Below are 144,179 nucleotides of genomic sequence, written 5' to 3'. Positions count from 1 at the left end.
GCTGAATGCTCGCAGGCCCTCTAGGCACCCCCTGCACTCTTCTCCTCTCCTCCAGCCATGACCAATCCCAGGATGCCCAGGACAAGGGGCACACTGGGAAATGGGAGACAGGAGGGGAAGAAGCACTGGTTGTGTGAGGTGGATGAGGGAGGGAGGCTGTACAGAATGGGGAATTGTTCTGCAGGCACTCAGGACTCTCCACTGGCTGAGTATCAGCCAAGCAGCTGACCTGCTTCTGCAGCCCTGCCCCCCCAGCCAATTTCTGTCTACTCAGAAGTAAGTCCCATTGTGTTCAATGAGTCTTACTCCCAGGTAACTACATAGAGCTGAGGTATTCAATCTGTGTGTGGGAGACGTGACATCTGAGGGAGAGAGGTGGCCGTAGCTGCTCAGCTGCACCTGCTGCCTCCCTACTTGCTGCTTTTCTGTGGCTGTGAATGAGGTGGGTGGGGCAGTGTGAGGTGGGGAGGTGGGAGAGAAGGCTGGCTGGGCTGGCAGCAGCAGCAGCATAGGTGCTGCATCTCATCAGCCCAGGGGTGCTCCTGGCAGGCTTCAAACTGGGAAGGAAGAGTAAGTACAGGCAGCACAGTGCTTTCCTCCACTTGGGAAGGAGGGAGCCCAGCCTGCTCTTGGGGATGGGGTGTCCAAATGCCCCAACCTGCATTCCTCCATCTTGCCTGGGGGAATAGGGGTGGCAGCTGCATGTTGGGGTGTATGTGTGTGAGCAGCCCCCATCTACTTTGGGGGTGAGTTGTAATCTTGCTGGGTGTGGCTGCACTCCTATCCACACTTTCCTGGGAGTAAGCACCATTGACTCAAATGGAACTTACTTCTGAGTAGACCTACATAGGCATGGGGTCTGTGTCAGCTTAACTAAGGATCCTCACCTTTCCCTTTTTCCTCCCCCTTCAAAAAGAAAAAAAAGCCACTCTTGATGGCTTTGCCTCCAAAAATTGATTAAAAAAATAAAATACCCATTCCTCTTCACCCACCCCCCTTATTCCTCCTGCCTCCTGGGGGGGGGAACTAGCTGCTACCGTAGGACAAAAGGTACAATCCTAGCCAGATCTACTCAGAAGTAAGTCATATTGTGTTCAGTAGGACTTACTCCCAGGAAAGTGAGGTTAGGATTGCAGCCAGACTCTGAGTCTCAGTTTGCAATTAGCAGATACACCCAAAACAAAGTCTTCCCCTTCCCCAGCAAATTCATCACTTCCCCCCCCTTCCAAAACCCTCCAGGTGTGCTGCTAACAAACTCAGGTCTACTAACCAGGTCTACTCCTAACCAGGTCTACTCAGAAGTAAGTCCTATTTTGTTAAATGGGTCTTACTCTCAGGTAAGTGTAGTTAGGATTGCAGCCTCAGAGTGCTGGCAGCTTTTTTTTTCTTTGTAGTGTATAATGACTTCATTATACATTATACACTACACCTTCATCCCCATTTTGGGGGTAACTGAGGTGTTGTTTCCAAATAAATGTGCTCAGGATTATGATTTATGGGCAACTTCTTACATGGCATTTTAAAGATCCAGAACACTTTAGGATGCAGTTGTCTCTGAGAGAATGCTTTTGATCAGATATTTTCAGAGTTCATAATGCTACTTAAGACAGAACTGTATGCGTGGGAGATGTGCCAAGATTGTAAAATATTTACAACCCTGTGACAACTTAGGGCCCAATCCTATCCAATTTTCCAGTGCAGTGCAGCTATGCCAGTGGGGCATGCACTTCATCCTGTGGTGAGGAGGCAGACATGGAAGCCACCTCAAGGTATGGGAACATTTGTTCCCTTACTTTGGGACTGCAGCTGCAGCTGCACTGGTGCTGGAAAGTTGGATAGGATTGGGCCCTAAGGCTGCAATCCTAACCTCACTTTCCTGGGAGTAGGACCAATTGAACACAATAGGACTTACTTTTGAGTAGATGTGCTTAGGTGCCCTAACAAAGTAATGTGGCACAAGTTTTTGTAAGCTAAAGTTATTTCAACTACCATTTTTACATTGCTATCTTCTATAATACAGTAATAATAATAAATTTAATTAATTCATTCATGGGGGGCGCCAAAATGTTAGTTTGCCCCTGGTGACAGATGGGGTAGGTACACCACTGCAGCAGATCATCTTCAGATGAGCAGCTTCTCTAACAAGCCACTACCCCACAGAAGCTGTAGGTCAAGTTCAACAATTACCCCCACTTCTATGCCACTATCAGCTTCTCATAGCCCCTGATAGTGCTGAAGCCCAGATGTACTCCCCCCTTCCACCGTGATCAAAGGAGATCATCTTTTTTTTTTTTCTGAGACCTCGCAGACCATTTCTCAGGGTCTTCTCTGGACACTAGAGGTTGGGAACCACTGAACTCGACCCATAGGAGTCTATGGTGTGGCAGAATAGTTCAGTGAAAAATCTTTTTATTTACTTTTTACTAATTTTTTATTTATTGTGTCATGGTCCTCAGTTAGCTGGCAGGGTGCAGTGGAGCCCAAGCTGACACCAAAACACCCTGTAGGCCAACTGAAGATAAAACTGGGGTGTTGAAATATTTTGTTTCAGAAAAATGAGTTCTTAGTGTGATTTCTTTTTAATGAGTTCTTCATGCTTCATTTGTCTGAAAAATATTATTTCATTTTCTTCAGTGGCCCCCCTAAGATACTATGCAAATTGTATTATAGAGATAAAAATTCACACACACCCCATTCTGCAGAAATCAACACAAACGGCATTTTTCTGAAATCACTGATTATTTATGCATGCTCCATGTCAAAAAAGAGGAAGTTAAAATATAATGAAACTTCAGTTTAAGAAGACATTTAGGGTGCTTTCAATTTTCAGTTGTGCTTCAAATAGCACAGAAATTGGAATTTAAAGTGATGAAATTCTGCATCATGGAAGCAAAGTAATGACTTCGTACAATCTCATATGTGATTCCTGCTTCACATGCACTGATACTTGTTCTTGATTTTTCTACTGACAACGGGCTGTGAGGCAGAGATGCAATAGATGAACTTCCCCAACCTAGTTAGGTCCCGGATGACTTCTTTAGCAAATAATTGTTATCTTACACCTAAATTTTAGTTTTTAATGTTACTCAAACTACTATGGCTATGAGCTCGGCAGGGTATTTAAAGAGAGAGAAGAGCAATAACTCAAGGTAGTTCTTGTTTGTTCAAGGAAGGTACTCATTATAAACAGGTGACAACCTCTGGGCTTAAAATAACTATTGTAATTCAACTTGAATGAGTTTCATAGATACCGAAATAAACAGACGTATTAGCACTGGGCAAGGAACAGAAATTTCTGTTCATTTTAAGTAAATCACTAATTTTTCATTCATTTTTCTCTCCCAGAAAGAACAGTCAAAAACAGCCCTGCGAACCCTCAACTTGCTTCTGCCTTCCTTACCTGTACATTCCACATTCTATGTCATGACGAATATAAACACTATTTTTCTTCATACCCGCTTGTTTGCTGACACGTACTATCTTAGAATGTGATCCCGCGAAAATTCTTTTTGCAGAGAGTAGGTTGGGAATTCCTATACCTAATCCTCTTGTCCAATTGACCGCAATTTGATTTTCTTCCTGTGAAGCCACAGAGATGACTGATTTGTGTGATGTTGCAATTGTGGTCCCGGAGCAGTCATGAATACGATGCCAGCTTGCAACATTCAATGGAATGATCTGGAGTGGCTTACCAGTTACAAAGTCATTATAGCACAAATTGCAGGTCCCATCTGGGTTTTTATTCTCACTCATATTCAATACACGTTGCCCGGTTTTCTTCATAGTAGTTACATCAAAGCCCACACCCATCATATCATAACCTGGCACTCTGTGAGCTACCTTGCATTCATCAGCACTTCTCAATTCACATTGTGGAGATACAGGGGTGAAAATTAGAAATAAGAAAAACATGTGGGAGGCAGAGTTAGTGTTGCCCTTGTGCATGGCTGGTCCAATAAGAAAGCACCCTTTAAAAAAAAGAGAGAGAGAGAATGGTTATTTATTAGCTAACCCTCAAATATGTTGAAACCTATTTCAGAAAAGGAGCGAGTGTTACAATGCTGCATGAAGCAGCACACAATATGTAATTAACTTATGGAACTCACAGAAACTATATGTTTAAGGCAAGTGCTTTCTTAAATATTCAATCATTGTACAGCCTCAAAATTTTGTTCCTTGCAAAATTAAGGTAGTTTCCCTTGTCACTATAAATCTAGATCTGCATGATCTACTTTGAGGGAGCAGATGCTGATGAAAGTTGAGAAAACTCTGTGACCCATCTTGCCTTGGACACTTGCTTGGTCAGCTCCTTGCTGCCATCTCCCCTGCAATACCATACTTTCATGCTATGCAGAAAAACAAAGGTAACATTGGTCCACTGTGCAGCCCATTGCCAAGAACCCACCAAGACTCCTCCAACTTTCCGTGTCTTGTTTGATGCAGACACATTAGCTGTATGCTTAGTGAGTGTCTTTGTTTTCTTTCCTATATTTTTGAGTTCTCTCTCTCTCCCCCCCCCCATTGGTTCTCAAATGTTTTGGTCTCCAGAGAAATTTACACCCCTTAAAGAACTCTCAGGAAGCCCTGCTGGAGAATGTGTAGCATCTTGGGAAGCCCCAGAATGTTAGCACATTCGTGGAGTGGTACAGTGCCAAACCCAATGCAGAATACTGACAAAGAGCCAGAATAAGAAATGAGGAAAGTGAGCCAAGAACAGGTTTTGTGAAAGGGACAGATAAACTGGGCAGGGAGCAAATGACAGCCACTTATGTTGTCTTCAAGGAGCCCCAGAGCTCCTAGGAGCACACTTAGAGAAAACCTACTCTAGTGTGATGTGAGGTAATGGACAAGAGAGTTTTTCCAGTGAGAGAGACTAGCTTTCTCACCTCAAGCAGGTGAAATACAGGTGGCCCCCCCATATCCACAAATCCACTATCCATAGATTCAGTTATCTGAGGATCTGGATCCACCACCACCTGTATCCCCATGCACCCATCTCAGTTACCTTTAATTTTTATAGTCCTGTCATTAGATACACTGCAGGAATAGTAGGCTGGATACAGACCGAGCTAGAGACATTAGACCATAAGACCAGGAAAAAATGCTCTGCACCCTTGTAGTGATGTGGACAGATTGTATCTCCCTCGCAGCTCAGGTGGAAGAGGAATGCTGCAAGTCCATCAAACAGTAGAGGATGAAAAAGAGGCCTTGTGTATAAAGGACAGCCAAGAAGATGCACTTAAAATGGCTAACAACGAGAAATTATTAACTACCAACAAAAGAAAGCAGGCTTATAAAAAAGAACAAATAAGGAACCAAGTGGAAAAGTGGGGAAATAAGCCACTGTGTGGGCAATATTTCCAAGATATTACTAGAAAAACAAACATCACCAAGACTTGGCAGTGGCTCAAAAAAAGGCAACTTGAAGAAGGGAGGTCCTGGAGGCCAAATTTAGGCTGCAAGGTAGGAAGCTTACAGCCATGACCCAAAAGGCAGGGTTCTCAGAAGAGCTGCCTGTTCCATGCACAGGGTCCGTTAGGCAGGCCGAGATCAGGGGTCTTAATGTGTGAATGAGATAGTGGTGTCATGAGGAGGGGTTTAGATTTATTAGGCACTGGGGAACATTTTGGGACAATCGAGGCCTGTACAAGAGAGACCGGTTTCACTTGAACCAAAATGGAACCAGACTACTGGCACATTATATTAAAAAGGTGGCAAAGCAGCTTTTAAACTGATCCTTGGGGGAAAGCCGACAGGAGCAGAGGGGCATCTGGTTTGGAACTCCTTAGCCCTATAGAATGAGGATGGGGAGGTTAAAAAACAACAAGGCAGGGGCAGAGTAGAAATAGGAATTGGGAATGGAAGCATGATGGGATGTGACAGCCCATGCTAGCAAAACAAGAGACTGCAAGGATAAAGGAGTAAATCAGCAGCCCATCTTGGGGGACTTCAAATACAAGTGCTTTTATGCTAATGCCCAAAATCTCCAAGCAAAGATAGGAGATCTGGAGTGTTTGGTGACTAGGGAAAACATTGATATTGTGGGCATAACAGAAACATGGTGGAATGAGGAGAACCAGTGGGATACCAAAATCTCAGGCTGTAGACTCTATAGGAGGGACAGAGAGGGATGTGCTGGTCATGGGGTGGCTATATTAAAGAAGTGGTGGAATCCAGCAAAGTAGAGATTGAAGGCAGCTCCAACTTCATCATAGAATCTCTGTGGGTTAAATTACCAGGTTCGAGGAGTGATGTAATACTGGGGACATGCTATCATCATCTAGACCAGAAACCTGAAAGGGACCTTGAAATGAGTGATGCCGTGAGCCAAGAGCTCTCACTAAACTTTGGCCAAAGTAACGCCATTTTAACATCAGTTCTGACTCTGGTCGTAAAATGATTGTTAGCAAGAAGCTGTGAACCACCCCTGACCCAGTGCTTGGTTCCTAGTGACCTAGTCCTTGGAGACCAGATGGAGCCGGTTGGTGTAAAACCCCATTATCTAGAAAATGCAGCACAAGCTCACTGTGACAAAGTGTGGAGTGAAGGCCAGAGGGTGGAGGTACTGAGCAGAGGAGAGTGGAATGTTACTGGATCCTTTGTCTATGCTTGTCTATGTTTGAAATGAGTATAAAAAGCTAGCTGCTTCTAGCTACGCTTGTGCATGATCTCAGGCAACTGGCCTCCTTGCTGCCTTGCTTTGGTACCAGCAATAAATAAGGTTTTCTGCTATACCTTCCCTCAGGGTGTTAAATTGGGATGTAGCACTCCAGGTGACAAAACTCACACTGCCTTTGTAGCTTCAAGAACAACATGAGGAAACAGGAGGTGTTGAGAAGGGACAGGGTTGTAATCATGGGGGACTTCAATTATCCTCATATTGACTGGGTCAATTTGTGTTCTGGACATGAAAGAGAGACCGGATTTCTTGACATGCTAAATGACTGTACCTTAGAGCAGCTAGTCATGGACCCCACCAGAGGACAGGTGACTCTGGATTTAATATCGTGTGGCATTCAGGACCTGGTTAGAGATGTAAATGTTACTGAGCCATTGAGGAACAGTGACCATGCTGCAATTAGCTTCACCATGTGTGTTGGGGGAAGAGTGCCAAACAAATCTGACACAAAACCCTTGACTTCCAAAGGGCGAACTTCCCTCAAATGAGGAGGCTAGTTAGGAAGAAATTGAAAGGGAAGGTAAAGAGGGTCCAGTCTCTCCAGAGTGTGTGGAAGCTGTTTAAATCAACAGTAATAGAGGCCCAGCAGAAGTGTATACCACAAAGGAAGAAGGACTCAACTAAGTTCAGGAGGTAACTAAGCCCCACATGGCTAACGAGCCAAGTTAGAGAAGCCGTAAATGGCAAGGAAGCTTCCTTCCATAAATGAAAGTCTTGCCCTAATGAGGAGAATAAAAGGGAACATAAACTGTGGCAAAAGAAATGTAAGAAGGTGATATGGGAGACCAAGAGAGACTATGAGGAACATATGGCTAGCAACATTAAGGGAAATAATAAAAGCTTCTTCAAATATGTTAGAAGCAGGAAACACACCAGAGAAGCAGATGGCCCTCTGGATGATGGAGGGAAAGGGGAGATAAAAGAAGACTTAGAGACTGCAGAGAAATTAAATGAGTTATTTGCATCTATCTTCATGGCAGAAGATGTTGGGCAGATACCACTGCCCAAACAGCCTCTCTCGACCAAGTCAAATAGAAGTTAAAAGAGAAGGTGTTACAGACCTAACTGACAAATTAAAAATCAATAAATCATCGGACCCTGATAGCATCCACCCAAGACTTATTGAAGAACTGAATAATGAAGTTGCTGATATCTTGACTAAAGTATGCAACTCATCCCTTAAAACGGCCATGGTGCCAGAGGATTGGAGGATAGCAAGTATCACACCAATCTTTAAAAAGGGAAGGAGAGGGGACCCAGGAAACTAAATTATGAGATTTCCAACTAGAGACAGTCAAACACCTATCGCACCAGGTCCTCTATGGAGAACTCGTGCAAGGAAAGCGCCCTACAGGTAGACCACAGCTGCGATACAAGGACATCTGCAAAAGGGATCTGAAGGCCTTAGGAGTGGACCTCAACAGGTGGGAAACCCTGGCCCCTGAGCGGCCCGCTTGGAGGCAGGCTGTGCAGCATGGCCTTTCCCAGTTTAAAGAGACACTTGGCCAACCGTCTGAGGCAAAGAGGCAAAGAAGGAAGGCCCATAGCCAGGGAGACAGACCAGGGACAGACTGCACTTGCTCCCGGTGTGGAAGGGATTGTCACTCCCGAATCAGCCTTTTCAGCCACACTAGACGCTGTTCCAGAACCACCATTCAGAGCGCAATACCATAGTCTTTCGAGACTGAAGGTTGCCAACATTCTCCAGGGAACATCCCTCACCCAGCTAACTGCTAATCAATGAAAAAAGACATAAGAACATAAGAACAGCCCCACTGAATCAGACCATAGGCCCATCTAGTCCAGCTTCCAGTATCTCACAGCACCCCACCAAATGCCCCAGGGACCACACCAGATAACAAGAGACCTGCATCTTGGTGCCCTCCCTTGCATTGGCATTCTGACATAGCCCATTTCTCAAATCAGGAGGTTGAACTTACACATCATGGCTTGTAACCCATAACGGATTTTTCCTCCAGAAACTTGTCCAATCCCCTTTTAAAGGCATCCAGGCCAGATGCCGTCACCACATCCTGCGGCAAGGAGTTCCACAGACCAACCACACGCTGAGTAAAGAAATATTTTCTTTTGTCTGTCCTAACCCTCCCAACACTCAATTTTAGTGGATGTCCCCTGGTTCTGGTGTTACGTGAGAGTGTAAAGAGCATCTCTCTATCCACTTTATCCTTCCCATGCATAATTTTGTATGTCTCAATCATTTCCCCCCTCAGGCAAAGAGGCAATGGCTTGTTATAGTTGCAAAAAAAAGTTATTTACTTACAGTTCCACTGAGTGTATATTTACAGCATCTGATTAGGATCAGAGATTCAGCTAACACTTAGAGATAGAAAGGCCCTACAGCTGCCTCGCCCTGCATGCCTTGTGCTCAACATGGCCTGGGCATCAGAGCCCTGATGTGCACATCTGAACAGGTCGGTGGCCAGAGGACAAGAGAAAGTACTCAGAGGAGAAGGGAAGAATAAAGGGTTAGGGCCACACCCCACAAAGATCACAGAGAGAACAGGCAGAAAGGTCAGAGTCACTGGGCCATAGCTTGACCCCTTCTGGACAGCATCCTGCCCCCTCTGGACAGCAGACGGAGTTGCTTCAACTCCAACACCCCTTCTCAACTCCAGATGCACGAATCTAGCAGAGTCTTTCTCGTAGACTCTGGAATTTATCTCTGGCTAGTGGCTTAGTCAGGATGTCTGCTATCATTTCTTGGGTTGGACCGTAGTCCATCCTGACAAGTCTTTTCTTGATCATATCATGCACAAAGTGATTTCTGATATCCATGTGCTTAGTGCGTGCATTTTGGCTTTCTGACTGTGCCAATCTGATACAACTCTGGTTGTCTTCCAACACTTGGATTGGCTTTTGTTCTATGCCCAAATCACTTAACAATTGACAAAGCCACATTACTTCTTTGCATGTTTCTGATGCAGATATGTACTTGGCCTCTGTGGAAGAAAGATCAACAGAGGTTTGTTTCCTGCTTGCCCAGCTGATTGCTCCACCCCCATACAGAGCCACATGTCCACTGGTTGACTTTCGTTCAGCTCTGTCTTCTCCCCAGTCTGTGTCAGTGTAGACTACTAATTTAGGCTTTTCACTGTCTGGCAACTTCAGTCTGAAGTCTAGGGTGCCTTTTAGGTATCTTGCAGCCCTTTTAACTCCAAGCCAGTCCCATTTTGTGGGAGAATTAGTTTTCCTACTCAGAATTCCTATAGCAGTAGCAATGTCTGGCCTGGTTGTGTTGGACAGGTAAATCAACCGGCCTACTGCTTCTCTGTATTGTGTATTGTTTGGAAGAGGTTCACTTTCATCTTTTTGTTTAAGAAAGTTGGTCTCTTAATGGTGTCTATTTTCCGTCCTTTTGTTTTGTGTACAGACACAAAGGGTTAGGGCCACACCCCACAAGGATCACAGAGAGAACAAGTAGAAAGGTCAGAGTCACTGGGCCATAGCTTGACCCCTTCTGGACAGCATCCTGCCCCCTCTGGACAGCAGATGGACCTGCAACTCCAACAAACTGGACCAACTGGCTGTATGACTATCCTGTCTATGTGATGGTTCTATTACAAATGAAGTCCTCCAAGACAGGTGAGCTCATAAAATACTTTTATTTGTAGGGCATTCCAGGACTATTATTCTGGCCCTGCTTAGATGACCTATGATGAGCATTTCAGGATCAAGGCAGTGCATGACCCCATCTTAGACTGACGTGTCTCACGGAAGGAATTATGGGTCCAGAATGTGTTCCCCTCTAGAATTGTTTGGGTGATTGGTCCCCATCCAGTGGTTACCTCATCAGATCCGGGCACAACCTGGTGCCCAGTGGGCTCAATCTCCACATTCTTGCTATGAATTCAGTTGCCCCTGTAAAATGTAGCAAGGTGAAATGTCTGATTGCCCATGACTGCAGCCTCTGTGGAACAAAGCATTCAGTGTCAATCTGTCCATAGCTGGTTTGGTTCAGACAGGGCAACAGACCTCATTGTGGTCCAGCGGAAAAGGAGGAGGATCCCAATCTTCCTCCATCTGGAAACAGATCCAACACTGATTAAAACTGACCCTTTTTTGAAGCTCCTCAAAGTATACCCCTCCAGGAGTGCCTCTAAGTATATAGCTCAGGGTTTTCAGTTAGGCTTCAGGATACCAGCACCTACCCTCACCCACCCTATGCAGATAGTTTTTACTCAGTTCAGGTTTTCCTGAGGCAGTTATGTAATGCTATGGCAGGCCTTTGCTGTGCTTTTCATTGCATTAGGGTATCTTTGTCTATGAGGGAGTTTATGTGCATGTGGCTGGAATTTTTTTGGAGCAGTTTAATCATATCAGTCCGAACGATGTTTGTTTGAGGCTGTCCTGCAGATCCATTTGGATGCCTCAGGTGGCTTTGGGCTACATTTTAGGGGCTGATGATGCTCCATACCTTAGTCCAGGACTTGGGTGGACAATGGCACACAGTGGACCTGATTTTTTGGAGTTTTTCCTTTTAGTAGTGATAGTGCACATTTGGGCACAGGCATTTCTGGTGTGACAACCAAGCATTAGTTTTTACTGTCAACATACAAACATCAAAGTCAACTGCAGTCAACAGACAAACATCAAAGTCACCGCAAGTCATGAGATTAGTTTGGGAATTTATTCTCCAGCACCTCATTAATTAATGTCCTGTTTTCAACTAGGCAAGTGCTGGGCCTCCAGAACTGCATTACCATTGCTGTTTCTTGTTTTGAGCAGCTGGCCGGGTGTGAGCCAGGACCACTCTGCTTCTGTGACTCTAGAACAGGGGTCTCCAAAACCCGGCCCAGGGGCCAAATACAGCCCACAGAGAGCCTCTATCTGCCCCCTGGCCAGTCTCTGATCTCCTGAGAGCCTCTGGCCCAGTTGACTGAACACAACCAGAGTTGTGCTTCTGGGTTGGGGGAATGGGGGTCCATTTAAGTGTGTGTGCTTTTAAGGCAAGGTGACCTTTGAACCCGAACCTAAATGGCCCAATAGAGTATAAACAGAGTATTAAAATTAATTTGATAATTAACAGTAAATGCATGAAGGAAAGTTTGATCTTTAGAAACAAATGTTTAATAGTTCAAAGCCACACAAAATATGAGTAAATTTTGACTGCCTAGTCCAAAAAACATTCCCAGCTAAAATTCAAGCAAAACAAGTTATTTTGGTCACACACAGAGAGTATTGTGAACTATAGTCAGTTTCAAAAGTGATACATTATAAGAGTCAGACCACAAAGAACAGACAATTTTAGCAGTTTCTATGCCAACAATAAGAAGCTCAAAAGATAACATTCTTGTCTTAGCAGCAGAAAGTGGTACTAGATGCTGCTTTGCAACATTACAAGGTCAACCATGCAAATACCAGCAGAAACCAGCTACTCTGTCTGGGCTGGAACTGACAGAAAGAGCTGAAAATAGGTTGAAGGTATTTCTTATTAGGAGCCCCTTCTATAATAAAGTTTAATTTGTTTTGAATTAAAATATAAAACTATACATTCATTAAAAGGTGTACAAAGGTGACACGTCACAAACAAGATTAAAACATGAAGAAGCAAGTCCCATAGTGTTTAATAAGAACAGAAAAAAGAGTTGAATAAGCAAGTACAGAGAGCAGTTTAGTGTTATAAAGGAAGAAACAGTTAGTATGATGTAAATTAGTAGGTTTATGAAAGGTTAACAGAACAAGAAGTAGCCAAGAAAATGTGCAGATATATAAAAGGATGTTATATATAAAAGAGAGAAGTTTAAAAAGATTGGTTCACACAAGTTAGTAAAAAGACCCTTAAAGAACATGCTGAACCCAAGAAAGAGGAGCAAAACCATTTAATTAAAAAGAATTTAAAAACATAAGTTAAGAGTTCTACCAAACCAAGGCCTATACACTCATATTTAAGTGTTTGTATATACTCTTCAATAAAGATGGTATAAAACTTGTTTTCTCTAAAAGTTTATAATTAAATTAATAAATGTGAAAACAGTGAACCCTACTGGTTTTAAGAATTGTTGAAAATTGTATAATTTTAGCAAAGTTTGAAGATGAGACTTCACCTGTATGTAAATGAAAGCCAATCAATAGTTGTGCTCACTTGTTGCCCACTTCTCTTCCATCTTGTATGTAAATGTATTATACAGTATCTCTGTCCTATTAAAGTTGTGCCACCATTTATGATGTCACACCTTCAGCAAATGAAAAGTCTAAATGTTCAAACAAAGAGACTGTAAAAGGTATAAAGGTTAAAACACAAGGTCAATCGGGGCCCAATGCTCTGGACATGAGTCCCGTGGGTCAGTTGTATACAATTCAATAAAACCTGTGAACCTTCACCCTGTATACTGAGTTGCTATTTGGGTGGCCTTCTGGCCTTGCAACACTTTATTTCTTGGGCTGTATTGGTGCTTGGAGAAATCCTAGACATTTGAGCCCATTCATTCATTCATTCATTCATTCATTCATCTAAGTTCCATCTTGAATGTATTTATTTAAATTTTATATTAAATTTTTTTTCCAGCCCTTAACACCGTGCCAGATATTTGATGTGGCCCTTCGGCCAAAATGTTGAGAGACTCCTGCTCTAGAACCTTGGCTTGCCAGGGTCCAGGGAGGCATTTGGGATGCATTAGCACCTTCAACATGGATCAGTTACTGCAGCAAAGTATGTGAGTTTTTTGTTTGTTTTTGTTTTTGTATTTAGGCAAAACAATGTCCTTCTGAATATATGGTCCATCCCACCTGAGTACTTGATGAAGTTTCTACTGAAGTGATTGGGGCCTTTTGGGGCCCTGGTCCACGACCATTTATGTGGCAGGATAATGACCTGAGATAAGTGGGGCATTAGAGAAGCCTGCTTTCCTGTAATGGCTTAGAGCCCAATCCTGAGCTCTTACCACAGTCTCTTTGCTGCAGCTGAGTGTCAGAAATGTGCAGTAAAGCATATTTGCAAGTCCTCAGTGCTGGCCCAGTGCCAGAGCTAGCCCAGCACCAGCCTGTACTGGGTTAGGGCGAGTGGAAAACTGGTGCTCAGACACTTGGCGGTCATGCAAATTGCTGGGCAGTGGAGAGGTAGGTGGGGGCATGGGGGCAGGTGGAAAGGAGGTGTTCCTGGGCAGGGGGAGGTGGGAGGATGGTGGGGAGGAGGCATGCCAGGGAAGGGAGCATGTGGGAAGAGAGCCGGACCAGTGGAGCTGAGCTCCACTGGATCCTGAGCTCTTTGTTGGGCCTCACAGCCCGACATGGAAGCTCATAACATAGGAAGAGCCCCACTGGATCAGTCCAAAGGCTCATCTAGTCCAGCTTCCTGTATCTCACAGTGACCCACCAAATGCCCCACGGAGCACACAAGACAACAGCACAACCTGCAGCCTGCATCTAGCAATCAGAGGCTCCCTGCCTCCAAAGCCAAGAGCTTTCACATACCTATTATGACTTGTAACCCATAAATCTGGGCAGCCCAATCAAGTAGGGTTGCTGCAGAATCAAGTAGTTCCATTGTGGGGCTACGTTCCTTACCCAGGGGAAGGGGATGAACATCCCCTTCTTCCAAGGAGCCACCTGCGACTGTCTGGCGCACTTAGGATACCACTGCAGCCATTTTCAGCAACACAGCAGCCCAGCATGCCAGGCAGTTTAGGACTGGGCTGCCCATGAGCTGTGAATTGCCAGTGATCAGAGTAAACAAAAGGAAAGCTTATTTTTTATAAACCAGCCAGTAAGTGCATCCCCAACAATTCAATCATAGCTGATGGTCATGTGAGGCTCTTGGGGCAGGGCCTCCATTCAGCCTGACTGACCCTTTAAGGGAGCTCTGGGAAGGCCTCAGACTGGCTCAGGGAGAGGGGGTCCTCTTTCCTTACATGATGACATGGATGGACAGTCACAAAACTGGCAGCTCTGAAAAGGCCTATCCTTACACTGTTCACAGTGCAAATTTCAGGGCTTTTGGTGGAGTCATTATTAAAAAATTTTTGTATTAAGAACTGTTGTGCTAGCTTATCCAGGGTAGTATTTGGGTACCTTTCTCCAGCTTCAGCAATCAGTCTTGAAAGATTCAAGCAAGCATGGTAGCTATGAATGGGATTATTTTCCTTTAGTTAGTGATAATGGCTTATTTGGTTAACAACCCAATCCTAAATCAATTTCCCACTGATGCAGTCGAGCCAATGGAGCATGCTCTGTATTCTGCATGTGGGGGAGGGGGTACTGTTTTGGAGGCCTCCTGGAAGTAAGGGGATGTCCATTTCTTTACCCTAATAGGTCTACTCAGACCTGTCCTAGCTCCTGTCCTAGCCAAACCCGAATGGACCCAAAGAGGTGCACCCAAAGGAAGGGAGATAGGACATTGCTAGAGCTGCTGCCCCCAATAGCTACCCCCTTCCCATGCTCAACAGACTTCCTTTCCACCATGGTCTTCTCCCTCCCTGCCCTGTTCCACCCACCTCCTCTCATTCCCCATCCCAAGGTACCAGCACAGCAGCATCTGAGATCACTACTGCTATGCAGGTGCTGCCACACACTGTTTCCAGCAGCGGCCCAGTGGAACACTTCAGCATGACATATTTTGTAACAAATTTTGGAAATTCTTATGGTGGAGTGGCCTGTTAGGATTGGGCCCCAAGTTACAGAATTTCTAATGTAATCCAGTACAAGGCTGCTCAGTGAGTAATCTCACTGTATTCAGTGGTTATGTGTGTTATATGTTTTTTTTTTTGGGGGGGGGGATTCGATTGCAGCTTGAAACTAATCTATGAAACTTTGGGCTTTATTTATATGGCTGAATGAATTAAGTTTGCATTTTGCAAAATAGTATTATTTGGTAATATTGTACTGCAATGCTCCTGAACATATGGTGTCTCAAATAGGGTGTCTCAAATAATGTACACACATTTTAATGAGCTCTAATTCATACATATTTCATTGTAGAAAACCTGCAACACTCAAACTTTTAAGGGAAGCAATTAAAGAGATATGTGGAACCATCCTAGCACACACGTTGGTGGTTGTCTGCAGATCCCTTAATGCCCAATCCTATCCTACTTTCCAGTGCTGATGCAGCTGTGCCAGTGGGGCATGCACTGCATCATGTGATGGGGGCAGTCACATAGGCCTCTTCCAGGGAATGTTTATTCCATTACCTCAAGGCTGCATTGTGGTTGTATCTGCACGGGACAATTGGAAAGGATTAGGCTCCTAGTCAACTATGACAGCTTTGTGTAGATCCCAGTGGGGAACACTTCAAACACTTGATCTGATTCATTAACTCAGCGTTTCTCAAACTTCAAGGGAGCTCTACTCCCTCAGTAAGTCCTTGCTGAGGAGGGGCTAGGGCAGTGAAGTGATTCCCAGGGTCCCTTCACTGGGGGGGGGCAAGGGGTGCTTTGTATTTACTTTTAACTAGGTAGGACTGCTGGAGTCTGCAGGAGGTGTGGGGAGCCCTGCGCAGCCCTCCGCAGTTCTCCCTGAGGCTTGGAACGTTCAGTAAAAGCGGGTAAAAAGCATCTCTTGCAAAATGGAAGAGACTGGAGAAGTGTTACATGAATTGGTGGGTTTGTGACCCACCAGTTTGAGAACCACTGCATTAACTACATATAAAGTCTTTCTCCAATGATGTTGACTACATGATATGGCTGAAGTAGCTAAGTTTTATTATTTTGCCTTCCAGTGACATGTCTGTTTTTATTCACTGCAGCACTTCTTTATTTGTTATCTTTGCAGTCCATGGGATACACAAGAGCCTTCTCTAACACCATAGCTCAAATGAATGAATCTTCCTTCTGTCAAACTTTTTCTTTGTCCAACTTTTACAGCCATATGTAGTTATGGGGAACACGATAGAATGGACTAATCTACACTTGGTTGTTAAGCTGACATCCTTACTTTTCCATATTTGATTCATGCTCATCATTGCTGTGTGACCCAGCATAATTTGGTGTTTAATTTCTTGATTGCAGCTGCCATTTTGATTGATCAATAACCCTAAATAGATTAATTCTTCCACATGTTCAACCTCCTCTCCACCAATTACTATTTTAATATTTCTATTCTTTGCACAAAGTTTGGTCTTTGTGTCAAACTTCTTGCTTTGAATTTCATGAAGTGCTTCAGGTTTTGAGAGGAGGACTGTATCATCCACATATCGATTATTGATGTTTTTCCCACCAATTTTTATCCCAATATTAGATTCCTCTAACTCCAGCTTCCTGATCACTTCAGTATACAAGTTAAATAAGAAAAGTGACAAAAATGCAACCCTGTCACATACCTTTCTTGATCTTGAACCTGTCAGTGTCTCCATATTGAGTTTGTACAGTGGCTTTCTGATTAACATACAATGATTTCGTTGTTGAGGTGGAAGCATGTAGTCACCGTTTTGCTGATACTGGGTATTAACCTCCAGTCAGCAAAATATTTTCCCAGGATCTTAAGGTCTTCTAAGAGGAGGCCATCCAACACCTTCATGTTTTTTTCCTGCACTGCTGTAGCCAAGTCATCCAAATTTACATCCCCTTGTTACTGGCAAGTCTGAGTTGTACAGGTTAAATAGTGTGGGTGCCATTACAGAGCCTTGTGGGAGGCCGTTGTTTAGACTTCTTACCTTGCTTGCATTGTCCCCCATTATGATCTGGAAAGATCTGTCACTTAGCATATTCTTGACTAAACTGTTTTTTAGGGGTGATGTGACACAATTTATATAGCAGACCCTCCCTTCACACAGTGTCATATGCCGCAGTTAGGTCAATAAATACAACTGTGGTTTTGAAACCTCGTTGAAAGCCAACCCCAATATAGCTTCTCAAGTTCAACACCTGGTCAACACAGCTACGATTTTGTCGAAAGCCCGCTTGTTCTACAGGCAGATGTTCATCTGTTATTGGGCCAATTCTGTTTATGATTAGTTTCTCCAAAAGTTTGTAACATGAGCTCAGATGGGCAATTGGGCAATAGCTGTCTACTCTGTCTTGCGGTTTACTGGGTTTCAGAAGTGATATTACTTGAGCTTTTTAAAATTCTGGTGGAAGATGTCCACTAGAAAGTATGTCCAAGAAGAATTTGTCAAGCCACTTCCTTGTGTAACTCCAAGAATGTATTAAAAACTCAGGATGGATGCCAGGGGCTTTGCCACACTTCCGATTGCTGATAGCTACATTGATTTCGTCCATTGAAAATGGGTGGGAAAGTTCAGGATGCATTTGGGACGACCGCCAAAAAGCTGTAAGGGCTCTCTTGATAGTAGTAGAGTGCTCTTTCCTTGGGGCTTTAGAAAGGGATACAACTCGGGAGGCTACTTGATCAGGGGTTACACTGAGTATTTGTCGTGCAGATTGACTAGCACCACCCAGTTTCCTTAAAAGGTTCCAAGCTTTCCTGCTTGATTTGCTGAAATTTAATGATGAAGTTGTTCCCATTTCTTACGTCGGGCTGTGTCCAGACTATGTAGAAGGTTGTCAGCAATCTCTGGGTCGCTGCTATGTAGGAAGGTCTGATAAAGTTCTTTGGTCTCTTCATTCCATCCTGGAATGCATTCTTGTCTAAATCCTATTAGACATATTGTTCTTAGCTGCAGCAATTATTGCCCTCATGAATCTTTGATAATGTTGGCTTGTAGGTGGAATCCATTGTACATTCCTGTCAAGATTTTTGGTGAATTTAGGCCAATTGGCTTTGTGGAAGTTCCATCTGGGTCTGGGAGTAGAGCGAATTAAAGGAATCTGAATTCAAATTTCAAGCGAAACAGGACGATGCTGGCTGTGTGGAAATTTGTCCAGTACTTTCCTGCTTTTAGGGACTGGCTACAAATTTAGGTCTTCTGAGGCAAAACATAGATCTGGGTTAGTTTCACATTTCCAAACTGCAGATTAAAATGTGCCCTCGTCTTTGGCATCAAAAATCAGTTGGACTTTGTTTGCAGCAGCCCAGTTAAGTAACAATTCCTCATTGTTGTCCAAAGAGTGACATTTCCAGTTGACGTGGTGGCTGTTAAAATCACCTGCATAAATTGGCTGAGAGGTGAGGCTAAGCAGTGCAGGAACAGCAGGATTCCAGGGCTCCTGGAATCAGCCTTTTATTCTCCTGAAACTGTGGATTCAAGGAAATCTGATGACAAAGTCTTTGTCATCCTGATGGTGTGAAGTGTCCAAGAAGGTCAGAGCCCAGCCAGGGGGCTTTCTTCTCAGGACACAGCCATCAAGGCAGTTAAGGAGAAATGGCAGAGATTTCTGCAACTAAGCTGTGAAAACGCCTGTGGTGATACCATCTTCGAAAGAAGGAAATTGGGAGATCAAAGTAAGTGCTGACTGTATTATGCAAATCTTAGCTTCAAACGATTGATCTGGGTTAACGTTTTGGAGGAAACGGAGAAAGGGGGGGAAATTTCCCCGATTTATTGGTGATTTTTTTTTTAAACCTGAGATAATATGGTGCGATTTTGATATTGCATGAACAATGTCTTGATCGATATAACTCTACAAATTTTGTAAACTAGTATTGGATACAAATTTTACTAGATTTTATTTTGGACTATTTGAATGTGCGGAAGGAATCTGAGCGGTGAATTGACTCTTTGTTTAGCCTGAAGGTTTCACATTTCGCACTCCACAGTAAAAAAGAGCTGCTTCTGGAAAGTCAGAGGAGACCCATAGGGGCAAGAGCGCCTTGCCCAGAGGTAAGGGAAAAAGTTTCCCCTTGCCTCTGGCTGAACCGCTTTGGGCCCCTATCCTGTGCTGGATACAGCGCAAGTCTCGTGGCTTGCCTTTTCTAGTGCAGGGTAGGATTGCACCCTCTGATGATCTTGATTTTGATCTTGTTAGAGTTATAGAGTAGATACAGGGATTGCAAGATTGAGAAACACTTCCAGGGATGCACTAGTGTATTTTGTAAGGAAAAAAAAACAAATAGGGTTTTACAGCAACATGCAAAAACAAGATTTACAGTAGATGAAGTACAGATCATTGTGCTGAAGAAGGTCCTACTTAGAATCCTAAGGAAAAGGAAAGATTATGGCTTTTTGGTGGATAACTTAAAACAGAAGATAAATTTATATAAAAGTCAAAAGATGCATCAAGTAAAAGTATGACATTACTTGGATATACAGAACTTACCAAAGGTATCCAAAGAACCAAGACAAATTTTAAACGACAGAATAACTCCCTAAAGCATGTTTGCACCCCCTCAGGAGCAAACCACGCCAGTGCATGGAGTTGCACTGGAGCACAGAGGCTGCATCCAGTGCTGGTTTGCCCCAGGTAGGTTGTGTCAGCTGAGTTCTGGCCTGCCTGTTCCAGCACAAGATAGGCTTGTACTGTAAGACTCCAGGACTAGATGGCCTAAGGGGCAGATTCTATAAATGTTTAGAAGAAGTAAGCCTACCTTTGCTAAACATGATGAATGATATTTTACAGACTAGAAAAATGCCAGAGTCGTGGAAAGCAGCAAATATAACTCTGATACCTAAAGAAGGGCAAGACTTAGAGCCCAATCCTGGGCTCGGTGCGCTGGCTTCTCGCCGGTGCGCACTGTCACAAATGTTTGCACATTTGTCACATTTGTGCACATTTGGTCACAGCTGGCCAGTGCTGGGCTAGCGCCGGGCTTGTGCTCAGTGGGTGCCCAGCCTCTGCCACTCAGCGCCAAGCTGTGACACGGTAAGTGGGGGCAGGGAGGTGGTGTGGAGGAGGCATGATGGGGAGGCAGGGACAGGGTGAGTGGGAGGCATGCTGGGGGGAGGTAGTGGGGGCAGAGAGAGGCAGGTCCGGTGGAGCTCCAACGGATCCTGTCTGCCTGTGTAGGGCTCTGCACCCTACACAAACGCCTATACTGTAGCGCCGACCTTTTGGTCGGTGATAGAGTAGCCCTATTGCGGGGCTACTTCACTTACCGATGTGCTGCCTACGGCTGCCTGAGGTGCACAGGATGCAGCAGTAGCTGTTTTCAGTGCCACCGAAGCTGCGCATCCTGGGCAGCTCAGGATTGAGCTGCCCATTTATATTAAAAATTATAGACATATTTCATTGCTGAATAATGATTACAAAATTTGTACATCAATTTTAGCAAGTAGAATGAAGAAGACATTACAAAATCTTATACATGAAGATCAATGTGGTTTTCTTCTAAAAAGGCATCTGAGTGAAAATGTTAGAATAGTACTAGACTTGCTGGAGTACTATGATAAAAGGATAAACAACTAGTATTGTTATTTTTAGGCACTGAGAAAACATTTGACAATTTGAGTTGGACTTCTATGATTAAGGTGAAGAGATTAATTTTGAGAGAACTTCATTCAATGGATAAAATCAAGTTATACGCCACAAACTATGCAGGTAGTGGTGAATGATATGGTTGATTTTAAAAAGAAATGTTCAATTGACACCTAAAGTATTTTTGTTGGGCATGATAGATGACTATGTGGAAAAAAGAAGTGGAATTGTGTTCTTATATATGATAAGTGTTGCTAGAATACTCTAAGCACAATATTGGAAAACCACAGATATATAATTGATAGGAGAATGGTGGACAAAAGTCAAGGACTTTTCAGAAATGGATAAACCTTATGACTTAAGGAGAAATCAGCAAAAACCTTTATGAACAACTGTAAACCATTCATTGACTTTTAGAGAGAGAGAGAGAGAGAGAGAAATGATTTAATGAGTTCTAGATTTGAAGATTAGTCATTAGAGGGACTGCTGGAGATACAGCTTTGCATCAAGCACCCTTGTGGAATTATGAAGCTAGTCTTTACGACCACTGAACAAGTTTCACTCCATATGGCTATAATGGAGTACTGTGAACAACCATAAAACAAGTCTCCCCCAAATCTGCATGTTATGTGTAGTCCCTGTCCCTAACAGAGATATTTTAAGGATGCTCCCCACCCCTTGGCAATCTTGCCCCAGATGACCTTCTCCAAGCCCCACACCAAATGCAGGCTCTGGGCCCCAAATTGTGTGGCAGAGGGAGGGTTCAGGGTTTAGAATTCATAGAAAAACCATTTATGGAAAACCATCTCACAATTGGCTGGCTGGTGGATCAACTGAGGTCCAGCTCCCAGGTTGACCTTAACAACTCACATGTAAGATCATTCTCAGTAATGCTGGATCCCAACCCCCATTCCTGGGGAGATTGGAGCTACTCGAAGCCACTCTGCTCTCCTCAAACTTGTGCCACCTCAGGGGGTGGCGCAAGTCTAAGGAGACCCATTGGGGCCAGGGCGCCTTACCTGGCATAAGGGGAAATGTCTCCCCTTGCCTCTGGCTGAACTGCTTTGGGCCCCAATCCTGTGTGGAATGCAGCATAAGCCTCTTGACTTTCCTGTTACAGCTCAGGGTAGGACTGTACCCTTGGGAATATGTTTGGTTTTCTGTATCTAGCTACCAACACTAGCCAGGTAGGTAGACCTGAGCTCTGTGTTGGGAAGACTGGTAGACCTGGGCTCCAAAGACTATTCTGTTTGTTGCCACTTTCCCCTGTCTTTTTTGCTCCCATTCTGCCCACCCCCATTGCCACCCTCCACTCTGTTTCACCCCCTCCGTCTTTGAGAAGGGGCCCAAAAGTAACTTTGTACCTCCTGATAAAATTCCTCTTGGAGGCCTACACACAGATTCCCTCTGTCCCACCAGGATTCCTTTATGCCCACAACATCTGTATTCTCATTTGGAACCAAGCATTCCAACCAAGCATTCCAAGCATTTCATTGACTCCTCCACCTTGATTTAGAGGTTCTGTAATTTGCATAAATTGTGTATATTCAAATGAAGACCCGAATAATGAAGACTTGGACAAACTTATGAATTTGACTCAACACTTACGAAAAACATAGATAACTGGACTCATGGCACACATTTGATTACTAACTGGCTCATTAATACAGAGACTAGGAGCCATACTACTTCTGTTTCTCCAAAATGTCCAGCAAGTTGTGAACTGCCACAAAAAGATCCTCCAAAGAAGTCGACAGGAGGTGGAACAATAAACAAAATTGATTTTAGAGACCCTGACTTGGACTGTCCTGATGGATCTGCTGCTAAAGATCCCATAGAAGCTCTTTTGCTAAATCTTGACCCAGAGGAGGAGGATATTATTAACGGAGCAGTGACAGCTACAAAAAAACTCCCTTACCCTGAACAAAAGAGGGTTGTAAGTGTATTGGAGAAAGTTAAAGAAGAATTGCTGAAGAATATTGATGTGATGAGGTTGGAAGAGGAAAGACAGACCAAAGTACCAGCTAATTTGCAAGATCCTTCAATAAATGCCCAAACGCCTCGGATGGACTCTACAGTCTTTATGGGCTTCCTTCAAACAAGCAAGTATATTTTGGAAGATTCATCAAAACACCAACTTCTACACCCCGGTCCTGCTGTCTGTCTGGAAGATGATGCTGAGGTAACAATCACTGCAATATGTGGCAATGCACCCGGCAAAGAACCAGTAAAGGAAGTATCACACATCAGCTCACTACTGGACCAACTAGAGTCTGATGGGCTCGTGAGTAACCGGAGGGTTGTGCATACCATCAGGGACCTACCTTCAGAAGGACAGCAAAAATTATTTACTGCTTAGCTGACATTAAAGCAGACCTCCTTGAACATTCTGTCCCATCAGATGACAGCCAACAGGCATCTACACTTTTGGAGACAGAAACTTCCCTTCTAGACATTGAGTCAAATTGACACCTAATTTCAACCAAGCCAACACACACCAAAAGGCTAGTCAAGTTACTTTCATGGAATGTAGCAGTTTGGAGGTCAAAGCTGAAGGATGGTGACTTCCTTAAAGTGCTTAGGGAAAACAATATAATCTGTGTGCAGGAGACGTGGATGTCCTCTCCAATTACGTTTGAGGGTTATTCAGTGCATGAGCTCCCAGCATCTAAATCTCACACCAAAGGAAGGCAGATGGGTGGCCTTGTTATTCTAATTCGACCTGCTTTCCATGCCCAACAAGTATTTTTGACCAATGGCCCTTGCAATGTATTAGCTGTCAAGTTAGTCTTTAAGGAACAAGACATTATATTCATCATTGTTTATATCCCACCTACCCAATCTAAGTCAGCGAGGGAAGAGTGGTGGCATTTTTTGAACTAAGTTATTGAAATATTAATACAATATTAAGCTTGCTTTCTGGTGCTAGGCGATATGAATGCAAGAATTGGCCAGGACCTTCAGTGCACATCTCATGTTTCTGATTGCACCACAGATTCTGATTTCCCTTATCTCAATTTAAGTAACAGGTGCTCTAGGGACATGATATGTAATGAGTCTGGTCACCTTCTGGTTAAATTTTGTATGCACTGGGGATTGACATGAAATGGGCTGCCAGACTATAAAGCTTCTGGGGACTTTACTTTCATTTCACCTCGTGGATGCAGTGTGATTGACTATATATTAGTTCCTGGGCCATTACTAACATTGGTCAAAAAAATTCAATGTAGGCCTACCAGGTCTTAGTGATCATTTACCTTTATTCTGTCACCTGCTTTGTTCCACTCCTGACCAGCAGAGTTTGTCTCAAGGCTATACTCAGAACTCCAAAGCTCATCAACTATTGTTAATCCATAATGAGGGTACCATTGGCAAACTAATGTCCCTCATTAGATCAGTTCATTTCCTTTCTAGGCAATCAGATTCACAGTTTTCTGCATTGGCAAGCAATTAGCTATGCAACTATGAACTGTTAATAGACGAACTATTAACTTCCTTAAGGCGCATAAAGAGCAAGGACACTAATTCAAACCGAGCTGGTCCAAAATCTTTAAATAACACGATATACCCTTTGAAAATGGAGGTGCGTAGAGCTTATCGGGAATTCAGGGAAACAGGAGATAAGGATTTATTAGCCAAGTATTTTGAGCTGCAGCATCAGCTACGCATAATGGTTGTCCAAGTCCAGCAAAAATTAAATTTTACTAGGTGGGATGCCATGCATAGAGCTATTGCTAGTCATAACAATAAAAATTTTTGGGAAGTAGTAGAAGGCTTTTTCCATCAATTTGCCCCAAGCTCATCTCCCATTCCACTGTCAATATGGGTCAATCATTATAGGTCATTATATTTTGAAGAGCAACAAGTCTCACGGTACAAAATTCAGAATACTCTAACTAATATGCTGAACTGGCCCTCGGTTTTTTCTACTGAAATTCTCAAATTAATAGCCTGACTCAAGCCCAAGAAGGTAGTGGGCCCTGACTCTATCGCACCTGAATTTATAAGGGCTGACCCAGATTGGTGGGTTCCAGCTCTTTCTAATCTTTTTACTACAGTTGACAGCTCTGGTAAAATACCTGATGCCTGGAAAAAATAAATAATAGTCCCTATTTCAAAAGATGGTGATAAAAATACGACAAATAGTTACCGGCCGATCAGTTTACTATCACTTACAGGGAAACTGTATGCCATGCATCTGCATCAAAAATTGCTTTCCTGGCTGCATGAGAATGATGTACTGCGGCTTAAACAATCAGGTTTTAGTTCTGGGCAGTCTACATTGGAAATCTGTACTGTTCTCTCACACTTGATAGTGAAATACACAGCTAATTGTAAGTCTGCACTATACTCTGCCTTTTTGGATCTAAAGGAGGCATTTGATTCGATCAGCAGGGATCTTCTGTGGTCCAAATTGGTAGCCTTGGGTATGGATACAAGATTACTCTTCTTAATTAGGAAACTTTATACTGACACTTCCTGTCAAATTAGGTTATCCCCCAATGGGGCCTTGACAGATATAGTGATGACAAATAAAGGTGTTAAACAAGGTTGTGTGTTGGCCCCCACCCTTTTAAATCTGTTTTTAAGTGATCTAACTCCCTTATTATGTACAATAGATGCCCATCCACCCAAAATTGGTCAATTAGCTCTGCCTCTATTACTATATGCAAATGATATGCTTTTATTAGCATGTACAAAAATTGGTTTAAAACAACTAATAAGGACGTGTTTAAAATATTTTAAACAAAACAAGCTGATACTTAATTTCAACAAATTGAAAATAGTAGTTTTTGGTCGCTCTTGGAAACCGACAACATGAATCTTTGAAGGTCATGCTATCCAACAAGTAAAAACATTTAAATATCTAGAAATCTTTTTTTCATTACAGGCATTCATGGACGATACACCGGCAATTAGCAATTCAAAAAAGTAATATTACAGCCCAAGCTATCAATCGATTCTTTTATGCTTGGGGAAATTCCTTCATTCCTGCAGCACTCCAGACATTCAACACCAAGGTATTGGCACAGCTTTTTTATTGAATCCCCATTTGAATTTCTGCCTTTTGCATTATGGTTGAGAGGATTCAGTCTCTCTTCTGCTATAAAATCTTTGCAGTATCACGATGTGTACAGTGTGCTGTTTTATGCCTGGAAGCCGGGCAACATAAAGTGAAACCTTTAGCATGCCTGCACCTTTTCAAACATTGGCTTAGAATTGGCTCTGCTTCTGCAAAGGACACTTTATTGAAAAACATTTTAGAAGACTCCTTTTATTCCCCAGGACTGATCTTACTCAGTAAGAAAGTCCAATCTTTGGGGCTTTCCTTGGATTTGCTGGGCATGATGCCATGGACAATAGCATTTAAGACCCTTCGTACCCGGATATGGAACATTGAAAAAAAGAGCTCCTAGCTGATGCCCAAAAAACCTGTTCCCCACTTCACTTTGGATTACCCTTGTACGGCTGATTTCAGCAGTAATTATTTAACTTTCTTAACAAATCCGTGTGAACACAGAGTATTCTCCCTAGCTAGATTTAATGCCCTTCCCTCAAATGAGATGAAAGCTAGGTTTAATGCTAAACAATCCAAAGCATGCTGTTGTGGCACAGGTTCCTTGGAGACAGTCCCCCATAGCCTATTGTTGTATCCAATATTCAGATCTAAGGAGCCGTTATTTACTCCCTCTGATAATGCAGCTTAATGGATCTGAAATGGACATCGTCAGACAATTACTAATTGGCAGGAATGAGGCAGTATCAATTAACATGGCTAAATTTCTTTACCATGTTTATATAAGAATTGTTTCTGGAAACTGAGCTTAATCAATGTATGATGTGGATAATTTTTTTGGACCATTACTTGAGTTTCTGTGTGCATATGCCAATAAAGCTTTTGAAATTGACTATTTTCTCATCCATGCATTGAGTCCATTAGCTAGCTGACCCTTTGCATGGAATGGATTCTGGGGCTTCTGGCTTTCTACATCCTACTTTGACTTCTGGGATTTCTCAACTATACTTCTTAGGCAGCAATCCTATAAACACTTTCCTAGAAGTAAGACCTATTGCACACAATGGGACTTACTTTTGAGTAGACATGCACACGATTGTACTGTCAATGTTGTTGTTGCTGGCATACAATACGATACTGACTCATCCTCAGCACTATCTACCAGCCTATCTAGACAACATGTAACTTCTGCAACTATCCTAGCAGAATGGCAGTCAGTGTGCGCTGTCACACTCTATCACAAACGCATCATTCTTTGTTCCTAGAGATCAAATCATTCATGACTAGGAGAGCCCTCAGCAACCATGGAATATTCTTGACATGAAAGTATATGGGTTTTCTTCTTCAAAATTACAGATACATTTCCCCAAACTCCCATTCTCTATATCAGCAAGGGAACTGGTTGTCTGGAAGTGGCATTCCTCTATCACATCCCTGAGAGTCTCATCCACATACCTCTCTGATTCTTAGTTTCTTCAGATACTCTATCTTGGCATCAAAGGAATCAACTTTCTCTCTGAGAGCAAGGAGCTTATTATATCAAGCAAACGCCCACAACTTATATCTAGTAGACAGATTGTCATACATGTGACACTGTATGCAAATACTGGATAGCACCCACTCCTCTGCTGGCTTTTCACTTTCATAATTTGTTTTAGTTTGAAAGGGCTTATTTCCTTGAATAGCTAAGTCTTTTTGAGATTAAGAGCATAATCCTAACCTTGTGTTAGGCTGGCGCAAGTCCCTTCTGCTAGCCTAGGAGGGTCGCAAACATGCTGTAAAGCATGTTTGCACCTCCTTGGGAGCAGGCCATGCCAGCGCACAGAGGCTGCATCCAGCCTCCATGACAGCATACTCCAGGTAGATTGTGTCAGCCAAGTATGGACAATGCAGGGATCTGGGAAGGGTGGGGAGGAGGTGGGAGGGATACTTTCCAGGGTGGGCGGAGAGCATTCCTGGGGGCGGGTGGGTAGGGAGTGGGAGGTGGGGCTGGGACCCGGCAGTTATGCCAGATCCCATTCCCATTCCCCCAGCAGTGCAGAGCAGCTCCAAGCCGTTCCATTCTCCTTGGACTTGCACCACCTCCTGAGGTGGTGCGAGTCCAAGGAGACCCACTGGGGCTGTGGTGGCTTACCTAGGGGTAAGGGGAAGAGTTTCCCCTCCGGCTGAGCCAATTCTGGCCCCAACCTCTCACTGGATACAGTGCATGCGTTGCCTGACTGCTTCTTATTTATCTTGATTTTACTGAAGCTGCATTGCTTTGCCAGTGAGACTCGCTCATGCTCATATATCTTCTGTCATCAGGTCTGATTTGCAGTTCTATCACAGTCCTTCTATTTCCTTTCTCCTTCATTCTTCAACTTTGGGCACAATCCTATCTTGCGCTGGAACAGGCAAGCCAAGAGGCTTGCGCTGTATGCAGCGCATGATAGTGACCATAAGCGGTTCAACCGGAGGCAAGAGGAAACATCTCCCCTTACCTCCAGGTAAGGGCCACTGGCCCATATAGGGTCTCCTCAAACTTACCTCACCTCTTGAGGTTGCAAAAGTCTGAGGAGAGCAGAGCAGCTTCAAGCCGCTCTGTTCCCCCAGGGAACAGGGGTTGGGATCAGGCATAACTGCGAGATCCCAGCCCTGCCTCCCGCTCCCCACCTGCCCACCTACCCCCAAGGCCACCATCCGCCCTCCCACCCAGGAATGCCTCCCTCCACCTCCTCCTTGCCTCCCCCCTGCCCACCTTTACTGCTTGCGTCGACCCAGCCAGGCAGATGCAAGCCTCAGTGAGGAAGCCGCCACAGAGGCTAGATTCAGTCTCCAAGTGTCAGGCTAGATTCATGTCTCCATGCGCATCTCTGTGCACCGACGCAGCTTCCTCCTCAGGGGTCGCAAACATGCCTTACAGCACGTTTGTGACCCTCCCGGGCTGGTGCAGGGGACTTGCATCAGCCCAAGGACGCTTTTGGATTGTGCCCTTAGTATCCCCACAACCCATTATTCCTGCTGTTCAGTCTGCTGCCCACTTCATTGGAATCTCTCATGCTCTCTCCATCCCTCTACCATTTGTCCTCTCCTCAATTTAAGAATTGTCAGGTTTCTTCAGGCCCTTCCCTCTGAGAGCTCCTTCTTGTTCTACTTCCAAGATTTCCTCTGACCTTCTTCTCAAGCCTACTTCTTCACCTGTTGTTCTTTGGAGGTCTTTTTCAGTCCATAGTGTCTTTCACTTTCACCTTCCTTACCTCTGCTTATCCTGTACCTTACTTTCTCTACATCTTATATTTGGGCCCAAGGGTTTATGGAACGGAACCCCGATGGCTACCAGGGTACTCCTGTATACATAAAGTATAATCCCATCATAACATGATAAATGGAATCCAAAGCATTCAAGCAAGTAAAACACTGAGGGTGCAATCCTAACTTGTGCTGGAAGTCAGGCCACAGTGGCCTGCACTGTATCTAGTTAGGTGTTGGCTGGTGGTCACCTTGGGTAAATGGATATTTTCCCACTCACTGCGTGTCAAACCCCAGTTACCCCATGGTGCTACTTGGATCTGCACTAGCTATTTTCCTGGTGCAGATAGCAGCCTGTGTAGGGCTTCAAGACCCAGGGGTGGGTGGTAGGATTTGGCACACACATCCACTGCCATTCCCACCCCTCCTGGGTCCTCCTCCCATTCCACCCTCCCTTAGCCAAAAACACCTCCTTCTCCATTCTGCCTTCCTGTCATCCTCTCCCAGCACATATGCAGTGAACCCCATGTTCCTGGAATTCCAAGGGTTACATGAGAAGAACGTTCTAAATTAGTGTTTCTCAGATGCTATCTAAAAACAGAAACATCTTAAAGCAGAAAAGCTTTTGATGTTTGAATAATGGCGAATGCAGTGTTCTTTTCAGGATGACTTAAGTAAGCTTAGTACTGAACATTCCCATCCTGCCCAACTTTGTTGTGGGCATGCACACAGCTAGCACCCAATTGGCCAATGGAGTGGGGTCAGGGAGGCACATTGAGTGTGCAGCCTCTGTCCCTGCTATTTTGCAGCTGGGAAAGATTGTGATACAGCCCGCCCACCCACTGGGACAAACTGAGATTAGCTGAGCACCTTCAGGGGTCGAGTTGGAGTCTTTTATCCCACTCCTGATTGGCCCTTGGAATGAAGTTTTTCTCAGCTACCAAAGACTCTCTTTAAGGTGGGTTCAGCCAGGGTGGCCAAGACTGGCAATAGTATGAAACAGGGAATAGGAGAAGGAATTTGGTGTCTGTCTTTAGCTAAGTGACAGTCAGAGGGAGAACCAGAGGAAGAACTGTCAAGCAGTTTCATGCCTCAGTGATTTATTTCATTTCATTTACCTTTATTGGCATGTGATACATACAAACAACAACAACAACAACAACAAAAAGTAGCAATAAATAATAGAATAAGCATTATGCCCATTTTAACATAGATTGGAGGTCAGAAGGGCAAAAGGACAGAATTTTTACACTTGACAGAGGTATTGTCGTGAGTTAGTATTATCTATTATATTAATAATTCTTACATCTCCTGACCGACATTAGTTTATGCCGACTGATTAAATGGAGGGAGAGCTCTGCTGCATTGTATTGCCAGTTTTATAAAAATTGCTAATTGGGTAGTATGCAATTCGTTAGTTCCATTCAGCAAATGTTGTAGGACAAACTTATCAGGACGTCCTGGAAATATTGAGGGAATCGTGTCTTGGTGGAGTAAATGAATATCATTATATAAATTGTAGCAGGACCTCTGAGTAGAATTTTATCAGGGGGTACAAAGTTCTTTGGGGCCCCTTTGCAAAGGCGCAGGGGTGAAACAGAGCGGGGGAAGATGGTGATGGGCAAGCAGAATGGGGGCAGGGAGGGGCAAAACAGGATGGGGGAAGGGTAGAGACAGCTGGAAAAGTCTTCTGAGCCCTGGTCAACCCACCATGTGAAATCGGCAGATAAAAACAGTAATACGGAAAACCAAACAAACTCCTAAGCATATATGGCTTACCAGTAGCTGCAGCTTGCAGCAGAATGCTTGTGGTAGTGTCCCCAGCATCCCATGCAGGCAACAAGTCTGAATAGATAGGAAAATGTAAGATCCCAGGAAATTTCTGGGCCCCCTCCTTTGGCTCCTGGGCCCCCCTTTTTGCCCTGGGCTCGGGTACAAATTACCCCCTTTACCCCCCTCTCCTAGGCCCTGAATTGCAGTATAATAGTATATGCGTCAGGCACTCTACTGTCTTGCTGTTGCATGGGCAAAGCCATGCTTCATACAGGACTGCACTGAACCTTCCTATTAAAACGCTAGAGGGGATCGTATTGCACCTCACTAGAGTGAGGGCATGTCATTCCTGGGGATTCTTCAGGAAAGGGCACAATCCTATCCTGTGCTGGAACAGGCAAGCAGACAACAAAACCATAAGAAAGCGATCATCGTTTGATATGTAACAGATCCAAATCCAAAACCTAAAAGAATGAAGCCATGCAACTGTCTCTAGTCTAATAGTTCCTGCTTCTAAACATAGGGTTGCATAAGGTACACATTGTGGTATGGCAAATACACTGTAAATCAGTGGTTTATCAAGGTTTGTAAATCAAACTGTAAATCGGTTTGTAAATCAGTGGATTTCAAACTCTCTGGAAATTAGAAAACTGCTGTAAGTCCTTGCAGGGGGAGGCAGCAGGGGCGGGGGGAAGGCAGCGGTGCGATCCCCAGGATCACACTGCTTAGGGGGCTTGGCTGCACATACCTGAGCCTCCTGCAGCCTCCCAGGGTCGCGGGGAGCCCTGAGCAACCCTCTGCAGTGCTCCCCGAAACTGAAGAAGTGAAAGTGGAGCGATCAGCTCCACCTCTGCAAAACCGTAAGTGGAGTGTGATCACTCCACTTTCACTTCTGATGGGGCTGCAGGGACTGGGGTGCACGTACCTGAGCCTCTTATAGCCTCCCAAGGATGAGGGGGGCCCTGTGCAACCTTCTGCAGGGCTCCCCATGTCTTCAAATGTGAAAGCGGAGCAATCAGCTCCACCTCAGCAAAACTAGAAGTGCATCCCAGTCCCTGCAGCCTGTCAGAAGTGAAAGTGGAACAATCATGCTCCACTTTCAGTTTTGTAAAGGTGTTGCTGATTCCTCCACTTTCACTTTTGATGACCTGCGGAGCCCTGCAGAAGGTTGCGCAGAGCTCCCTGTACCCCCGGGAGGCTGCAGGAGGCTCAAGTACATGCAGCCAAGCCGCTGAAGCCCACTGCCTCCTCCCTGCCTTCTGGCTGCCCCCGCCCCTTAAGGGGAAGGAGGCCAGAGCCTCTTGAAAACCCCTGCTGTAAATAAAAGTTGTCCAAATTCTTTCAACAGAGCTATTAACAGCAGATATTCAAATAGGTGAGGCAAATAGCAATTGGGACACAGCTTTAGCTTGAAAAATCTTTACAGCAGCTGGGATAAAAGAATTGCACCATGTATTTAAAAAATGGTAAATTGCCTGAGATTTCAGGCTTGCTCAATTAATCATGGCTTTATGGTGGGTTGCTCAAGACAGCTGATAATGAAAGTAGACTCTTAAATACTTAAGGGTGCAATCCTATCCTGTGCTGGAACAGGCAAGCCAAGAGGCTTGCGCTGTATCCAGCGCAGGATAGGGGACAGAATCGTCTCTGCCAGAGGCAAGGGGAAACTTTTTCCTTACCCCTGGGTAAGGCGCCCTGACCACTAAGGGTCTCCTGAGTTGGCACAAGTTCAAGGAGAGCAGAGCGGCTTCAAGTCACTCCAACCCCCCTGGGAATAGGAGCTGGCATCTGGCATAATTGCTGGATCCCAGCCCCGCCTCCCACTCCCTGCCTGCCCGCCCCCAGATGTGCCCACTGCCTGCCCTTTCCCCACCCCAGAATGCCTCCTCCCTGCCCACCCCAGAGTCTTGAGTTGGCTGACCTCGGCTGACGCAAGACTCACTCCCTCTGTCAGCGTGGAGGCTTGCTCCAGCCTCCGCAGGCCAGCACATCTCTGTGCACCAGCCTTGCTGACTCCCAAGGAGGTGCAAACATGCCTTACAGCATGTTTGTGACCCTCCTGGTCCAGTGCAAGGGACTTCCACTGGCCCATGTGCAGCTTAGGATTGCGCTGTAAAATGTTTAACTTGCTGGATACTTTCACCACTAAAAATCCAAGAAAAAGTTTTCCACCTTTTGCCAAACACTACTATTTTAGATTTATCATAGTTGATAGACAACTTATTGCAGGAGCAATTATGGATACAGGTTTTTATTCAGCGTTTCAGTCCTACATTGGTATGAGAGAGTAATACCATATCATCAGCAAAAATCAAAATTGGTATGGAAAGAGTAGTTGAGGGCTATGGTTGTCTATATTTTGCAGGAATGGGGCAAGCCAGAGTGGTGTAGTGGTTTGGGAGGTGGACTTAGACTTGAAAGATCCAGATTCAAAACCCCCCTCAGCCATGAAGCTTCCTTGGGTGACCTTGGGCCAGTCAATTTCTCTCAGCCTCAACTACCTCACAGGGTTGTTGTGAGGACAAGACGAGGGGAACTGCCGTGTACACCATGCTGAGCTCTCTGGAGGAAGGGTGGTATAAAAATGTGAAAAATAAATAAATAAATAAATAAGATAATTGATGAACAAATTAAATTAGATTGGTGCAAAGGTGCATCCCTGTTTCACACCTTTGTTCATGATAATTTGTTCTGATAGATTACCATGCTGAGTTAATCTAATCCTGCAAGAGGTGTTGAGGTAGAGACTTCGTATAAAAAAATTAGTCTAGCGTCAAGGTCAGCATTTGTTAGTTTTGCCCATAATAAATCTCTGTCAATAGTATCAAATGCAGTTTTCAAATCTAGGAAAGCAGCGTAAAGGCAGGATTTAGCTTGTTTTACATGCTTGGATGTTAAGTGAGGTAGTAACAGACAATGATTCAAAGTATGAATTATGTTTCATAATAAGGAAGCTTCCTCATAGAGGCCCCATGTTTGTCTATAAACCTCTGGGCCAGACCCCACTTTCGCATTTAGGTCTCCTGCTATAAGGTGTTTAGCTAGAGAGAATCTGGAGTCCAACATATCTAACATCTGTATGAAATATTTCCATCAAGATTCTGTTGCCTCTTTATTTTGTGATGACAGTATGCAGACATTTGTTATTAGTAAATCTCCTTTCTCTGTTTTCACTTTCATAACTTGTAGGTTACAATAAATAAATAAATACAAAAAATAGTCTACCATAAATATTAAATTGCCATATTAAATCTGCCATAAATATTAAATTGAATGGGAGGCGAGATGTCACCAGAGTGGCAAGCCCTCCCAGTGGATGGTCAATAGCTTTTGATCTTACTGCTGGTAAAAAAAAAAAAGGTATTGAACCAACCTATATCGTCACTGGATAAAGCCCAAATTTCTTGTAGCAGTATGATATCATGGTCACTAATAAGGTTTATAAATTCTGGATCACAAATTTTCTTGGCCAGCCCCACAATGTTCCATGACAGTACTTTAAGAGAGTATGCTGGACCTGAGGGAACTGGGCTCATTAAATGTCAGGCTGTCTGAGAAGTGGAGCCTGCATCTAAATCAGTTTGATTTTGTGGGTCTGGCTGACATGATGTTATTAGATCAGGTGAATCTGGTTGTCTATGGGTTTCTATTATCGTTGTGATTACATTGGATATTAGTGGGGAAGTGCTGGCAACATCAGATTGAGGTTTCTTTTCTTGCTTATCTGTTGCCAATGAAATTTATCGTTATTCAAGGTGTATGCAGTATTTTTTTATTTGTTCTCCTATAAGAGGAGATTTGATAGCTTCTGTTATATCCTGGATGAACAACTCATCTGGTGTATCCAGTCATGATAAAGAGTCATACTCTATGAGATCAATCGAATGGAATTTAATTGTTACCAAAATCTCAGGGATTTTTTTTTATCAACTAGGGCAGCAGTTTTCAACCGCTATGCCGCAGCACACTGGTGTGCCATGAGGCTGCCTCAGGTGTGCCACGGGGCCAAGGAGTCAGCAGCAGCAGCAGCGCGCGTGGAAGAAGCAGCTGTTTGGAGCCTCGTGTGGCAGCAGAAGAAAATGGTCAGCCACGCAAGAGCTTGGACGCTCTTGCTGTTGCTGGTGCCTGCCACATGATTGAGCAGGCAGCCAGAAGAACCTAAAAGAGCTCCTGGTGAGTGGGAATGTGGAGGGAGTGAGGGTGAGTGGCGAGAGTGAGGAGGGAGTGACAGCGAGCTGGAAGGTGGAAGCAGGTAGGAGCCAGAAGCAACTGGCTGGAAAGGATACTGGAGAGACACTTTTTCTTGCCAGCAATGCCCCAAACTGACCCTGCCTGCGTTGCCTCCCCTGGCAAGGCTTTGGCTTTAAGGGTATAGGCCACAATCCTATCCACACTTACCTAGGAGTAAGCCCCATTGACTATAATGGGGCTTACTTCTGAGTAGACGTACAGAGGCTTGTTCGCACTCTTTCTTGAATAAATGAGCAGGCAAGTGATGCTTTTCTCCCCCCCACCTCCTCCCGTCCTGCACACAAATCCCTCATCATAATTGCAGTTAACCCCTCTTACTGCCCCTCCTCAGCCCTCCCTCTTCCCCACCTTCCAAAGTCCAAAGTCAGTTGCCTCCCATTCTCTTTCTCTCTCTTTCTCTTCCCCCACCCCAATGAATCCTGCACTTGTTTAAGCCACATCTCCTCACTGCCCCCCTGTTTCTCCAGTATGCTCAGTCTCATCTCTCTTTCCCAACACTCCAATTGATAACAGTTTGAACAGACCTGTTTCAAAACATTGTTCCTCCTTTCCAGAAACCACATACACCTCCTTCTCCAAGCTTCTTGGGAATTGCTTTCATTGTCATGTAATGATCTAAGGCTGCAATTCTAGCAACACTTTCCTGAGAGTAAGCCCCATTGAACAAAATTCTATTTACTTCTGAGTAGACCTGGTTAGGCTTGTGCCCTTAGTTATATCAATTAAATTAATTGCAACATAATAATGTAATTAAAAACTAGTAGTGTGCCTTGACAACTTTACTGCCTTGTCAGTGTGCCATGAGCTGAAAAAGGTTGAAAATGGCTGAATTAGGGTATTGGTTACAGGTGGCATTGAGATGGGGATTAGGTCAGCAAAAACCATTAAATCATTATCTTCAGAACACATTCTCTGTACATCAGTCGTACCTTGTTTGTAAGATTGTAGATTCTTTTCCAGAGTAAGAGATTGGGCTTTTAATTGTATAAGTTCATCTTGGTTAAAGTTACTTGATGAAGGGAGAGACAACGCAGTACCTGAATTTAAATTGCCAGTTGCCCTGAAAATCCTATCCTGGAATATCTCTGGCTGGTCTGCAAAGTCATGGGAGAAAGTGCTAGATGAAATCTTAAGGGATAGAGATGTTATACTGCTGCAGGAAACATGGGCTACCATACCCATTGAGTTTGAAGGGTTCTCCGCAACATCACTCCCAGCACGGAAGAGCGCAGCAAAAGGTCGTCCTGCTGGCGGTCTCGCCATATTAGTGAAATCAGTCGTTAAGCATGAGTTGCTGTTTATGGCTGATAGCTATTGTAAAATCCAGGCAATTAAGCTGAGGTTGCCACATCAAAGCCTTATGGTCATAAATGTGTACATGCCACCCGTTAACGATAAAGCGGCAACCGAAAAGCAATGGGCATATTCCAGTGGCATTTTTAATGAATTGATTGGTAAATTTCCTTCTCTCATACCAATAATTTCTGCGGATTTTAATTCCAGGGTGGGTCACAATAACGACATCTTTCATCAAATCTTAGATCTGCCTTATCAGATCTAAGATTGCCTTATCAGATCTGCCTTACCAGATTTGCCTTATCAGAGCTCTGTCTTTTTGAAAGGCAGTCAAAAGATAGAACAATTAATGTAGCTGGGCTTCTTTTGGCTAAATTTTGTATTACCAATGGCCTCACTTGGTTAAATGGCCTAGATTATCTGGGGGATAAAGGAGAATATACCCATATTTCAACTAGAGGTATGAATGTTATTGATTACATTCTGGTTCCCTTTTATTTCCTGCCACAGATAGTGAATTTTAGAGTTGGATACCCACAGTCTAGTGATCATTTACCTTTAACATGTGATTTGGCCTACTTCTCAGATTGCCATCACAATTCCCACACTCAGGTGGAAGACGGTCACCCTGACATAATAAAAAGAATTAAATGGGATGCAGACACTAAAGAGTCCTTTTGTGCATTGCTACAAACTGAGGACATGTTCCAGTTGTCTACTCTGGATCCAGATAACCAATTAGGGATTGTGACCTTTTTCGAGGTTTTAATATCAACTCTCCAGAACAAATTGGGACGGATACCTCCGCCTCAAAGAATAGAGGGCGGGAGAAAGAATTTTACCAAGTTAGAGCAGATTTGCTTGACACTGAAGATCACTGTATGCAGTGCATATAAGAAATTTCGAGAAACTAATAGTAGATCAAATTTACAACACTATTTTAAGCTGTCTGCCCAACTCAAGGAAGCTATTAAAACTTCATTACACCACAATGCAACAGCGAGATGGTCACGTTTAATTAAATCTGTGAGATCTAAAAATGTCAAGAATTTTTGGCAAATTATATCAGGCTGTTTCTATAAAAACTCATTTCGTTTCACAGCAATTCCAGCTAAAATGTGGGAAGCACATTTTAAATTAATCTTCTTTGATGAATCTAAACCTATCTCCATCATTAATGTGCCACTCAGATCTCCCAGATTGGCCTGCAGTCTCAGTGGATGAAGCTTTTTCACTCATTAATCAGTTAAAGCTGGGCAAAGCAGCGGGACCAGATTCAATTCCTCCTGATATTTATAAAGAAGCACAAGAGTGGTGGGCCCCAATAATCGCAGAACTATTCACTAGAATTGATAAATTTGGGGTACTTCCGGACACTTGGACTAGATCTATCTTGGTTCCCATCTTCAAGAAAGGGGATAAAAAACTTCCCCCCAGTTACAGGCCAATCAGCCTTTTAGACCTAGCAGGGAAAATGCATGCCTCCCATCTACTGAAGAAACTTTCGGCCTGATTTCTGACCATAACATCATAGGCCCAGAGCAAGCGGCTTTTAGGCCAAATAAGTCCGCAATTGATCAGTGTGCGGTATTATCACATCTAATCTCCAAACAAAGGACTCAAAATAAATCCTGACTTTATGTGGACTTTTTAGTTTTAAAGTCAGCCTTTGACTCCATAGATAGAGATAGACTCTGGGATAAACTTGTGAAGATGGTAGTGGACAAAAGGCTATTAATATTAATTCGTGCCCTTCATTTAAACACTTCATACCAAGTGAAATTATCTCCAAGGGGCAGCCTCTCGGCCCCAATTCCAATCAACAAGGGGGTCAAGCAGGGGTGCGTTCTTGCTCCCATCCTGTTTAATCTCTTCATCAATGATCCGGCTCCCTATCTAGCAAACTTTGATACGCATCCCCCCAAATTAGGTTCAGTGAATATCCCTCTACTTTTTTACGCTGATGACATGGCCCTGATATCTTGAACTAAAATAGGATTAAGGGGACTGGTTAACGCCTGCATAGAATATCTTACCAACAATGCCCTGCAGCCAAACTATGAAAAGTCCATGATTGTGGTGTTTGGGCACTCTTGGAAACCACAGTCTTGGTTTTTCAATGATCCGGCTCCCTATCTAGCAAACTTTGATACGCATCCCCCCAAATTAGGTTCAGTGAATATCCCTCTACTTTTTTACGCTGATGACATGGCCCTGATATCTTGAACTAAAATAGGATTAAGGGGACTGGTTAACGCCTGCATAGAATATCTTACCAACAATGCCCTGCAGCCAAACTATGAAAAGTCCATGATTGTGGTGTTTGGGCACTCTTGGAAACCACAGTCTTGGTTTTTCAATACAATAAGTCAAGGAATTCCAGTATCTTGGTCTCCGGTTTCATTACCGGCATTTCTGGTCTTCCCATCGTCTTACAGTAATTAATTCATCCAAACTAGCTGTTCAGGCTATAACTCGTTTTTTCTTCTCTTGGGGTAATTCATTTATTCCAGCTGCTCTCCAGGTTTTTAATGCCAAAGTTACACCTCAAATTTTGTATGGCATTCCTGTTTGGATACCAGCATTAAATGACTTGATTGAAAAGATCCATTCAAATTTTCTATACAAAATCTTAGGTGTACCACATTGCGTGCCTTATGCGGCACTTTGTCTGGAGACAGGCCAATATAGGCTGGAGTTTCTAGCATGGTCCAGTTTCTTAAAATACTGGGCCAAAGTGTGCTTCAGGGCTGACCAAAACCCATTGTTAAAGGGGTTACTGACTGACTCGCTGTTATCTCCCTGCTTAGTTCTTTTCTATAAGAAAATCTGTCACGGGTTCATCCCCGGGACTGCTAGGTAATTTACTGGCTGAATAGTAGCAGGCCTGAAGCCTTGGCCTGACCAAGCCAGCACAGCATGAAGATCCACCCCTTACTAGGGTGGACGGGATCATAAACTGACATGAAGAGCCTCCCCTTACTAGGGTGAACGGGATCATAAAGGGACATGAAGATCCCCCCCTTAAGACAAACCAGGACAATAAAAAAAAAATTCGTTATGCGAAGCATAAGTCATAACAATTCGTTACGCGAGTTACCAAACTTCGCACACCGCTTTCGTTCTGCGGGTTTTTCACTGCGTGGAGCATTCGTTATGCGAGGTATCACTGTACTCCTGACCTAAAGATGCCCCAACTTACTTAGACAACATTTCAAGGAGCTAGTTTAAAATGTTGCAGCCTAGGCACCGTTATCCTGTCAAGAGGGAACAGACACTCCTATTGGCCCTTCCTCAAGTAACTGACCATATGCCCCTCTTTTTCATGTAAAGGGATTTATTGCCATCAGAAGACTTATTCCAGCAGCTTAATTCCCTAATAGGATTTGACCATACGTATATAGAACAAGTTAACTTGGAAAGAGGCAGAGAAGGCTGCTGCTACTTGGAAAAGGGAATGAAAATAAACCCTCTAGTAGTGACTGAAATTAGAAGACAGAATGCTCAGGACCTGAATTATTTTCCTGGAACATTGGAAGATGTGACTAAAATGGATACAAGCTACTTCAGTCTTAAGGGGGTGGGGAGCATCTCTCTGTGTTTGTTTTTCTGATTTTCCCCAGACGTCCACTTTGAATTTGATGCCACAAATGGGATTAGAGGAGCAAAGTGCTGTGTTGGGGAGCCTACTGTCCCTCTCCCTCCCCAGTGCTGTTTGTGTTTGCCCATGCCAAGGGACCCCAGAGGGCTTTGCCTTCTGGGTCCATTTTTGTTTCATTTTGATCACCTCCAAGTAAAATGCAGCAAGCAAGCTCCAGCCACAATCCATTAATATTCGCATTACTGCACTGACAGCCCAATCTTATCCTGGGCTGGTCCACAATATGTAGTATTGCTGGCACTACCTCTGCTGCATGCTGTGGGTTGGCTGGCTGGAGACCTTCCCACAATGGGGCAGTAAGTAAAGAAATTTTTACTTTACTGACACACATCTCTGTCCTAATTATCTTTCAGGATACTCTGGAACATCCCTTGACAAGTGTACCTTCTGGGTGATCCATTGGTATGTGCCTGGGGCTGCCAGCAATCCATGCTGGTGGCCCTGTCCTACATGCCATCACTATGGCTACCACATAAGCAACCCAGGTCTTCCCATAGTTGGAACATGGGTTCTGTCAGCAAAAGACTGATGTAAGATTGGGATGTTATAAACTCCCCCCCCCCGAGTCCTGGTTCCTTGACTTTGGTTCCTAAGAATCTGTATTGGAACCACGGAAGATCAGGTGAGGAGGTAGAATGTGGTGTCTGCAGTGGCTCCTTTAAGAGTTAAGGCCTGGCCTTTCAGCAAAGGGTGTGCTGCACAGCTGCAGCCACTAGAGGCAATGAGATCCCTAAGGATATAAGGAGCACCTGAGGCAGGAAGTGGTGTGGGTAGCAGAAGGAGAAAAGCTTGAGGAAGGACAGACTGGAGAAATGGATTGAGGAATTGATGGCTAATGAACTGCTAGAACTGATGATGTGTGAATGGACTTTGAAAGCTGCTGGAGCAGAAACTACTGGAGACACTAAGACTGGTGTTTGGCTGCTGTGCCCAAGACCTGCTGAGGACCTGCTAAAGTGGAAGGAGGCTGCTGGCAGGAAGGAGGACCTCTGTAGGTTAAACAGGCAAGCTACCCTGGTGGTGGGGTCCAGCAGTACTGCAGGGCAGAACCAGGGTCATTCTTGGGTAAAAAAAGGGGTACTAATTAGCTAAATGTGGGTATAATTCTCCAGGCAGAGCTTGGATAGGGATTTGGCAGAACAGAATCTCCCCTGTTTCACACCCAACTGAAAAGTTGTTCATGGGCAAAGGCAGCAAAAATGGCTTTCCATGCACTCTCTCAGTGTCAGAGTTCACCAACAGCCAGGTTGCCCCTTTTGCTTTGGTTACTAATAGTTGAAACTGTGGAGATGTACCCCAGCCAAGGTTTTGGCAATGCAAAGATATTGCTTAAAGATCAATATAGTTCATGAAATATTGTTGTCAAGCTGACCTTTTATTATGCTTTGTATCAAGATGTGCAGGAGTAAGCATGTAAGAACACTTTTGGATCTTAGAGCCGGGGTGCTCAAACCCTGGCCTGTGGGTCAAATTCAGCCCCTGGAGACCCTGGACCCAGTCCCCAGAGATCCATAGCCCCTGAGAAACCCTCTGGCCCATGGCAGACTGTGCCCAAGTATTGCCAAGCAGTTGTGCAAGGCAGTCGCATCGATAGGGGGTTGCGGGTGGCACTGACCACACCGGATGGTGTGCAAGGGGGGGTGACATGCACTGGGGGGTAACGCACTAAAATTGCTGTAGTTAGGAATAATACTGTCATGTTATATACTGTTGGATGTGGAGTTTACAGTTAAATGAAATGGAAAAAAATCAGAGCAAAATATCTTTCCTATCAAAAGTTATTGGCAAAAAACCAGAAAACAAAAAATGCATGGAGCCCTATGGAACATGAAACTGAGCCATACCGCATGTGTACTCATGAATAGGTGAACTTGCCATAGTCTGTCGGAAAGAGCAGGCAGAGAGGAATCCAACAACACCAGAATGGTCCTAATCCAATGAATGAAGCCCCCCAAAAAACCAGAGAAGGAGGTCCCTCCTTCCAAGCTGGCGAATGTAGTGAGCCCTAGGGAAAGCAAAACTAAGCCACATGGTCACATTTACTCATGAGCAAGTGAACATGCCTTGGCTCCTGGGCAGTTCAGGCAAAGGGAAATGTGAGGCCACCAGAATGGTCCTGATCTGATGGAATTGGAGCTCAGCAAATGCTCCAGAAGGCAGCCCCCTCCCTAAAAAGAATAAAACAGGCTTGTGAGGGTAAGGTGCATTTTTTTTCTATTTTAAACTTGTAAAGCCAGGTGGGTCCTGATAGTGATATGCCTGAAATATAAGAAGTTGAACTGGGCACTGGGTAGGGCTGAAAATCTTAATGATTTGTTTTTGGGGGGGAGGGTGTTATTGCAGGCAGACTACAGAGAAAATTCACTTGGTGGAACAGGGCTGGCTTCACCTTATTTATTTATTTTACTTTAATTTAACTATTTATAATTATTTATTTTAATTTACTTTATGATGTTACTTCTGGCCATGACATCACTTCCGGTGGGTCCTGGGCAGAATGTCATTCTAAAAAGTGGGTCCTAGTGTTAAAAGTTTGAGAACTGCTGCAATGTGTTAGTAAGTTGACACCTGGGGGGGGGGGGTGTGACACCACTAGTGATCAAAATAACTAAAATCACAGTTTGGAGGAATAACACCATCATGTTATATGTCAATCAATGTGTAGTTTCATGTAGAATACAATGAAACAAACAGCGTTGAAATATCTTTATTCTATCAAAAGGTACAGCCAAAAAAACCAGTGGGGGTGGGGCAATCGTAGATCTGTCAAGGAATGTGCCCCATCTCCTTGGTGAGAGTTGCTGGAGGAGGACCCCGGCTTGGTTTTGCCACAGTGGGCCTATCAAGGTCAGGCCCTAGCAGAGGCAGCCAAAGCCTGTGCTGAGTCACTCTGCAGGTGTGAATTGATTGCCTGCTGAGTGACCACACATGCAGCTGGAATTGGGTGGGTCTAATTAGCCCAAGCCTACCCTCACACAGGCACCCATTGGCCAGCTGTTCCATAAAACTAGAGCATCCACGCCTGGTAAAACTGGGGGGGGGGGTCGTTGGATGGCTGGAGGCAGAGCACTCTGACGTTGTGCTTGTAGCAGTGCTACGCTGCTTTGGGAAGCACCCAAAAGCTATAGCTATAAAGCTATGCATATGCTACAGTGCTCCACACTTTGTGAGAGTGGATGGCTCTGGTTCCCTGTGTTGGAACCAACACTTGTTGCTTATTTTTGAATGCTATGTACCTGTAAATATAAGATTGGTGAAGGACGCTGCTGTCTGTCCTGTGTGTTTCCTCATCGCTGACGCCTGCAGCCGTATCTGCTACACACACACTCTCCGGGAACCGTTCCAGGCTGAGCCACCTTGAGCAGTGGCTGTAAGCTCTGCATTTACCCGATGCATCAACAAGATCACCATGCCCACCACCTGAGGTGTTGCCATGCCCACTGCATGGGGTAACGTGAAACCTAGTGATGCTACTGGTGCAAGGTTTGAGGCTCTTGCGTGAAGTGCCAGGCTCTGCCAAGCAGTTGCAAGGCTCTGGCACCAACCAGAGAGGTGTGCCAAGCTGTTGCACGAAGGTCAGGGTTAGGCACTAACTGCAACATTTGGGCTGCAGAGGGTGGATGAGCCAAAGGGTGTTGTCCCTCCCTACAGCCTGCTGCCAGCTCTCCCAGTGAATGGAATCAAAGGAGGCAGGGCCAGCCGTGTCTGCCACCAGATTCGAGCAAGTACTTGCTTCTGGCTACATATCTACTGCAGCTGCTTCACTCCTAGAATCACCATGACCCAGCTCTTCCCTAGCCCAGAGGTGGCCTGTTGAAGAAATGAGGCTGCCCAGCCTAGTCGGAGCTTCATCAGAGCACAAGTGGCAGCAGGGGAAAAGAAGCAACAGCAAACTGATCTGGCTAAACTTACTACAAGCCAGGAATGCTGCTGATAAACTGACCAGAGCTAGACCTACTGGGGCAGGGTGCTATCAGCCGGGGGGGGGGGGGGGGAGAGAGAGAGAAAGAAAGAAAGAAAGAAAGAAAGAAAGAAAGAAAGAAATCCGTGGAAGAGGCAACCAGAATTCAGTTGGTAAGCTGCTTGGAAGAAGTGGGGTGAACTGAGACCATGAAGACTTGTTTCTGTCCAGTTTTCAGCTTTGAAGCTCTTTGGAAGGGGAGGGGACATTGACTCCTCAAGGATCTGTTTGGAAGAGGAGAGGGCATTGAGTCCATGAGGATCATTTGTTTCCAGAACTCAAAAATTCATTCTCCCAAAATTAATTTTCCTTTTCAACATCCATTCCCCTCTTCCTGTGCAAATCAATTTTGTCCTCTGCACCCCAATCCTTTTTTCAAAATCCACTCTCCCCTTTTCTGTTTCTATTCATTCATTCATTTATTTTCTGCCCCTTGACACCGTGTTAGATATACCATGCAGCTCTTGTGCTGAAAAGTTTGGACACCCCTCCCTTAGAACAGGGGTCTCCAAACCCCAGCCTGGGGGCCAGATGCAGCCCGCAGCAAGCCTCTTTCTGCCCGCGGCCAACCTCTTGTCCCCTGTAAGCCTCTGGCCCGCTCAACTGAACATGACCAGAACTGTGCTCTGATTGTGGCTGGAGGGTGTTCTGAGGGCCAGAGAGGTGGACTGAATGGGCCCATTCATTAATTTATTCACCCATCTAAGTTCCATCTCTAATTTATTTATTTAAATTTTATATTTACATTTTTTTTTCCGGCCCCCACACCACGCCAGATATTTGATGTGGCCCTCTGGCCAAAAAGTTTGGAGACCCCTGCCTTAGAACACCAAAACAGTGAATTCTTGAAACTGTTTCAGCATCTGTCAGCAGTGTCTGACATATATTTGATGCATGTCAATGTAAGACATTAGAATCCTTCATTCTGCTTTCTCCGTTCATCCAATTTGGGTATGGCCTCGGCATTATCTCTGTCCCTATTGCAGTGGTTCTCACACATTTAGCACCAGGACCCACTTCTTAGAATGAGAATCTATCGGGACCCACTGAAAGTGATGTAATGACCATAAGTGACATCATCAAGCAGGAAAATTTTTAACAATCCTAGGCTGCTATCCTACCCACACTTATCCAGTAGTAAGTCCCATCGACTAACATTGTTAAAAGAATATACATAGTAGCTTGCTAAAGGCACAGGTCTGTAACATTTCCCCAAATGCAGTCACATATCATGGTAGCATCAAGTCTAATATATTAAAAATAAAACATTGAAATGAATGGGGACCCACCTGAAATTGGCTCATGACCCACCTAGTGGGTGCCGACCCACAGTTTGAGAAACATTGCTCTGCAATAAAGATATTCTTGAGCAGAGGTGCTCACACTTTTTTGGCCCGAGAGCTACTTTGAAACCCAGCAAGGCCCGGAAATCTACCCTCCAGGGGGGCAACTTGGGGGGTGATGAAAAGTGGGGTGACTCCATGTGTGGGGCCACAGGGAGGGGTTGGGGAGCCCTCTGGGGGGCAACTTGGGGGTGACGGGAAGTGGGGTGACTCCATGTGTGGGGCCATGGGGAAGGGTTGGGGAGCCCTCCAGGGGGGCAACTTGCAGGGGTGATGGGAAGTGGGGGGACACCAGGTGTGGGGCCAGGGGAGCAGCTGGGGAGCCCTCCAGGGGGGCAACTTGGGGGCGGCCCCACACTCTCTTCCCCACCCGCCCTCCCTCTGCCCCGAGGCGCCTGCTCAGCTCACCCTCTGGGAGCAGGAAAAGTTCTCTGAGGGCGCCGCAGGGCTGATCCCAGCCTCGGGAGGAAGGCGGCAATGCGAGGCAGCGCAGCCCAGCCACGCTGCGCTTCCTCCCGGGCTCCCCTTACCAGGTGCAACCCACCTGGAGAACGGGGGATGCTGCTTCCCACGGGCATTGGGATCCCGTGAGGAGCTGCTCAGATCAGCCTCACCAGAGATGGGACGCGGGAGCTGGTGGGGTGGGAGATGCAGGGGCACCACTCCCCACCGCAGGCTGGCTGGCTGGCAGGCAGGCAGGCTGCCAGACTCTGCAGGAACTTCTTGCGCTCCGCTGCCGCCTCGTGCTCCTTTTGTAAGCTGGAAGTCACCCCCCCCCGCTTCCCCCTTCAGAGGAAACTTTCCCTGGGAGGACAAAGTTAGCGCGACCAACTCCCGGCAGCCGCACCACTCGCGCTCCCCCCACCCCAATCCCGCTGTCGGTAAACTTCCTCCTCGCCTCCCTTGGCCTTTCCCGGGACTACTGGAGGGAAGAGGCTCTCCACTCCCTCCCGCACACATGTCCACTACTGTCAGGATCACCCCCTCGCAGCCCGACCACGGGGACCCTCCTGCCTACCTGTCAGCCCTGGAAAGGGCTCGGGGAAGTGGAGCGGCGGCTCCGGGAGTCCTTTGTCCTGACTGGGAGGCAGCTTGTCGGACTCCAGGCTCTCAGCCGCGCTCCGTCGGCAGCAGGGCGGCTCCGCGTTGCCTTGCCCCGCGCCGGGCAGCTCCTGGGCAGGGTAGAAGCTGTCGGGGGGCTCCCCGAAGCTGGGCAGGGCAGTGGTGAGGGCCACCATGGACGGGATGGCTTGGCCGAGGCTCATGCAGAAGGAATTGGTGAGGCGTCCCGCAAAGGAGCCCATTGGAGCCAGGGGCGGCAACCCCGCCGCCGTCTACAGCGGGCTGTGGGGGAGCACCAAGGGCCGGTACGGCATGAACATCCCAGGGAAGGGGTCTCGGCGGCGCCTCCGGTGGCGCTCGCCCTCCCACTGGCCGCAGCCTCGCAGTGCCCGGCGCCCGAGGCGGGGATGGCAGCGCCCGCGCGGGGCAGCAGCAGCAACCAGAGCGTCCCCGCTGGCCATAGGCTCCCGCGCCGCCTGCCTGCGCCGCTGCCCCCGGGGGATGCGCCACAGCCAGGCAGCTCCCGTTCATCTCCGCCGCGGCTCCTCGGCACCGGATGCGATGGCGGGCCAATCGGGAAGCTCCGGGGCTCTTTCCCGCCCCTTTCAACATGGCGGACGGGAGGCTTGGCGCGCGATCGACCAGATTTCGCTTCGCGATATACCAGTTGATCGCGATCGACGTCTTGAGCACGCCTGTTCTTGAGCATCTTACTTACTGACTAGGTGTGATCTATTAGTCTCAAAACGGTGCGCTTGGGCAATGAGCCTACATTTAACACTTTGGTCCTCTTTTCCCCTCTTGAGATGTACAACAAGGCCATAAGTTTGATAAATTAGAGTGTGGTCTCAACAATCCACACTTAATGTAGCAGATAATATCTTAATAATTTATTGGATGCACTCAGGGAAAAGAAGAACTCTGGAAAAAGAAGGGAACAGTCACTTATCAGTCCTGGGTGACAGCTTGACATATTGCTTCTTGGGTAGTATCTGGAACCTTTGAAACAGGCACAAAAGGTATCTTGCGGTCTTGACTTGGATCATAAACCCATTTTACTATGTTCCTAAAGACTACATTGCCCTTCACTCACCCACCAGAATACCCTTGGCACAAGAGGATGCAGGTTCCTCATTCCAGGAATATGTCCCTTCTAAGGAATCATTTGTCTGTTCCTCTGAATGACATTTTAATCCCAAATTCTCCACAACAGCAAGGATATGTCAGTCCAGGATAAATATTTGACTATCCTATTCTCAAGGGTCATGACTCCCCCTGTCTCTAACTCCCTTGGCTTCAGGAGAACATATGAACATACTGTAAGACAAGCACCACTGGATCAGGTCAAACACCTCTCTAATCCAGCTTTTTATCTCACAATGGTCCACCCGTTGCCTCAGGGAGCACACTAGACCACAGATATCTGCATCCTGTTGCTGCTTCCATTACATCTGGCAGTTTGAGGTTGCACTTACCTCAGTGGCATAGCTAAAGGGGTGCAGGGGTACCAGTTGCACCAGGCATCAAGCTTTAGGGGGGCAACAAGCTGAGCTTGACACTAGTGACCAAAATTGTGAAAATCCTGGTAAGTATGAATACCATCATGCTATATATCATTGGAAAGGTAATTTAGTGCAGAATGCAATGAAACAAACTGCACTGGAATATCTGTATTCTATCAAAAGTGATGGCCAATTAACCAGAAAATGAAAACACAACTGCCTTATGAAACAAAAAGCGAATTTGCTTAACTCCAAACTGACCTATGAGACTGATTGTTCTGAGTGCCATTGAGATGTTATAATTACAGCATAGAACCAATAACTTTTTATTTATTTACCTAATTAAATTTGATTTTGTCATGGAGGGGAAGCTACAAAATCTTATTTGACCCCAGGTAGTAAATAGATGCCTTAGCTTTGCCAATGACTGGGGAGAGGCAGGAGAGCAAGTGGGTGGTGAGCTGCTGAGGGGAGGAGATGGGTTCCTCCCAATTTTCACTTTTTAAAAAGCCTGGGCGTGATGTCACTTCTGGTTGTGACATCAGTTCTGGGGCAACATTTTGAACTTGGCACAGGGCTACATGATCATTAGCTATACCACTGACTTACCCATCATGGCTTTAAACTGTGAAGGACCTTTTGAAATCTATCCAATTCCCTTTTAAAGGCATCTAGGCCAGACACCATCATCACATTCTGTGGCAAGGTCTTGTTGTTGTTAACAACAGTGTTTATATATCGCTTTTCAACAAAAAGTTCACAAAGCAGTTCAACAGATTAATTTCATGCTCAGTAAAGAAATATTTTCTTTTGTCTGTTTTAACTATGCAGGCATTGAATTTATCAGATGTCTCCTGGCTCTGGTGCTGTGTGAGAGGGAAAAGAACATCCCTCTATCCACCCTATCTATCCCTATTGTGTATGTCTGAATCATGCCCCCCCTCAAGTGCCTTTTCCCTAGACCAGCTATTTTCAACCTTTTTCAGTTCATGGCACACTAACAACATGCTAAAATTGTTGTGGCACACCACCAGTTTTTTAAATTACATTAAATTATTACATTACAATTAGTAAATGCAATTAAAATGATTTAATAATTTAATCTTAATTGAATTGAATTAATAATAATTTGATTAATAATAATTTTATTAAATTATTACATGGCAGTTAAAGAAATTGACCCCAACAAACTTGATATCAACCCTGAATAGATCTTTTTCGTAAAGTTACCTTGAGGAACTCTGTAATTAGAAAGTTACAGAAAATTTCTAGAAAGAAGAAAAACATGTTTGAATGTCTGGTGGTCAAATTTTAGTGTAGACAAGGCATGATCAAAACAAGGGGGGAAGAGAGAATGCAAGGCAAAAGATTACAACCTTAGGAAAGTGGGGATGGATGAGGGCAGGGATGGGAAGGTCCCTGCGATGATAAGATGGGGGGAGGAATGCGTTCTGTATGCAGGAAGGAGTGGGGTGAGGGAGAAGAGGAGAATGGTAGACCAATTGCCTTCTTGTGTATGTGAGAGCATATAACACCCTTACTAGAAGGGAGGCAATGCAGGGAGGGTCACTTTGCAGCCGCGTCACAGGCAGACACATACAAACCTTTGCAAGTCACCGGGATTAAAGCTGCATTTGAGTGGGACGTTCCATAGTTTGCGTTCAGTTGAAGTGCTCCCCCCCCCACTCTGAAAACTGAATAAAATGCAACAGGGCAAACGGTGGCATGCGCAGAGTTTGGGGAAAGGGACACAATCCACCCATTTGCCTGTTTAAGCCTCACTGAAATCTGATCTCTTTGGAAGAGAAAAGATAGCCGGTGACCCTTTGCAGACTCCCTTTTTGCTCCCTCGCTTGTTTGCTTTTACCTGCTGCCCACCTGCACTTGGTCACTCCTTCAGGCTTCTCTGACTACCCAATCAACATGCAGGAGAGGCAACAGAGGCGCACACACACACTTCATTCTTAAAGTAGGAAGTTCTGCTTTACAAAATGCAAACCTGGTTGCGTCTTTTACTTAGGCTGCTGTGTTTGGCTCTGGGTAGCTGCGTCTTCTCCCGCGTGGCTGCTGTCCTTCTCCTCTGGCCTCGCAGCACACCTGGCACCCATTTGCAGCACACCAGTGTGCCATGGCACAGCAGTTGAAAACCGCTAGTCTAGACTGAAGAGCCCCAAATGCTGCAGCCTTTCCTCATAAGGGAAGTGCCTCAGTCCAGTAATCATTTTGGTCACTCTCTTCTTCACTTTTTTCCAGTTCCATTATGTCCTTATTAAGATGTGGCAATCAGAACTGTACACAATGCTCCAGGTGTGGCCTTACCGTTGATTTGTACAATGACATTATAATATTGACCATTTTATTCTCAATCACTTTTGAAATGATTCCATGCATAGAATTGACCTTCTTCACCACCATCACACACTGGGTTGACATTTTCATCAAGCTGTCGTAGACAACTCGGATCCCATTAATCTATATATGAAGTTTGGATTTTTTGCCCCACTGCTTGACTTTACACTTACCTACGCTGAAACACATCTACCATTTTGCTGCCCAGTCTCCCAGTGTGGAGAGATCCTTCTGGAGCTCATCACAATCTCTTCTGGACTTCACCACCCAGAAAGTTTAATGTCATCAACAAACTTGGCCACCTCGCTGCTTATCCACAACTCCAGGTCATTTGTGAACAAACTGAAAAGCACCAGTCCCAGGACAGATCCCTGGGGCACACCACTTCGCATCTCTCTCCATTGTGAAAACTGCCCATCAGAGGCATATTTCCCCTGAGGTGAGATGTTGCTCTTGCCGCAGGCGCCGTTTTTACAGAAATGCAAAAAGCCACATGGCTGGTTGCAGCTGTGTTCCTCATTCCGCCCCTACCTCCTCCCCTCACCTCCGCACCTCACCTCCCCGCATCACCCTGCTGCCTTATCCCCTTGCCTTCGCACCTTGCCTCTTCACCTAGCTCTGCTGCTGCCTCACCTCACCTTCTTCTCATAAACCTCGATTCCCCACACCTTGCCTTGTTGCCTCTTGGCAGATCAGCCAGCCGGGAAATCCCCTTGGAGGTGCTACATCATGATAGAGTTGAACAGCAATAGGTAGAGATGTATTGACTACAAAAGTGAGCTGGAAGAAGTAATGGGAAATGTGGGGGACAGGACAGAACAATGAAGGGATGCCAACCATCTAGCCAAGGGAAAGCCCTGAGGTAGAGCTTAATTTGTGCCAGAGTCCATTTCTGAAACATGCAAAGCAACAGCAATGATGAGAGTGCCATAGAGCATATGCAGAATGCCCCTCTCCCCCGTGACATACACAACAATGGCAGAACTGAACTCCCAAATCTTTACCACTGGAGTGTCTACCTTGCTTGTTTGTTTGGCTATTTTGAATGCTGATGTTCCCTTAGCAAGTTTATTAGCATAGCATAAAGGCACAAAAAGCAAAAAGCCTGTCTTAGAGACCGAAGACGCCAGCTCCTACTTAGAGCAGGAAACCCAGAGTTATGGAAACCCAGTTCCTTTATGGTGGGTTGCCCAACATCTGCTTGAAGACCTCTAGCAATGAGGAGGCACCCCTCCCAATACCAGGCTGCATTGTCAAATGGCTCTTGCTACCAAGATGTTTCTCATCGTAGCCCCTGAAATCCACCCTCCTGTAAGATATGCCAGGGTAGCAAACCACACATCTTAGCCCTCTTTAAAAGGATAATAATAATAATAATAATAATAATAATAATAATAATAATAAACAGGAGTATAAGAAAAATGCTATAAAAACAAGAACTGAAAGCTGGCACAATAAAGCACTGCATGGCCAATAGATGGAAAAGATCAAAGACAGATAATGGAAAAACCTGGCTATGGTTAACATCTGGGACCTTAAAGAAAGAAACAGAATCATTAATATTAGCAGCCCAAGAGCAGGGCTCTTGAACAAGTGCAATAAACACCAGAATTGAGAAATCATCAAATGATGCAAAGTGCAGGTTGTGCAATGAATCTGAGGAAACAATTGACCATATACTTCGTTCCTGCAAAAAGATCGCACAGGCCAATTATAAATTCAGACACAATACAGTGGCTCAAATGATCCATTGGAATTTATGTGGAAATTGCAAACATCAAAACAGTCAAGAATTGGTGGGAGTATAAACTAGAAAAAGTGACAGAAAACGAGAGTGAAGATCTTGTGGGATTTCAAATACAAACTGATAAAGTTTTGGCACACAGTACACCAGGCATCACAGTAATAGAAAAAATTTAAGTGACCAACATTGATGTAGCAATACCTGACAATAGTAGAATTGACAAAAAAAGAACATGAAAAAATTAGTAAATATCAGGATTTAAAAATTGAAGTTCAAGGATTATGGTGCAAGCCTCTTGGCTTGCCTGTTCCAGGGCAGGGCAGGATTGCACCCTTACTTTATTTATATGCTGCCCTTCATTGAAAAAAAAGTTTGCTGTACATTGTACAAGCAAAAACAACTAGATCCAATAGGAAAACCAATCCCAAAATGCAAAAGTCCAGAGATGAAGCACATGGTGCAATTGGCTTTGCCTTTGCAATATGATTTTAGGTTAGTTTTACAGTTGTTGTTTTATTGTGATTTCCTTATTGATGGCTGCATGAAGATGATGGCATATTTTGAAAGGTGGTATATAAATGTACTAAATTCTTTTTTTAAAACGTGTGTGGTTTAAGCAGCTTGTAGCAATGCAAAATAAACTATTCTGTTGACTTGATACAACCACAGTTGTCACTGAAACAGCAGCAAATTCTTGCCCTGTTTAGCCTGGCCTCTATTTCCCTCCCCTATCTCTGTAGTTTCCTGAATGCACTGAATGGCATGTGTCCTTTTGTGCAGCCATAAAGGACCTTGCACTGCTGGAATGCTAATTCCAGCAGCTCAAGGCCCCATAGGATTGGACACAATTTGCCAAGTAGGAACCTCTTATTTTTTGTCAAGTGCCAAGTACATAGCTGATGTGCTCTGTCTTTCTCTCTCTGTCAATGTATATATGCATTGACACATGCACGCACGCACACACACACACACACACACAGGTGGAATGAGTGAATTATTTTAGCAGAATGAGGACTGACATATTCCAGTTAGTTTGGAAACGCTGAGATTGTGCTTATGAATTTCAGATGCAGACCAGTGTGAACAGTGCCCAGAAGATCAATATCCCAATGAGAAGCATAATCACTGCATTGCCTAAAAAATCACATTCTATGGAGAATCCCTGGGAGCAGCTTTGACTTCCTTTGCCCTCTTCTTTTCCTTGACCACCATGCTGGTAACGGGAGCTTCATTCAGCACTGGAACACTGTCCAACAACTGGAGCATCACCTGTGCCCTGCTCTCTTCTCCACTCTGCTGCTTGACTTTCTCTGCTCCTTCCTCTTCACTGGCAAGCCAGGAAACATACCTTGCCTTCTCTGGCAGACAACTTTTGAGAACAGCTTTTCCACAGTAGTGATGTGTGTTGGGCAAAAGTGTCACTGTGGTTGTGGCCTTTATGGTGACCAAGCCAGGAAACAGAATGAGGAAATGGGTTGGGAAGTGGCTGGCAGTGACAGTCGTTATCTCTTCCCTTTTTCAAGTGGGCATCTGTGCTGTATGGTTGGTAACCTCCCTGCCTTTCCCAAAACATGACATGCACTCCCAGACCGATCAGATTATAATGCAGTGCAATAGGGTCAGAGATCCTGTTTTACTTGATCATGGGCTACATGGGCTTCCTGGTCATCACAATTTCATTGTTAACTTCTTGGCGTGAAAGTTACCCGACATGTTCAATGAAGCCAAGCTGATTGCCTTCAGTATGATGTTGTTTTGCAGTGTGTGGGTACCCTTTGTCTCAATCTACCTGAGCACTAAGGGGAGATACATGCTGGTCATGGAGATATTCTCCATCTTGACCTCTTGTTCTGGATTGTTGGGTTGCATCTTCCTCCCCAAATGCTACTTAATGATAATGAGACCTGATCTGAACACCAAAGAGCAGTTAGTAAGGAAAAAGTGGCTCTCTGTTGTTTTTTCTTCTTGTGTCATTTCTTGCTCTTTTAAATTCTGAGCTATCCCAATGCATAAATTAACAGGGATGTGCATGGCATACTCACCATCTGACCCATTCTGACCTCGTTTCTCCTGTTTTGTTCATAAGTCTCCCTCATGGTAAATTGGTTCGTGTGCATCTCTACTGAAAATAATTAATATGTAGTAACATATGTAGTAACACAATATGTTAGCAGATCAACAAAGATTTATAGACAGGAATAAATTATTCACAGAAGTTGAACTGGAAGAACTGCAAAGAGTAACACAGGCTCGAGAAATGCAAGAATTACCACCAAGGGAAGAAGGTGCCTAGGCACAGGTGGAGGACATGCTGGTGACAGAGGATGTTATTTGGGTTCAACCATCTCAAATTCAAAATCAGGCAACCTTTCCTTTACCTTTCCTTTACCTAAATGACGAATGTCATTTAACCAAAAAGCAGCAAGAACTAAAACAAAAAATAACTGAGCATATGAACCAAGCAAACTCCAGGGTACGACTTCCAGCTCTAAAAACAGCTGCAAAAAGCATCTTGCTCAAGTATTAAAAGACATAAATGCTGCACTTGCAGAAATAATAACTAATAATTTGCAAGAAATAATCCAACTTGTGAATAGTGCAGCAACAGTAGCAACACAAGAACTGGGATGTAAGATAAAAAGACCTGCAAAAGAAGGTAGTGCACCACTTCAGTGGAAGACTAGACAAGAAAACAAAATGGCCAGGCTTTAATCAGATGCTAGCAAATTGAAAGACATGAAAGACAAGAAGTTGAAGAAGGAAAACATCAAACAGTGTCTGATCCAAAAATACCATCTAGATTCAAGGAGAATTGCAGACGTACTGGAAATTGTAAAACAGCAAATAAGAGCAGTGTCAAAAAAGATTAGCAGGTACGAAACCAGAATCAGTTGCGGACTTACCATAAGGTCCGATGGGGCAAAAGCCCCAGGCGCAAGGCACCAGGACCCCGCGAAAGCCTCTCTGAGGCTCCCGAAAGGGGCGGAAACTGTGCTTCCAGTTTGCTACAGTCATTGATTATAGAATGGAAGTTCTGAGTTCAGAACAAGAGAAGACATGGAACAAACAAATAAAGAAAAGATAATGAGATTTGGAGCCATACCAGAGAATTTTGGAGGAGCTGGAGAAGATTTGAGACAGCGAATGGTACAGGTTCTAGCTCAGTATTTGCAAACAGATGAACAAATAATTGACTCAGAAGTTGATTGGGTTTATAGAGTTAATACAAGATTTGCTACACTACATAAAATTGCTAGAGATATTCTGATCCACTTTGCTAGGAAGAAACTGAGAGATAGGGTGTTAACAGCAACATGCAAAAACAAGTCTGCAGATTGAAGGAATGCATATTATAATCTTCAAGGAGATTCCTCTTAGAATCCTGTGGAAGAGGAAGGGTTATGTATTTCTGACAAAAGAGCTGAAAAAGAGGAATATTATATTTAGATGGGGAAAGCTGGAGGGTGTTATTTTCAGATTTCAACAAAGAATCTACCAGTTGGACACAGTTCAAAAGGCAAGAGATTTTATGCAGAAATTTAAAGAAGAAGACGTGCAACAGGACCAATGTCAGGAGGAGGAGGTTTTGATGGACAATGCTGTCATATCCCAAGGTCATTAATATGGATTACAAATTTTTATCATGGAACATTAATGGAGTAAAGGCTCCAAAGAAAAGAAACAGAGTCTTTCACTATTTGAAAAAATCTAAAACAGGATATACCGTATTTTTCGCTCCATAAGACATACTTTTCCCCCCCAAAAAAGTGGGGGAAAAAGTGTGTGCATCTTATGGAGCGAATACTGCAAAAAAAAAAAAAAACAACTCCGCCCCCGGCCCCGCCCCCTTCCCGCTCTGCTCGCCTTCCCAGGAAAGTGTGGGTGGGATGGCAGTCTTGCTGAGCAAGCCCTCCTGTCTACTCAGAAGTAAGTCTCAGAGTCACTGGGGCTCACTCCCAGGAAAGCATGGGTGGGGTGGCAGTCTTGCTGAGCAAGCCCCTAGAGCAGGGGTGCTCATTATGTCGATTGAGAGCTACCAGTCGATCTCCAGGCAAAATGAGTCAATCACAGGCTTCTCTCCCGTCCAAGCATTCCTAGGAGTGAGCCCCTGGCAGGCTTGGGAGCCCAGGGAGGGAGCCTAGGGAGTGAGTCCAGGAAGCCCAGGGAGTGAGCACCTGATGGTTCTGTGTGGTTCTGTGTGCAAGGGGTTTTGCACTGGTCTTGCTGTGATGTCTATACAGAGATCTTCCCTCCCCCACACCTTTCCCCTGCTTTTGCACTGGTATGTATGGAGATCTGCGCCACCCCCACTTCCATCTGTTGGTTCTGTGTGCAAGGGGTTTTGCACTGGTCTTGCTGTGATGTCTATACAGAGATTTTCCCTCCCCCACACCTTTCCCCTGCTTTTGCACTGGTATGTATGGAGATCTGCCCCCCCCCCCCACTTCCATCTGTTGGTTCTGTGTGCAAGGGGTTTTGCACTGGTCTTGCTGTGATGTCTATACAGAGATCTTCCCTCCCCCACAACTTTCCCCTGCTTTTGCACTGGTATGTATGGAGATCTGTGCCCCCCCTTCCATCTGTTGGTTCTGTGTGCAAGGGGTTTTGAACTGGTCTTGCTGTGTCTCTCCATTTGTTAATGACAGTGATAATGGTTCTTAATGGTTCTTAATGCCACTGTTCTTAATGGTTCTTAATGCCACTGTTGACTGCTGTTCACTTTACATGGTTCAATTGTTATTCTGTTATAGTTTATTAAATATTTTATTACACTATTTGGTTCAGAATATTTTTTTCCTTGTTTTCCTCCTCTAAAAACTAAGTGCGTCTTATGGTCAGGTGCGTCTTATGGAGCGAAAAATACGGTAATTTGTCTTCAAGAAACCCACATCAGAAGATCTGCTACAAAATGTTTAATTCGTAAAGATTTGGGAGAAAAATTTATTTCAGCTAATGAGAGGAAGAAAATAGTATTGTATATTAAGGCCTGTTTGAAATCTGAATTATTTTATCGGGAATTAGAACTTTAGTAGTAGGAGTTTATACTCCACATGATAGGAAGGCTGGATTTTTTTAAAGAATTATTAGACAAAATATTAAATTACTTATACAGCTCTTATTGTTTTATGGGGGACTGGAGGGGTGTTATATCTCCTTTGAAAGATAAAGTATCATATAAAGAGATTAAAATTACTCAAGGAAAATTACCCAAGACTTTCTTTAAGTTGGCTGAATCTTTAGATTTAGTAGACATTTGGAGACAGGTCAATGGAAGTGCAAAGGAATTCACTCATTTTTCTGAAAGACATAAATCTCTCTCACGAATTGATATGTTCTGGCTATCTAAGAATTTACTCCTCAATGATTTAAAAGCAGAAATATTACCAAAATCTTTTTTCAGATCATAATCCAATAACACTGGTAATAAAGAAGAAAATTAAGAGTTATAGATGGAGGTTAAATGAAATATTATTGCAAAAAGAAGAAATAGCAAGAGGCCAAACAGAAGCTGAAAGAATTTTTTTCAGAACAATCTGAATAGAGCAGGCCTGCAAACAGTCTGGGATGCTTGTAAAGCCTTCATGAGAGGATTTTTTAATACAGAAAAATGCTGAATGGACAAAACAAAGGCAAGATAAATTTCCAAAGCTTAATGAGGAAATTAAGAAAAAGGAGCAAGAGTTGGTAGCATCACCAAGAAATTCCAAAATAGTGCAACTGCTCAAAGTTCTACAGAAACAATTATCAATTATGACTACAAGACAGTTGGAAAAAAACTAACAAAAATATTTAGAACATGCAAATAAACCAGGTAGATGGTTAGCCTATAAACTTTAAAAGGAAAAAGAGAAGAGACTAATTTTACGTTTCCAAGAAGGTGGACAAATGTACACAGAGCAAAAGAATCTACAAAAAGTTGTCAGGAACTTTTATGTAAATTTGTATAAAAGTCAAAGGGTAGACCCAAGAAAACTAGAGGAATATATTAAAAAACAAAACTTACCAAAACTGACAGAGGAGCAAAAGACCATATTAAATGACAAAATTACACAGAAAGAAGTAGCTGATGCCATTAAAAAAAAAAAAAACTTGGTAAAACTTCAGAACCAGATGTTATACCAGGAATTATATACAAATGTTTTGAGCAGGAGTTGTGTATACCATTACAATGTACTGTGAATGATATTTTACTGAAGGGAAAGATCCAAGACTCTTGGAGAGAGGCAAATATTACATTGATACCGAAAGAGGGACAACAGTTGGATGAAATAAAAAGTTACAAACCTATATCATTGTTGAATAATGACTATAAGATTTTTACAACAATTCTAGCAGAAAGAATGAAGATTTTACAAAATTTCATTCATGAGGATCAAGTTGGTTTTTTACCTAAAAGATATAGTAGAGAAAATGTTAGAGTTACATTAGATTTGATAGAGCATTTTGACAAATTTACAGATCGACAATTGGCATTGATCTTTTTGGGTGCAGAAAAGGCTTTTGATAACATGACATGGAGCTTTTAATTTGAAATTTTGGAGAATATGAGTTTGGGGATAACTTTTTGAAATGGATAAAATCAATTTATACTTCACAATTGGCATGTGTGATGGTAAATAGAGATTTACTCAAAACTTTTGAGATACAGAAAGGAACAAGACAAGGTTGTCCATTATCACCATTTTTATTTATACTGGCATTGGAAGTGTTAAACAGAGCTATTAGACAAGATGAAAGAATACAAGGGGTGAAGATAAAAAATGAGACTTTCAAATTGAGAGCTTTTACAGATGATCTGGTAATATCATTAGAAAATCCCCTGAGAGATGTCGAATTATTGGTGAGTTTGGAGCTTTAGCAGGTTTTAAAATAAATAAACAGAAAACAAAAATCATAGCTAAAAATATGAGTACACAAGATCAGCTAGCGTTGATAAGTAAGACAGGTTTTAAGGTTGAAAAGAAGTATTTAGGTATTAATTTGACAAGTAATAATTGTATGTTATTTCAAAATAATTATGTTAAAGTATGGAACAAATTAAGAAGAGTGATATTTCAAGACGGGAAAGATTGAAGTTGTCTTTGATGGGAAGAATTTCCGTAATTAAGATGAACGTCCTCCCAAAAGTGTTGTTTATATTTCGGACAATACCGGTTATATTATCTGACACTCCATGGGCAGCCCAGTTCTGAGCTGCCTGCAGTGCCCAGGCTTGGCGGCTCCATGGCAGGTTCTCGCCGGATCCTGCGCCTCCCGCGCTACCGCAGGAGGCTCCTCGGGAGAAGGGGATGTTTGTCCCCTTCCCACGAGTAAGGGAAGCAGCCCTGCAATGGGACTACTCACTTTAGTGCCAACCAAAAGGACAGCACTAAAGTAAAGGTTTTTGTGTAGGGCACGCAGTCCTACCCAAGCACCCTGGATCCTGCGGAGCTCAGCTCCGTGGATTCACCTCACTCCCTCCCCCAACACACCTCCCACCTGCCCCCAGCCATGCCTTCCCCTCCCTGGAATGCCTCCCCCACATCCCTGGCCACACCCCCATGTCCCATTCCACAGCCTGGCGGTCTGGGAGACTGCCGAGCCGCAGAACCCAGGCGACTACTGTGCACCAACCCAACTCCGGCCGGCGCTGGGCTAGCTCCAGCAGGAGCCCGGCAGTAAGCCCCGCAAATGTGCCTTATGGCACGTTTGCCACTGTGGTCTGCGGTGTGGAGACCTGCTGCGAACCTCAGGATTGGGCTCTTAAGCAATTGCAGAGAGATATTTCAAAATGTATATGGCAAGGGATAAAGTCAAGAGTTAAATATAAGATTTTGCAAGACGTGAAGAAGAGAGGAGGACCAGCCTTGCCAGACTTGAAGAGCATGTGTCTTTGTTTGGTTAAAAGAATGGTTGTTGCTATGAAATAAGTGACTGTTGGATCTAGAAGGTTCAGAAAGTTTGGATGGCATGGATTTTTAAAAAAAATATTTTTCAAAGACAAATATAAACAAGCACACGTAACACATAACACAAGAAACATAACACACTACACAAAAAAGGGTGCAGAAAATAATATATCATTATCATATATCACTAAAACTAATAAATCATTACATATCTTAATCAATTTCCTCTTCTATATTTACCTCTTAATATCATTTTTCATTCATCATTCATCTATCATATCATATCAAGTAATATATATGTAGTACAATCATCTAAACGCCCTATCATATATTTCTAAAACTTTATTTTCAACCAAGCATAAAAAGATTTCCATTGCTCAATTTGTGTCGGTTTTCGTTGGTGATTCAAAATTTCTGAAAGTCTGTCCATTTCTGCCACATTCATTATTTTCTCTATTAATTCATCTTTCATTGGTATTTTGAAGTCCTTCCAATATCTAGCATATAAAATCCTCACTACGGTTAAAATCATAATAACTAAGTACATATCGTTTTCTTTATCTATAACACCTAAAGTGATACTGAGCAAGAATAATTCAGGTTTCAATTGTAGTAAATCCAACAATTTATTGTAGTAAATTTCTTACCATTCTCCAATAAATTTGCATTTTTACATGTCCACCACATATGATAAAATGTTCCCTCCACACATTTACACTTCCAACAACTGTTTCATTTTTACCAACTTTTTTGGTGTCATGTACCATCTATAAAACATTTTATATACATTTTCTTTGAAATTTGTTGCTCTAGTAAATTTTATATTATGCTTTCAGATCTGTTCCCATTGATCTATTGTGATATTATGGCCTACATTTTGCACCCATTTTATCATGCATTGCTTTACTGTTTCTTCTTGCATCTCAAAGTCCAATAAGAACATATACATTTTTTGATGTATTTTTCTTTTGTTTCTAGAAATAGTCTATCAAATGGCATTTGTTCCATATAGAAACCTTATTGTTTGTCTCTCCGAAATCTTGAGTCTAATTGTAGGTGAGTCCACCAGTCCATCTCCACACGTTGCCTTAACAATTCTTCTTTTGTCTTTAATTTCCCATTTTTCTTCACTAAATTTTCATATCCAACCATTTTTGTTGTCTCTAATAAACTTGGTCGGGTACATGCTTCCATAGGCACCACCCATCAGGGGATTTTCCCATACATCTGTATTTGTATTTTAGTCCAGATCCATAATAACAATTTCCTTAATATATGGGTACTAAGAGCCCAATCCTGTGGTCCACACCACACCTCCATGGCTCTGGCCGGCTCTGAGCCACCGCCTGGTGGGCACCTGAGTTCCACAGCTCGGCGGTGTCTGCCACCGCCGGGCTTTGGAACAAGGAATGGGGGCGTTCCCAGGGGCATGGGGGAGGCGTTCTAGGTAGGGGGAGGTGTTCCCAGGAGTGTTCCCAGGGGTGGGGAGAGGTGGGTCCATGGAGCCGAGCTCCACAGGATCCCAGGTGCTTGTGGAGGGCTGCGTGCCCTACACGAGTGCCTTCACTTTAGCAGTGACCAAACAGTCACCACTAAAGTTAGTCCCATTGCGGGACTGCTTCCCTTACTCGGGGGAAGGGGATGAATGTCCCCTTCTCCTGAGGAGCCTCCTGCAGTAGCGCGGGAGGCTCTGGATCTGGCAGGAGCCCTTTGTGGAGCCGCCAGGTCCCTCAGCTCCAGGCAGCTCAGGATTGGGCTGCCCATCACTTATATTCATTCACTTTTCCATACCAGACAAATGCATGCCATTCCTCATTCAAGATCATGTCCTTCCAATTTAAGGATTCTTTGAGCCTCTAGTGTAACCCACACTTTAATCCATAGGAGTGCTGCTGCCTTATAATATAAAAACCAATCAGGGAGTCCCATACCTCCTCTTAATTTCATATCTTGCAAGACCTTAGTTTTAATTCTTGGCTTCTTTCCTTGCCGTATACCGTATTTTTCGCTCTATAAGACGCACCTGACCATAAGACGCACCTAGTTTTTAGAGGAGAAAAACAAGGAAAAAAATATTCTGAACCAAATAGTGTAATAAAATATTTAATAAACTATAACAGAATAACATTTGAACCATGTAAAGTGAACAGCAGTCAACAGTGGCATTAAGAACCATTATCACTGTCATTAACAAATGGAGAGACTTAAAGGTTTGAGTACTCTAGTTTTCTGGAAACACCAAGAACTCATCATCGCTAGAGTCAGAATTTATGAAGCTCACAAAAGCAGGGCACACAAATAGGGGATCACATTATCTTTCTGCTACAATGATGTTCTTCCAAATTCCAATCCACTGGGCCTCGTGCCCGCTTAAGGCTGATCAGTCCCCCTTGTGCAACTCACCAGTGCAGCAAGCAAAAGTGAGTCCAGTTCCAGTCCACAGATGCCAAGTAAATCAGTCCCATCAATCAGAGTTACCAAATCAGAGACCAGAGCCAATAAGCCAAATTACAGTCCAAGGTCAGGTTCCAGGTAGGTCAGTCAAATCCATCAGGGTATCCAAGTCCAGTCACAATCCACAGTCAGATTCCAAATTCAATAAACCCAGTCAGTCTCCTCTCCTACCTCCAACCTGCACTCCTTCAAAACCCACAAACCCTTTCTGCCTCTGATACTCCTTATATCCCTGAGGGCCCTATTGCCTTCCAGTGGCTGCAGCTGTGCAGCACACTCTGCTGGATGCCCAGGCCTTACCCTTACAGGGGCCACTGCTGACACCACATCTACCTCCTCACCAGATCTTCCTGGATTCCAATACAAGGGGGGGGGGAGCAGATCTCCATACATACCATTGCAAAAGCAGGGGAAAAGTGTGGGTGAGGGAAGGTCTCTGCATAGGCATCCCAGCAAGACCATTGCAAAACCCCTTGCACACAGAACCAACAGATGGAAGTGGGGGGGGCGCAGATCTCCATACATACCATTGCAAAAGCAGGGGGAAAGTGTGGGCGAAGGAAGGTCTCTGCATAGGCATCCCAGCAAGACCATTGCAAAACCCCTTGCACACAGAACCAACAGATGGAAGTGGGGGGTGGCGCAGATCTCCATACATACCATTGCAAAAGCAGGGGAAATGTAAGTCAGCCCCAGTAGAGCCAATGGAGCTCACTCCCAGGGATGAGTGGATGGAAGAAAAGCCTGCCAGTGCCTCCTCTCCCAGGGAGAAGCCCGTCTCACTCCCTGGGCTCCCTGGGCTCACTCCCTAGGCTCACTCCCTGGGCTCACAAGCCTGCCAGGGGCTCACTCCTAGGGATGAGTGGACAGGAGAGAAGCCTGCGATTGACTCATTTCGCCTGGAGATGGACATAATGAGCACCCCTGCTCTAGGGGCTTGCTCAGCAAGACTGCCATCCCACCCACGCTTTCCTGGGAGTGAGTCCCAGTGACTCTGAGACTTACTTCTGAGTAGACACGTGGGCTTTCTCAGCGAGCCTGCCATCCCACCCACACTTTCCTGGGAAGCCGAGCAGAGCAGAGCGGGCAGGGGGCGGGGCCAGGGGCGGAGGTTGTTTTTTTTTTTTTTTTTGCAGTATTCACTCCATAAGACGCACACACTTTCCCCCCCACTTTTTGGGGGGAAAAAGTGCATCTTATAGAGCGAAAAATACGGTAAATTTTGAGATAATTTGATTAATTTCTTTAAATATATCTTGCTTCAAAATTACTGGGATTGTTTGAAAAAGAAAAATTATTTTAGGCAAAACATTCATTTTCACTGCAGCAACTTTTCCCATCAATGAAAGTTGTGGTTCTTTCCATTTTATCGGATTTTTTTTATTTCTTCAATTAATTTCAGGCAATTATCTTTCACTAATATTCTTGTTTTCATTAATTGAATCCCTAAATATTTTCTTCTTCTTTAAAACTTGTCAATTTCTTGGTATTTATCCTGGAAGATCCACTCAATTCCATAGAATTTTTGATAAAAGGCTTAAAAGAATACGGGGAAGTAGCAGGCCTAAAAATAAATTACCAGAAGACTAAAATGATACTTAAAAATATAGAAGACAATGATATAGAATTTGGACTACAGATAACAAACAAAGTAAAATATCTAGGAATTATAATTACCAAAAAGACAAGTACATTAATGGAAGACAACTATGTATATTAAATTAATGAAAGAAATAAAAAAAGATTTGGATAAATATAATAAATTGTAGCTATCCCTAATGGGAGGAATAGCTCTATTGAAAATGAAAATATTACCAAAATTAATGTTTTTATTCCAGACTGTTCCAATTATTTTGAAGAGAACATTTTTTGAAGAAATGAATAAAATTACTACAAAATTCGTCTGGCAATGTAAAAAACCGAGAATAAGACTGAAATTACTGAATTTCAATCCTGAAAAGAGCAGGATTCGGATTACCAGACTGGGAATTATATTATCAAGCAGCAGCTTTAAACTGGATAAAAGATTGGGGACTTATATCAAATTTGAAAATTTTAACACTAGAAGCACATGATCTACAATTAGGCTGGCATGCATTCCTGTTTTATGATAGTCAAACAGCATGGATATTTTAAACATATTTTAAGAAGATCTTTAATCTGGATATGGGATCAGATAAAACACAAGATATATTCTAAATTACCCAGATGGATAAAACCGCTTGAAATAACAACTAATCCGAACTGGATTAAAAAAGACCAAAATAAATCATATAACGATCTGCTGAATATTAAAGGAGAGATCCTAAGTAAGTCTGAGTTAGAAGAGAAAGGAATAAAATTGGACTGGTGGAATGAAATGCAAATAAGAACAAGATTACAAGAAGACCAAAAAATAGGTTTTTATGAAGAAGACATAAGTTTCAACAAAATATTTTTGATTGATGAGGGAAAATATATAAAAAATGTATAATTTTCTCGTTGAGATAAGAATGGAGGATGAGACAGTTAAAGATGCAATGGTGCGTTGGGCAAAAAATTTTAGATATAATATATCGATGGATGACTGGAACCAAATTTGGAATACAAATATTAAGATAACTAAAGCAGTTTCTTTTAAAGAGAATTTATATAAAATGTTTTATAGATGGTATCTAACTCCAGAGAAATTAGCAAAAATGTATTCTCAGTTATCAAATAACTCTTGGAAATGTAAAGAGGTTGAAGGAACCTTTTATCATATGTGGTGGACATGTGAAAAAGCAAAGAAATAATGGAAAATGATACATAAATTGTTGCAAGAGATATACTTACTTACTTTGGTAAACCTTTATTGGCATATAAATTGCAAGAGATATTGCATTGTGTATTACCATTCAAACCAGAAATATTCCTCCTAAATGTGACATCAGAAATTAAAGACCAATGTAAGAAATACCTTATTGTACATATTGCTACAGCAGCAAGAATATTGTTTGTGCAAAAATGGAAATCTACGGATGTACCAACTAGAGAAAATTTAATAGACAAAATTTTTGAAATAGCAGAAATGAAAGTTTTAACAGAAAGAATGAAAGAAAGAGATTTAGGTAGAGTAAGAAAATATTGGAAGTCTTTTTATGACTGGATAGACAATTTTAGTTAAACAATATTGAGCATTTCGGTAAATTTAAATTTTATACTGATAAATATGATAGCCTTTGTACTGATGATTATGGTTGTTTTTTTTTAATGGAACAATGCATGTTCCATTAAAATGGAACAATACCCTCATAAGTAACCTGTGTTGTACCTGCCCTAAGTATAACCCATTTTCCTTACCTGTATCTGTAATAACCGCCTTAAGCTGGGCAGTCCCCAGCCAGTAAGGTGTTGCCTCGCCACGGTCCGTTAACCTCACGGGGTGCGTGGGGTTTAGGGTGAAAACCGACAAGCGGATCGACAACTCTGCACAATGCAATAAAAAACTGAAAACTCCTGCCCTAAAGCTGGGCACCTGGAACGTAAGGACAATGACACCTGGCTTCTCTGATGACCTGCAAGAAATAGACGATGCACGCAAAACAGCTGTCATCGACATGGAGCTGAGCAGACTGCAGATGGACGTCGTTGCCCTTCAAGAGACGAGGCTGCAAGATTCTGGATCTGTCAAGGAGAGAAATTTCTCATTTTTCTGGCAGGGAAAACCAGCAAACAAAACCAGGGAACATGGTGTTGGCTTTGCAGTCAGAAATACCCTGCTGAAATCCATCATCCCACCTACTGTGGGAAGTGAAAGAATTTTGTCCCTGCAGCTCCAGTCATCAGCAGGACCTGTCACTCTCATCAGTGCTTATGCACCGACTCTGTCGTCTCCAGCAGAAGCCAAAGACAAATTCTATGATGACCTGGCCACCACTATCAAGAAGATCCCCGTAAAAGAGCCATTGTTCACCGTCGGCGATTTCAATGCTAGAGTTGGTGCTGATAACAGTTTGTGGCCCACTTGCTTAGGTCAGTTCGGCACTGGGAAGATGAACGAAAATGGCCATCGCCTGCTAGAGTTTTGCTGTCTTCACGGTCTCTGTGTCAGCAACACATTGTTCAACACGAAGCCCCAACATAGAGTCTCCTGGAGACACCCAAGATCAAAGCACTGGCACCAGCTCGACCTGATTCTCACCAGAGGCTCCAGCCTTCCCAGCATCAAGATCACGCGCAGCTATCAGGGTGCTGCTTGCGACACCGACCATTCCCTGGTGTGCAGCAGAGTGAAACTGCAAACAAAGCGACTGTACCACACGAAAAAGGAAGGAAAACCTCGCATTGATACCAGCAAGACCCGGGATCAGAGAAAAGTGGAGGAATTTGCACGAGCACTTGAGGAATCTCTTCCAGGCCCGGTCGATGCAAACGCATCCAACAGATGGGAACATTTCAAGAATGCCATTTACAACAACGCCTTGTCCATATTTGACAAGAAGACCAACAAGACGGCAGACTGGTTTGAAGCCCACTCTGAGGAGTTGACACCAGTCATTGAGGAAAAGAGGAGAGCTCAAGCAGCATACAAGGCCTGTCCCAGTGAGCGCAACCTGCAGGTCCTCCAAGCTGCTCGAAGCAAAGTCCAGCAGACTGCCAGGAGATGTGCTAACAACTACTGGCTCCAGCTCTGTTCCGAGATACAGATAGCAGCTGACACGGGCAACATCAAGGGGATGTATGATGGTATCAAGCAGGCCCTAGGTCCAACACAGAAGAAAATTGCCCCTCTGAAGTCTGCCACAGGCGAGGTCATCCAGGATCGGACGCAGCAGATGGAATGCTGGGTGCAGCACTACTCTGAGCTATATTCCAGAGAAAATGTAGTCACCGAAGAAGCGCTGAACAGCATTGAGTGTCTGCCTATGCTGGAGGAGCTTGACAGTGAACCAACCCTAGAAGAACTTCACATGGCCCTGGACTCCCTTGCCTCTGGCAAGGCACCAGGAAAAGACAGCATCCCTGCTGAAGTCCTAAAGTGCTGCAAAGAGATCATCATCACTGAGCTGCATGAAATCCTCTGTCTCTGCTGGGGAGAAGGTGGAGTACCTCAAGACATGAGGGATGCAAACATCATCACGCTGTACAAGAACAAAGGCGACAGGGGTGACTGCAATAACTACCGTGGCATCTCTCTCCTTAGCATTGTAGGAAAGTTGTTTGCCCAAGTTGCACTAAAGAGGCTCCAGGTACTTGCAGAGAGCATTTATCCAGAATCACAGTGCGGATTCCGAGCCAACAGGTCCACCACTGATATGGTATTCTCCCTTAGACAACTGCAGGAGAAATGCAGGGAACAGCGACAGCCACTCTTTATAGCCTTCATAGATCTCATGAAGGCCTTCGACCTGGTCAGCAGGAATGGCCTCTTCAAGATTCTCCCCAAGATTGGATGTCCACCCAAGCTCCTCAGCATCATCCGATCCTTCCACAAGGACATGAAGGGCACTGTTGTCTTCGATGGCTCCACATCAGACCCCTTTGACATCCGAAGTGGCATGAAGCAGGGCTGTGTTCTTGCACCAACCTTGTTTGGGATTTTCTTTGCTGTCCTGCCGAAGCAGGCCTTTGGAACCGCAACAGAAGGCATCTATCTCTGGACCAGATCAGACGGAAAGCTCTTCAACCTCTCCAGACTGAGAGCAAAGTCCAAAGTCCAGCTGAAATGTCTGCGTGACTTCCTCTTTGCCGACGATGCAGCTATCACTACCCACTCTGCCAAAGATCTCCAGCAGCTCATGGATCGTTTTTAGCAAGGCCTGCCAAGATTTTGGACTGACGATCAGCCTGAAGAAAACACAGGTCATGGTTCAGGATGTGGACTCACCTCCCTGCATTATAATCTCTGCGCATGAACTGGAGGTTGTCCATGACTTTGTGTACCTTGGCTCAATGATCTCTGACACTCTTTCTCTTGATACCGAACTAAACAAACGCATCGGTAAAGCAGCTACCACGTTTTCCAGACTCACAAAGAGAGTCTGGTCCAACAAGAAGCTGACGGAACATACCAAGATCCAGGTCTACAGAGCTTGCGTCCTGAGTACACTTCTGTACTGCAGCGAGTCATGGACTCTTCACTCACAACAGGAGAGGAAACTGAACGCTTTCCACATGCGCTGCCTCCGACGCATTCTCGGCATCACCTGGCAGGACAAAGTTCCTAACAACACAGTCCTGGAACATGCTGGAATCCCTAGCATGTATGGACTGCTGAAACAGAGACGCCTGCGTTGGCTCGGTCATGTCATGAGAATGGATGATGGCCAGATCCCAAAGGATCTCCTCTATGGAGAACGCATGCAAGGAAAGCGCCCTACAGGTAGACCACAGCTGCGATACAAGGACATCTGCAAGTGGGATCTGAAGGCCTTAGGAGTGGACCTCAACAAGTGGGAAACCCTGGCCTCTGAGCGGCCCGCTTGGAGGCAGGCTGTGCAGCATGGCCTTTCCCAGTTTGAAGAGACACTTGGCCAACAGTCTGAGGCTAAGAGCCAAAGAAGGAAGGCCCATAGCCAGGGAGACAGACCAGGGACAGACTGCACTTGCTCCCGTTGTGGAAGGGATTGTCACTCCCGAATTGGCCTTTTCAGCCACACTAGACGATGTTCCAAAACCACCTTTCAGAGCACAATACCATAGTCTCTCGAGACTGAAGGTTGCCAACAAAAAAAAATCTGTAATAAATAAATAAAATATTTACCAAAAAAACAAAACTTTTTAATTTCTCCAACTCCTGTATTTTCTGTATTTTCATATTCTATGTTAACATTTTTGTTTTTTTAATGTTTATTTTCAGTCCTGTCAGTTCAACACATCCAAAAAACTTCTAGCAAATTCTAGTGGTTCTTCAATAATCGCCACAATATCATTTGCAAATGCCTGGATTTTAAATTCTTCACCTCTTATTTTTAGTCCTTTAATCTCTTCTGTCTTTCTCACTTTATTCAGAAATGTTTCCATAACCACTATAAACAACAGCAGAGAAAGTGGGCATCCCTGTCTTGTTCCTTTTTCAATTTTTATATCCTCTGAAAATTCTCCATTTATTTGAATTCTAACAATCTGATTCTTATATATGACTTTGATCATATCCATAAACAGAGTTCCCATATCCATCATTTCAAGTTGTAGAGTCATAAAGTTCCAGTTCACATTGTCAAATGCTTTTTGAAAATCTATAAAGAACATCGCCATTTGCTTATCAGGATGTTCTTCATAATATTCTAAAAAGTTCAATATCTTCCTCATGTTGTTTCTAATTTGTCTTCTTCGTAAAAACCCTGCTTGGTCTTGATGGATGATATCTATCAAAACTCTTTTTAACCTTGAAGCTAATATTGTTGCAAAAATTTTATAATCCACATTAAGTAGTGAGATTGGTCTATAATTTTGAATCTCTTCTTGATCAGATCCTTCTTTATGTATAACTGTAGTTATTGCTTCTTTCCAGGTCTCAGGGATTTTGTCCTTTTGCTGTATTTCTTCTATCACTTTTTTAAATGGTAACAATTCTTCAAAATATTTATAAAATTCAGCTGGTAATCCATCACTTCCAGGCGATTTCCGATTTGGATGGCATGGATTTTTATGGTATGATAAATTAAAAGGAAATCAAGACTTTTAAAACCACTATGTTAGACATGCTTTGTTGAGAGTATGGAGTAAATACAAAAATAATTTTATACAAAAATACCATTATGGATCTCTCTGCAAGAAGTTTTTTTGGTTGTCATATAGTTTCTACAGAAACTATCATATAAAAATTTAATAATTTTTACATGAACTGAATATAGAATGAAGACAAGAGAGGAGCTTTTAGGAGAGGGATTTAATTGTCAATGGTTTCAGTAATACAGCTTTTGGAGAGATTCAGAGTGGATAAGAAAATGTATGGTTTTGAAAATTGTATTTCTCTATTGGAGAGTCAGTGTCCAATTCTGGGCTCGGCACTCCAGCTTGCCGCCGGCGCACACTGTCGCAAACGTTCCGTAAGGGCTAGCATTGGGCTAGCTCCGGTGGGCGCCCAGCCTCCACCCCTCGGCAATCTCACTGACCGCTGAGCAACGGCACGGTAAGCGGGGAGGGAGGTGGGGAGGAGGCATTCCGGGAAGGGGGGAGGCAGGCAGAGAGCGGAAAGAGGATGGGGAAGAGACATGATGGGGAGTCGCGTACAGGGTGGGTAGGAGGCGTGCCAGGGGAGGAAGCGGGGAGGCAGGTCCAGTGGAGCTCCTCTCCACCAGATCCTGTTGATTTGTGTAGGGCTCAGCACCCTACACAAACACCTTTACCTTACCTCTTCTATCATCTGCAGCTAATGAATTCCTAAGTGGTATTCCTTGGTATGAAATGAGTTAGGCCAGGGTTGTAAAACTCATTTCATACCAAGGGCCAAATGGCATTCATGATGCCTGCTGAGGGCCAGAAGTGATGTCATTAGGCAGGAAGTGATGTCATTAAACAGGTCATAACCAAAAATAAGCACTTTTTCTCACTTAGGAATTCATTAGCTGCAGATGACAGAAGAGAAAATACATAAATCTTTATCATATTTTAAGATATGGGAGAGCCCAAATTTTGTGCAGGCTATCCTTTCAGCAGTAACACCTCAACGCTGCTCAGCAGCTGAGAGCCCAAGAGCCCGATAAAAAGTTTCCGTGGGCCGCATCTGCCCCCCGGACCTTATGTTTGACACCCCCGGTATAGGCATTGTGCCCTCCACTTATCTGGTCATTGTACCTGTGCAGGTGCTATTGTGAGAGTGATTTTAATAAAGGTTCAGTATCGTTCTAGGAAGGGGCTTTCTCTCCAGTGAACTCCTCTGACTAGACTGATATCCTGGGCTGGTGGCAGCAGATGCAAACTGCCAAGGCTTTTCCCTAGTATGTCCAGCATGTCCATACAGGGAAGGGAGCCATAATGGAGTGAGCATGCTAACCACTAGGCCCGCTGGCCTGGATCAGTGTGTGTTCAGCCTCTCTCTTTCATTATTTCAAGCTGATCTGGACACAGGGATGCAGAATGGTAAAGGTCACTCACGGGGGGGGGGGGGCTTTATCCAAACCCCAGATCCAACCCGTGGGCAGGCGTTTGGAAAGCCCTGTCCCAAAGGACAATTTTTGCTTTCAAAGGGGAACCCAAAACCTCTTCTCAAAATGTTTTTAGCAATGGACAAAACCACCAAACATTAGAGAAAGTGCCATGGACACCTTCAGCCCAATTCAATCTTGGACTTACACCATCAGAACACATGGGGGTGCAGGAGGTAGCAAATTCACCATGCAGCAGGCTTAGGGGGGCACAATGCAGGCGGGTAACAATGCCCCCATGCAACTTCCAGCAGGATACTGCAGCCCTGCTGACATACAGGAGGCTGAGGCAGCAGTCACCCCCACAAAATGGCCCGCCCATCCAGCCAAGTGTGTCGGTCCCAGAAAAGCAGAACAGTGAGCACTGCTGCTGCAGCTGGGCCCCCCCCCTCCTCACCAGGATAAAACATCAGAGCCCTGTCAGCCAGCCAGTCAGCCAGCCATGAGCGTTCCTCTGCTTCCTGCACCTCCCACCCCACATCCCCCGCCACCCAGGGACGTGCAGCCTCAGAAGCCTGGCAGGCTCCTCCGTTGCCCCTTGCTCTGCAGCCCAGTGGGTCGGTCAGCACTCCTCTCTCTCTTCCACCTGCTCTCTCCCTCACACACACACACACACACACACACACACACACACACACAGAGCCAGGCTCCTGTGTGCCAGCAGGGCTGTAGCAACCCGATGGAAGTCAGAAGGGGGGGTAGCACATTCTTGCCCCTGCATGTTTTTGTCCCCCCCCAAGCCTGGAGCCTCCACAACCTCTCTCTCTCTCCCCCCCCCAAGCTGGAGCATCACAACCTCTCTCTCTCCCCCCACCCCAAGGCTAAAGCATCATAACCTCTCTCTCCCCCACCTCAAGCCTGGAGCATCACAACCTCTCCACAACACAAACACTCCCCCCTCCCTCTCACACACATGCACACACAGGCTGCCCCTTCTCTCATACACGCACAGATGCTCTGTTCCCCCCATCTCACAGACTCACACACACTCACACAGCAGGGGGGCACCTTCACTCAAGTCATCCAGCAGCTGAATGTAAGTGCCCCCCCCAAACTGGCAGCAACCTGCCGTCACAAAGAGAAAATGGTCTCATTTGTCAGAATGCCAGTGTTTGCTTCTTGCACAAGCCCCAGGTAAGGCTCAGTTCTCACCATGAATCCAGAGGTTCAGTGTGTGTTGAGAATTAAAGTTGTGGTTGGACTTTCCCCTTGTTCATTGCAGCAGAGAGATAATGTGGTTCCCTATTTTTGTGCGTCTTGAAACTCTGTAAGGCTGCAGTCCTATGCACACTTTCCTGGAAGTAAACCGCACTGAACACAATGGGACTTACTTCTGAGTAGATATGAATAGGATAGTGCTGTAAAAGTGCAACAAGTATTTTCAGCAAGCGCTTGCTATTTCAGAATATTAACTAACATTTCTCATTCACTTTAACAAATAAAAAGACTTTATCTAATTTTAATTTAATTAATTAAATTTAATATCATTGCGGGGGAGGGGGGCTACGGAATCTTCTTTGCACCGGGTAGCAACTGGGTTAGCTATGCCACTGAGACACCTGGCTGATTTTCTTGTTCCATCTCAAGAACGCCCTCAGCACTTTGATCAGGAGGGTCATAGCATGTCTGAAATTACTCTCGGTGGTTGTGGGAGGAGACTGCTCCCTCTGCGTTCTCTAGTTTGCTGAGTTGTAATCCAGCTTTGATATACGTAACTACACCAGCCCCGATCTGCCCCCTCTGTCCTCTCCCTATCAGGTTGGTCTTTAGCCCACTGGGTCCTTCCATTTCACCTGGTTCCCATTCTGCCCACTCTGTCCATGTTCTCATCTGCAACAGAACATTCCAACTCCCCCGTGGAGACTCTGAGCATCTATCATTGCATCAATCAGGACAGTGTGTTCTTTTTCAAGACTCATTGACATTTGCCTTGAATCTGTGGCTTTTCATTCTGTTTGATAGGCTGTCAATCATGTCCCACTGAATGCTCATTTTGAAGTTGTACCCTATCCCCTTGTGAATGATTTGTAACAGATACACCCAGCCTCATTCCGTAGGAAAGTTTTGGCCTGACCATCTACTGTCCAGACAATTTTTACATGACACAGAAGTTAACTTCTAGTTAATATATAGGATAACCAGTAAATTGAGATGACGTCCTGGGCTAGGATGAAAATGTCCATATTAGTCCCCATGTGTAAATGGATGGCCATGCACTCCGCACGTGTTAATACCTGAGGCAATTAATTTGGTAGGTATATTTGGAACACAATTGAATGGAAATTCAATTTTGATCCTTACACTCTAGATTAACATTATGGGCTAACACCATTTTGAAGATCTCTAGGCAATTGTTTTTCTGTGGAGGATGTAATCCAGTAGGGCTATTTTCACATTGGATCAACTTATTGACCAAGACCAGGAGCTTTTTTTCCCTTTGGGAAATTAAGGCCCAAATCCTTACCAACTTTCCAGCACTGACATAGCTGTGCCAATGGGGCATGTGCTGCTTCCTGCAGTTGGGGGGCAGTCACAGAGGCCTCCTCAAGGTAAGGAAAGGTTTGTTCCCTTACCTGCAAGCTTCTTTGCCCTTCCTTCAATGCTGAAAAGTTGGTTAGGATTGCACCCTAAGAGAGCTACACAATCTCCCAATGACTGAATCCAGGCAATATTTACAATTGCAGCACCTATTAGTGTCCAGTTTTGGCCCCTCAGCACTATCACAGATCCCCTGACTTTTAGATATAGTAATGCAGTCCCCCGAAAGGACAAAGTCAACCCTTTTTGTTGATAAATATTTATTGTCATGTAACAAGTATGATGCACACGAGCTTTGAGGTGTGAAATTCTGAATTGGACCGTCCTATCCTGAGCAATCAATGGGATGTGGCACTCAATAGTGTACCTGCAATATCCATGGATCCTAGATTTCGTTTAATAAAGCAAAAAATTGTTTTTAGGTTATACTGGATACCGCAGAGATGGCATATATAAGGTCTCAGCAATGAATCTAGATGCTTCAATGGAAGTCTTGATGCTTCCCTTTCACATGTATTGTGGTTGTGTCCAGTCATCATAAATTTCTGGGGAGAAGTTATCAATATCATTAAAATAGTGTTACAGCTATCTGTGATATTTACCAATACGTATGTAACCTTTATGGTTAACTTGGAGATTAACACTGGGTCAACATAAATGGACTCTCACAATAGATCCTAACGATGGTCAAGACTTTCAGTGCAATCCACCCTCCTCCCTCGAGCTGGCACAAGTCCTTGCAGCCAGCTCCCGAATGTCATGAATGTGGTGAAAAGCATGTTTGTGGCTACTCGGGAGAAGGCTAGGCCATTGCAAGGACATGCGCTAGCCTAGCAGTGCTGTACTTGTGCCCGGCGATGGTAAGTTTGTGGTGGCCTGGGCAGACCTGCATGGGGGCTGGAGAGGGAGGCAGGAGGGCAGGACAGAAGCAAGGAGGGGGCATTTGGGGGCAGGGGAGGGTGGCCCAGGAAGTGAGCCTGGAAGGGGGTGGGGCCAACCACAGTATTACAGGCCATATCTGAACCGCCAGCACTGGCCTGACCAGCATTACACGGGCTGCTCAGATTTGCAACCATGATATTGTTGGAGCAGATCTGAGTAGCCCCATAGGGCTGGCTGGCGCACAACACAGAGTAAAGGAAATAAAATCCCCTTCCTTTGAGTTGTGCTCCAGCTGAGTCCAACCTTGTGCTGGATACAGCACAGGCAATCCAGCCTGCTAGTCCAGTGAAAGTTAGGATTGCAGCAAAGTGGTTTACATGGCGCTGCTGCCCTGGATCAGTATATAATTGCTGGCAGCCCCTCTCATGACCCTGTGAACCCATACCACTGCTCAGGCAAGTATCCCCAATCTTATATATGTGGGCTTCTGATGTTATCTTACCCAAAGGCACTTGACATTATCCCTGGTGAAGTTTGTTTTGTTTGTGTTTGCCCAGATTTCCATCCTGTCAAGTTAGTCCTGGATCCTGTTCCTGGCCTCCAGGGCAGTGTTTCTCAAACTGTGGGTCGGGACCCGGTTGCGAGCCAATTTCAGGTGCATCCCCATTCTTTTCAGTATTTTATCATATTAGGCTTGATGCTATTATGGTACGTGACTCAATTTGGGGAAATCTTACAAACCTGTACTTTTATCAGGCTACTATGCATATGCTTTTAACAGTGATAGTAAATGGGACTTACTCCTGGGTAAGTGTGGATAGGATTGCAGCCTAGAATTGTTAAAAATTGTCCCTGCTTGATGATGTCACTTCTGGTCATGACATCACTTCTGGTGGGTCCTGACAGATTCTCATTCTAAAAAGCGGGTCCCGGAGCGAAAAGTTTGAGAACCACTACTCTAGGGTGTTAGCTCCTTCTCCGAGTTTGATTCTATCTGCAGATTTAATGAGCATCCCCCTACTGCCTCACCCAAGTCATTTGTAGAGATATGAAAAGCACTGGCCCAAGACCATGGCCCACTAAGCCAACCCCACTAGTCATTTCTCTTCAGGCCACTAAGGAGCCATTCACATGCACTCTCTGACTCTGATCCGTCAACTATCCATGTTTAGAGAAGACATTCATCTCAGGAAGGAAACAAAACTCTTCTTGTCAACACCATTTGCAAGTATCTGACTGTAACAGCTCTGTGGCACTGGAAAAATATACTTCATGCAGTGATGGGCGTCTCCCTCACAGATGTTTTCAAGGAGTGGTGGAATAACCATCTGTGTGAGAAATGAGTAGTTGCCTGCAGTGAACAGGGATTGTGTTAGGTGACCTCAAGGTGCGTTCCAAATTTAACTTTCTGTGATTCTGTCTTGGGCTCAGTTCTTATATGCGTTCCAGAGTTCATTTTTTCCTGTTTTCAATATTTGCAATTTCAGAATTATGTGCGTTACTGATAGAATTCGAGGTCAATAACTTCATGATGCAGGAAAAATGGAGCAAGAAATTTTGTCCATCTTACATAAGAACATAAGAACAGCCCCACTGGATCAGGCCATAGGCCCATCTAGTCCAGCTTCCTGTATCTCACAGCGGCCCACCAAATGCCCCAGGGAGCACACCTGATAACAAGAGACCACATCCTGGTGCCCTCCCTTGCATTGGCATTCTGACATAGCCCATTTCTAAAATCAGGAGGTTGAACATACACATAATGGCTTGTGACCCGTAATTGATTTTTCCTCCAGAAACTTGTCCAATCCCCTTTGAAAGACGTCCAGGCCAGATGCCATCACCACACCCTGTGGCAAGGAGTTCCACAGACCAACCACACACTGAGTAAAGAAATGTTTTCTTTTGTCTGTACTAACTCTTCCAACACTCAATTTTATTGGATGTCCCCTGGTTCTGGTGTTATGTGAGAGTGTAAAGAGCATCTCTCTATCCACTCTGTCCATCCCCTGCATAACTTTGTATGTCTCAATCATGTCCCCCCTCATGCGCCTCTTTTCTAAGCTGAAGAGACCCAAACACCGTAGCCTTTCCTCATAAGGAAGGTGCCCCAGCCCAGTAATCATCTTAGTCGCTCTCTTTTGCACCTTTTCCATTTCCACTATGTCTTTTTTGAGATGCAGAGACCAGAACTGGACACAATACTCCAGGTGTGGCCTTACCATCAGTTTGTACAACGCCATTATAATATTAGCCGTTTTGTTCTCAATACCTTTTCTAATGATCCCAGGCATATAATTGGCCTTCTTTACTGCTGCCGTACATTGGGTCGACACTTTCATCGAGCTGTCCACCACCACCCCAAGATCTCTCTCCTGATCTGTCACAGACAGCTCAGAACGCATTAGCCTATATGTGAAGCTTTTTGCCCCAATGTGCATAACTTTACACTTACTGACATTGAAGCGCATCTGCCATTTTGCTGCCCATTCTGCCAGTCTGGAGAGATCCTTATGGAGCTCCTCACAATCACTTCTGGTCTTCACCACTAGGAAAAATTTGGTGTCGTCTGCAAACCTAGTCACCTCGCTGCTCAACCCTGTCTCCAGGTCATTTATGAAGAGATTGAAAAGCATCAGTCCCAGGTCAGATCCTTGGGGCACACCGCTTTTCACTTCTCTCCATTGTGAAAATTTCCCATTGACACCCACTCTCTTTTTCCTGGTCTTCCTACATCTTCTCCATGATAAAGAATATTTAGAGCTATGTTTTATTATACTTCTGAGGAGCGTTAAGCAAGATTATAATAAACTGGTATACAAGAGGTGTTCCTCCCCAGCCAGTAAGTATGAGCCCAAACCTCTTGTCTTCCCCAGCTGAGGCAGCCACGCCAAAAAGGAGCACACAGTATCCATTGGGAGGCAGACCAGGAGGCACTGGAGAGGAAAGGGGAATTATTTCCCCCTTACCTCTCCGTAAGCTTCCCAATCTGCAGTGGGTCTCCTTGAACCGCTGCAGACTCTTTAGCTGGTGCAGGTCTAAGGAGAAGAAAGGGGCAGGAAGGCTTGTAAAAGAGGGGATATGATATGTCACATGCCACTGCCACCAGATCCATCTCTCTCCCCACTACCCCTTGCTCCCCATCCCCACCCTTGAAACTCCCTCCCTGCCTACCGTGCTCTGGCTGCTAACTTACCTGTTCTGGCAGCCATGGCAAGTTCCAGCAGCAGAGTTGCAGTACAGCTGCCTCTTGCAGCAGCACATGCAAAATTGCCACTGATGAAGTCCTTGCACCGTTTTTTTACAACAGCCATTTTTCGAAAGTGGAACTCACTTCTGCTGTAGTAACAGACTCCATAGTATAGCCCAATCCTGGTGAGTTAGGCCCCAAGCCTATCCTTCACCTCGCCCATTGATACATCTGCACCACCAGAGCATGCGCTGCATCCTGTGGGGAGGCAGGCCCAGGAATCTCCCCTGGGTACTCCTCTAGCACCAGACTTGGTCTACTTGGACTTGTGCCATCGATTTTACCGGCACAAGTCCATGAGAACCCATGACTCAAGGCCTGGAAGGGGGATAGGATGTCTGCAGCGCCACTGCTGCTGATACCCGCAGCCTCTTCTGTTTCCTTGTTCACTTGTGCTGCCCTCGTCCTTCCCGCCTTGCCAAGCTGGGATGCGTCCTCCCTCCTTCTGTTCCTATAGGTCCACCCATGTCCATGATGTGAAAGGGGGTGGGTTTCATCATGGCTGGGGTGGGATCCTACCGAAGGAACCAATTTGTGCGTTCTGCTCTGCTGCCTTCATAGCGTGGCGGGACAGCAGGGGAGTGTTCAAAGAGAACTCCGAAAGACACACACAACCCAGCAGCAATTCTGTTTTTTAACACGGAGGCACAGCTGACTTTGCAAAGGGAAAGATTGGTGACTTGAGTCTTTTTGAGTCCTAAGAACACTCTGGGTGACTTGGAAAGTCCATCCATTAGGACTCGTTTTTGAGTTGGGTTGGGGGGGCGGAGACTCGTGACTTGACTCAAGTCAAGCAGTGCTGGACTCATCCATAGTACATGCCCAAATGGTGCCAGAAAGTTGGCACAAGAGGTTGGAGGGAGGAGGTAAGGGGCAGAATGTAGCAGGGAGGGGGGACTGGGTAGGGAGGAAGGCAGATTGGGTATGGGAAGTGGGTGGTATAAGTCACAGTGGTCCATTTCTTGACCTTGATCCCCAATCTGGATCCACAAGGACTTGTGCTAGCTATAGAGTTTGCACAGTTCCAGGTAGACCCAGGATACCAGAGTGGGCTTACCCCAGCTGGACTAAATTATGAGGCTAATATGTTTGAAATCAATCAATCAATTTTGATTTTGTCATATGTGGGGGGGGGTACCAAAAATGTATGGGCCCCGGATGCCAAATGAACTTCGTACGCCACTGTTGGGCTGTTAGACAAGGAAGGACCATTACATTGATAAGAGGGACTGTTATGCAGGATAAGAGTGCTGCATACAAAAGTCCTTGGGAGCATAAAAACAGAGTCTGGAATCTCTTTCTGCCCACATTGAACTGTGTTTATTCATTGTTGGAATCAGCATAAGACTGTAGAGATTATACGGCAAACATTTCTAGCATTAATCAGTGCTTTCTGTGATCCATCAGATTTTGTTTAACAATTATTTAAGTAAGATTTAGAAGTGGATAGGTATGTATTTGGCATTCTCGTTTCTCATTTCATTTGGAAAAGGTTTTATTTTCAACAGCAATGCCATTTTGGCTTTATTAGAATGGTGTTGTAAGTCTTCATTAAAGTTTGTTTCCTTTTTACCTTTTGAAAGAATGGAGTTTGGGGGAAACCTTCTTAAGTCTTAACTTACCATGAATGCAACAAAGCAAACTAAACACAAATAATTAACCAAGGCAAAAAAACCAGAATTGGGGAGGCTGCTATCTGGTGTATCAGATGGCGTGTCACCTGTGCAGCTAACTGCCTATTGGCCATCAGCTGTGGGGGTGTGCTTGGAGCAATGAGCTGCTGCCTCTCAGGGAAGATGTTCATTCTCTTGAAGCCCAGTTAGCTGACCTGAAGAAACCAAGAGAGCAGAGAGGTATGTGAAGGGGACTTTCAAGGGCTGTGCAGAGGTGTCCTGCTTCCAGTTTGACTGCTCGCTTGCTCTCAGAGAGGATGAGAGGGAAAGTGGGTATCATTCGGTGGAAGAGGAAAGTGATCCTTTTGAAAGCTGTTCTGATGGTAGTGATGGATGGCTCAGTCACTGGAACCTCAGAGAAATGGGCTTGTGACGAGCAAGGATACCACCTGTGTATCTAGGTTTTATTGCCAAGGCTGTACTCATAAGGAGGACATGATTGTCAAAGAGACAAAAGGCCACAGGAGAAAAGACACACACCAATGACATTTGGAAAAGGACACAGTGCAATGCTTTTTATATACAAGTGACAAAGGCTTTGAGACAACATGGGGGTGTTGGAGTGCTTGTTCAAGAATGTAGATAAAATGGGTGTAATGGCAACCTAGTGACACTGAGAACAGGGTGCAGGTGGTGTAGCTCTGTCTGTCAAAGAGGCATAGAATCCAACAAAGGAGAACACATAAGGAATGAAACCTCCACATGGAAACAGTGTGGGCAGTGATAGACGCAAAAAGGAACTTGATTCTGGGGACACTCTTTTCTCCACTTGATCAAAGCACTGAAGATGAGCTTGAGTTGGAAAAAGAAAATATGATAGACATTCAAGAGAGATAATGTTGTAATAATAGGTGATTTACAGCACAATCCTATCTTGCGCTGGAACAGACAGGCCAAGAGGCTTGCGCTGTTTCCAGTACAAGATGGGGCACCAAAGTGGCTCAGCCAGAGGTAAGGGAAAACTCTGACCCCCCGGATAATCCACTACAGCCCCAGTGGGTCTCCTCAGACTTGTGCCACCTCCTGAGGTGGAACAAGAGCAGAGTGACTTGCAGCTGCTCCGTGCTGCTCAGGAACAGGGATCGGGGTCTGGCATAACAGCTGGATTCCAGCCCCACCTTCTATTCCCTGCCTGCCCCCAGGGCCTGCCCTCCCCCTGCCCTAGAACCCCTCCCTCCTGCCTCCTCCCCACCCACCCCAGAGCCTTGTGTTGGCCAAGATCAGCCAATGCAAGGCTCACTTTGCAAGCTGCCACGGAGGCTGGATGCAGCCTCTGTGTTCCAGCGCACCTCTGTGCACTGGCACGGCTTGCTCTCAAGGAGGCACAAATGTGCTTTATGGCACATTTGCAACCCCTCTAGGTGTGCCAGCCTTAAGCGAGATTAGGATTGTGCCCTTATCCTCACAAGGATTGGGTAAATTCAGGTTTTGAAAAAAAAAGATAAACTGTTTAGATACCGTGAATTACTTTGTTACATCAGGGAACCAATCCGAGAGGAGGGAATCTGACCTGGCAATGAGGATTTAGTACAAGATATAAATATTACACACAGATTTTGTTGTCATAAAAGTTAGACTTATTCTTGGGTATATTTGGAGTGCTGTATCCAAAAATGGCAGTAGTTTTGTCCAGTTGGCTCTAGTTTTGGTATGAGGCAAAGCCACCTTTATATGCTGTTTCAAGCAGTTTCTTTGTGAAAAAGGCACAATGTTGGCTTCCTCATGTGGAATCCATCTGACCCAGCATGTAAGGTGGCTATGCTATAGCCCCAAAACTAGAGCCAATCAGGCACACCCAGTGCCATTTTTGAATTTAGCATGGCAAAAAATTCTAAATTTGTTCAAACATACTTGGCAACTAAAGAACAGTGTATTTTGTAAGCCTATGTTGTTGAACTGATAGGTAATACTGACCATAGTGCTATGAAATACAGCTTGCACACAGTTGGAGAACTGCCAAAGAAGTCCAGCACAGGGAAGAGTGACTTCAGAAGTGGAAACTTCTTCAAAATGGTCTTTTATCAGTGTTGCCCAACACAGCTGCATCCTTGTGGTTTTTGCAGTGAGATGGCTAACATTATAGCACAAGGGGATCACATGATTGCATGCTTTATTTTGGAGTTCTGTAGTCTTTCAACATTGATCAATCACAGTAATTTTAATAAAAGCACTTTTCGGGGTGACATAACTGCAAAGATAGATCCCCTTTTTCCTTTCTCTTTGCCAAACTCCTGCCTGCTTTTTGCCTTTTTCTAAGTGATAGTCTACTCTTTTCTTCCTTCACTCCTAAATCTTCACCCCAGTATGTTTCACATTTTTGGCAACAGATAAAGGTGACTTTCCCTCTGCAAGTCATCACAATGCAAGCTTATAATTAGTTATTATTATTATTAAGAATACTTATATACCATTCTTCAACAACAAAAAACCCTGTGCCCTGGGGGATGACGTGCCCTGGGGGATGATGTGCCCTGGGGGATGACGTGCTAAAATCGCGGCTTTAGGAGCTACCCTGTCATGCCATACACTGTTCGATGTGGAATGTCCAGTGGAATGCAATGCAAAAAACCAGAGAGAAATAGCTCCTTTCCTTCAAAAGTTATGGCCAAAAAACTGGAAAGAAAAAAATACATGGAGCCCTATGGGAGTGAAAGTGAGTTGTATTGCGCGTTTACTCATGAGTAGGCACACTTGCCATAGTCTTTAGGAAAGGGCAGGCTGAGAGGAATACATCAACACCAGAATGGTCCTGATCCAATGAATACAGCCCAAAAAAAACACCGGAGAAGGAGGTCCCTCCCTCCCAGCTGTGAGTCTATTGAGCCAGAAACGAAGCCACGTGGCCGCGTTTACTTGCGAGTAGGTGAACTTCCTTAGTCTCTCAGAAAGGGCAGGCTGAGATGACTCCAGCAACATCAGAATGGTCCTGATCCAATGAATGCAGCCCCAAAAAAACACCCAAGAAGGAGGTCCCTCCCTCCCAGCTGCGAGTCTATTGAGCTCTATGGAAAGTGAAGCAGCCTCACGGTCTCATTTACTCATGAGTAGGCAGACATGGCTTGGTTGGTGTTCAGGCCAGGCAAAGGGGAATGTGAGGACACCAGAATGGTCCCGATCCAATGGAATTAGAACTCAACAAATGCTCCAGAAGGCAGCTTTCACACACACACACACACACACACACACACACACACACACACACACACACACACACACACACACACTAAAAAGGACAAAAAAAGAGGCTTCAACTGGTAAGGGGAATGTTTTCTATTTTGCACTTGCAAAGCCGGGTGGGTCTTTGTATTGATATGCTTGAAATAGAAGAACTTTAAACTGGGCACTGGGGAGTGCTGAAGATCTCAATGATTCTTTTTGGAAGGAGTTATTGCAGGCAGACTACAGAGAAAATTCACTTGGTGGAATAGGACTGGTTCCCCCTTATTTAATTATTTCTTTTATTTTAATGTAATTATTTATAATTATTTATTTTATTTTGCTTGATGATGTCACTTCTGGCCATGACATCACTTCCAATGGGTCCTGGACAGATTGTCATTCTAAAACAGGGGTCTCCAAACTTTTTAGCAAGAGAGCCACGTGAAATATTTGGTGTGGTATGGAGGACTGGAAAAAAAATTTAAATATAACATTTAAATATAAAGAAATTAGAGATGGAACATAGATGAGTGAACAAATGAAGGAATGGGCTCATTCATTCAACCTCTCTGGCCCTCAGAACACCCTCTAGACACAATCAGAGCACCGTTCTGGTCATGTTCAGCTGAGTGGGCCAGAGGCTTTCAGGGGACAGAGGTTGTCCGCGGGCCGGAAAGAGGCTTGCTGCGGGCCACATCTGGCCCCCGGGCCGGGGTTTGGAAATCCTTGCTCTAAAAAGTGGGTCCCAGTGCTAAAAGTTTGAGAACTGCTGCAATAAGGTGTTAGTAAGTTGACACGGGTGTGTGTGTGTGTGTGTGTGTGTGTGTGTGTGTGTACAAGTTTTCAAAATCACTAAAACCAGAGTTTGGAGGAATAATACCATCATGTTATATATCAATGTGTAATTTCATGCAGAATACAATGAAACAAACCACATTGAAATATCTGTGTTCTATCAAAAGGTACAGCCAAAAAACCAGTTGGGGCGGTGTGATGGTACATCACCACGCCTACCACCTGGGGCGTTGCCCTGCCCACAACATGAGGTGACATGCAGGCCTCTCACACTGGGTGACGCGAATCCTAGTGACGCCACTGCAGCCTCATTTCAGATCAGATTACTTTAGATGGCTGTACCTATGAAGCTACTGTATATCAAAGCTGACCATTGCTCCACCTGGCTAGTATTTTCTACAGTAGCTGGCAGTGGCCACCTGGGGTTTCAGATAGACATCTTTCCGGGAGATGCCAGGGATGGAACATGGGACTGGCTTCTTCCTCATACACAACATGTTGCTCTGCCACTGAGCTACAGACCATTTGCCCCTTCTTGTCTTGTTTCTCTTCCTTCAGACTTCTGCCAAAGTCCGGTTCTGTTGGCTTAATATGAAACATAATAATAAAACTGTTGGCTTAATAACTAGTCCTCATCCCTTGCCAAAATGGAACTGAAGTACTGGTAGCTTTATTTGTTGATATTCAATCCTGGTTATCTTTGTCTCTCCCTTCTTCCCTCCTTCACTCATTCTCTGAATTTAGATTGTAAGTTTCTCAGTGCAGTGACTTTTATTTAAGCTGTTCTGTCAAGAGTTGTATTCACTGAGGGCGCAATCCTATCTCGCACTGCATAGGGCATCACAGTGGCTCAGCCGAAGGTAAGGGGAAACTCTTTGGCTCAGCCGAAGGTAAGGGGAAACTCTTCCCCTTACCCCCAGGTAAACCACTGCAGCCCCAATAGATCTCCCCAGACTTCCACCATCTCCTGAGGTGGCACGAGGTGAGCAGAGTGGCTTGAAGCTTCTACGTGCTGCTTGGGCAGCGGGATTGGGATCTGGCATGATGGCTGGGTGCCAGCCCCGCCTCCCGCTCCTTGCCTGCCTGCCCCCGGGGCTGCCCGCCACCCACCCTCCCCCTGCCCCGGAACACCTCCCTCCTGCCTCCTCCCCACCTCCTCTCCATCCACACCTTGCATCCATCTCCGTCTTGCATGAGCTGAGCTTGGCAAACGCAGGACTCGGTCCCTCTGTTGGTGCAGAGGATGAACCGACTCATGAGGAGGCGCAAACGTGCCTTATTGTACATAAGGGGCCGGCCAAGGTGCACCTCAGGATTGTGCCCTGAGTGATATATAACTATATTTACAGCCCAATCGTATACTGGGCTTGCTGTTTCTGTAAGACTTGGGCCAGTAGCACAGCATCGGCTCCACAGACCATGGTCACCAGCACAAATGGCCACGGGCAATATTTGGGCAATAGCTGAACCTCTGCCGTCCTCCACTTCCACCAGTAGGTGCTGGGAGCAATTTGTTGGAAGATCATGGGTGGATCATGGCAGGGAGTGGGCCAGGATAGGGTGGACAGAAAGAAAAGGACCTCAGTGGCAGCCACACACACTAAGATCCTATTCCCCTTGCTGACCCAGACTTGCTTCCAAGAGTCTCCTCAGACTTATGCCAGAAAAAAAGAGCATGGAGATGTAATGGAAGTCAGGCAGCCTATGGAGAGATAAGTACAAAAGTTGTACTTCCTCTCCTGAGCCATCTAGTTGCCTGCCCCTCCCATAGCATGTGGCATGCACTCTAGCAGCAGCAGTGCATGCTATGGACTGGAGGGGCATATAATTGGGCTGGTGATATATACGTAAGTAAGGGCGCAATCCTGAGTACGCCTTGGGCCATCACAAGTCGCTTGTGGGAGGGAGGCATTCTGAGGCGGAGGGGAGGGCTGTCCTGGGGGCAGGTGGGCAGGGAGCAGGAGGTGGGGCTGGGATGCAGGATCCTAACCCTGTTCCCTGAGCAGCGCAAAGCAGCTGCAAGCCGCTCCGCTCTGACTTATGCCACCTCTGGAGGTGGTGCAAGTCCGAGGAGACCCATTGGGGCTGCGGTGGCTTACCCAGGGGTAAGGGAAAGAGTTTCTCTTTACCTCCAGCTGAGCCACTTCGGGCCCCTATCTTGCTCTGGATACAACACAGGCCTACTGACCTGCCTGTTCCAGCGCAAGATAGGATTGTCCTGCACTAGAGATAGGGAAGAATTTTTAAATGGCAATACAACAATTCACTTTTCCTCAGATTCTCTTGCAAGGTATTTATCACAAGCCAAGTTTTCGATGCATCTGCTTCATTAGCAAAAGAGTGGTGTGTGTGTGTGTGATCAATAAACTCCCTTTGCTCCGTTCTACTTCCCCACTTAAGGAAGGCTTCAGAATAAGGTTCAATAGTAAAAAGGCTTTCCTGCGACACTTTAGATTCAGCACCACCAGAGAAAGACCAAGCAGGCAGGTTATTCCTGTCTTCTTCGTCTGGATCCAGCTTAGACAAGAGTGTTGCCTAACAACCTTCTATTTCTTTGACAGACTTTTAAGGGGACCAAAGGGCACAGTAGAAAAGGCACACTATATATTGGTTTTTATATGGAAATAGCAAAGGCTACAAGCCAACATAGGGGTGTTGGAGTGGGTGTTCAAAGAAAATATAGATAGTATAGGCAAAATGGCCATGTTGGCACAAAGAATGCGTGCCGATGTGGAAACGTTGTCAAAAGGCATAGAATTGAAAAAGTAGAAAATATACAGGATGAAACATCTCCATAGAAACCGGGTGGGTGGCAATAACAGGATCAAAAAGTAACTTTATTCTGGGGACAGGCTCTCCTCCATTTGATCAAAGTACTAAAGGTGAACTTGCATTGGAGAAAGAAAATACTGCAGGGATGGAGCTGTATTAAGTTAGGAACATTGCATTACCTTTTGCTTTTAATCCCCTTATGTACAGTGGTGTAGCTAATGATTGCAAGCTCATGTGCAAGCTCAAAATGATGCCCCAGAAGTGATGTCACAACTGGAAATGATGTCATACCCAGGCTTTTTTAAAAAGCGAAAATTGGGGAAAAACCTGCCTCCTCCACGTTCCTACCTGGGCGACAGGGCCTGCTCCTGCCTGGGTGACGTGGTCCTCCCATGCTTAGGCAATGGTTTCCCCTGCTGCTTGAGCAACGGGGTTGCCTATTAGCCACAGCCAGTCGACCTCCGTGAGGAGAGAGGCCTCCGCATGCCCCTCAGGGGAGGATGCATCTGCAGGCCAGGAATGGAACAGGAAATGTCAGGCCCTGCACGCCCTGGCACCACCCTTGACCACCTGCACAGTGCTGCCCTGCAGCCCATGGCCGCACCTGAAGGTGACAAGGGGGTGCATGGTGCATGGCAGCTCGGTGGCAGCTGTGCCCATGCCACTGGGACCCACCTGGGGGGAGGCTGCTTGCTCCAATGGCACTGGTAGTGAGGCAGGCTGGTCTGGCAACAGTGGCTGCTGAGAGTGACCTATGAAGGAATGACAGACAGGGAACAGGTGAGGGGGTGGAGATGGCTGCCCCCCAGGGCCCCCTATCCAAGGACACACCTGCAGCAATGTTGATGCCACGTCACTTCAACAGGCCCTGTGTAGGAGGGGCCAGAGGATCTGGAGATTGGGGTTGTCCCCCAGGGTTGCTGTCACTGCTGCCTCCATGTCAGCACCTGCGCTAATTGCCTTTCTGCCAGCTGTTCAGAGACCACGATGGGACTGGTTCAGGTGCTTCAGGCAGGCCTGGCCAGTGCATGGGTACACACCCAGGGTATGTATGTCCTGGACGTGCCTACAACGAATGCCATCTGCCATTTGGGGGCTTGGGTTCCCTCGTGCCCCAGCCTATTGCCAGAGTACCATTCACTGCTGCCAGTTCATACAGCAGGTGGATCTCGACATCTGTCCAGTTGGCAGCATGGTACCCCCCCAATCCCGTCTGTGGAGCCCTGCCTATGGTGAGGGGGGCTGCATCCCTCCCTCCTGACTGGTCTGGAAGAGCATGTGAACCAGGAGGGGGGAGGGGACCCCTCTGCAGTCACAGGCCAACCAGCAAGGAGGGCAGGCAGCCAGCCACACCATCCGTGCAGCAGTGAGGGGGGTGAGCCCCCTGGAATGCCAGAAATGCACCTGCAGCTATCGCCATGGGACTGGCACTGCTGTCACACCCTCTGCAAGCAGGAATGGTGTGGAGGGCGTGATGGCATCTGGAGTTGGGCATGCGCGCCACCAGCATGCAGCAGGCGTAGCCAGAGGGGTCCCGGCTTCTGGCATTGGGAAGGCACACCATGGGCATGCAGTAGGCATAGCCAGAGGGGTTGTGGCTTCTGGAATTGGACAAGCATGCCACTGGCATGCCGATGGCGTAGCCACAGGGGACGCAGCTTGCAGCATTGGGTGCACGCATCAGCGATGCCCCCTCTCACATTCCTGGGCAATGACTGGCACACGGGGAGATCATGGAGCACCACGGGGATGAGCAGTCACAGCACGAGCCCAACTAACAGCACCCACTGAACCAGGCAGCAGCTGGTGGTCAACACTGGGACAGGGAAGGTGGCACATGCACCCAGGGCACTCCGCAAGTGGCCCCCCAGGTAGGCCCTCGCAGCAGGTACCCCATGGTGGGGCATCCTGGGGGGCGCATGGGTAGCCCCTGGCTAGGTGCAGGGGTGCTGCCTGGAAAGGGGTGCTTGGGCATTGGCTGTAGATGCCTTTGGGCAGCAGGCAGTGTGGGTGCAATGGACTGACCAGCCCAGCCAGCTGCCCTCTCACTCCCCCCCAGGTCTGTGGGGTGGCCCTCCGCCTGGCATAGCCATCCTCCCATGGATAGCCTTCCCCACTCCCATTCCTCCATGTCCACCTCATATACCTGCCCCTCCTAGCCATGTATGGGATGGAGCAGAAGGAATGGGAGTGGCCGTGTCCATGATGCACAGGTCACCCCGGCAATGTCCATGATGCACCAGTCTTTGAGAGGTCTACTGTCCAGGTTATCCTGGCCATATGGCCCAAGGGGATGGACAGGCTGCTAGGTAGGAGTGGGGGGACTGGTGAAGGGGGGCCGCTCATGCTCATCCCCTCCCATTGGCCCCAGGTGACAGTGGCTACCCCCTGTGGCCATACCTCCTCATATGCAGTGGACACCCCAGGGCCCATTGGCTGGTAAAATTTGGCACACCGGAAGACCCACATGGCTGTGGAGTGGACATTCGGCGTGCTGAAGATGTGCTTCTGATGCCTGCACCTCTCAGAGGGTCATCCACTGAAAACCCCCGAATGGGCCTTGAGAACAATCATGGTGTGTGTGATACTGCACAACATGTGGCTGTGGTGGAGGATCCCACTGCAGGGGGACATGGAGGGGGTCAGGACCCTAAGGCAATTCCAGCGGCTGACAAGGGGTCACACCATGGGACAGAACAGGACCCACAAGGGTGGCAATATGGGAGTGCATCACAGCGCAGTACGTCAGCTAGGAGGCTTGGGTGAGGGCATGTTGGGCAGATGGCCAAGGGGGGGCAGGGTGTGTGTGTGCGCTATCTCCCTAACCCTCCCTTCCACACCCACATAACTGAGGGACAGTGGCATGAGTAGGGTTCCCTGGGCTGGGGAAGGCCCAGGTGATCTGACATGGATCCCTTCTGCCATGGTATCAAGGTTCAGGGAGGGGGAAAAGACCCCTTAGTAACTACCCCGCTGCCACCAGCCCAAGAACCAGGATTACAAGATTTGAGAGACCAACTTCTACTGTATATTCCGGCCCATTCTCTTCATCATCAGAGGGTCATCAGAGGCGGCCCTGTTTGTGCCGTCATCAAGAGAGGTTAGGGGGATGGCTGCCAGAAATGGGGCCTTCTCAGTGGTGGCGCCTGTACTGTGAATTCCCTCCCCTTGGAGTTGCAAACTGCTCCTTCCTTACTAACCTTCCTGTGAGGCCTGAAGGCATTTTTATTTCAGCAAGACTTTGATGCCTGATGGCTGCTTTTAACAATTGTTTTTACTGCTGATTTTATTGCTGCTGGTTGTTTTTTATCTATTTTATTGTTGTTTGTATGGATTTTATCACTTTTAAATGTTGTTAGCCGCCTTGGGTGCCCTCTGGGGAGAAAGGAGGATTACAAATAAAATAAATAAAATAACCAGAGGAATTCCCTGGGTTAAATCCCTCTTCCTTATTATATACACTAATTAATAGGGTCTCTTTAATTCCCCTCTTTTACTCCCTATAAGGGAAGAGAGTAATGGTTCCCAGATAGCTCAATGACATCCAAACAAAAAGGAATAAGAAACACAGAGTTTGTTAAAATCAATTAATTATTACAACTAACAAAAAAGTACTTCTGCGCAATCCAGATGCAGTTGGCTAAAGGTACAGCAGTTATAGGAGGCTCCCAAACCTGCAGGACTCCTCCGGTGCTGAACTCTTTTGTGAACCTGCTGCAAACAATTACAAAGAAAAGATAAAAACCTAATGCAGTCTAACTCTTTTACTGACTAGTCAGAATTAATTTAACTACTCTCATTTGTTCACACCACCCGAGTGAGGCTAAATCTCCCTTAGGTCTCATCCACCAGGAAGACAAGTTTCCTTCTCTAAAGGTTTTTATCCTCTTCTCTAATGAACCCAGCCATTCTCACCTGATTCTTACACCCAAGGAGCCCTAGCTACTCTAAAACCAGTGTAAGAAAATAAGAACCCACATGAAACAGTTTCATGACACATGGGGACGGCGCACCAGGAAGAGTCAGACACACCACAGATGCTGTTAAAACATTTCTTTTTTGATCAATAAAACAGGTTAGACACATATAAAATGCCAACATGGCATAATTGACTAGGGAATGGGGGTCATGGGAGGGGCACAGACAGATGGTGCCAGGTGGAAGGGGCAGGACATGAAGGGGGCCAGGGGGGTCACAGTTCCCAATTTTGGGGGCCCATCCCATTGAGGTCCAGGAAGGCCTCCACAGTGGCAATCTGGCCCTGCAGTCTGGCTTGCACAGTCAGCGCAACAGCCTCCCTGGCAGGGGTCATGGTCTGGACCAGGGCGCTGATGGCCAGGCCATAGTCCTGCAGCATGAACTGCATGCCACCCTCAAGATGCAGCAGCCAATTGTACAGGTCCTGCTGGCAGCCCAGGATGGCCTGCAGGTTCTGGTGGAGTCCCAGGTAAGTGTGCTTCGGACTGTAGCATACTTACAAAGTGAGGTCACTTTAGATTCAATAGAACTTACTTCTGAGTATATATGCATAAGACTGCAAGTAGTTTTCTTTGAATTGCTATGTGCTTCAAAGATCTTAAAGACACAGGAGCTCATTTAAAAAATGTGGACTCTATTCAAGCTCTTCCCAAGCATGGAGACGCACAGGTAGCATATGTTATAAAGTGTGCTCATAAATATGCATATTATGTGCACACATGGAAAATATATTGTGTAGGCAGAAGCCAAGTGCAGTAGCACATGTCACAGCTCAGTGAACTGGCCAATGTGTCTCCTCATACCTATGTTACCTGTTTAGCTTGTGTAAGAAGCAGACGGCATGTCAGACTAGGGCAGGGGTCAGCAACCTTAAACACTCAAAGAGCCATTTGGATCCATTTTCCGGAGGAAAAAAAAACCTTGGGAGCCACAAAACCCTTTTGACATCTAAAATGATGATACTGCATATATAGTGTTTTTTTTTTTAACCTTTATGCTCTTATAGGTCCCATTTTTATAATGTAGCCCCCTCTTGTAGGTTTTAGTTAGTTTTGTCATACATTCTTGTCCTGTGTTTTCAGACGCCTGGTCCTCTGTGGTGTTTTGCCTGATTCCAAGGCCATACTCTGCCTGGAGAATTATGGTCACTTTAAGCAAATTAGCTCCCCTTCTTTCCCCCAACAAATGACCCTGGTTCTGCCCTGCAGTCCTGCTGGACCCCACCTCCAGGGTAGCTCAACCTGCAGAGGTCCTCTCTCCTGCCAGCAGCCTCCCACCACTACAGCAGCCCCTTGGTCCTCAGCAGGTCTTGCGCACAGCAGCCGCACACCAAACTCCAGTGTCTCCAGCAGTCCATTAGTCACAAAGTCAGTCAGAGTATCCAGGGCAGAGTAAAAAGTCAATAAGCCAAGTCACATTCCAAGGTCAGATTCCAAAGTCAGTCAGAGTATCCAAGTCAAAGTCACTCTCCTCTCCAACTTGCACTCCCTCTACAACCCACCAACCCTTCCTGCCTCAGGTGCTCCTTATATCCCTGAGGGCCCTATTGCCTTCAAGTGGCTGCAGCTGTGCAGCACACTCTGCTGGATGCCCAGGCCTTACCCTTAAAGGGGCCACTGCTGACACCACATCTACCTCCTCACCAGATCTTCCAGGATTCCAATACATATGGCGGTTATGACATCTGCTTATCTTATATCGATACTAAAGAACTCCCCCCACCTTCCAGAGGCACCCTGCTGGAAGGAAAAAAGAACACAGACTCCAGAGGTGGGGAAGAGAAGAAGCCAGAGCTGGGGGGGCAGCCACAGGCCAGCTTCTGCCCTGCTTGCCTGCCCTCCCTCACTCAGGCTGCAACCCTCTCCACACTATCCTGGGAGTAAGCCCCATTGACTACAATGGGACTTCTGAGCAGAGAAGTTGGTTGGAGCTCTCAGGTTGCAGTCCTCTCCACACCTTCCTGGGAGGAAGCCCCACTGACTACAGCGGGGCTAACTTGTGAGTAGACCTGCACAGGAGGGGGCTAAGGCTACAGCCCTCCACACCTTCCTGGAAGTAGCCCAGGGACTACAGCAGGGCTTGCTCGTGAACAGACCTGCTGGGCGCAGGCTCCCACTCACCTTGTGCTTGGCCTTGAGCAGGCTCCAAGGCTGCAATCCCAGGCACCCTTTCCTGGGATTAAGCCTCATCTGCTGTAATGGGGCTTACAACTGAGTAGATACACACAGGAGCAGGCTCCAAGGCTGCAATCCCAGGCACCCTTTCCTGGGAGTAAGCTTCATCTGCTGTAATGGGGCTTACTACTGAGTAGACACAGAGGATGTCTCCTCTGCTGTGGAGGAAAAGCCTCTCCTTGCACTGAGTGGGGACCTGCTCAGGGAAAGGCGGGCTTGCAATGGCTGAGGAGGAGGGCATCCTGCTGGAGAGTTGGGGAAGGGAAAAACAGGGAGCTTAATCCTGCAGAGCGGGCAAAATTGAAAAGGGAAACCAATGCGGGGCAGGTGGGGGTGAAGGGAGAGGAGGGCAGTGAGCTCAGGGGGCAGAGGGAAGCAGCCTGCCCTCCCAACACAGGTGCCTCCTGTCACCCCCTTTGCCACTTTCACCCGGAGGAGCCGCAGCAGACGACTGAAAGAGCTGCATGCGGCTCCAGAGCCACGGGTTGCCGACCCCTGGACTAGGACAACCGGGATAGGATGCCAGTCTGCATGACTACTGCCAAGATTCACCCCCTACTACCCTCAGAACTGCCCCCTGTCTACCCTGCTCCCCATCCTTCCCTAACCCTCCCCTCAACAGCCCACAAACTGCCACAGCCACCACCTTACCTGCTCTGGCATGGCCTGGGTGAGCTGTTGGCCGCAAGCATGGCACCAGAGACATTTGTGCCAGCAGTCCTGCAGCACACAACAGTGGCACATCTTTTGTGATGACGTACTGTGGCAGTGGATTGTGATATCCACCACCGCAAGCCCAAGTACATCATCACAAAAAATGTTAATATGTATTTTTATTTTTTTTCCTCATTTTGTTTTTGTTTGTTATTTTTGAATTGGTTTCTGTTATTTTCACTAATAAAGGGGAAAAGCAACCAAAGATCATAATCATCCCCCACATCTTGTGGCAATAAGCTTCATTAACCAAGCATGCATTGGGTGATGCACATTTTCATGCAATGCTGCAACACTCTGGTTTTATGTTTGGAGTAATTTGCAACACATTCCTCTGTTAGCAAGTCAACAACCTTTTTCATTCTCTTTCTTTTTCTTCCTCTTTTTCTTTCTCAAGATGGCCACCTGGTAGAATCCCTGCTATTGTGCTCCTGTTATATGCCCTGATCTTCAATTACATCCATTGGCTCTTTTTCCTCCTCTGGATGCTTTCTGAGTCCTGGTAGAGCAAAGCAACACTACCAGTTGTTTTCAGTCTGCACTCTTGTCTTTGGATTACAGTGGATTCTAAAAGCTGCTCCGATGGGGAAGAGGAGAAGCTATAAACACTCCCCTGGACAGGGCAATTCTCCTATCAAGTCAGCCAAGCAGCTACGTTTGGAGGACCTCCCAGTATGGTCAGTCACAGTAGGTGAGCTCATGACTCTCACTTCTCCCAACAGATAGGAAGTTCTTCATGTTTCCGAATCAGAAGCGGAGAGAAACTACCAGTCTCCCTCCAGTCATATTGACATGGCTTCAGCCTGACCTCCTTCACCCACCCCTTCGGCTCCCTCTCCACAAGACAAGCAATCATTATTTCAGGAGAATGGTCTCAGCAACTGCTTCTTGTTGTGTGATTACAACATTATTATTGGAAACATGGTTCTTTTTGTATGTAAACAGCTTAACACTATTCTTGCCCACCTGGACTCACTTCATAAGGCCATTCAACCGCCTTTATCTTCCCTCTCTGCTCAAGTTCTGGGCTTGCACTCTAACAAACCAGGGGAAGCTGAACTACTGGGGCTGCGTGAGAATCTGGATTGTGGTAAAACTGCCTATTGCTTGTTGAAAAATCAAATACTGCTGGAATTCCAGGACTCCCCCATCCATAAGGGGAACCGGGCCAACAGATTGAGGGCAAAAGACTCTCTATGCAGATTATTATATTATTGATCCATCCCAAGCTGACTGTGTTGATATGCAGGAAATCATAAAACTCCCCAGCATTCTCCAGTCTCCAAACTGGACCCAGCTTCTTTTGAAGTTTGGCACCTCTCAGATCCCGGGCTAGCTGCATGGGAAGAGTTGGCTTCTTTGGTCCTTTGGCATCTTCTTGCAGAGAGTCTTTGCTGACATGATTATTAAACCTTTGCTCCCAAGGCATAGAATGCACCTCCCCCTCCTCTCCTTCCATCAGCCTTGAAACTGGTGCAGGCTGGCTCTGTGCCCAGTCACTGGAGGAGAGATAACTGTCCCCAGAATGTGGGAGTTGCCAGTTGCTTTTCTCCTGATTCAAGTTCTTTGGCGCTGCCTAATGTTAATGAGTTAAAGGCTGCCACTGATTCTTTAGGAAATGCTTTGCTTCAGTTAAAATCTTCACTGCATAAGCCACAAGCTTTGACTTTTTCTCAGCCAGTTAATTTAACAACTGGCTGTTCAATTAGTGCAGCTTCTAATAGCAAATGGCAAGTTCAGCCTTTTGGCACTAGCACCAAACCTCAAGCACTGGACCAGGTACATTCTTCGTTGATATCTGAGATGGTGGGAGCTCAGTCACCTTCCGTCTGCATACTCCCCCTAACTGGAGCAGTTGAGCCTATGGATAGCTCTTCTTCTGAAGGCTTTACGCCTGTGGTGATGAATGAATCGGCCAGTGAGGTGGACTGTCTCAACGGGGTGGGTTTGCTGTGCCATTCAACTAACTCTGAGGAGGACTTGCATCATCTTGTGGCTAACCAACAATTGCCTAGAGCAGCCATTTTCAACCACTGTGCCATGGCACACTGGTGTGCCGCGAATTGTCTGCAGGTGTGCCACGAGAGTTTTGGGGAGGATCATTTGTTAATGGGGCCAATGGGGATGTGAGCTCCCCACCAACAGCATGGTGTGCCTTGTAAATTGTCAAAAAACTGATGATGTGCCTTGATAATTTTTGTACTTTGTCAGTCTGCCATGAGACGAAAAAGGTTGAAAATCACTGGCCTAGAGACTCATCCCAGGTCTTGTCTTCTTCCCCAAGACCAGCACAGCCTAATATGAACCCCTTATCTAAAGCCCTGGATAGGGTGCCATCAGGGGCAGCATCTGCTGTTCCATGTGTTGAGGAGTTGGAATCAGCTCTTGAGTCCTGTAAAGCTTTGCTAGAAACTCCTGGCTCTCACCTACCGTCCAGGTCCCTTGTGGATGCAGAAGTGGATGGCCAAAATTCAGGATCAATTAACTCAATAACTACTGAACTCCCAATGCATTTATGTACTGATGATCATTCACTCATTGCAAGGGCTCTCTCAGCCCCCAAAAGTCCCTTGTCAGCAGAACAAGGTTTCAGGGCAGATCCTCCTGGATTGGTGGCTAAAGATCTGATAATGGAATTACAGCTGGAGGGGGATGACATTGTCATGGGTGCCATCAGTGCCTTTAAGGAACTCACAAGACCAGAACAACTAAATATTATCAGATCCCTGGACAGGGTTAAAGCAGAACTTCTCAATCACAATGCGGAAACTTTGACCTATGAAATCCATCCTCTGATGCTTCCAGTGCAAGCATCAGTTCATCAATATGTTCCAGAAGTAGCCATGGAGGCAATTCCCGCCCCTCATTCCAGGGATTTTACACCATCTCCTGTGGCCAACTTAGCCCCAAGTAGCTGTTTGTCTTATGATCCTCCTGGTGCTGCGTGTCTATCAGGAAGCAAAGATTGACTAAATAATGCTTCTCCAGCCCCTGCTACCACTTCCCATCTAAGAATTCTTTCCTGGAACATTGCAGGGTGAAAGAGCAAGAAGAATGACAGTGGCTTCTTAAGCTATCTTAGAACCTTTGACATTATTCTGTTGCAGGAGACATGGGTTTTGGACCATCTGTATATCCTTGGTTACAAGGCTTTTGTAGTACCTGCAACTAAACCCACCTCTAATGGTCTTCCTTTGGTGGGTTTAGCCAACCTTCTACTGAAGCGGTTTAAGTCATGCCCTTTAGACATCATTCCAGATACAAGCACTGAAGGTGTCTTTTGCAGACATTGACTTAATCTGCGTCAACACTCCTTCGCTTAACAGCTTACAAAGGACCCAGCTCTGGAATGATCTATCGTCATGTATGAATGAGCTTAAGAAGGCCCACCCCCATGCTGAAAGGCTTTTGCTGGACGATTTAAATGCCAGGGTGGGGAATTCAGCGGAAATCTTCCACAGAGCCTGGGATGTGGATGATGACAGCTCCCTCCCCCCCCCCATTTGTGCACTAAGCAGGTGGTCCAAAGATGCATACTATAATGCTAATGGTATGGCCCTCGCTAAATTTTCCATCAGCTCTAACATGATCTGGCTTAATGGTCTAAAAGCATGATGAATTTACTTTTGCATCCCCTCATGGTGCCAGCATTGTGGATTACATTTTAGTTTCCCCTAAAATGAAACATCATGTGAAAGATTTTACCATTGGGGACCTAACCTTTAGTGACCATTTACCTTTAATCTTGGTCCTTGACCTCTGTTCTGGGAGTGTTCCATCACAAGCTGAGGTAGATACAAATCTAGAGTGTCAGTATAAGCTTGTGGCTAACAGTGCCCTTTCCAAAAACTTCCATCATTTAAGAACAGAACCAGCAAGCAGAGGTTTTTTTTATCAGCTATTCTACAGGATTCTGATCCTTTTGTTCAAATCAAATCCTTTGAAGGTTTTATTGGTTACATTTTTAAGGTCCTGAGTTCCAGGCCCAAGTTGGTTAAAACATGCAGTGCATTTGACAAAAAGGATTGGTTTGACAGTGAATGCAGGGATCTTAAGGCATATATCAGGGCTTCTTACTTAGATTTTAGAAAGTACAATGACCCCGATTGTCTAGTTCAGGGTTCTTCAAACCCTGGACAGGGGGCCAGATGTGGCCTGCGGCCAGCCTCTATCCGGCCCGTGGCCAGCCTCTTCTCCCCTGAAAACCTCTGACCTGCTTGGCCAAACATGACTGGAACTATGCTCTGGTTGCATCTGGAAGGTGTTCAAGGGCCAGAGAGGTTGAATGATCCCATTCATTCATTTATTCACTCATCTAAGCTCCATCTCTAATTTATTTAAATAAATTTTATATTTATATTTAAATTTTCTTTTCGGCCCTCAACACCGTATCAGATATTTGATGTGGCCCTCTGGCCAAAAGGTTTGGAGACCCCTGGTCTAGTTAAATACTCCATTCTCAAAAAACAACTAAGAGTTTTATTGACAGAGAAAAAGTTTGTTTTAACTCAATGGAATAAGCTGCATCAAGCAATTCAACAAAAAAATAACAAACAATTTGAGACAGTGTGGTGGGTTTGTGTAGATCAGAAACATATGACCCTGCTGTTGTTCCATCATCTACATGGGTTCAGCACTTCACAGGCCTTTTTTATGATAAGAGCAAATCCCCGGACACCTACCCTGACTTCACTTCTGTGATCTGCCTATCTGGCCTCCTGTGACCCCTGAGGAAATTAAAGAGCTAATTATGCAATTGAAGCCAGGGAAGGACACAAGCCCAGATAAAATACCACCCAAGCTTCTAAAAGGTGATCCGGAATGGTGGGCCCAGTTACTTGCCCATGACTTTACAATGATCAACAGATCTGGCCTATTGCCCAATGCCTGGCTTACAGCGACAGTTATTCCTATCCATAAAAAGTGTGACTCTACCATACCAGGAAATTTTTGGCCCCTTAGTTTGCTTTCTGTATTAGGTAAGATCTATGCTAAATATCTATGCTTATTTACCCTGGGTTACTTCACAAGGCATCTTAGGTCCCAAGCAATCTGGCTTCTGTCGGGGCAAATCAACTTTGGACAATTGCTTGATCCTGTCTCACTTGGCCCATAAGCAGGTTAGGATATGTAAGGCTCACCTTTATGTAGCCTTCCTTGATTTGAAAGGTGCCTTTGATTCTGAAGCTAGGGAGCTTCTTTGGTCCAAGCTGGAAAACATGGGGATTGATAAAAGATTACTGCCGCTGATTAGGTCCCTCCATCTAAATACTTCATGCAGGGTTAGATGCTCCTGGAGTGGGAATCTAACTCATTCCATCGCCACTAACAAAGGGGTCAAACAGGGCTGTGCCTTGGCCTCCATGCTTTTCAATCTGTTTCTAAATGATCTTGCCCCATCCCTGAAGAAAGTGGATAGACATTGTTCGAAACTTGGCGCAAGCCACTACTTCTGTACATGGATGATGCAGTACTGATATCTTGCACTAGGATTGGCCTAAAATGTCTGCTCAGTCATGCTGCAGAGTATTTCTTGTCCAACAAATTGCAGATCAATTATGCTAAATCCAAGATAATGATATTTGTCAACAGATGGAAAGCTTTTAAATGGTCTTGTAATGGCAACAAAATGAAACAGGTTAAGCATTTCGAGTGCCTGGGAATCAACTTCCATTACAGGCTAACTTGGGCTTTTCATCGTAAGGCAGTGCAGAATGCATCCCAACTAGCATCCACTGCTCTTTCCCGTTCCTTTTTCACCTGCAGCAATGGCTATGTTCCTGCTGCTCCGGAGGCAATTAAGGGAAAGGTTCTTTATGGCTCTCCTGTCTGGTATAAGGCTATTAACCAATCACTAGAACACATTCAAGCCTCCTTTTTGCAGAAGATTTTGGGTTCCCTACCCGGTTTTGTGTCTCGAAGTGGGGTTAGTTCGGTTAAAGACTACTGCATGGCTAAGATTACTGAAATTTTGGTTTAGGATTTTATTTAACCCTACCTCCTCTGGTCTAATGCACCAATTATTGTCGGATTCAGTCCTGCCTTTAGAGATTGCCAATCATTTAACTAAATTTAAGTCAATAGGGCTGGACACTGCAGAGTTAGGCATGCTTGGCTGTGATGTAGCTTACAGAATTGTCAAAGAAGGAATTCTTGATATTGAACAACAAGAGCTGTTTAGTGTCACCAAAACCACATACTGTCCACTCTATCTCCATGTTCTGGTCAGTTTTGGGAAACCAGCCTCCTTCTTTTATCATCTGGAGTGCCCGCAGGCTTGGAGAGCTTTCACACTTGCAAGATGTAACGCTCTTACATCAGCCTTGTTAACGGGCAGCTTCAGTGGTATTCCCTACTCAGAGAGGAAATGCAAGTGTGGTAGGGATTGTATTGAGACTGTAACACATACCTTTTTCTACTGTTTGTTACATGATGCTTCACGCAAGAAATATCTAGGCCCATTGTTAAGAACATAAGAAAACATAATATAAGAACAGCCCCACTGGATCAGGCCGTAGGCCCACCTAGTCCAGCTTCCTGTATCTCACAGCGGCCCACCAAATGCCCCAGGGAGCACACCAGATAACAAGAGACCTGCATCCTGGTGCCACCCTTGCATCTGGCATTCTGACATAGCCCATTTCTAAAACCAGGAGGTTGCACATACACATCATGGCTTGTAACCCGTAATGGGTTTTTCCTCCAGAAACTTGTCCAATCCCCTTTTAAAGGCAGCCAGGACAGATGCCGTCACCACATCCTGGGGCAAGGAGTTCCACAGACCAACAACATGCTGAGTAAAGAAATATTTTCTTTTGTCTGTCCTAACCCTCCCAACACTCAATTTTAGTGGATGTCCCCTGGTTCTGGTGTTATGTGAGAGTGTAAAGAGCATCTCTCTATCCACTTTATCCTTCCCATGCATAATTTTGTATGTCTCAATCATGTCCCCCCTCAGGCGTCTCTTTTCTAAGCTGAAGAGGCCCAAACGCCGTAGCCTTTTCTCATAAGGAAGGTGCCTCAGTCCAGTAATCATTTTAGTCGCTCTCTTTTGCAGCTTTTCCATTTCCACTATGTCCTTTTTGAGATGTGGTGACCAGAACTGGACGCAATACTCCAGGTGTGGCCTTAACATCGATTTGTACAACGGCATTATAATATTAGCCATTTTGTTCTCAATACCTTTTCTAATGACCCCAAGCATAGAATTGGCCTTCTTCACTGCTGCCGCACATTGGGTCGACACTTTCATCGAGCTGTCCACCACCACCCCAAGATCTCTCTCCTGATCTATCACAGACAGCTCAGAACCCATTAGCCTACATGTGAAGTTTTGATTTTTTACCCCAATGTGCATGACTTTACACTTACTAACATTGAAACGCATCTGCCATTTTGCTGCCCATTCCGCTGGAGAGTTTGGAGAGAGTTTGGAGAGATCCTTATGGAGCTCCTCACAATCACTTCTGGTCTTCACCACTTGGAAAAGCTTGGTGTCATCTGCAAACTTAGCCACCTCGCTGCTCAACCCTGTCTCCAGGTCATTTATGAAGAGGTTGAAAAGCACCGGTCCCAGGACAGATTCTTGGGGCACACTGCTTTTCACTTCTCTCCATTGTGAAAATTTCCCATTGACACCCACTCTCTGTTTCCTGGTCTTCAACCAGTTCTCAATCCATGAGAGGACCTGTTCTCTAATTCCGACTGTGGAGTTTCTTCAGTAGCCTTTGGTGAGGGACTGTGTCAAATGCCTTCTGAAAGTCCAGATATATAATGTCCAAGCATTCTCCTGCATCCACATGCCTGTTGACCTTTTCAAAGAATTCTAAGGATGTTAGCTAGGATGCACGGCTTGAAGGACTCAATCATGCTTCAGTCTCTCCTTTCCACACCTGAATCTGAGACCCTGGATAAGGTCGCTTCCTTTTTATCCAGGGTAATAGCCAGGCAGAACTCTGGGACTGGGCAGTGTGTGAGGAAAGGACTGATGTTTATGTTGTGTTGTATATTTGTGTTTTGTTCTGTTCTTTCTCTGTATTTTATGCCAATAAAGGTCTTAATGAACTAAACTGAACTTTCTCTTTTTCTCACTTAGGGTGCTTTCCCCTTGGTCCAGACATGCACAAAGGGAGCCCTATGTTGGCAGTCTGCATATTTCTCTTATTTTTCCTTCTCACTCTTGTGTCTCCACAATGCCGGACTGGCACAGCTACTGAATGCGATAGAAGTGAATTTGTACCGGGTTTTTCCTTGGCCGAGCATGGCATTGATATAACCACATTGATTGGCACAAAGCACAATGTGATGAATCTGCATGACTGGCAAATATCAGGTGGTGGCTGTACCTTGTGTGAGAATCCTTTGATGGATAAAAAACAACTCCAAAAGCTTCCTCTGGCCATCATTGACTGGAAAGCCAACATTTCATGCCAGCAGAAAGTGCAACACTCTAAACCCAAGTCAGTCATTTCAGTGGTTGAGGTAATGACAGAATTAAGTGTAAAAAATGATTGGAAGAAAGAGCTGGATGTGAAACCCAGTGCTGTCCAGTGGATTCTTGCAGGATCGGATTCCGAGTATACCTCATTCATTGAAGACAGGAGTTCAAAGGACAAGTACATTTTCCTTCTCCATCATGTCTCCTGCTCATATTACAAGTGAGGAAGGTGATGGGGAGTTGAGAAATGTAGAGTGCTGGAGTGGGAGGAGGGAAGGGCCAGCAAGCTGACTATCCTTGCAGGGTACAGTTTGAAAGACCTGAGTGGGAAAATGATTTTCAAAAAACCAACAGTAACTTCTAGAGACTTGTGGTCAAGTATGATGTTTCACCTGACCTAACATATGAACTATTCATTTTAGCATATGTGGACTGTTACAGCCCAATTCTAGACCACCCTACTGCCGGCACTGCAACCCCAGCGTAGGTAGTGAGTGTTGCAAATGTGTCATAAGGTATGTTTGCACCACCAGAGAGGAAACAGCACTGGCGGGGAGGCCTCCACCACCCTTTCAATGCCACAGATCAACATCTAGTTGCCACTGATGAGCAGGCAAGCACCCAGTGGCTCAGGGGTATGGAGAGGGTGGCAGGAGTGCAGGTGGGGGTGTTTCTGGATGGGTGGACGGTGGAACAGAGGGAGGAACAGAGGGAGGAACAGGTCCAGGAGGGGGTGGGACTGGCAGAAGGCTCCTGCACTGAATCTTATCCCGTGTTGGGCTTCCAAGTCCAACATGGGGCTTCTCGAGTCTGTACCAGAAGCTGCCATCTCCTGACCCAGAAGTAATTAGGGTCCCTTTTAGGGAGAAGGGCGGGATACAAATAAAGTTTATTAATTATTAATTATTATTATTATTATTAATTGTGATGACATCAACATGGCACTGCAATCACTACCAGAATCGCACCGGGAGTTGAAGCCTCTCCTAGCATGATTCAGTGCCACTTTAGGCTGCCCCCTTCCTCCCCCACAAGGAGAGAAGGATGCAGCCCAGAGTGGCATGGCATTGTGCAGAATTGTGCAGAGTGGCATGGTCCTGAGACGAAAGACGCAGTCCAGAATCGTGCCCAGGGTGGCTGCAAGTTGTGGCCACTCCAGCCATGATTCAGCACTATTCTGGGCCATTCCCCCTCCTCTCCTCCTTTATAGGAGGAGAGGAAAGAGGTGGCCTAGAGCAGCTGCATGCCAGGAGCAGCAGCATACCTTCCTCTTGAATTAAATCCTAGATCAGGCTGGTCTTATTATTCACTGATCTGGCATTCAACAACCCCAATGTCAGGCCCAAGGAGCACCTGGAAGGGCCAGAAAGAGGGATGGTCTATCTTAGACTAATCCTTAAAAATCCTTTTAAAAGATGCAACAAACTCATGGCAAATCCATCTATCACCAGTAATCATTAGTAATGGTAGCCAGAAATGGAACATCCGTAAGAGACCTGGATGCAGGGAGAGGCTAGCCCTAGTATCCTTTATGCTTTCCTGTCCCCACACAGAAGTGGCCAGCTACTGTGAAAAAGAGGCAGTACTTGTCTCAATAGGAAAGAGATATATTTCAGCTCAATATAAACAGCAAATTACAGCTACATTGAGGCAGAACACGTTGAACAGTTACATAAATAAGAAGACTCTTTAATGGCCCCACACAGACACACTAACAAACCATTAACAAACACAGATAATATTACCAAAGCCAGCTGTTGCTGTGGAAGGGATGACATGTACTTTAAACCTTGAGGTGTGTCCTTTAGCAGATGGTAGAAGCTGAACCTCAATTGCAAACCTCTTTCTGGCATCCTGATCCCTCCTCCAAAACTGACCAAGACCTCCATCTTCATGCCTATTGGCCCTTGTTCCACTCAGAATGATAAAGAGACAGTAAGGGGTGTCCAGGAAAAGAGGCTGACTCTCAAGTTGGAACAATTTGGCTGCACTCTGCATTCCTTCTCTGATCAAGCTATACCCCTTTATCTCATGGCCTTGTCTTCTCTTACTGCCTCTTGCAACTCTGTGGATACAGCTGAAGCCTTTTTTATTTTCTTTATGTCCTTCAACCCTTATCCCTTATCTGATGTCCCTCAGCCCTAGCACACAAGGAACTCCTCAAAACTGCAGCAAAAGCAGACTGGGAATGATTCTTAAAAATGGCTGGGCTCTGGCTAAGCAATTCTTAGGTCCCATTTGGGTCTTGAATCCAGTTATCAAGAAAAAAAGCAGCATGGTGTGGTTATAGACATAACCTGTTTGAGACCTTTTCCATCTCAGAGGAATCTGCCTGTGAGTTCTTGCATGTAAAATGCTGAACTCAGGAGATATTTGGATGATCTGATTTGGCAAAACAATTCTTATGATCTTCTCAGAATTGTAGTGCTTTGAAAACTATTTAGTGCTTTGAAAACTGTAGTGCTATTTATAGGATTGTCAAGAAAAGCCCATGATAGATTTTGTAATTCTTCTACAGCTCTCTGAATGGCGTTCCTGTGTTTCTTACAGGTTTGGTATCGACAAAGATAAATCAGTTAGTGGGCATTTTAAAGACAATGTAAAGATTCTTCCGGAAAAGTATGATCACAACTCAAAGCTAAAATATCACCACCTAATTAGATCATATGGGACTCACTTTATAACAGAACTTGACTTGGGGGTACATGTCCGGATCCTGACAGCTCTTCCAGTGTGCAAGATCCAACTGGAAGGCTTCACTGTCTCTGAGATCAGTCACTGCCTGGAAATTGAGGTAGGTATAATTATTGGTTTTGATGAAGTAAACAAGGATCTAGACCTTGAGAAGTGCAAAGAGATACTAGGAAACCTCACTGGCCGCTGGCTATCCAAGGAACAGCTAAGGTTCATTCAAGGTGGGGAAGCATCCCTTCGCTATCCCTTTTTCTTTACTGGATTTGAGGATGACCCCAAAGAGTGGTTGGAAAGTGCCAAATATCGGCCTGGCCTGCTTTCCTATTCCCTAGAGCCACTCCACACCTTGGTGGATAAAAATGACCCTCAGAGGGACAGCTTGCAGCAGGCAGTGAGTGAGTATGTGAGAGAAAGAGCTCTTTGGAGGAACTGCACCCACTCCTGCCCACCAGGGGTCCAACAGAGTGCCTGGGACCCCTGCTCCTGTGAATGTCCCAATAATAACTTCACCAACGCCATGTGCTGTCCACAACAGCGAGGCCTAGCCAAACTGATGGTGATAATAGAAAGTGCAAGAGGTTTGTGGGGGGACTACATCACAGGTTCTGATGGCTATGTCAGAGTGCTCTTCAAAGATAAATTTATGTACACACACACTGTTTGGAACAGCAATAACCCAGAATGGAATGCCAACTTTGATTTTGGAATCATCCAGGTCCCAGAAGATTTCTGCAAGCTAGAACTACAAGTCTGGGATCAGGACTTTGGATGGAATGATGATTTTTTGGGGAAATGCAACCCCACATTGAAACCTTGGGATTCAACCAGTCATATATGTTACCTGAATCATGGGCGCCTGTATTACAAGTACCACTTGACCTGTGGTCCCAATCTTGGAGGCTCTTTCTGCTGGGATTATGTCCTTCCATGGATAAAAAAGAAAAAAATATTTTCACAGGAAGACACTGTGAAGCAAAACATTCCCTGATGGAGGAGCCACTGGAATGTTTCAAGTATGCTTGATCTTGACCTCTTTTGTGGGTGCTGCTTGTCATTAAACCATGATTCAGTATCCTTCCCTACAGCTGTCATTTAATTTGCCAACCCTGTAGCCAATACCAATCAGAAATGCATCTGGCAAAGCTATAACACACATTATAGTTTCTTAGTCTATATATCATTTGTTCTCATTTTTCACCTATGAGTGTATTCTATGTATTTTCAGCTTAAAATCTGCACCAAGGCCAAGTCATATTCTGAATATCCTGTATATGTTATGAAAATAAAGGTGAATAGCAACCTGCTATATTGTTTGACATCATTCTGCTTTTTATAATGGGCACTACAGCCACACCTTCAGACCTTTGATTACCCACCAGATGTTACAGGCTTTGACACTTCACCTGGATCAGGCTTATATATAAGCAAAAAAAAAAAATCTTTACTGTCACAAGAGCTAGAATGTTGAAAACAAAAAATGTATTTATAGTAAAATATGTGGTGAATATTGGGAATTATCCTTGTAAAGTTCTCAACATGTAATATGGAATAATATTCTGCAGTGCTTTGTTGATCAATTTCTCTACCAACAGTGGTACCTACTTGTATGTTCGGGGTGGGGCACCAAATCAATTTTGTAAGAATTACCATGAAAATTGAGGGAATAACTCAGGGTGCAATCCCATTCACACTTACATGGTAGTAAGTCCAATTGAACTAAAAGGGGCTTAATTTAGAGTAGACACACATAGGATTATGCTGTAAATTCTGTCACTAATAGCTAGTCCTAACTCACTGGGAAACAGGTAGGTATCTGTCCTGGAAAGCAAGTCCCAAACATCTGCTATCAGAATCTGCAAGTACAAGTGGAGCCTCTTTATTCATGAAAGTTTTATTCATAAATCTGACTCAAAGTGGGTCCCGAGGACCTGCGCGTAGCCAGACTTGGCCACACCTGAGCCCTCAGGAGGCGACTGCAGCTGTGCTCCTGTCGCCAACAGAGGCGCTTCTGAAGCACATGGAGGCCATGTGCAGCCTCCACAAGCCTCACAATAGCCTCCAGAGGTCCTAAAGAGGCACTTCCAGTTTTCAACCTCATGAAGATCATACTTGTCGTGGAGAAACGTTCACTACTTCTCCATGTACGTGCCCAAGACCAGCTGTACCGACAGTACCAAGGATGCCTTCTGGCAGCTGCTCAATGAGAAAGTCAAAGAGGTTCACCCCGCAGGCTATATCATTGCTGGCAACCTTAATAACCATGTTGGTAAAACATCTGACTGCTACAGTAGCCATGGCGGCCATGGATTTGGTATCCGTAACAGTGATGGTGAAAGAGTACTTGACTTTGCTGATGTCCAGAACCTCGTCATCACCAGCAGCTGGTTCCAGAAGTGGCCTTCACACCTTGCGACCTACTACAGTGGTGGCATGTTGTCACAGATTGACTTTGTCCTCGTAAGTGATCTGAAGTTGGTCCTCAACACCAAAGCGATCCCATTCAAAATGATTGCAACTTGACATCACCCACTCGTCGCCAAACTACACATTGAGCTGCTGAAACAGCAACACAAAGAGTGCACCGGAATCACACGCATAAGTGGCATATACGAGAGAAGGAGACTGAACTCGTCATGTGCATTCAACTGCCTGCTGTAACAACCATTGAAGAAACATGGCAGAAGGCAACACATGCCATTAGCAAGGCCGCACATGCAACACTCAGTGTGATGAAGCCTGGCAGACGCCAAATTGACCAAGACACCTGGCTCTGGACCGGTGATGTCAAGGCAAAGGTGAAAGACAAGAAGCGACTCTACCATGTCTTCCTCAACAACAAGACACCTGTCAACTTGCAGAAGTACCGGGACGCTCGTCGCAAAGTGAAGAAAACGGTGGCCTCCACAAAAGCTGCACGCTATGAAGACCTCTACAAGAAGCTTGACAAGTGTGAGGGTGAGTGCAACATCTACCGACTTACCAAGTCACGGCATCACCAAACCAAGGATATCGAGAAGTTTTGTGGCATAAACAACAAGAGAGGGCAACTGATCAGTGATTGGAGGAAGAATAAAGGCAGCTCTGCTGACTGTGCAAATTACTGGCCGATTCGCTTCTTCTCTCACACAATGAAAATCTTTGAGAGGGTCGTCAACTGCCACATCTGCGACATCCTCCAACTCACAACAAACCAAGCAGGCTTTGTCAGTGGATTTGAGAGAAGCGCAGCTTCAATGGTACGGCCACGTTCTGCACGCTGACAGTGATACACTGGTGCAGAAGGGCCTTCAAGTTGGAGGTCAATGGCAAACGACCGAAGGGCTGACCAAACCAGCACTGGCTTGACACGCTGCATGGTGACATGAAAATCACTTGCCTACATCCAGACCAAGCCTGCAGTTGAGAGAAATGGTGACTCCAATCCAAAACAGCAGACCCCACCACCACACAGGACAAACATTAAAGAAGAAGAAGTATTTGTATCCCACTCTTCACCCAAGGGAAACCAAGGTAGCTAACAACACAGTTTAAGAGTACAAGGGACATAAAATCACAATTTATAAAACTGATGGCACCCCACTGCAAATCCCTGGATCACCTCTTCCAGTGGCTTCATGTAGATGTTAAATAGCATTGGGGACAGGATTGAACCCTGTGGTACCCAGTACTTCAAGGGTGTCAAACAGGCATCCTCCAGTGCCACCATGTGGGACCTATCAGCCAAGTATCAGCAGAACCACTGCAACACAGTGCCTCCAACTCTAACGGGCAATATTGTGCAAAATGCTGCAGCAAGCAGGCCACGGAAGTATTAAGTATTAAAATTAATAAGATGGTATCGTTCTTTGAAGAACAGAAAAGGCAAGCTCTGAACCATCAGCGGACCAAGCTCTGGGCGAAAGGGGCAAGTGTCCTCGGCACTGAGTCTGCGCACCTCTGGGACCATACAGGAAGCCTTATTGAGGCTCCCAACACAGTTGGAAACTATTTCCAGTTTTCTGGAAGTACATCTTAAGACTGTGAGGAAGTCTCGGAAGGCTTCCCCAGTCAGTCTTGGAGTCGTGTAAGGCTCTGCTGAATAAGTATCAGGGGGGTAGCATCACATGGGGGGCATCATTGTGGACCTGCCCCGGGGCTCCTCATTAACAGGCAGAGGTGTTGCTAAAGGGGGGGTGCACTAAGTTTTGCAGAGAGCCTCCCTGCAGCATGCAAGCAGCTCCTCCCCTCCCCTCCCCTCCCCTCTGGAGCCATGTAGAAGAGGTGGGGGAAACGGAGGCAAATTACTCCCAAGGGGAGGGGGAGGAGCCGCTTGCATGCTGCAGGGAGGCTCTTTGCAAAACTTAGTGCACTCCCCCAGCGATGCCTCTGTTAACAGGTCTGCTACTGCTCTGAACAAATGGCAAAGCGTGTGCAGAACAGGTGAAGTAATCCTTCTTGGGAAGGATTAAAGGGGGGAACTGAAGAGGAAATAAAGGTAAGCTGTGAAGGGAAACCATTACGACAGGGTAACCTTTGCTTGAACTTTGCTTTGTTACATTCAGAACTAGGCTCAGCCAATCTGGGCTGGTCTGGGCTAGTTCCAAAGTTTCCCTTTATTGTGTATTGTGTAGATAAGAACATAAGAAGAGCCCCGCTGGATCAGGCCCAGGGCCCATCTAGTCCAGCTTCCTGTATCTCACAGCGGCCCCCCAGATGCCTCAGGGAGCACATGCAAGACCACAAGATACTTGCATCTGGCTGCCACCTCCCTGCATCTAGCATTCTACTTATGCTCATACCCCCCAACAAAGACACCAGATTACAATTAGATTGAGCTTGTACTACTTTATTAAACGCAGTGACCAATTTTTAATGCATGAAATATACCTTCCTTCCCCCGATGGTCTGGAGAGTGTTGATTGGGTTACTGGATTTAGCATTCATGTGATTGGGTGGGCTTGCAATTCCTTGTTGGTGTATATAAAATTTTGTTTGTTGCTAGCTGAGGGTTAGGTGCATGCAGTTTCTTCGTGCATCTCATCTTGATGCATAAAATAAGCCTTTTTTTGGCTGTCTCACTCTGATTATTGTAGGGGTGAAAATTCCCCTACATAGTCCCATTGTCATGTGCACATACACATGGCATGAGGCCAACCAAAAAGAGCTAAAGAGAAACTAAAGAGAAAGGACACTTTGCACAAAGAACTTGTTGTTCCTCACTATATTATACAAGATATTTATTAACATCAGTCTTCTCAGAACTCATGTTGAAAGAACCCCAAATTGTTATATTGTTACCTCAAGTGATCTTGTGTGATCTTGGAAGCTAAGCAGGGTCAGGCCTGGTTAATTCTTGGATGGGAGACCGCCTGGGAATACCGGGTGCTGTAGGCTTATACCATAGTCTTTCGAGACTGAAGGTTGCCAAAACAAAAACAGTCTTCAAGGGCAGTCTTCAATTTGCAATACAGTAATCTAACCTAGATGTCACAGTGGCATGGATCACCGTGGCCAGGTCTGCACAATTCAAGTACAGCTGAAACTGGCACACCAGCTGAAGCTGAGCAAAGACCTCCCTGGCCACAGTCACCATTTTATTGCACTTTGTTTCTCTAATCAAGGAGTGCATGTGACTCACATTTGTAAAGAACATAAGAAGAGCCCTGCTGGATTAAGTCAACTATTCTATTCCAACTTCCTGTGTCTCACATTGGTCCATCAGATGCCTCAGGGACTACTTAGGAAAACACAATACCTGTGTCTTGTTGTCACTCCCTTGCAGTTGTCATTCAGAGATAAGCTACCTCTGAAATCCAGAGGTTACATCTAGTCATCATGGCTTGTAACCTACGGTGGACGTGTCTTCTAGAAATCTGTCCAGTTCCCTTTTAAAGGCATCTATGCCAGATACCATCACTACATCCTGTGGCAAAGTGTTCTACAGACTAATTACACACTGGGTAAAGAAATTAAGAAATAAAGCAGTACCTTACTTACTGTCTAGTACTCAGACTGCCCATTGTCCATTTTAAAATCACAGTGGGTATACATTGATTGGGTTGCTAACTGTTCTGTGAGGGGTGTTAGAGGGATTAAAGGGAATTAGAGGGAACATTGCTGAAGTGTGGACATGGGGGATTAGATTTTTAGAATCTTAGAGGCAAAGGTTGTGGTGGGCATGTGGTGAGCATGGTGACTTGCTTCCTATTGCCCAAGTTGTGGAAATGATTGACAGATGGTCAAAGAGATCAAAAGACCATAGGGGAAAGGCACACGCCATTGACATCTAGAAAGGGACATGATGTATAAGTGTTTATATGCAAATGTTGGAAGCTTTGAGCCAACATGGGGGAGCTGGAATGCTTGTTCTAAAATGAGAACATAGGCATGTTCCCTATGTCTAAATAGAGTGGGCATAATGATAACTTGGTGGACTGGAAAGGCTAGGAGAATAGGGTGCAGGTCTGTATGTTAAAAAAAGAATAGAATAGAATAAAAAAATCTGTACAGAATAATTGTAGGTGATAATGACAGGCTCAAAAAGTAACAATGCTGGTATTGCGAGAGGATTTTCTGTTGTGTTGAAGCACTCTCTTTCAAAGGACCTCCACTTCAGCTAGACTGAAACAAAGTCAATGTCAGTTGATGTCACAAACAATGTCAAACAAAGTCACATCAGCAGTTGTGGAGTGAGCTTTTGGGATGCTGAAGACGCTCTTCTGGTGCCTACACCTATCCAGGGGTCATCTGATGAGGACATCTGAGAAGGTGACCAAGTTGTTTGTGGTGTACACCATGCTTCACAACATGGCCATGTGGATAAACTCCACTCTTGGTTGATGGGGGGGGGGAAGGGCCATGGACATCCCACCCGCTGATGAGGAGCCAGTCTAGTGACTGTTCTGCCAAATCCCAATCCACTGGGCCTTGTGCCCGCTTAAGGCTGATTAGTTTCCCTGGTAAGACTCACCAGTGCAGCAAGCAGAAGTCAGAGTCCAGTTCCAGTCCACAGATTCCAAGTAAACCAGTCCAATCAATGAGAGTTGCCAAATCAGAGTCCAGAGCCAATAAGCCAAGTTACAGTCCAAGGTCAGGTTCCAGGTAAGTCAGTCAAATCAGTCAGGGTATCCAAGTCAAAGTCAATATGCCAAGTCCCAGTCCAAGGTCAGATTCCAAAGTCCATAAGCCAAGTCAGTCAGTCTCCTCTCCTACCTCCAACCTGCACTCCTCCTACAACCCACACCACTAGTTCCTCCAGGTGCTGTTTATATGCTCCCAGGTTCACTTTAGCCTCTAGTGGCTGCAGCTGTGCAGCACACCTCCAGCTACCACCTGGGCTTTAATCCTGCATTTACTTAGAGCAAGGGGCACTGTGGACACCACACCCTAACTCCTCCGTAATATCTTCTGCAATTCCAATACAGTGACCCAGGCAAGCCCCCAGCAGCCTCACCATCTGGGAGCACATCAAGGTCAACTACTTTGGCAGGCAAGAGAGGTTGAGGGCAAGGTGGTCCAGGGGCTTGCAGGTGACTAAGTACCCCAAGGACTAAGCCTCTCCCCTCTACCCACAGAACCAATGGAGAACAGCATGGGGGGGGGCCACTCTCCCAGGAATACACCAAAGAGGAACCTAGGAAAGATCAAGGCACCAGTGCTTGGAGATAACACATATCTGTTTGTTTTCTATTTGTTTAAACATCTGGCATTAAAAAAACAAGCTGCCAGCTATATGCAAAATGTAAAACCAGTCCCAGCATGGGAAAAGGGGTACAGGAAGCAGTGGGGATGGGTGGGCAGACAGCACCCTGGGGTGGGGGTGGGTAGTTGGGAGGCAGGAGGATTGGGGCAGCCCAAGTGATAGGAAGCCCAGGTTGCTGCCCTCTGTTGCCCAAGGAAGGTGCAAGGCGAGTGATGTCAACTAAACCACCAGACTCCTCTGTTGCAGCATATTGATGGCTATTTAGAGGATCCTGAGAGCCTGAGCAATGGCATACCTTTGGGCCTCTGTCTCAACAAGGCTGTTAATAAGGGGCTGGTGTGGGTGGCAATCCACTGGTCATTTCAGGCGAGCTGCCACAGGAGAGGAGGAACACTACTGAATCTGCAAACAGAAGAGGAAGGGTGGGGTGAGTGTTGAACCTCAATTCCAGGACCCTGCTCACTTGGCAAGGGAAGCAAGCAGCCATGCCTGGGAAGGTGGTTCCCAGGTGCTGTTGAGGCATGTCATAACCATGGCCCGTCCCTCCTCCCCAGGGGGTGGGGCTTCCTCTTACATGTTGAGGGCCCTCTTGAACTTACTGCACCGAGGAAGAAGACATTGAGTCCGGAAGAGAGGCTGAGATAGTCGGTTTAATGCAGTCAAGCATTTTACATTCATGAGGGGAACCTTGTAACATCACAAGGACATCCCCGGCTCAGTGTCTTTAGGTTGTGCAACAGCAATGTCGTGGCAGAGGAGTGATGCCTTGCCCTGGAGTTGTCTGCATGCCACCCCACAACTGGGGGGCCTCAATGGCTGGCCAGGAGCTGATGGCAGCCTCTTGGCTCAGCTGGGAGGCTCCCCAACCCAGGGGGCCAGGAGGTCCAATGCCTTTTCAAGGCTCCTGCATCCTCCAAGAGTGCCAGGAATTTTCCCCTCCTCAGGCTAGGGGCCAAGCACCCCTGGCTGAGGCTTCTCTGCCCCATTCAGGGCTAAGTAAGGGCAGCATGATAGGCCAGGGACCACTTTCTCCTCCCTGAGCCACTCACCCTAAGCAGAAGCCCAAGGAGGAGTGGCCCCTTCCTATGTCTGCCGGGCTCCTTATCAAGCCAGCAGCTGGCTCAGTCAGCCCCACCCTTTCTCATGAGATCTCAGGCCCTACTCCCTGGGAGACTTCCTGCCTGGAGGCTGGATTCAGGCTATACTCGCTCCACTCCCCTACTCCTGAGGAGCCCCTTACTCCCAAGGAGGCCCAGGTTGCTGGGACTGGGGCTGGATCCGGGCGACAGGGCACCAGCAGGAGGGGACTGGAGCATAGCCACAGTTGGGGACTGCAGAAGTGCTTCTGGTGCTGTTGTCCCCAGTCTCAGAGGTCAGCTCCTTGGCCCTGGCCGCCTCCTCCTCCTCTTTCACCTCCTCCTCATATCCTGCTGGCTGTTGTCGCAGTGGCAGCACGGTTGGGGGTGGATACTCTCCTGCTTCTTCAGCCAGTTGCATGTCTGCCTCTGCCGTGGCAACTGTGGGGAGAGACAGAAAACTGGGCTGGCCCCTGCTTTCACCCACAGGCCTTAGCCAAGCTGTGCCAGCCTCAGGCAGACCAGCAGCATCTGTGCCAACGTCTGCTATGCCATGTTCAACTGCAGGTTACCCATCCCCTTCTGGGGAGAGTCTTAACAAAGTGGCAGGGTTCCCACAGATAACAATAATAACAATAACAATAATAATAATAATAATAATAATAATAATAATAATAATAATAATAATAATAATAATATACAGTATTTATATACCGCCTTTCTTGGTCTTTATTCAAGACTTTATTCAAGGCGGTTTACACAGGCAGGCTTATTAAATCCACGCAGGGATTTTTACAAATTGAAAGAAGGTTCTCTCTTTCAAGAACCACCACATTCAAGATGTTACACTCCGATCTGGTTTAACATTCTGGCCTCCATCCTCCCACGCTCCGAGCAGATGGAACAGCTCAGCTGCAGCTTGCCGGCTGCTTCAAGGTCGCACGGTGCCGGTGGCCTCGAACTGGCGACCTTGTGGATGTTAATCTTCAGGCAAATGGAGGCTCTACCCTCTAGACCAGACCTCCTGCCCAGATAGAGGATCTGTGGGCCTGGGATGGGGGATCATTGGCTCAGGTGCCAGTGGGAAGTCCAGTAAGCCTTCTCCTGGGGGACATCATCCCATTTCCCGGTAGCTGAGATACAGTGTGCATGCCCTTTGGTTGCAGTGTGCATGTGCCTAGAACACTCTTGCTGAGGAACCGCCATGCATTTGATTAGCATGTCAGATGCATCCATGCATGCCATCCTGTGTTCACTGCGCTATGTGGTGTCAGGTGTGTGTGGCAGGGCCATGTCCCATCCATAATGACATCAGGCAGCCTAGCCAGGGCTCAAAGTGTACCACCTAGACACCATCACCAGCTCCATGGGTCCACCCCTATTGGTCTGACTCTCTGCAGCTGGCTGGCTGGGGCTTGAGCTAGATAAGATGGGAGGGCGCGGGGGACAGCATGAACCAAGTGAGCAAGAAAAAGCCCACCACAGCTCCATGGAGGAGAACGAGACTGCTGCCTGGCTCTGTGTGTGCTTTGGTGGTCTCTTTAAACACTCCTCTGCTGTCCCTGCCCATCACACCTGTCAGGCAGCAGTGCAGAACATGCTGACCCGTTCCTTTCCCACCCCAGCCATAAAGAAGGAAACCCCCCCTTACATCATGAGCACCACGAGAGTGAGTGAGGACACATCCCAGCTTGGCAAGGTAGGAGAACATGGGCTGGGATGGGGAGCCCACAGGTAAGCCCCGGTGAGCTTAGCCACAGCACAGGCAGGCTGAATCAAGGGAGGCTGAAGAGAGACATGCTGCTTAGATGCATAGTGACTGACAGTTACTTTCAGGCATGTTTCTAGAAGAAAGGTATTCTGGGGGGGCCAAAGTACCCACTATCCAGGCATCCAACAATAACAGCCTAACAGTCTGGACATGAGAGAATGCTCTGCATGTCAAGCAAGCAGCAGCACACAGTCAGGAATGACACACCTCAGTTCGGCAACCTGCTTCACCTAACTGAAAGCTGCCTGGCTAGCGTATGTTGTGCCACTCAGAGACATACTTGGCCTGTAGTGTAGTGTGCCATGCATTTGATTAGCATGTCAGATGCATCCATGCATGCCATCCTGTGTTCACTGTGCTATGTGGTGTCAAGTGTGTGTGGCAGGGCCATGTCCATCCATAATGACATCAGGCCAGGGCTCAAAGTGTACCACCTAGACACCATCACCAGCTGCATGGGTCCACCCTTATTGGTCTGACTCTCTGCAGCTGGCTGGCTGGCTGGCTGGCTGGGGATTGAGGTTTGGAGGTCCCTGTCTGTCAAAGATGAAGCATCATGTGTTTCTTGTAACAATTTATTTCACTAGCTAGTCTTTATTTTACCCTACAGGACCCAGGGGTGCTGCACCTGGAAGGGAAACCTGTGCTTTCAGTACAGTCTGATGCAGGTTTATCTGGATGCAAGTCCCATTGTACTCAGTGATGGGATTGCCAATGTTCTCCCCATAGTGAGTCTGCTGTGCTTTTGTGTGTGCTGCAGCTGTTGGTGCAGTTTGGCAGTGCTTGTTGGTTGACTGTCCACCATGTGATCTGTGATGCCATGGAGTCTTAAGGGGGGGGGGCATTGTTGGCCTTGATTTGGACCTCACTGACAGCATCATGTAGGCTGCCTTCATGGGTCTGGGGTTCCCAGCCTGGATGGCTATGCCTGCCCAAACAAGGGGGAGGTATATTATGGGAAAATCCCCCCATTTTATTGTATTTCTGGTTATGCTACTTTGTTATCACGGCCTTCATATCTGGATGCCAGCAGGCAAAATGAACTATTCTCCCAGAAAACACTGGCCTACAGGCCTCATCCCCACTTTGGCCAAGCTCAGACTCTTGGTTGTGTATTCCCTCACAATCACACATCCTGGAAGGAAATTGATATCTCTAGTTGAATGAAACGCAGTAACCCTGTCAGATGGTTTTCCATTGTATCTTCAGTTGGTGTTTGCTTTCCTGAATGCAATTCCAGTAACTTCTGCATTTTGCACCAAAACATTGGATTATATTTGTATTTTGCATTAACTTAGGTAAACCTCATGTAAAGTTGCTAGACATCCTAATTTGACATCCTAATCCTAAGAGCTAATTTGTGTTTTAACTGACACTGCTAGCCCTGTTTACCTGCGTCCTGGTAGATTAAGAGGAACTCCCTTCATTCATACCCTAGCTACCTATTGATACATTAAAAACAAACACCCTAAGTTACACATTTATCCCCCAAACATTCTGCTTACACGTAAGCAACTTTTCAATATCCTTAAATACTAAGAGGGTTTGACTAGCAAATGGTCACTCTCCTGAGTGCCCAAACATGGAGTCACTCTCCTGAGTGCCCTAACACGGGGTCACTCTCTGGGATGTCCACACACACACTGCTCACAGAAGCTGCTGCTCACAGACCAGACGTCCAGACAGGTAGCTATGCCTTGCGCTCTGAACTCTTTCTCTTCCCTCACCCCCCTTGTTCCCTTCTCTCCCCATCTTTAGCTAGCAGCTGGGGTTGGCAGAGCAGGGATCCCTGACATTCTTCCCTACCATTCCTCTTTCTGATTTCTTTGGATGCACCAAACACACTCGCATGACACTGCACTCACCACTATAGGACACTCTGGTTAGGACATTACAATAGACCTGCTACAATTCTTTTGGATGTCTATTTCGTGTCCCTTTTAATAAAACTGTACTCATTCATTGGAATATTTCTCTCAGTCTCTTCTTTGAAAGGAATTTCTGCAGAACACTGGTTTGCATACAGTCTAAGGTCCCAGTGTTCCAATAGAGCAGGTGTACTAATTCCCCTTAAACAACTAAACCTAGCTCATTTGGTAACAGGTACACAGGCAGCAAGCAGAGGCAGCAAGCCATTGACAGTAGCAAGGCATTGACAGCATGCTCACCATCTCTACCATCTTGGGAGCACAATCCTATGATTGTCTGCCTGAAGGGAGGTCCCAATGAATTCTACAGGGCCACTCTCAGGGAAGTGAACATAGGTATTCTTTCAGGAGGGAGTCAGGCAACACTGATGAGGGATGGGAGACGCCTGTTTCCAGGCAGGGGGCTCCCTCCTCAGTGTATGTGAGGGAGGGTGGAGCCTGCAGTAGTGCAGGAGTGTGAGTGATGCCTGCAGTAGTGCATGGAGGGTGAGGGGTTGTGGGCATTGATGCCAAAGTCCTTACCTGGTCTGCAGGGGCTGCAGTGGCTGTGTGTGGAGCCACAAAAACTGTTCCTGTGCAGCAAGGGATTGTGTTGAATGTGTGGAGTCCGTCCCCCCTTGACGTACCTGGGTGGAGTTGCTGGGAAGGATAGCCTGCAAAGAGAAATTTGAGAGAACAGGCGTCAGCAATTTGTCTCTGTGAGCATATGCCCTGTGTCTTGTACAAGATGGATGCTTGGTTCATACTGTGGTTGTTGAAGCTGAATAGGGTGCTTGTGTGCCCAGTGCCCTTCCATGCTCCCCTCCACCAAAGAGGAATGGGGCAGAGACGGAGACCTGAGACAGAGATGCGGCCTGGAATCCCCTCCTCTCCGTTTGCTTATCTGTGTGGGAAGTGTTGTCCTTCTAGAAATGCTGTCTCTTTGTCACAAGTGGAAGATGAGTTAACCCAGTCTATGTGAGAGTAACTGAAGTTGCACATCATTGCACACAAACACTCTTGGGATGCCTGCCTGATTTTCTTGTTCCATCTCAAGAACGCCCTCAGCACTTTGATCAGGAGGGTCATAGCATGCCTGAAATTACTCTCCGTGGTTGTGGGAGGTGAGTGCTCCCTCTGCGTTCTCTAGTTTGTTGGGTTCTATTCCAGCTTTGATATACGTAACTACACCAGCCCCAGTCTACCCCCTGTCCCTGCCCTATCAGGTTGGTCTTCAGGAATAACCACAGCCCACTTGGCCCCTCCATTCCACCTGGTTCCCATTCTGCCCACTCTATCTATGTTCTCATCTGCAACAGAACAGTCCAACTCCCCCATGTAGACTCGGAGCATCTATCATTGCATCAATCAGGACAGTGTGTCCTGTTCCAAGTGTCATTGAAATTTGCCTTTAACCTGTGGCTTTTTGTTCTGTTTGACAGGCTGTCAATCATGTCCCACTGAATTCTCATTTTGAAGTTGTATTCTGTCCGCCTGTGAATGATTTGTAACAGTTACACACACACACATCCCCCATTCCTTAGGGATTATTTGGGCTGACCATCTATTGTCCAAACAATTTTTATACATTATGGAAGTTAAGGTGAACACCTTACATTTCAATTTTCATGCTTTTTGAAGCTTGAGGGAAAATGGAAAGCACCTCAGAATATTTTCAACTGAAGGGTTTTTTGACATTTGAATCCTAGTTTGTCCAGTACTTCAGAACTATAAAATATAGTACAATCCTTCAGATTTAGATCTGGGTGGCAGGCAGAAGTTGGGACAAAGTAACATATGAGAATTGTGACAACATACAAACACAAGTTACACCTCCAAAAGCATTCTGCAGGATTCCACATGCAAATTTGAATCAAAGCTCATTCATTCATTTGAAAGATTTATATTAACTTCCTGTCCTGTGAATGCTGTAGTGTGCATTGGAAGGCTTTCTGTATTTTGGAACTATTTGTTGGAGGGCCAAAATCTGGCCCAGGCCTCCTTTCCTAACAAGCTCCTTTGATCCAGCTGATCCTTAATTCAAGGAGAATCTCCCTTTCCCATGTTGGTCAACACACATGTGAATATTGGTGAACCTGTTGATATATCAGATATAAATATCTGGACTTTCACAAGGCATTTGGCACAGTCCCTCACCAAAGGCTCCTGAGAAAACTCCATACAGCCCAATCCTATACCTGTCTACTCAGAAGTAAGTCCCATTAGAGTCAATGGAGCTTACTCCATTGGAAAGTGTGGATAGGATTGGGCTAATAGTCAGGGAATAAGAGAGCTAGTTGTTTTATGGATTAAGAATTGGTTGAGGTCCAGGAAACAGAGAGTGGGTGTCAATGAGCAATTTTCACAAGGGAGAGAACTGAAAAGTAGTATGTCCCAAGGATCTGTCCTGGGGCTGGTGCTTTTCAACTTGTTTATGGAGTCAGGGATAGGAAGTGAGATGGCCAAATTTGCGAATAGCACTAAACTTTTCCAGGTGGTGAAATCTCAAATGGATTGTGAATTGCTTCAGAAGACTAACCAAACTGGTAAAATAAATAGCAAAACCAGGGATGTGCTTAAATGTAAGTAAGTGTAAAGTAATGCATATTTAAGCAAAAAAATCAAAACTTCAGATATACATTGATGGATTCTGAGTTGTCTGATGGATCAGAAGAGAGATCTTGGGGTGGTGATGGACAGCTCAATGAACATGTTGACCCAGTGTGCAGCATAATATGTTCACTTCCTTGACTGTGGCCATGTCACTACATGTGTGCATGTAGGACCCGTCCTCTGGCTCAGGTCACACTTGCCAAGGTGGCCTACTAAAACCTGGGAAGGGGGAGAGAGCCAAAGAAACTCCCAAATTGCTGCTACTTCATCCTTCTTCTGGCCACCCAGCAGACACTGGCAACTAAAAGACCAAAGTTGTGTGTCAAAGTTGTAAGAACATGCCCACTTACAGGGTGGCAAGTGTTCACAATGGTGTGGCCATGGATCACAACCCAAACTGACATAGCATGGACCCCACCTAACAAAAAGAAAGAACTTATTATAAGCAAACAAAACCCAACACTGCAGTCTCCTGCTGGGACCCACCTTCCACAGTGGCTTTTGTGGGTGATTCTGGCTTTTATAGGCTGTAGACTCTCATTTTCCTTTCGAGTTTATGGCCTGGCCATCCCACCCAACATTGGCAGTCACCACCAGGGGAAAAAGCTCACAGAATGTGAAGTCAGCTGTAATTCCTTTCTGCTCCCAACCAGACAGGACCACCAGAGAGAACACCACCTACCCCTGAAGTATATACCACATTTAGGGTTGCCGGCATCATCAGAGTGTACTTGCAATTCTACCTCCAATTCTACCTCCAATTCTACAGCTGTCCAGAGGACCAGAAAGAGATACCATTGAAGTTCTCCAGAAAAGCAATTCAAGTGCCTAATAATATGGGCCTCATAAATGGCTACTGTGTGTAGCTTCATAAATAGCTACACAATGGCATAAAATTGTCTTCTAAAAAATGCTTTGCCCAACACCACCATCCTCTAGGCAAAGTTAAGATGACCCATTAACTCCTGCAGCTGCAGCAACATGACTTCCTTGGTTGTCCTGCATTTATTCAGTTTTGGCCTTAGCACCTGGAGCTTTTCTGCTGGCCGGTGGTTGCACCCAGACACCATGTTTAGATCAATCCCCAAGAAAGTGAAGAAACTTGCAGGGCCCTCCGTCTTGCTCTGTGCCAAGGAAACCCCTAATTCATTGCAAAATCACCCCGATTCATCCTTCAGTGTGCAACAGCCCAATGAGTCTACTTGGATCTGTGCCACCTAAAGAGGTGACACTGATCTGAGCAGCCCGGAGCTGTGCCACACTGCCTGGGAATGGAGTCATGATCCTGCACAAGTGCCAGGTTCTGGCCCCACACCCCTGCCCATGGGCCTGCCCGCTGCCAGCCCTTTCCCTGCCCTGAAATGCCTCCTCCCCACCTTCCCCATGCCCCCCCCAGATCCCCGCACCAGCTGAGCTTAACAGGCACAAACATATCTGGGTCCGTCAGCATGGAGGCTGGATGCAGCCTCTGCAGGCTAGCACATGGCCTTGGGCCAGCCAAGCTGACACCCGAGAAGGTGCAAACATATTTTATGGCACATTTGTGACCCTCCTGGACCAGCACAAGTTCCATTACAATGTTAGGATTGTGCTCTCAGTGTCACACTTAACCATTAATGCATTTCCTGAGGATGGGCACCACTTTATCGAATGATGTATATTGCTCAGAGCATAGTCATCATTCCCAGAGGAGCCCTTGGGATACGCAAAGTGATGTATGAATCTATAGTCACTTTCAGTCTTTTGGGGAACACTCTTCAGGGGTGACTTGAAGATTTTTTGAGGGGGTTCTGAAAAGGGCCAACTGCTCCTGCTGTTGAAAATTCCTTTTTTGCTTTCATCTGACAACCTCTTCAATTAAGATTGAAGTCTGTACCTTTGGAAACAAACACGAAATCTTGAATACCTGCAAAAATCCCTCCCAAATATATTTTGCTGCCTAAAAGTAAAGGAGCAGCCATCTGTTGAGGCAGGCCAGCTTAATTATGCTGAACCTCTTTCCCAGCAGAGGGCTTGTGGGAGCCAACCCCCCCCTTTTTGGTTCTCCCCCATGGTTGGTTCCCTCTGCCCTAAAGCCCTTTGTGGGTGGAAAATTATACCTAGAGTGGTGCATCCCACATGTTCTGCAATTGTACATGATATTACACAGCCTCCTAGGGTACCTTCCTGAGTTACTGAAGTTCCTGCAGATGCAGAGGGACTTGAACCTGCAAGGCTGACTCCGCACTGCAAGCAATCACCCGTCTGCTGTCTGAATAGTCACCTGTGAAGGGCCTGACAGACATCTTGATCTGAAGCCATAGCTGTATTGGTTCCACTCCCAACTATTTTGGGCCTCATGAAGCCCTGATGCAAAAGCATTCATCATATACCTGCCAGGCAAAGGCTGTCTGCCCTTTAAATACCCTATGGATACTTCCTGCTAACTGGGCAAAGAGGCACCTTGTAAAGTGGTGTCCTCTTACAGCCCAATCCTATGCATGTCTGCTCAGAAGTAAGTCCCCTTATAGTCAATGGGGCTTACTCCCAGGCAAGTGAAGAGAGGATTGTAGCCTTACTTAGCAGGGGGAGAACAACTGGAACAGAACCCAGCATGGTCTCTTTCCCAGTGGCTGTTGCTGGTGTCTTGCCTACATCTCTTTTAGACTGTGAGCCTCTTAAGGACAGCAGATTTGTAAGCTGCTTTGTGAACTGCTTTTTGTTGAAAAGTGGCATATAAATATTCTTAATAATGATACCAAATATTAATCTCCTCTCTTGCAGTTTGTGCACATTTGTTTTAATCTCAGAGGCAGCTGAGAACAAATGTGTTCCTTCTTCCGTATGGCACCAGTCATGTTGCTGGTGTATGTCCGAGATGAATCATATTATTAGTGAGTAAAAGAGAGAGAAGAAAGAATATGACAAGGATACCAGCACATGCAGTGCCACCAGTAACCACTCCATTCCGAACCCTGTTCCCTGCCCCTTCCCTGCCCAGACATTCCCCCGTTCTTCCCTCTCTCTCTACCATATTCCCCCCCCCCCACCATCTCACCCTGCTGCCAGCTTACCTTTACTGCCAGAGGTAGCTGGCTCTGGTAGCAGGCCTGTGGTACCACTACCATTTGCAGTAGCGGTTTCAACATGCCCTACTCTTTTTTTTTTAACTATTTTTTACTTATATCTGGTTGAACTTCTGTTTGCACCCCCATCATTGGATAAAGTGCACACACTATCAAGGCAGCTACGTCTTCAGTGGGGGAGGGGATAAGATTGGGCTGTCAATGTTTCCTATTGGCTCAATAATACTAGGCCCTTGTTGCCATTATTTTTGTCCCTCCTCTCTGATTGATTCTGTGATTACCTGTTCTGCAGTAAAAGAATAAAGAGCCCAACCCTATTCCCTGCCAGTCGCACCTATGCAGTCCACAACCTTGGCAGCAAGGAGGTAGGTCACCATGTAAGCTATTAACTGGACACAAATTCATTCACTGTTGTACATGTGACACTCTGTGTGATACTCCTGAGAGCAGCCACATCCCATCTGGCTTTATATTTTGTTTGCGTCACTTAAAAGCCTTAAGAAGGGTTGTTGTTTTTTTCTCCTCCATTTTATTCTTTAAAAAAAGGAAAGACAATAAAACCAAACTAATAATGATAAATAAATAATGAAGACTGACCATTCAGTTCCAATGAATCCAAAGTGATACCCAAGTCTAACAAAGATTTGTACTGAAATACAAAGTTTCAAAGATCTCTGGAGGCATAACTCAGATTAATTATATGCTGGGAAAGATCTCAGTATGATCTCTGAAGGAATACATAGATTCTAAAAAAAAACTATTTTTTTCCAATGTTTTCAGAAAGGGACTTCAGACCAACTTTATACTACCAAAGGTGTTTCTCTGCAGTGATTTAATTCATCTTCATCATACTTTTCTGAGCCAGATTTCAGTCAGGGTAAAGGTTTCTACTTCCAGTTAGGGGCCCACCATAGTCCTTAGCTGCTATCAGCATATTATATATCATATTAGCATGTTCATTTTTCCTAAAACAAAAATGTTTTACATAGCCAGTCTTCATTATTTTTTGTTTGGTATTACTGCATTTACAAAGTTAACTGAGAAAAAAAAATCAGAAGGGGGGTGACTGCTCTGAGGTGTATCACATAGAGTGTAACACAGACAGCTCTCTCCCTCTTGGACATAACAGTTGTAGGTGTGTCCTTGGAGCAATGGGCTTCTGCCTCTCAGGGAAGTTCATTCCCTTGAAGTCCAGGTAGCTGGCCTGGAGAATCTGGAGCAGCAGAGAGGTATTTGAAAGTCTCCTTTGGGGAAAGTGACAAAGGGGTCCTGCTCTCAGTTTGGAAGCTCCTTTGCTGTTAGGGAGAATGAGAGGGAAAGAGAGAAATGATTCTTTAGAAAGAACTCATCCCTGGTGGATGAACCCAAATCGTCTTGAAAAGAGGAAACTCTGTGGGTGATGATGGGTGTTTTGATCATTAGAAACATAAAGGAATGGACTTCTGTCAATTAAATAGACCACATTTTGACCTCCCTCCTTACTGCCAAGGTTGTAGACTTTACATCGGTACCAACCAGCACAACCCCAGAGGTGTAGTCGCTCTAATTCAAAGGGGATTTTTTCTGGACATCAGGAGGAGTTCCAACATCAGGTTCCCCCTCCCCGCCCCAATTAGATGTGTATACAGTTGAGATGCTGCAAATGGTGATATATATATCAAGGTAAGTTCACATCAAGAGGATATGATATGTCACCATTCTTAGGTGTGCAGAGAGAGCCTCCTTCTTTCTTCTTTCCCCAGGCAGTCTCTTTGGTAATATGACTTGGCACCTGATGGGTGTCTCCTTTCTCCCAGGTAAGTTAAGTGAGGTGGTTGTGTATGCTCCCAACCAGGAGAAGTTGGAGGATTTCCCAGGAGGGGGAAGTTCTTTCTCTTGGTTTCTAGAAGTAGGCTGTCTCTGAATGCTAGTCGCAAGGGCATGGCAACAGGATATAGGTATTTTGCTGTATTGTGTGCTCTCTGAGGCATCTGGTGGGCCACTGAGATACAGGGCACAATCCTGCCCTTGACTCGGGCTCGTTTGCACCTCCTCAGGAGGAAGCCAGGCCGGCACTCAGAGAAGCACTGGCCTGCAGAGGCTGATGGAAGCCTCTGCTCCAGCTTCCTCCAAGTGCCTTGTGTTGGCTTGGATATGTCAACGCAAGGACGAAAGGTAGGCGGGGGAAGGAAGTGGGAGGGAGGCGTTCCTGGGAGGGGGAGGGTAGGTGGGAGCTGGATCCTGGGGGTGGGTGGGCAGGGAGCAAGAGGTGGGACTGGGATCCAGCAGTTATGCGGATCCCAACCCCCATACCCAGGGAGAACGGAGCAGCTTCAGGTCACTCCGCTCTCCTCAGACTTGTGCCACCTCAAAAGGTGGTGCAAGTTCGAGGAGACCCATGGGGGCCAGAGGCCCTTACCTGGAAGCAAGGGAAAACGTTTCCCCTTGCTTCTGGTTGAGCCGCTTATGGCCACTACCCTGCGCTGGATACAGCGCAAGCCTCCTGGCTTGCCTGTTCCAGCTCAGGATAGTATTGTGCCCACAGTAAGATGAACTTGATGTGCCTTTGGCCTGATCTAGCAGGGCTCTTATGTTGCCCCAATTCCCTTATCTTATCCCTTAGCTTCAAGCACTACATCCCATTTTGTTGCTGTTTTGTGCCCAGCTGTTTAATTAATCTTTGCCCTACTACAGAGTGCCCCAGAAGCCCAACACTTCCCTCTCCTTGCCTGCCATCCTCTTTCCTCATAGTTGGGGGTGGGGGGAGGATAAAACTCCTTCCCTCCTCCACTCTGGTCCTTGTTAGTTTGAAGGTATAGACTAGTCTCCAACTGCTTCGTTCCACCAGCAACACGTATGATCAAGCTCTTGCTCTGGTCCTCCCTTCTTCCTCTTTCCTGCTTGCTCTCCCAGAACTGCTGTCTCTTGCAGCCTTGCCCCAACTTGGCCTTCCACGCTTCCCTCTCACCTGCTCTTACCCCCTTTTATGCTGCTTTCACCCTGCCCTCCATACCTCTCCACACATCTTCAAACTTGGCTGCACCTCCTGATTTGGTAAGCATCCTGTCAGCTCATAGAACTCTTGTGAGGCTTCCACTCTGCAGTTCCCTGCCTGTTCTTTGTCCATTCAGATTTGTCTGCATGTTCTCTGCCACATCCCCCAAGGTGCTTATCACATGGACATAAGCATGTCATGACTGACAGACTGACAAAGAGACCAAAGGCCATGTTGGCATTTGGGAAAGGGCACAGTATATCAGTTTTATGTGCAAATGACAGAGGCTACGAGCCAACGTGGAGGAGTTGGCATGCCTGTTCAAAAGAGAGAACATACAGTGGGCATAATGGCAACCTGGTGGAACAGAGAGAACTGGAGAGGAGGGTGCAGGTGGTGTAGCTCTGTCAAAAAGACATAGAATCCAACCAAGTAGAAAGCTTAAGGGATGAAACCTCTCCAAAGAAACAGTGTGGCTCTCAAAAAGTCATTCTGTTCTGGGGACATGCTCTCATCCATTTGATCAAAGTGCTGAAGGTGCAGTTGTGGACCTACCATAAGTTCCAATGGGGCAAATGCCCCAGGCGTCAGGCACCAGGACCCTGCAGAAGCCTTTCTAAGGCTCCCGGCGGGGGTGGAAACTGTGCTTCCGGTTTTCTGGAAGCACAGTTTATAGCGTTGGGGAACCTCACAGAAGTTTCCCTGATGCGTTCCTGGGTCATGCAAGGCTCTGTGAGCCTCAGGTGAGTGGGGGGGGTCAGATTTCTGCACTGGGGGGGTGGCGATAACACACAGGGGATGCCATTGCAGACCTTTGCCCCAGGTAAGGTACAGTACAGTACAATTGTTGTGTATTACACTGCATTAGCTTTGAGATTCTCCTTTGCAATTATTCTGTCTTAATCACCATAATAAAATCTACCTGTCCCTGCACATGCAATCGAGTCTTTACACAAGCACTCAGTCCCTGCACATGCAATCAAGTTCCCCCATGCATGCATGTTACATGCATCTTTGAGCATGCCTGGTACCTGTGCCCTTCTCCATATGGCACCACCAGTGCTACTGGCATTCAAGAGTCAAGGGTCATCTGTATCAGGTGGGCCTCAGCCCTGAGCAGCCCCTGATGGCACACCTGAGGTTCCCACCTGCTCTGTTTGTTTGGGATGTTTGTTTACATTAAATTCGTGTTTTTCTTTTTGAAAAATACAAACTAATATGGGAATATTGCTAAAACCCAGATAACCTGTACCACAAGGTACTATATAACCTATATCAGGATAACGACTCCAAACTCTTCAAATGGTAATGCCTTTATGTATACCTGAACAAAATGACCCCATGTGTTCCCTTTCAATATGGCCAACTTGAGGGCTCCAGAAGCTCATAAGGATAACTGTCTTCCCTTGTTTGTACTCATCGTAAACAGCATCAGGGATTGGCCAGTGGGGATCCTGACTGGTGAACATGGCAGTCCTCCAGTTCCACTCATATCACCTCCCACCGTCTATGTGGCCTGAAAGATCATATGGAGATCTGGGAACTCTCAGTTGGACCCATGAAGACTTTGAAAGGCTTGTAGGAGGAGAGGAGAGATGCCACCAGCCTCCTTTTTCTGCCCCACAAACACTTTCAAGTCCCCCTGTGCTCAGATCACATGGGGGCTTAGACCACCAGCACACAGAGCTATGCTGGTTGTCTGCATGGCGGCTCAATTTGGCTTCCAGGATTAGGATGATCACTGCTGCTTTTGCTTCATAGAAGGGGCCCTGAGGGGTCAGGTTCATGGTCTATCCGGCATCCTGCTTTGCACAGTGACCAACCAGATCCCTGCAGGAAACTCAAAAGCAAAAAACAGAGGAGATGCCAGTCTTGCTCTCCTTCAGCAGCTGGAGTTTGGTGACACTGAGGCTTGAAACATGAAATACTTATACAATTAGTTTGGTGTTTGGCCATTGATGGAGCTATGATTCATTAATTTCTTTGGAAAGCCCCTCCAAGATAGCGGTCAACATCACATCTTGTGACAGTGTTTCCTAGCCAACATTTTATTACAAGGTGTTCAGGGAAAAAAACAGGTATACACTTGGCATACCTGGTGCTGAGTGCCTGTCTAGAGAGCAGGAACCAGACTAGTGACATGCCTGTTTGTTGAACAAATGCCAAGAAGCCTCAGATCCACAGGCCACAAAGGCCACATTTTTGATCTGCCAGGTAATTGTGCTCCAAAATTCAAATGAAACTAGCCTGCTCCAGAATGTGAATGGAGTCTTGTGTGCTCCAAAAATTCAAAAGTAGTTGGCTAGTTCCTAAAATTCAAGTATCCTGCTGAAGTAGGAAAACTGGATCCTACTCCTGAGGAAGAAGTTTAATAAAACAAAAGAAGGATTCTAACAGATTCCAACTTCACGAGTCAACCAAGGAGGCATATTACCAAGCCAATGCCCTCCAAACTAACTACAACACATTAAACTGGGTGTGAAAGTACCACCTGAAGGGATCCGCAATCCCTTGATTAATTTGAATTGCCAGTGATCCCATAAGATTGTATGGGGAGAAGTTCTATACTGTAAAAATCTCAGGCACCAGAACATTGTTTTCTTTGCTCTTTGCGCACTTGCCTTCATTCTGCCCTGCTGTCATCCGGTTCCAACTACCATCCAAGCACCACCATACCAGCTGGCTCCCAGGATCAGTAACACTCCACTTTCTGTGTCAGCCTTCCTCTCCATGTGTAAACGAAGCTGCTGAGCAAATGTAGGCTAGCCAGCTAACCCTTGTGGGCCGGCCGCCACTCTTGTTGCTCCTTCTCTCTGGGAAAGCAATGTGCCCCCATGCTCTACTTCCCTCACTAATTCAGCGACTTCTTGACTGCAGGCTAGGCTTGCTTCATATCAGTCTGTCTGTAAGACTCTGCTTTACTCAGAGTGTTTCAAAGGCATGGCTTGTACTACGACGTCCATTCATTAAGAGTGCACTGTGTGGAGCACTTTTGAAGCAATGCCACAACATGCTCCCTCTGCTTCTGGAGTAACCTGCCACACATCCCAAGGTTAACAAGTAAACTTCTTCTTCCTCTTTTTTTAGGCAGCTTCCCTAGTGGACCAGCCATGCCAAAAGGGGGCCCTGCCTCTGCTGCCTGCATTTTTTTCCTGTTTCTCCTCCTCACCCCGGTGTCTCCACAGTGTCGGACGGCCACTGCTGATGAATGCAAGAAAAGTCGGGAATTTATACCAGGCCGTGACTTGGCCAGTCGAGGCTTCGACATAACCAGACTCAAACACTCACAATATAATGTGTTTGATTTTAGTGAGTGGAAAAATCAGGATGGCAGCTGCACTTTGTGTGAGAATCCCTTACTGCAAGGGAAGCCGCTCCAGAGACTTCCACTGGCCATCACTGACTGGAAAGCCAACATTTCATGCCAGCAGAAAGTACAATACTCAGTAGCCTTGTCATGCATTTCTCTGGCTAAACTGATGACAGAATTGATTGTAAGAAGTGATTGGAAGAAAGAGCTGGATGTAGACGTAGATCCCAGCACTTACACCCAATTTGCTGCTGAGGGATCCATTGCCAAATGGGTCTCCTTCTGCAGACAGAAAATTGAAGAGGACAAGTACATTTTCCTTCTCCATCATGTCTCCTGCTCATACTACAAGTGAGGAAGCTACTGGCAAGTTGAGAAATGCAAAGGGCTGGAGTGGAAGATGGGCAGGGCTGTCATTGACTATCCTAGCTGGGCAGAGTTCGAGAGAGCTGGGGAGAAAATGGAGTGATTTCCTTAAAACTCAAAAAGCCTTATGAAGCCTTGTTGCAATGTTCTTATGCCTCACCAGAACTAACATATAAAGTACACATTTAAGCTCCTGGGGACTGTTAGTATCCAAAGTGCAGGTGGCTCGCATTAAATGTGGGGGTTCCATTCTTGGAACCCCCACAGATGATGGAACCTGTTGATAATGAAATTAGTGGGTCTGGGCACCTACAACCGTCTGTAGGCGACGGGAGCTGTGCTCCTGTCACCTCCAGAGAGTCTTCTGAGGCCTGTGGAGGCCGCACAGAAGGCTTTAGAAGGTCACTTCCTGTTTTGGGTTGGGGGGTGAACAGAAGTGACATTTTAGGCCCTTATAAGGCCAACCGTGCAGGTTTGGGACTGGCAGTTAATAAAATCTGCAGGTCCCAAATCTGCAGGTAACAAGGGCCCACTGTGTGCCAGTTGGATAACTCTTCTTAAGTTCAGAAACATTAGTCCGCTTATCCTGAAGAAACCTACTTCATGTTACTCCTTGCCCTCCTTTAAGCGCCTTGGCAAATGCACAGCCTTACAAGCTATTGATGGGGCTTTTGGGGGGAGGATCAGGGTGTGATCTAAATGTCTTAGCTGGTCGGTGTGGGATGCATCAAGTGGGAGTATCAGCACTGATTCTTTAAATGGATTGTGTCTTGTCACAAATTAGGGCTAGGATATTATTTCACAGGTGAACAGGATAGATGTGTTGAGGTTTGGCACTGCTGGAAATTACAGAACCCTTCTCAAAACTGGAGTTGGAGAGCAGGAAGAGGCTTGAACCAACAAAGGAAAATGGTTTGTCCTTTTGCATTCAGCCTGCATCGGCAGCACCTCTGCCACCAACTGTGGTCGATATGGGCTCTTCCCCTCTAAAGTACATGCTCTCACTGACAGTCAAACACCCCCTCTAAATGGGGAGTTGAGTAACAGTTCTCCACCTCTCAGAACAATAACATTGTTGACCATCCAAAAACAGAATTGGTACCACATCCAGCACTCTCAAAAGGATGTTGACCATTCAGGTCACGTACAGGTAATATATGGCAGTGGTCTTCAACCTGTGGGTTGTGACCCCAATAGGGTCAAATGTGTCATTTGGGAGGTTGCGGCAACCTTTCAAAGTCTTGTAAGAAGGGCTCGCATCCAATCCAATAATGGGACTGCCTTGTCAAAACTGACTTCTTGATGTGATCCTCTCCTTGCTGTCTTGTTCTCTTGCAGTGGTTCCCAACATTTTTTCACTTGCATACCACTTGGCAGCCCATTTCCATAAATTGTACCCCTCATATTAGCAAAATGTTTGTAATTAATATGAATAATATAAGCCCTCATCTCGTCTCTATGAAAACCCATAGTTCATGTATTCATCACAGTGTTTTCTCTTTTTATCTGTTTGAAGAATCAAAGACTCTGCCTTTGCACTGTTTTGCACCAGAAATGTCCTGAGAGATTCTTGGTGATTGATCACTTTACATATTATGTTTCAGCTTTTTTACTGTGCTGGTTTTCAATCACTGATTCATACATGAATGGATGACCAAAAACTACCTATTGGTGGGGCTTTCATAGCCAGCTAGCTACCTCCCTTGCTGCCTTGCTGGTCTTGCAAGGCATTCTGGAGCACTACCTGCCTTTTTTGCCATTATTCCATTCTTTTTCAAGTACCCCTGAAGGTCCTGTTGAGTGCCACTGAGGTACGGGTACCCCAGAGTGGGCACTACTGTTGTACTGGTATGTTGTTAACAGTCAAATTACTTTTATAGTGTTTACAAAAAGGTTGTGAAGGCCAGAATTTTAAAAGTTAATGAATACAAATGAATCTTAAGATCTTTTACTATATTTTAAATCAGCCATTTTCAACCACTGTGCCGTGGCACACTGGTGTGCCACGAGTGGTCCATAGGGTGCCACAGGAATTTGGGGGAAGGTCATTTATTAATAGGGCCAACAGGAGATGTGAGCCCCCACTGGCAGCATGGTGTGCCTTGTCAAATGTCAAAAACCTGGTGGTGTGCCTTGACCATTTTAGTGCCTTGTCAGTGTGCCGTGAGATGAAAAAGGTTGAAAATCACTGCTTTAAATAAATTAGAGACTGTACAGTTCTTTGGTAACAATTACTGGTAGGTTATTTTTCAGATCTGGCCTTGTGTAAAATCAGACAAAACTATAGTCAGACACCACCCTAAGTTTAACCCCCAACTTATCCGAAGGTCACAGAACATTCCATGATTTTTTGGTATTTGCAGTATTTATTCATTGGAGTTGTGGCATGAAAAGTTTGAAGATCACTGATTCATGGAATTCAGTGGTGCAGGAGATGGTGGTGGCCACTGGCTGAAATGAAATGCTGGACTAGGTAGACATTTCCATGGTCTGATTTGGCACATAATTCTTCAGGTCATCTCGAAGTTGTAGTGCTTGATCACTGCAGATCAGAATTGTAAGGAAATACCTATAATAGAGGGCATATTCCCTTTTGGGTCTCTGAATGCTCTTCTTGTCTTTCTTGCAGGTTTCGTATCATCAAAAATAAGTCAGTTAGTGCAAAATTCATGAACAATGTAAAAATTCTTCCTGAAAAGCTTGACTCCCACTCAAAGTGGGGCTACAACCAATTAATTTTACGCTATGGGACTCACTTCATGAAGGAGCCTGACTTGGGAGCACGTGTCAACTACATGACAGGTATTGAGGCATGCAGGATTCCGTTGACAAACTACACTATCTCTGAGATCCGTCGTTGCCTGGAAATTGAGGCGGGTGTCCATATTGGTTTTGATGAAATGACTAAGAATCCAGACTTCCACAAGTGCAAACACAAGAGAACAGACATGGCTTTCCTCTTTCTAGTCAGTAAATACATAAAGGACCTTGAGGGTGGGAGAACTTCTAACTCAGACTTGAGTGACGAAGCATTTAATTTCCCAGAATCCTCCAAACGTTGGCTGGAAAGTGTCAAAACTCTGCCTGCTTTGCTTTCCTCCTCCATCGAGCCGCTCCATACCTTGCTGGATAAGAATGACCCTCGGAGGGAGAACTTGCGGCAGGTAGTCAGCGAGCATGTGAGAAGGCAAGTTCTGCTGAGGAACTGCACACTCCTGTGCCCACCAGGGGTCCAACAGAGTGTCTGGGAACCCTGCTCCTGTGAATGTCCCAGTAATAACTTCACCAACACCATGTGCTGTTCACAACAGCAAGGCCTGGGAAAGCTGACCATGACAATTCAACGTGCCGAAAGTTTGTGGGGTGACTTCTTCACACATTCCGATGGCTATGTCAGTGTGTCACTTCAAAACAAGGAAATGTGCACCCACACTGTTTGGAACAACAATAATCCAGAATGGAACACCAGCATGGACTTTGGAATCGTCAAGTTGACAGGGGATTTCACTAAGGTAAAAATAGAAGTGTGGGATGAGGACTCCGGATGGAACGATGATCTTTTGGGGAGATGCTTGATGACTCTGAGACCTTGGGAAACATTTCAGCATGTCTGTCGGCTGAATCATGGGAGCCTGCACTACAAAGGCCGTTTGGTTTGTGGTTACCACCTTGGAGGCCCTTCCTGCAGGGATTATATCCCTCTGTGGCCAAAGGAAAGAAAAAAAAATTCGCAACACATGGGCAAAGCTGAGAGGTAAATAATTTCATTGTGGAGGAGTCAGTGGAATTTTTCAAGCATGGCTGAATTGCTTTTCGCTGAAGCACATCCTGGCTTCCTTCCTAACAGCCACCACTGAATTTGCCAAACCTGCATCCAATTGCAACCAACTGCCAATCAAAGATGCATCCATAAAATCTTATGACATGAAGTACATTATGGTGTTATAAGATTCTCACCTAGCATCACCTAGCATCAGCTTATGCTCTGAATTTTGGAACTAAAATCTGTACAAAGGCCAAATCACATTTATAAAGGTATATTTATATACCTTTATTAATAAAGGTGAATACCATGTGTCTGATGACTTGAAATCATTCTGTTTTTATGTAGGGTGCTGCAGCCCTGCCCTCTGGTCTTTGCTTACAAGCTTCCACATACTCTGACATTTCAGCAGGCCCAGCCTTGTATATGAACAAGAAATGGTCACTGCCATGAGAGCTAGAAAATTTAATAACAAAAATGAAATTCTGGTCAACAGTTTCATTCATAAGCACAATAAAAATGAAAAAGATGTCAAGTTGCTAACAGTATAATAATAATAATAATAATAATAATAATAATAATAATAATAATAATAATTAATAATAATATTTTCATACAGTCAGGAAGGTGTCATTGACTAGTTTGTTTTGTCCAGACAACGAGTCCTTCCCAAGGACCAGGGATTCTTGGTTTTTATCCTATAAATACCATCACAAAACATAAGCTGTTCCCAGTAAAACTGCTTTATGTTGTTGGTGGATGGCAATTTCTGTGACCCCAGTGCTGTTCGGGTGCTCTTCAAGGTGTTTTGGAATAGCACCAAGGGTGCCAATCACCACTGGGATTACTTTGGTCTTCTTCTGCCACAGCCTTTCAATTTCTACTTGTGAATCTTTGTATTTTGTTATTTTTTCCAGCTCTTTTTTCTTCCACTGGATTGTGGCAGGCCTCTGGGGCTCACAGAGGGGCTTCTTGGGGGTGATGCAGTTCTCTGTGTCAAAGAGACTGTAGAATCCTACAAACTAGAAAAATGAGAGAACACAGACTCCTCCACATAGTCATTATGGGCGGTAATAGCAAGCCCAGAATGTTATCGAATGCAGGAGACACCATCTCATCATTCTTTGAGCAGATTGCTGAGGGCAGTTTTGTGTTGGACAGAGAAACCAGGGAGCATCCAAGGAAATAAACTATCAGTACAAGGAGTGACTTCTGTTACCCTCAGAGAATGGGACCAATTTATGTTTGACCTTATATGATGCTACCTTGGAACAGTGGGTCATGGAGCTGATCAGAAAAGAGGTAACCCTGGACTCAGTCATAAGTGGTGCCCAGGACCTGATGCAAGATGTAAGTATGGTTAAACCAAACGATAGCAGTATCCACTGTGCTACCTAATTCAATGTATATGCAAGTAGAAAATGCTAGAAAGTCTAACACAGAAAAATTTTGACTTTACAGATGGAAATGTCTCAGAAACTAAAAGACTATTAAAAGAAGCTGAATATGATAGTCAAGAGTTTGACTTCCAGACTGTATAAAAGTTCTCTGGATGGTTATATTAAAATTCCTAAAACGTGTTCTAGCATTAAAAATAAGATTAGGTACTGCTTCTGAATTAAAAGCCAAATAGAGCCTTTTGGTATAGTTCCTGGAGGGCAAAAAGAATTATTCCTGCAGTGCAGACAAATCCACTTGTGCCTTCAGCAATTGGGACAGAGCCTTAACCATCCTGGGCTTGGAAGACCACAGAAAGGCATCTCCATATGGAATATTAAGAACCACAGCTGAAGGAGTTAATCTCAAGTGCGTATTGCAACCAGTGGATATTAGGCTTCCCCTCTCCAATTGTATATTGTTGTTACGCTTTGCTCTTAAAGGGGAAAGTGGCACTGGGAGAGAGCTGGGCTGGCATAGCTGGAGGTTGCTGCCAGTTTGGATTTTATTTTCCAAACGCTGCAGTGCCTGTAAAACAGTTTGCAAGTGTCCTTCGAGTTCATCAAACCGTTCGTAGATTGTTCGAAGGGTCTGAGCAGAGATTAAGCAGACATCTCCCAAGGATTTTAATTGCACCACAGAGGGAATGCTGACATCCAAGCTTGCCTGAGCTCCACCTAACAGCACAGAGTCTGTGTTCTGGATAATGTCTTCCTTATCAGGGGCAGATAAACAGACTGCTGATAAATCCAAGGAGGAAGAGCAGAGGGGGGTAACATCTGTAGCCTCCGGCTGTTTGGAATTTGTGGGCAAGATAGGTAATTTTTTCTGTAAAAGAAAGGGCTCAATGGAAGCAGTAATCTTTACCGCATTGTATGAATTCTTTTTTTTCCTTTTGGCACCCTTCTTATCAGTCCCACTCGGCACCGGGCTGGTTCTCCGTCTTTTCATTGTGGAGGCTGTTGGTGCTGTCGGCTTTTTCTTAGAAGAAGCTATCAGCATTGTGGCCTTCAGGAACTTTACCAAGCTATATATTAGCTCAAAGCTGCTCAATATCACACTAAACTTATAAAAACAAAGAGTATACTATAAAATAACAATAACAAAAAAGGATAGGAAAAAAAATAAAAGACGGAAGTAGGAGGATAAAACAAATATTATAAGTTAAAGCCGGAGCACTCTAAAAGAGCAGCTGCACCGGCAGCCATCTTGGAACCTCCCTCAAACACAAACACCCACACTATTTTGTGAACTCAAACGCTTCTCAAATTCAAATCTCACAAGCCGTTTACTCCAAATAAGAGTCTGCCCCTTGGTTCTCGAACAAATGTTTCTCCCAGAACCCTTCCGCGCAGTCCAGTGCATGGTGTCAACCAAACCCCATTGGTGGCGGATCTTGCAGGTGCAGGCACCATGCCTAAGAAGTGTCAGCATGCAAAGTCCTCTTCTTGTTCCCAAACGGTCTCCCCGATCCACTCCCTTCGTGTTGGTCCAAAAACACTTCCCTGGGATAACCCTCCCTCAGCCTTAATCTCGTCGACTTTAGCCAAACCTCTGATGCCTAACGTAGTCGAAAGGCCATTATTTTCGCTTCCCTTGTCCAACTCAATTTCTGATAATCTGTCCAATTTTATGGGCTTGAATTTACAACCAGAAACGACCAGTGCGCATTTTATTAGTAACCAGGATGTGCCAGGCGACTTTAATATGTTTTCTATGAAGCTAGATTCAGCTGAAAGTGGCATTGATTCTGCAATAATTAACTCTGGCTGACCTTTTAATTGCCTTGCTATGTCCCCACAGATTTCTAATCTTTCTCAACCGTGACTAAGGCAATTTCCGGCTGATTGTTATTCCCCTCATAGTTTTGGCGTCGCTGCACATTTACCCAATCAGGTTAAGCTGGTCTCTTGGAATATTGCAGGTTGGAAACGGAAGTGCTCTGATAAGGAATTTCTATCCTATTTAACATCTTTTGGCATTATTCTCTTGCAAGAAACATGGTCAACAGAACCAATTCTTTTTGATGATTATCAAACTTTCCATCTACCAGCTCATAGACCCAACAAGAAGGGCCGCACTCAAGCGGGTCTGGCAATTCTAATCAACCCACTCCTGCCAGTGACCCTTGTGGAGGCATCGAAAAATCTATGCAATTTACTAATCGTCAAACTGATTGTTCAACAGCGGACCTTTCTCGTTTTCAATGTCTATCTACCCCCATGCCAAAATAGATCGCAGCGGGAGCAAACTTGGAACTTCCTCTCAGAACAATGCAATGCAGTGTGCAGTATCTCCCCTAACGCTACAGTAATTCTTGGTGCTGATTTCAACTCAAGAGTTGGGGATGGTATAGAGATTTTTCACAAGATGGCTTGTGAGGACTGTGAACCTTTTATTTCTACTCATGGACACTTAGTGAGGCATTCTAAAGACACTTGTTTTAACGATGCCGGGTACTTTCTGGCAAATTTTAGCCTCCAATTTAATTTGATTTGGCTTAACGGTTTATGTAACTTCTCTGGGGCTTCAGAATTTACTTACATTTCCCCAGTAGGTACGAGTGTTATTGATTATGTTTTAATTTCAGCCTCTTTTTTGCTCCTTGTTTCCACTTTTAAAGTTGATGATTTTAAACTGAGCGATCATCTCCCGTTATGTACTGCTTTTAACATAGACTCACCTCGCACTGTTTCCCCAACGTGCACTAGGGAAAGCTATACCCGATTGGCAAAAATAAGATGGAACAATTCCACTCTTCTTGAAATCCAATTGCTATTGAATAATTCAAATGGTAAGATTCTGAGGGATTTTGTTTTTAACAGAGCCAGTATCTGTAGTGTCTGCCTTTGAATCTCTAATGAATTATATTTATGTAAATATTGTTCATCCAATGGCCGAGGTCAAAGGCAGGCCCAGTATTGACAAATTAGGATGGTATGACCAGGACTGCAAACAAGCCAAGGCCCATGCCAGGGAGTGTTTTGGGAATTTTAGAGCTAGTAATTTGAAGGAAGATTTAAAAATCTACTTCACAGCCACTGCCTCCCTTAAGGAATTGATCCAGTATAAGCGGCATGAGTTTATTAAAAAGTCCTGGGGAAGATTGATCCAAGCTACAATTAGTAACAACCACAAGTTATTCTGGGAGATTGTTTCTAGAGCCTCCAATGAAGCTACGGGTAAGCCTAATTCAATCTCCACCTATACTTGGCGCCAACACTTCTCGGACCTGTTCTATGATCCGGCAGCTGCCTGTAGTGGGGGCTTAGAGATTTCTTTTTCTAACTTTGAGGCTTGGCCCGATGTATCCGAAGAGGAAATTCTTGATCTAATCATAGCCCTAAAGCTGGGCAAGGCTCCGGGGCCTGATGCCATTCCTATTACTTGGCTTAAAGAAGACCCATCGTTTTGGACTTCTATTCTGGCCCCGCTCTTTTCATCTATTAATGCCTCTGGCCGATTTCCCAAAGTTTGGCTTAAAGCCATCGTGATCCCTATTTTCAAAAAAGGCGACTCTAGTAAGCCAGACAATTACAGACCTATTAGTTTAATTTCTGTAATTGGTAAGTTGTATGCAAAACTCCTTCTCCAGCGCCTCAGCCAATGGATTACCAATTTTAACATCATGGGTATAGAACAAATTGGCTTTAGGCAGGGGCAATCCACTTTGGACCATGCCCTCACTCTTTACCATTTAGCACATAAGTACTCCATTCAAATGAAATCTAAGCTATTTGTAGCATTTCTGGACCTCAAAGGGGCTTTTGATAATGTGAACAGAAACCTCCTCTGGGCTAAACTAGCTCATATGGGGCTAGACCCTAAATTGCTCGCTCTTATTCGGGGCTTATATTCTAACTCATCTGCCCAAGTCAGATATACAGCAGAAGGGAATTGTACTGATGAATTTCCTACCAACAAGGGGGTGAAGCAAGGGTGTGTGCTCACTCCCACTTTGTTTAATCTTTTTTTAAATGACTTGGCTCCTTCTTGGCTACTGTTGATGGTCATCCCCCCAGATTGAGGGACTTGCAGGTACCAATTCTACTCTACGCCAACGATGCGGTTATTTTATCTCGCTCTCGTCTGGGACTAAAACGTTTAATCAGGAAGTGTATTGAATTTTTCTGCTCCAACAAGCTACAAATTAATTATGTCAAATAAAAAATTATGGTCTTCGGTAGGTCCTGGAGACCAAGTGAGTGGAGATTCAATGGTCAAATTATAGAACAGGTTAAAACATTTAAATATTTGGGCATTTTATTCTCGCATAATTTAGCATGGACGTGCCATTGCTATATGGCTCGTTCTATTGCTAAAGCCTCTTTGCAAGCCATCATTAGTTTCTTTCATAGTAAAGGAGGTTTGTACATCCCGGCGGCGCTGAAGGCTTTTAATGCGAAGTGCTCTGCCCAAGTTTTATACGGGGTGCCGATTTGGATTAAGGCATTTAATAACTCACTGGAGCAGATTCAATCAGCCTTTTTAAGAAGTATACTAGGCCTGCCCCGGTGTGTGTCCTATGAGGTGCTCTGTATTGAATCAGGCCAAATTCATCTCGAAACACTGGCATGGATTAGAACAACCAAATTTTGGCTAAAAATTCTCTATAATACTGATCCTAACACTCTCCTATATCACCTCCTTGATGACCCATATTTCTCAGATAAACCTTGGAGCACAAAAATAAAGCAACTGGGAGTTGAGCCTGACCTCCTTGGCCATTTGTCCCAAGATGAGGCATTTAGGCTCATTAAAGGGAGACTTTTGGATACCTATACTTCTAATATCCTACTTGCTGTTAATAAAACCTGTTCACCAGCACATTATCACCTACCGGTCAAAGTGGGGGAAATTCCCAATTATTTTTACATTTTGGAATGCCCAAAAATTAGAAGGGCTTTTTCTATGGCCCGTTGCAACTCTATTCCATCCGCTGTTCTTTGGGGTAGATTTCAAGGTATTCCTCTTCAGGAAAGAATCTGTCCTTGCCCCCAGCGAGTTGCAGAAATGTTAGATCACCTCCTTTTTCATTGCCCGCTCCATAGTGTGGCTAGGGGAAAATGCTTAGTTCTCCAATCCTATCTTAACTCCTCTTTTGAGGTCTCTGTTATATTGCAATCTTTATTAGCCTCCACTGACCCTAACACCATTTTCCAGATAGCTACATTTATTTCACAAATAGTGGCGTCCAACTTGAAGCGTGTCCCTACTCCCTGAAGTCCATGTTTTATAATTGTCCATTTTAGTTTGGTATGCTATGGTTCTCTAGTCAGCTCTTTTAAGTTTTGTTTGTTTGTTTTTTTCTTGTATATGTAAGTGTGTATGTATTGTAACGGTATGCCAATAAAGGTACTGAAACTGAACTGATAGTCAAGAGGGTCACTCAGTTTGGCTAATGACCAGCCTGAAGGATTCTCTAGATCAGTTATCTTCTATTTCTTTTGTGCAATAACCTCAGTGGATCAAAGTAAGTAAGTAAGAGACGGGGAACCACAGCCAAACCTGCCATCTCCTGGAACCTGATCAATCCACCCCTGCCCCTATCACCAACCACCCTCTTCCCCCACCCACTCCATTTCTCCTACCTTTTGTGTCTTCACAACAACTCTGTGAGGTAACAACCTAAACAGGGCCGGCCTTAGGATCTGTGGGGCAAGACAGCAGGGAGAGGCTGCGCAGGATTATATCACGTTTTGCTAAGCCAGTGTCATTATTGGATTGGATCCAAGCCGTCTCTTACACAGGCTTTGAAAGATTGCTGTGACATCCCCCCCCCCAAGTGAAGCTTGGCAACCCCATTAGGGTCCCACAGGTTGAAAAACACTGCTCTATAGGCTTCCTTCAGAAACTGAAAGTCTTGCCTAAATGCAGTAGAAGAAAAGGTCATTCTGGCAAAAAAAAAAAAAAAAAAATGAGATAGTACAAGTTGTAAAGAACTAGTTTTAGGAATGTAAGGATAAAAGCATGAAGGCAAACATTGAAAACATTGTAAATACCGTACATCATAAAGCAGAAAACCTACCTGGAGGCAGTTGGACCCTTAGAAAATGAGGGAAAGGATGCTTAAAGAGATGACAATCACAGAGAAGCTGAATGAACCTGTTGTCAATCTCTTCACTACAACTGATGCAGGTCCTGTTCCCAATGAGACCTTCTTGGATAGCTGTGGCACCAAATAATGCTTTTTGAGCACTGATACAGTGCACCTGGCCAAAGAGTGCCACCCAGACAAAATCGCAATCCGATGTTTGCCTATCTTTAATTCCAGGGCTTATCACAATTACACAATGGCTTGAATTCCTGGTCACAGCCAGAGATTTGGAAATCTCACTCCCCCTCCATGGGTTTATAACAAGATTAGACGGCTAGTTGCAGCCTGAGTCCCAGATGAGGTTTTCCAATTGACCTGACTTTTAGAGACAGCAGTGTCTGTATTATTGTCCATCGATGCTTGTAGGCAGTGCTTTTTTGTAAAATAAAAGGTGCAGGAACTCACAACTTGTTAATCTTTTATTTATTTATTTATTTATTTATTTATTTATTTATAAACCATTTTTTATTGGAGAAATAAAATATTTTTTATGTGCTTCCCCCCTAAAGATGAACTTACTTCTGAGTAGACATGCATAGGATTGGGCTGTCAATCTCCACATCCCCCTAGCTACTTTTTCTACACAAAATACAAAAGCTACTTTTTCTACAGAAAAATACTGTACAGGTGCACTTGTAGCGTGTAGTATGTAGTGTGGCACTACTTCGAGGAGAGGAAGCAGTGAATGGATTCCAAAAAATGGCTTACATGAGTTCCATGTAGTAAAATTACTCTAAGCAACTGTGGGAGTAAGAACAAAAAAGGAATTCTTACACAAGAGGGGTCCTTAGGTGCACATAGAAACAGCTACATTTGCAAACAAGCGATTAAATATGGTTTAATTCAGGTATCAAAATACTCTGTGTCTTTGGGAAGGTGCTTGGCATGCAATTGTATGTTCTCTGCTGCCCTGAGCAGCTGCTGTGCATTGCTGGAGAGGAGCTGCAAATGCTGGCTGGCAGAGGGCATGCTTGTGGGGGAAGGATGAGGAGGATCTCTGGCAAGGCTGGACAGCACATTGTACACACGTAGAATCCCTTTTCACCTGCCCTTAGCAGGTGAAAACGGGTGCAGATATATATCTCTGCCAGGATTAAGAGCCCAATCCTAGGTATGTCTACTCTGAAGTAAGTCTCATTCTAGTCAATGGAGCTTACTCCCAGGAAAGTGCCTAGGATTGCAGCCTAAGGGCCCAATCCTATGCATGTCTACTCAGAAGTCCACTTTAGTGAATGGGGCTTACTGTGGATAGGATGGCAGCCGCCTTAGAGTCCAATCCTGTGCCTGTCTACTCAGAAGTAAGTTCCATTATAATGAATGGGGCTTACTGTGGATAGGATGGCAGCCTCAGGGCCCAATCCTGTACCTGCCTACTTTGCAGTCAGTCCCAGTAGAGGAAGTGGGGCTCACTCCCAGGAAGGTGTGGAAAGGACTGCAGCCTCAGAGCCCCTCCTCTGCCTGTCTATTCAGGCTGCAAGTCTATGACACTTTCCCAGGAGTAAGCCCCATTGAACACAATGGAACTTACTTCTGAGTAGACATGCATAGGCTTGGGCTCTCAGGCTGCAAGGCTATGCACCCTTTCCCAGGAGCAAGCCCCACTGAGCACAATGAGACTTACTTCTGAGTAGACACGCCTAGGCTCGTGCTGCAGATCGGCACAGGGGCTGCACCAGCCAGCTTCCTTCCCCTCCTCCTCCACCAAGCCAGTACCTGGGCATTCCGTGGGTGCCACAGCCCGTCTCCCTGGCTGGCTGGCTGTCTGTCCTCCTCCTTGGCGTTGGCACGTGTCCCCCACACCTTTCACCCTCCTCTACCCGCCCTTGGAAGCTGCATGGGGAAGCAGAGCGCAGGGGGAGGGGAGGTGGGCTGGGCTCAGGCGAGAGCTTGTGGGGGCAGGAGGGGTTCGTTGTGCGGTCAGGCAGGGGCCAGGCGCCCGCCCACCCTGCACTCCCCAGCGAATGCCTCTGTTTTGCTCCCCCCCTTCCTGGAATGCCTTCGAAGGGGAGGGGTCCCTGCAAAAAGGTGCCGGAACTCCGTCCCCCCGCGTTCCATTAGAAAAAAAGCCCTGCTTGTAGGTAATTCAAGAAAGAGTGGTAATTCAAGAACTGTGGTTCTTGAGTAGCGGATGGGCTGGTATCACCAATATGTTTTTGAATTCAAGAAAGAGTTAAAACTCTTCACTACAACTGATGCAGGTCCTGTTCCCAATGAGACCTTCTTGGATAGCTGTGGCACCAAATAATGCTATTTGAGCACTGATACAGTGCAGCTGGGCAAAGAGTGCCACCCAGACAAAATCGCAATCCGATGTTTGCCTATCTTTAATTCCAGGGCTTATCACAATTACACAATGGCTCCAGGAGATTATTGGTGGAATCTCCAATAATCAATCTCCAGGAGATTATTAGCAGTTGGCATCCTTCAGTCTCAGAAGACTATGGTGTCACGCTCTGAATGGTGGTTCTGGAACAGAGTGTCCTCTCCAGTGCGCAAAGCCTGGGTAAAGTAGGTATGGAGGATAGGCTGTTACCCATGCAGCAAATCCCCCCTCTTCACGTCGCTGAAATAGTCCAATGGAAAGGCAGAGTCCAATACGGTTGGTTCCAGCGGCGTTGCAGGAGTTGCCAGAACGTGACTGTGTTCAGCCATTAACTGCCTCAGGGACTCCAGCTCCGGATTTTGCCTCGAGGTTGACTCCTGAAGCCTTTTCCATAACTCACAAGGCAGTGGAGGTTTGAGATCAGAGTTTTCCTTCTCTCAGATGAGCTGCCTTCCCAGGCTGACGAGTCCCATCTACCCGGTGGCTGTTTAGTCGCCTCTTACGACAAGTACAGCCAAACTGAGGGCCTATTCTTATCCCCAGCCCCCAGGGGATGAATAGCCCCCAGGGGATGAATTCTTTGTATTCCTTGGATGTTCTTGCTGATGCCTCTCATCGGAGGTGCTCACCAGCACACTGCACAGCCAGAATTATTAGCAGTATTAACCAAGTATTTAAACAATCTTTGTTTGGGGATATGCGTATTCTCTTGAATTATCCACCTATTATATGGAAGCTATCTGAAGGACAATGGAAATGGGCTCTTTATGCCCTTACTGTAGCTAAAAAGGTTTTAGGTAGGATGCAAATTCTGGACTACGAGGTTAGGATTCTGAGAAATCTGTTCTACATGTAGGGTCAGCTGAACCGACGAACTTGAGGATGTAAATGTTACAGATAATACCAAACAGGATAGGGTGCAATTTGGAAATGAATATCCAGGTTGGCCCTTGGTATCTGCAAGGATCCATTCACTGACGCCCCCCCCCCCCATGAATATTCCCACAGATAATGGAATCTGTGGGTGGGCCATAAGAGAACCTCCAGACATGACCGAAACTACCTTCTGGTTGCATCCAGTGTTGTTCTGCGGCTCAGATAGGACACGCCCAGCTTCCCCTGGCCTCAAAAATCCCCTGTAGACGTCGGAAAGGCACTATTTTTTGCAAAAAAAAAAAAAAATGGAAGTGCCTTTTTGTCATCTCTG

General features: G+C 45.4%; 2 protein-coding genes and 1 pseudogene across 2 annotated transcripts; all 3 read left to right on the top strand.

The window, feature by feature from the left end:
* Positions 1-90,970: 90,970 nt before the first annotated feature.
* On the top strand, positions 90,971-105,577 carry LOC136653498 (perforin-1-like). Its single transcript, XM_066630394.1, has 3 exons — positions 90,971-91,039; positions 94,020-94,135; positions 104,446-105,577. Exons 1-3 carry the CDS (start codon positions 90,971-90,973, stop codon positions 105,575-105,577), a joined length of 1,317 nt encoding a protein of 438 aa, XP_066486491.1.
* LOC136653497 (uncharacterized) lies at positions 105,577-107,849 on the top strand (annotated as a pseudogene).
* A 16,612-nt stretch (positions 107,850-124,461) lies between these two features.
* On the top strand, positions 124,462-133,110 carry LOC136653496 (perforin-1-like). Its single transcript, XM_066630393.1, has 3 exons — positions 124,462-124,498; positions 124,739-124,856; positions 131,982-133,110. The coding sequence occupies exons 1-3, from the start codon at positions 124,462-124,464 to the stop codon at positions 133,108-133,110; spliced, it is 1,284 nt and encodes a 427-aa protein (XP_066486490.1).
* The last annotated feature ends 11,069 nt before the right edge of the window (positions 133,111-144,179 follow it).

The sequence above is a fragment of the Tiliqua scincoides genome, chromosome 5 (assembly GCF_035046505.1).
Source record: "Tiliqua scincoides isolate rTilSci1 chromosome 5, rTilSci1.hap2, whole genome shotgun sequence".
NCBI classification, from domain to species: Eukaryota; Metazoa; Chordata; class Lepidosauria; order Squamata; family Scincidae; genus Tiliqua; species Tiliqua scincoides.
The sequence above is the reverse complement of the archived record's forward strand: the minus strand, read 5'-3'. Positions and strand labels throughout refer to the sequence as shown.

Excerpts from the sequence above, each read along its gene's own strand:
- LOC136653498 (XM_066630394.1), top strand. The coding sequence starts at position 90,971 with ATGCAGCAGCCAATTGTACAGGTCCTGCTGGCAGCCCAGGATGGCCTG. Across the intron at positions 91,040-94,019 it reads AGGTTCTGGTGGAGTCCCAG|TGGATTCTAAAAGCTGCTCC; the intron begins GTAAGTGTGCTT and ends TTTGGATTACAG. Across the intron at positions 94,136-104,445 it reads TTGGAGGACCTCCCAGTATG|GTTTGGTATCGACAAAGATA; the intron begins GTCAGTCACAGT and ends TGTTTCTTACAG.
- LOC136653496 (XM_066630393.1), top strand. The coding sequence starts at position 124,462 with ATGACTTGGCACCTGATGGGTGTCTCCTTTCTCCCAG. Across the intron at positions 124,499-124,738 it reads GGGTGTCTCCTTTCTCCCAG|GAGGAAGCCAGGCCGGCACT; the intron begins GTAAGTTAAGTG and ends GCACCTCCTCAG. Across the intron at positions 124,857-131,981 it reads TGTCAACGCAAGGACGAAAG|GTTTCGTATCATCAAAAATA; the intron begins GTAGGCGGGGGA and ends TCTTTCTTGCAG.